We start from the raw sequence: 139,201 nt of genomic DNA on the forward strand, positions 1-139,201 counted from the left end.
GAAGATTGCAAACTGCTTTGCCGCCTGCAATTTCCTGAGGTTTGATTATGTCCCCTCTGCATTCTGGAGGCTGCAGACACAATACAGACCCGTGTCTTTGGTGACCCTGCGCCAAACCACCCCCTGCGTGATTCCAAAAGACATCTTTAGTTGGTGTCAAACCAGGCTTGGTTCTCTGCATGAATCTCAACCCATGGAGATTGGTATTGTGCTTTTTAACTTATTCATAAACAATCTGGATTCACAGGAGAGCAGTGAGGTGGCCAAATTTGCTGTTAATGCGGAATTGTTCAGGGAGGTTGAAACTGTTCCAAGCCACCTCATTCTCCAAGGAGAGAGAGAATGCAGGGGTCCCAGGAACTTTCCCAGGTTTAGATTCTTTGAAATGAGGGTCAGCAGAGACTGTGGTATCTATGGGGCATATGGTTTATTTATACATAGATACAAGCTGAGTATAAGATGTAGGAGGTTCACAGCATCAGCACCCCAGCAGATCTTGCTTCTCCATCAGTCACAGCTTCAGATACAGCACAGAGCTACCTGTCTCTGCAGCCTCCAGCTTCCAGCCTGCTTCCAGCCCAGCTCACATTGCTCTCCTATCCAGCAGCTAGATGGGAAAAGGTGGAGGAAAGGCCCAACAAAACAAAACACTGACTGGGAAGCGAGGAGGGGGCATTTGCCACACTTCCATGTCCCTAACATGGCCTGATCCTTCTCTGGACCTTGTTCCAACTGTCCTGTGTTTACCCTCACAGGGCCTCAGCCCTCCCCTGATGCTTTGGAAGCATCTGAGCTGTTTACCTAGAAATGGGCTTGGCCCAATAAATGCCTCTTATCTTATCAATCAAAAGATGCCATGGATGATGGGCCTCATGATACGTCCATGATATCCTGCCTTGGTATCTTGGGCGTCAACCACTCACTATCTCCCTTGCTTTTGGGTGGAGCGGAAACTGTCTAGAAATATCTCCTATAGACAAGAGACCAGGAGGAGCCTCAGCGGCCGAGGAAGGAGTCTGAAAGGGCAATGAGTCCTCTTTCCATCTTATCAATCGAAAGATGCCACAGATGATGGGCCTCAGACATGTTTGCATCCTGACTCTGTATCTTGGACATCAGCCTCTTGCTATCTCTATCGCTTTCAGGGGTGGGGGAACTTTTCTGAAGCTATCTGTCCTGTGACATCCTCTCCAGATGTTGTAATCGCAATTGTTTTGTGGCTAGAATCACCTATAAGAAGAGACCAGGGGAGCTTCATGGTACTGAGCGTCAAGGCATCCAAGGAAGGAAAGACCCCAGATCGTCTCTCCATCTCCACCTGCCATGAAGCTGTCTCTGGTTGCCCTCCCCTTTCTCCTTTTGGCTCTGGCTTCTGCTAGTCCACGTGAGTCTGCCCTTCTCATATGTGGGTTTATTTATTTAGGAGATTTATACCCACTTTTGTCTGATTTTCACAACAACGATGTAATGACTATTATTATTATTATTATTATTATTATTATTATTATTATTATTATTACAGGTGGCACTGTGGCCTAAACCTCTGAGCCTCTTGGGCTTGCCGATCAGAAGGTCGGCGGTTCGAATCCCCACGACAGGGTGAGCTCCCGTTGCTGGGTCTCAGCTCCTGCCAACCTAGCGGTTCGAAAGCACTCCAGTGCAAGTACAGTGGTACCTTGTGTTACAAACTTAATTCATTCCGGAGGTCCGTTCTTAACCCGAAACTGTTCTTAACCTGAGGCACACTTTCACTCATGGGGCCTCCCGCTGCCAGCATGCCGCCAGCACGTGATTTCCATTCTCATCCTGGGGCAAAGTTCTCAACCTGAGGTACTACTTCCGGGTTAGCAGAGTTTGTAACCAAAGTGTTTGTAACCCAAGGTACCACTATAGATAAATAGGTACTGCTGCAGCGGGAAGGTAAACAGCGTTTCCGTGTGCTCTGGCACTCGTCACGGTGTCCTGTTACACCAAAAGTGGTTTAGTCATGCCAACCACATGATTCGAAAAGCTGTCTGTGGACAAATGCAGGCTCCCTCAGCCTGAAAGCGGAATGAGCGCCGCAACCCCATAGTCGCCTTTGACTGGACTTAACCATCCAGGGGTCCTTTGCCATTGTTGTTGTTGTTGTTTTCTTACATTTCTTAGTTGCTTTATACAAAAAGTCTTACAGCAACTTAACAATATAAAATGAAGCCCGATAAGATCAGATGAAACCAGTTTAAAATTAGGGTGGGGGACCATAGATAAGTATAGTATTTGGAAAGGACATAGTCATTTATTTAAAACACAGCATGGAGAACCTTCAGTCTTCTGGTGGATGGAGACAGAGGGGGCTTCCTTTTGGCTCTGCAGACAAGCCAATACTCTCCATTCCTTTCTCCCTTTCAGGTGAATATGATGAGGAGTTTGGGATCCATGATAAGTCTATTCCCAGTGCTGGTCTTGGTAAGTCCTCCTTTCGGGGTGTCCACAATAGTCAAGCAAGCCAAGTGGTACCAGGGTCACGTGCCAGGGTCATGTGCTTTTGTGCCTAATCCAAAAGGCAGCAGAGGTTATCCCATGAGGACTACAGTGGCACAGCCCTCTCAAGCAGATTGTCAGGCAACTTGCAAATCCACGCCTACAAAAGAAATCTGAAATCCACACCATCTTGCCTCTTTCCCCCAAACCTGGAAGATATTCTCCCTAATCTCAGATGCAAGAGTCTGATTGTGATTGCTCCCTGGTGTGTGAGGTACTCTGCACATGATCAGAGGTTGTTACTTCACACTTGCAGGATTGAGCCATCCATTGAAAATATGTTCTGATGTGCCCTGGCTCAAATGAAACAATCATTTTTTTATCTATCCATTGGAATCATGGGTTTAAATTTAGAGGGGAAAGGTGTTGCAGATAACGAAAAGCTGGTTTTTGTTTGGGGGGGACTGCATGCAGCTGGAAGCAAATATTCCATGGTGGGGGGGGTTTTTTCCTTGTATTTTTGAAGCGTTGTGTGTTTATTTAATTGTTCTCTCTGTTTTATACACAAAATGGAAAAAACATTCTCCTGGTAAGTCTTCCTTGTCTCCCTCTCCTCAACCATTTTTTTTCTATCAGTTGGAAATATTGGTTTTCATTTAGAGGGGAAAGGTGTTGCAGATAATGAAAAGCTGGTTTTCCTTGGTGGGGGGACATGGTGGGGGGTTTCCTTGTATTTTTTAAGCATTGTGTGTTTGTTTCATTTTGGGGCAAGGGGTGTGGAGGCACAATCAGGACTTGACTACATCCTAGTCATCCAAAATTCAGTGGTTTCTAAACACACTTGCATGTACATACACATACACACACACAGGTTCTCTCTACCCAGCAATGAAGGTGCAAGTTCCAGACAGGTTCTGCCACTTCAGCAGCAAGGAGGGGGCACAGACTGGTCTTGGTGAAGGGGGGGGGATCTTGTCTGCCCTGGAGGGAGTCTTGAGTGCTAGATCAAAAGCCCTGGGGACCACATTCAGAGTTCCTCCATGCTTGCTTCTAATGCAAGGGCCTCCACACAGAGACAAGGATGTGTAAGTTTGGATGTTTGATGTGAAAAAATTTAAAACAACCAGTGCTAATAAATTGAGTCAATTAACAACAGTACTTACTTATACCACTTCTTACAGTTGGGCTGGATCCCTCGTCTCCCTGCTGTGAAAATTATTCCAAGATAAAATTCCCAAGGAGCATCGTGAAGGATTATTTCTACACCAGCAGCAACTGTCGTCTGTCTTCTGTAGTGTAAGTTTCCGCATCAGGGCAAAAACCAAGAGGCCAGCTGGATAACATGTTTCAAAGGGTAGAAGGTGAAGTGAGGCTTAAGCACTTGGGGGACAGATTGAGAAAATCATGAGAGTAGATCCCAGAAAAATGGAGAAATTGTCACTCGGGAGAAGAGATAGGCTGTGACTATTTTCCAGTCTTAAATTCAGTTCAGCATTTCAGCAGAGGCTTGCAAATAATAATAATTAACATTGCATAAAAATCTGTTAGACATTATTGTGCATTTTGCTCCTAATTTATGCATTTTTACAATCAACCCCCCCCCCCACCGCCCTCGCCCCCGCCAACAGGTTGCAGTTTTGGACTCCAAAATGCAGAGAAGGGTAGGCACCAAGTTACTTCCGAAGAGTGGGGGAGCCTGTTGCGCACTTGGGACATCATGTGCTCGACGTGTGACATTGCATCATCTGGAGAAGGCTGAACATAGAGCCCAGCATGGCGCAGTTTCAATGGCTGGCAGTTCCTCCTCTCTTGTGCTCAGAAGGAGCCAGTCACTGTAGCTGTGCCATGCTCAGTTCCGTGCTCAGCCTCCTCCTCAGCCCCCTGCCAACAGATATTGAACAGGGCAAAGACAACTTGGCCCCACAGAGCCAGCACCCCAGTGGGCCTATTCATTTGGGAAGCATGGATTTGATGGGATCACATTAACACTGCAGTCAGAAGCAATTTCTTTTCCATCTCTATACCCTGCTGAGGACACAGGGTCCATGGCAAGGTTGATCCTGGTGCCTTTTGACATGGGAAGCGGGCTGCCTGCCTTTTTCTCCAGACCCAAGAGAAGTGGGGTCCTCAGGCTAGTGGAGAATGAAAAGGGCACATTCAGTGACACATGGTGAATGTCTGTTTCTTTCTCTAACAGGTTTGTATTCAAGAGAGGAGGAACAGGCTGTGCTGACCCAAATGCCCAGTGGGCCAAGGATCTTATGGAATACATTGACAGCATTAAGCATTCCCCCAGCTCAAGACCCACAACTGTGCCTATCCCCAGCGCATAGCCCACATTAGGAAACGGCACTTGGAGCCACGGCAGTCTCCTTGCCTCTTCGCTGAACCTCTTCCCTCTCTCTCTCTCTCTTTCCCCCCCCTCCCTCTATCTCTCTCTCTGCCCGCTCTTATTCTGTCCCCTTCATGGCTGAAGAGAGTCTTCATTCAAGGGACTCTGTGGTTATCAAGGCAGCAATCTAGGAGCAGCCAGCCTGCTTGTGAGAAAGGGTCTACCAGAAAGTAGTTCCTGAAGTCAGCAGGTGCCCCTTTCATAGCTAAGTCAATCAACACTGTTTAGCAAGTTCTGTTCAAGCAACCAAGCATCTGTTTCCAAGCAGCTTTTCAAAATGTTGATTTCCAGTGTGTGGGTGCAGGACGAATCCATTTTGCCAGGGCTTTTAAGGAAATTCCCAAAGCATGATTTAAATCTCACCTTGGGTATCTGTCTTGAGAATCCACACAGCAAAAGTTTCTGAATTCTTTGCTCTCTGCTTGAGAGGCAACTTTAAGCACACTGATTTCTGCTTGTGTTGTTGTTAAGTGTTGCTTATCAGACTATGTCTTCAAATGGGCCAGTCTGCAGTTCTGCTGTTGACTTCTGAAAATAAAGATGCAGTTTGAGTTCCCCTCTGTCTTTTGTGAGTCCTTCTTCTCTCCAGGGGGGAGGGAGTGAAGCAGGTCCAGGCAGTCTGAGATCAGCTTCAGAAGGGGAGGGAGCAGACAGGCATTTGTGCAACCTCAGCCTGCAGGGAACAAGGTGATCATGATTCCCAAGGCTGCCCCTGCTGCCGCCCTTGGCTAAGCTGGTTGGGTGGCAATATCCGGGATTTAGCCTTGATTCAAGCAGATGGCAAGGGAAGAGGATCCGCTCCAGTTCCCCTTTTTGTTGAGTCATCATCAAGAATGATGGGGGCATCTATGCTGACCCCAATGAACAATGGGTCCAGGATCGCATCCGCCTTCTCCCCACACCCAGTGGCAAATCTTGAGATCTCAAATTTCAGCAGTCCCTTTTGCAGCACCAAAAATTCAGCACCCCACAACTCCTCTCACCTTGCATTCTACATCATAGTTGCGGTGCCCCCTGTTCTGCACACAGTGTGACCAAACCGGTTGCACTCCCCTAAATCCGCCTCTGCTCCACCATCTCTTTGGATTCCCACCAAGAGCCAGCCAGGCCTCTGCCTCTCTCTCAGCCTCAGTTCCAGACAAGCCCACTCTAAACGATCCTTTGGAGCTGCTTGACAGTAACAAGGAGGATGTGGGCAGGGATGTCCACTAGACAGTATCTATTAAGACATTCATAAAGCCTTTCATAGCCCCTCCACAAAGGCTTCCGAGTAAGCCCAGAGAGTCATGGGATAAGAAGACAGGTCCTCTTGTGGATCGGTAACAGGTGAAGAATCAGGAAGCAGAAAGTGGGAATGAATGAAGAGTCCTCCCAGTGGAGGGATGGAGAAAGTGGGCTACCCTGAGGACCAGGATTGGGCCCTGTGCTTAACTCAAATGAACATGGATCCCTGTTGATAATGAAAACATCCTGGGGTGTGGATTTACTCTGCTGCCCAGCTCACTGATGTGCCACTGCCTGCGGGTCTCTTCGGTCAGCAAAAGAAGGAGTCCTCAGCCAAGTTAAAGAAGCAAATCAGCAGTCAGTGGACCTGATCTTTATTTGTTGCAACAAGGTCAAAGCACATAAAGAGTAGGAACCCCAAGCATGGGGTTGCATAAACTTTTAAGACCTCTCCCCATTTCCCATAATACATTTTTCAACAGCTTCATTGATACATCACAGATATAACACAAAATAGGAGAGTTTCGGATGTAGAGCATCACTCACCCTGGACAAAAACCAGGTTTTTAATATTAATTATCCACTTCTCCAAAGAACAATAAAAGTTTTTGCACATCCCCCTAGCTACAAGGCTTTCCTGAGCTTCTCCTTTGAAAGTATCAGGATTCAGCCACCATCCCAATGGATTTCTGCCTGGGTTATGTGCTGCCTTTGATCGCCCCCTGCCTCCTATTGTGAGACTAAGTTCACACCTTATGGAGGGGCAAGGAGTACGTGGCCTTATGCTCAAGGGATTATGGAGGCAGGGGGAGCTCTAGATTCCCATTGTCCAGAGGAGTCACTACCGTTGGAACCAAGGAAATCAGTCAAACTGTTAAAGTTTAGTGTGAAGTTTCTACAGTTTTCTATATGGGATAGTCAGAGGAGACAGTGCCATACATGGTCTCGGCATATTGCTACAAGTTTTTAGGCGGCCTTTCTCAGCCTCTTTGCTGTTGTGTATGTATGGTGCTTGTGTAAATGGTCCTGGTCCTGGCCTTAGTTTGAGGCTGTGGTGGGGACTTGGGATTTGCAGGGGGGTCATTTAACTACCCCCCCATCCCTGGTTTTAACACTGCACAGCTTCTATACACTAAGCTAGTCAACCAGCAAAATTCCTTAACCGACTTCTTAACACAATTTGCCCAGGGTGGGCAAAATGGAGATCCAGGTGGGCCTTGGGTGGATCCGGAAGACAAGAGCTTGCCTGGAGTCCCTCTGCCAGCACTGGGGGTGGGTAGGTAGGTGGGAGTCTCCCCATGGGACACAGAGGGCTCTTGGGTGCTATCAGAACCCATCCAAGAAAAGGAGTTCTTAAGTCATGGCACCCTCCATTGCACCCACAGCCCAGTTGCTACCCATCCTTCACCCTAAAATGGCCTGATCCTTCCCGGGACCTTGTTCCAGCTGCTTTACATTTGTGCTCACAACGCCTCGAAGAAGAAGAAGAAGAAGAGTTTGGATTTGATATCCCGCCTTTCACTCCCCTTCAGGAGTCTCAAAGCGGCTAACATTCTCCTTTCCCTTCCTCCCCCACAACAAACACTCTGTGAGGTGAGTGGGGCTGAGAGACTTCACAGAAGTGTGACTGGCCCAAGGTCACCCAGCAGCTGCATGTGGAGGAGCGGAGACGCGAACCCGGTTTCCCAGATTACGTGACCACCGCTCTTAACCACTACACCACACTGGCTCTCGAGCCTTCCCTAAGCCCATGGAAGCACACAGGCTGTTTACACAGAAATGGACGTGTCGCACGAAAGGGCTCTTATCAACCCCCTTATCAATCAAATATGCCACAGGTGATGGGCCTCTTGATACGTCCACATCCTGCCTCCGTATCTTGGGCATCAACCCCTCACTATCTCCCTTGATTGGGGTGGAGTGGAAACTTTTCAGAAGTCAATCCAAAAACATTGTCTATAAAGAAGAGACTAGGGCATACTGAGTGTCAAAGCACGCAAGGAAAGAGACTGGAAGGGCCCCAATCCTCTCTTCATCTCTGCCTGTCATGAATCTCTCTCCAGCTGCCCTTGTCTTCCTCCTCTTCATGGCCACCTTTGCCCTGGCCACTGCTTGCCCACGTGAGTTTATTATACTTCTTTTCTCCAATGTATTTTTTTATTTGGGATATATAACTGCTTTCAATTGATTTTTAAGACAGCAATAGGGCCAGCTGACCCATGAAGCAGGGTGAGGCAACTACCTTGGGTGGCAGGGTCAACTGGGGCAGCAGATCAAGCCTCCAAGGAATGCGTTGTCCTCTGCCTCTGCTGCTGCCACCACCGCAGTGGCAGCAAAAGCTGCGGCTTGCTCTTTAGAGCAGATTTGCCACGTCTTTGGCAACCTCTCTGCCCTGTGCCACTGCTGCTGCAGCCTCTTGGAGGGGACCAGAGGCAAGATCACAGAGATTCCCAGGTGTAGAGAAGCAGCTGCAGTCGTGGCCCATGAAGAGGCACTTAGCTTACCCATGAAACGGTGCCACGGATGAGCCTCACGTGGAAACCAGACCTTTGTCTTGCTCAGTGAAAAATCCACCCCAAAGTATGCCCTCCCAAAACCATAGGCTAGCAACAAAGGTTTCGTGGGTCAAGATTCCCATATCCATGGCTGTGGGAGGTGGACGGTTCACAGGGATGCAAACCTATAATGGCCCTCCATTCCTTTCTCCCTTTCAGGTGTGGAATCCAAGAAGACACAAGGTGAGAAAACGTATTCTCCTAAGTCTTCCTTGTCTCTCTCTCTGACCTTACTCAAAGAGGTCAATAATCTGATAAGGCTGATATTCTTTACTTGGGCTTGTTTATTTTATCCCACTTGCAACTGTACTCATTCTATGTGCCTTTTTATAATTTTGCTTTTCAGCCGTTATTTTTCACCTGTTACTATAATTGTTGTCTCTGTTTTATACACAAAATGGAAAAAACATTCTCCTGGTAAGTCTTCCTTGTCTCCCTTTCCTCAATCATTTTTTATATATCAGTTGGAAATATTGGTTTTCATTTAGAGGGGAAAGGTGTTGCAGATAATGAAAAGCTGGTTTTCCTTGGTGGGGGGGCATGGTGGGGGGGTTTCCTTGTATTTTTAAAGCATTGTGTGCTTGTTTAATTTTGGGGCACGGGGTGTGGAGGCACAATCAGGACTTGACTACATCCTAGTCATGCAAAAATCAGAGGTTTCAAAACACACTTGCATGTACATACACATACACACACACAGGTTCTCTCTACCCAGAAATGAAGGTGCACATTCCAGGCAGCTTAAGCCACTTCAGCAGCGGGGAAGGGGTACAGTGTGGTCTTGGTTGAGGGAGGATCTTGGCTGCCCTGGGGGGAATCTTGAGGGCTAGATCAAAAGCCCTGGGGACCACATTCAGAGTTCCTCCATGCTTGCTTTTAAATGCAAAGGCTTCCACACAGAGACAGGGATGTGTATGTTTGGATGTTTGATGCGAAAAATTTAAAACAACCATTGCTAATAAATTGAGTAAATTAACAACAGTACTTACTTATACCACTTCTTACAGTTGGGCTAGATCCCTCATCTCCCTGCTGTAAAGGTTATTCCAAGAAGAAATTCCCAAGGAGCATCGTGAAGGATTATTTCTACACCAGCAGCAACTGTCGTCTGTCTTCTGTAGTGTAAGTTTCCGCATCAGGGCAAAAACCAAGAGGCCAGCTGGATAACATGTTTCAAAGGGTAGAAGGTGAAGTGAGGCTTAAGCACTTGGGGGACAGATTGAGAAAATCATGAGAGTAGATCCCAGAAAAATGGAGAAATTGTCACCCGGGAGCAGAGATTGGCTGTGACTATTTTCCAGTCTTAAATTCAGTTCAGCATTTCAGCAGAAGCTTGCAAAAAAAAAAATAATACACTGCATAAAAATCTGTTAGACATTATTGTGCATTTTGCTCCTAATCTATGCATTTTTGCAAGCAAACACCACCACCACCACCACCCTCACCCCCGCCAACAGGTTGCAGTTTTGGACTCCAAAATGCAGAGAAGGGTGGGTTTTGAAGGCGAGCTGTGTTTCGGTGGGCATCAGAGGCACCAAGTTACTTCTGAAGAGTGAGGGAGCCTGTTGTACACTTGGGACATCATGTGCTTGACATGTGACATTGCATCGTCGGGAGAAGGCTGAACACAGAGCCCAGCATGGCGCAGTTTCAATGGCTGGCAGTTCCTCCTCTCTTGCGCTCAGAAGGAGCCAGTCACTGTAGCTGTGCCACGCTCAGTCCCATGCTCAGCCTCCTCCTCTGCCAACAGATATTGAACAGGGCAAAGACAGCTCGGCCCCACAGAGCCAGCACCCCAGTGGGCCTATTCGTTTGGGAAGCATGGATTTGATGGGATCACATTAAGACTGCGGTCAGAAGCCATTTCTTTTCCATCTCTATACCCTGCTGAGGACACAGGGTCCATGGCAAGGTTGATCCTGGTACCTTTTGACATGGGAAGCGGGCTGCCTGCCTTTTTCTCCAGACCCAAGAGAAGTGGGGTCCTCAGGCTAGTGGAGAATCAAAAGGGCACATTCAGTGACACATGGTGAATGTCTGTTTCTTTCTCTAACAGGTTTGTATTCAAGAATGGAATAACAGGCTGTGCTGACCCAAATGCCCAGTGGGCCAAAGATCTTATGGAATACATTGACAGCATCAAGCATTCCCCCAGCTCAAGACCCACAACTGTGCCTATCCCCAGCGCATAGCCCACATTAGGAAAAGGCACTTGGAGCCATGGCAACCTCCTTGCCTCTTCGCTGAACCTCTTCCCTCTCTCTCTCTCTCTCTCTCTCTCTCTCTCTCCCTCCCTCCCTCCCTCCCTCCCTCCCTCACTTTCTCCCCGCTCATATTCTGTCCCCTTCATGGCTGAAGAGAGTCTTCATTCAAGGGACTCTGTGGTTATCAAGGCAGCAATCTAGGAGCAGCCAGCCTGCCTTGTGGGAAAGGGTCTCCCAGAAAGTAGTTCCTGAAGTTGCCATGTGCCCCTTTCATAGCTAAGTCAAACAACACTGGTTGGCATGTTCTGTTCAAGCAACCAAACATCTGTTTCCAAGCAGCTTTGCAAAATGTTGATTTCCAGTGTGTGGCTGTGGGACGAATCCATTTTGCCCGGGCTTTTAAGGAAATTCCCAAAGCATGATTTAAATCTCACCTTGGGTATCTGCCTTGAGAATCCCCACAGCAAATGTTTCATTTTGAGTTGACTTGTCAGAACCAAAACATTGGCTCCAAAATTTGCCAAGATAAGCACTTCATGGATCACCAAAGAGCTCTCAGGACAAAGATTTGTAACACAATCCTTTTACCATTGAGGCGTGAGTTTAAGGGGTTTTTCTCTTCAACCCAGGCTCAGACTTCTCCCTCAGAAATGCAGTTCGGTCAGCAGAGGCCAGGGGTGGGGGGAATCCCTAGCACCCTACCAAACAACAATTCCCAGATTCCAGTGTCCTTCTGAAATCTCATGCAGCTGATTTTTAGGCTCTGTGTGTTCTTCTTAAAGATGTATCTAAATTCAATTCTTTGCCCTTTTCCACTTGTTAATCCACACATTTAATTAGCATCATTTCTGAATACTTTGCTCTCTGCTTGAGAGGCAACTTTAAGCACACTGATTTCTGCTTGTGTTGTTGTTAAGTGTTGCTTATCAGACTATGTCTTCAAATGGGCCAGTCTGCAGTTCTGCTGTTGGCTTCTGAAAATAAAGATGCAGTTTGAGTTCCCCTCTGTCTTTTGTGAGTCCTTCTTCTCTCCAGGGGGGTGAAGCAGATCCAGGCAGTCTGAGATCAGCTTCGGAAGGGGAGGGAGCAGACCGCCATTTTTGCAACCTCAGCCCTCAGGGAACAAGATGGTCCCAATTCCCAAGGCTGCCCCTGCTGCCTCCCTTGGCTCAGCTGGTTGGGTAGCAATATCCGGGATTTAGCCTTGATTCAAGTGGATGGCAAGGGAGGAAGATCCGCTCCAGTTCCCCTTTTTGTCAACTCCTCATCAAGAATGATGGGGACATCTATGCTGACCCCAATGAACAATGGGTCCAGGATCGCATCCGCCTTCTCCCCACACCCAGTGGCGAATCTTGAGGTCTCAAATTTCAGCAATCCCTTGTGCAACACCAAAAATTCAGCACCCCACCCCACCCCTCACCTTCCATTCTCCATCATAGTAGTGGCGCCCCCTGCTCTGCACCCAGTGTGACCAAACTGGTTGCACTCCCCTAAATCCGCCTCTGCTCCACCATCTCTTTGGATTCCCACCAAGAGCCAGCCAGGCCTCTGCCTCTCTCTCAGCCTCAGTTCCAGACAAGCCCACTCTAAACGATCCTTTGGAGCTGCTTGACAGTAACAAGGAGGATGTGGGCAGGGATGTCCACTAGACAGTATCTATTAAGACATTCATAAAGCCTTTCATAGCCCCTCCACAAAGGCTTCCGAGTAAGCCCAGAGAGTCATGGGATAAGAAGACAGGTCCTCTTGCGGATCGGTAACAGGTGAAGAATCAGGAAGCAGAAAGTGGGAAGGAATGAAGAGTCCTCCCAGTGGAGGGATGGAGAAAGTGGGCTACCCTGAGGACCAGGATTGGGCCCTGTGCTTAACTCAAATGAACATGGATCCCTGTTGATAATGAAAACATCCTGGGGTGTGGATTTACTCTGCTGCCCAGCTCACTGATGTGCCACTGCCTGCGGGTCTCTTCGGTCAGCAAAAGAAGGAGTCCTCAGCCAAGTTAAAGAAGCAAATCAGCAGTCAGTGGACCTGATCTTTATTTGTTGCAACAAGGTCAAAGCACATAAAGAATAGGAACTCCGAGCATGGGGTCGCGTGAGCTTTTAAGACCTCTCCCCATTTCCCATAATACATTTCTCAACTGCTTCATAGATACATCACAGATATAACACAAAATAGGAGAGTTTCGGATGTAGAGCATCACTCAGCCTGGACAAAAACCAGGTTTTTAATATTAATTATCCACTTCTCCAAAGAACAATAAAAGTATTTGCACATCCCCCTAGCTACAAGGCTTTCCTGAGCTTCTCCTTTGAAAGTATCAGGATTCAGCCACCATCCCAATGGATTTATGTCTGGGTTATGTGCTGCCTTTGATCGCCTCCTGTCTCCTATTGTGAGGCTATGTTCACACCTTATGGAGGGGCAAGGAGTACATGGCCTTATGCTCAAGGGATTATGGAGGCAGGTGGAGCTCTAGATTCCCATCTTCCACAGGAGTCATTACCGTCGGAACCAAGGAAATCGGTCAAACCGTTGAAGTTTGGTGATTGTTTGTGAAGTGTCTACAGTTTTCTATCTGGGATAGTCAGAGGAGACAGTGCCATACATGGTCTCGGCTTATTGCTACAAGTTTATAGATGGCTTTTCTGAGCCTCTTTGCTGTTGAGTAAGTATGGTACTTGTGTAAATGGTCCTGGCCTTAGTTTGAGGCTGTTGTGGGGACTTCGGAGACCGTGGAAGCACCCAGGCTGTTTACACAGAAATGGACGTGTCACACGAAAGGGCTCTTATCAACCCCCTTATCTATCAAAATATGCCAGAGGTGATGGCCCCTCTTGATACGTCCACATCCTGCCTCCGTATCTTGGGCATCAACCCCTCACTATCTTCCTTGATTGGGGTGGAGTGGAAACTTTTCTAAAGTCATTCTGGAAACATCACCTCTTAAGAAGAGACCAGGAGGAGCTTCAGAATTTGGCGCCCCCAAATGGATCTTCTCAAGTATGGATCTACTCAATTTTGCACCCTTCAGCTTGGCGCCCTGTGCGGGAGAACCGCCTGCCGTGATTTGAACCCTGATCTCCTGGGTCCTAGAGGGTGACTGTCGATATAAGCCTTCAGCACCACCCCAGCCCCAAACTAGGCCAACCCCAAGGCAGAGAATGACCTTTTCCTAGGCATATGATAGAGTTGGACCTAAGCAGATATCATCTCTTCTTTTGCAGATTCATCACAAAGAAGAACAGAATGGTCTGTGCTAATCCCAGTTCTATATGGGTCATGGATCTCATCCATCGTCTCTCCCCACCATAGAAGCAATGCCCCTCCCTCTTCTTCTCCACAGAAAGAGAAGAGAGTCCAGGGCTCAAGCTGCTTTGAATGCCAGGAAATCAGACCTGCAAAAAGTGAAGCAATATGAATAAAGGGAGTGATGGTGAGCACGTGCAGAGTACCTCTCATTCATAACCACACAAGAGTGTAGGCTCCTGGCCCATTTATCCTGGGCAAAGGCAGAGGTGGAGAGCAGGGCTGGTGGGGGTGGCCCTTAGCATTTGTGGCTCAGGCAGCCTCAAGGAGAGAAGCTCCACCAGCTGGAAGCCCATCCTCAGCACACTCCATTTCAAAGGCACCAGATATTTCAGGTTTTTACATGAAATTAAATCTGAGCTGGAAGGAGCAAAAACTCTTTTTGTAGCTGCTACTTCCAGAAAGGTGTGTCACTTTGCCCCCTTTATCTCTACAACAAGCAGCACTGCTCCCCCAAACTGTCAACCGCAGCCATGATGTTACTCATTGGATGAAAACACTGAAAGACGGAAGCAGGCTTTTTTCTCACAAAGTGATTGGATAGCACCTAGGCCAGCGGTTCTCAACCTGTGGGTCCCCAGATGTTCTTGGACTACAACTCCCATCATCCCTGAGCTCTGGCCTTGCTACCTAGCGGTGATGGGAGTTGTAGTTCAACAACATCTGGGGACCCACAGGTTGAGAAAGGCTGACCTAGGCATTTTGAAGAGGGGTAGTCAACAGAATGCACTCTGGATGCTGTTGGACTACAACTCCCGTCATCCCCTCTGAGTGTTGACCATGCTTGCTGGGGCTGATGAGAATTGTAGTCCAACACTGGAGACTGTGGTGTCTTTATGATCTATGGTTTATTTACACATATTTACACACCTGGCAGACCATTCAAGTGTCCCTATTTTCCAGGGACAGTCCCAGATTTATAGAAGCCATCCTGGTTTCTGATTTGAACCCAGAATGTCCCACTTTTCCTTAGGGTGTCCCTATTTTAATCAGAGAAATGTTGGAGGGTGTGGAGCTATGCAACACGCCCACCCCCCAAGCCAAGGAGATACGTAACTATACAACCTTTAGAAGACATTTGAAGGCAGCCCTGTATAGGGAAGTGTTTTTAATGTTTGTTATGTTTTTATACATGTTGGAAGCAGCCCAGAGTGGGCAACCCAGTAAGATGGCTGGGGTATAAATAATAAAATTATTATTATTATGGAATAGGACATCCCTATTTTCATAAGAGAAATGTTGGAGGGTATGACCTGAGCCTAAGATGGAGGGGCTCACAGCATCATCACCCAAAATGGTTTTGCTTCTCCCATAGTCATAGCCTTGGATTCCAGCAGAAAGCAAGCATGGCTCTGTCTCTCTAGCTTCTGCCTGCTGCCTGCTCTTATCTCTCACATGCTCTGGCTTTTGCCCCTCTCACTACCAGCCAGGTGAGGCAGAGAGGGCAGCCATTTGCCCAGAGAGCACCATCACTACTTTTGGCAGCCCTGAAGGCAGCCCTGTTCTGAAGGCAGCCCTGTTTAGGGAAGTTTTTAATGACTGATGTTTTAATAAAATAAAATTTTAAAAAATTCCTTCCAGTAGCACCTTAGAGACCAACTAAGTTTGTTATTGGTATGAGCTTTCGTGTTATTGGTATGAGCTTTTGTGTGCATGCACACATTCTTCAGATGTTTTAATGTATTTTTAATCTTTCGTTGGAAGCTGCCCAGAGGGAAACCCAGCCAGATGGGTGGGGTAGAAAGAATAAATTAGTAGTAGTAGTAGTAGTAGTAGTAGTAGTAGTAGTAGTAGTATGGTACACTAATGGCAGTGCTCAGTTGGCAACTATGGCCATTCTCTCACAAAGAAACTTGCCAGACTAGTTCAACAATGGGATCCTCCATTAGATGTTAACCCCTGCTGGACCAAGGATCCCTGGAATTAGAAGGGACTCAGGCATGATACAGACTAACGCCCTCCCCCCAACTCACAACAGTTCTTTTGTCTAGTTAAACTATCCCACAGGAGGAGGCAACAGCCACCAACCTTGTTGACTTTAAAAGGCAATTGGACAGATTCATGGAGGAGAGGGCTATTGATGTTTACTGGCCATGATGGCTCTGCTCTGCCTCCATGGTTGGAGCCAGCAATGCTTCTGAATACCAGTTGCTGGAAACCACAGGCGGGAAGAGGGCTCTTGTGCTGGAATCCTGTCTGTGGGTTTCCCACAATGGGCATCGTGGTCAGGCACAGTGAGGTCAGGATGCTGATCTATTGGCCTGATCCAGTGGCACAGCTCTTCTTATGTTTGTATTTGATGTCCCTATGGAAGCAGCTCTGGCTGATCCCCTTTGCCACAGAGGAAAGAGCTGTCTTGGTGTTAACTCCTGCCCTTGTCTCCACCTCTGGGTTGCCACAACACTTCCTCAGTCAGTCCCATGCTGCCCTCCTCAACTTTCCCCCATTACCCCCAGAGCCACCTCAGCTTCGCAAGAGGTGAGGGCAACATGAATCATTTGGAGAAGGAACGGGTGATTTGCGTCTCTTGAAAGAGATGCTACTTCCTTCCTAGGTAATGGCGTATGCATTCTTTCTGCTTTTTTCCCCCAAGAGAACATTTGTGGTCTGACACAGCATTACAGGGACAGCGTCCAGGCTTCAGGAACAGGTTAAGGGAAGAAGGGGAGATTTTTTTCAGTAGGTCAGTTTCAATGAGTAGTAAACCAGGGGGAGGTTTTTTTTTAGCACAGTGGTTCCCAAAGTGGATGGTACCTTCTCCTGGGGAGGGCAATGCTAAGAGGCAAGGGGTGGCAGAGGCTGGATGTGGAAATGAATATCAGACTTTCTAAGGCTGGTATCAGTGGATCAAGTTCATCCAGTTTAAATAAATGTGCAATTAATTGTTACCGACTTGAATTTTATGGTATTATTCTCTTCCTTATTGGGTCATGCAAACCTCGGTTCTGAATAATGCTTTTTATAGAGAAGAAACACTATGGTGCATCTGCAGCAGCAAAACTGGATGCCTTCATCTGCCCCAGCTGCAACAAAACATGTCACTCAAGTGCTTCTTTTATTATTAATAGAGAAAACCGTGTTGGTACTCACCATGAAGTTGTTACAGTAAGTGCCACACTTTTAACATTTGGGGGGAAAGGTGCAGGTACTGTGTACCATTGAGTACCCCCAGGAAAAATCCACAGTGTCTCTCCCATATCAGCTTCTACAGCCACAGCAGATGCTGCAATCTTCCAACAGCTTGACCTCACGCCCAAAAGCACACTCCTCCATTCTCTCCCAAGACAGACAGATGCCAATCACCATAGGGTAGGGTGGGGGGCACCAGGGATGACTTCATGGAATCAAGGGGGCAGTGGCCCAAAGAAGTTTGGGAACCATTGGGAATTCAGTTCATCTTTTCGGCATGTTCCAGTTCGCCAGGGTCAGGGGTCCAGCTTGGTGTCTTCAAGTCCTTGGTTCAAGTCCTGCTGGGTGTGTTTCTCCATCTCACCCTGTGCAGCTGGCCAGGACCAGAGCTTGAAATATGAGTTTTGAAGAAGAGTTTCCCCCAACAGCTGATTAATACAGTGACGAGGATGTGTCTTACTTTGGAGCCAGAATCTCTGATTCTGAATGTCCAGAGGGAAAGGCCCAACTAGAGATTGGGGAATAATAAGTGATTATTGGGGTTTCATGCCCTGCCACTTGTAAGGGGGACTCACAGAATCATAGAGTTGGAAGAGAACCCAAGGGATTATGGAATTTGTGGTTTTATATTTTGATTTTATTCTGTAAGCCGCCCTGAGACCTGCAGGTATAGGGCAGTATATAAATTCAATACATCATCATCATCATCATCATCATCATCATCTAGTCCAACCCCCTACAATGCAGGAATCTCAAAACACATCCAATTTGAAACCATACCGGACCCTGCTTAGCTTTGCAAAAGGTGCTAGCAGTTTTGTTGCTGCTTCAAAGCTGATAAGAGGACCTGTTCAGGAAGGATAAGGTTATCAATGGCTAGTCATCATTAATATGTTCTCCTTTCTTTTATTGGGAGCTGTATGGTTGTAAATGGCAGTTTATATCCTGAAAATATATGAAGCGCAAAAATAAGGGCGTTTCTTAAGTACAGTTGTACCTCGGGTTACATACGCTTCAGGTTACATATACTTCAGGTTACAGACTCCGCTAACCCAGAAATAGTGCTTCAGGTTAAGAACTTTGCTTCAGGATGAGAACAGAAATTGTGCTCCGGCGGCGCGGCAGCAGCAGGAGGCCCCATTAGCTAAAGTGGTGATTCAGGTTAAGAACAGTTTCAGGTTAAGAACAGAGCTCCGGAACGAATTAACCTGAGGTACCACTGTACTTAAAAGCACAGGCTGTTGACAAAGATTGGCTTCTGGGCAAATAAAGATAGCTGGTGGCTTTGCAGGGACCCAGTATTTGAAAGAAGGTGCAGTGGCGTAGCGTGGGGGGTGCAGGGGGAGCCGGCCGCACCGGGCGCAACATCTGGGGGTTAGGGTTAGGGGGCGCAAATTACTTGCCTTGCCCCGGGTGCTGACAACCCACGCTACGCCACTGAGAAGGTGCTGTGTGGGTCTAACCATCACCCCCTTCCTGATCCCAACCACACACTCCAGGGTCTGACAGAAGATGAGCAACCTTAGGCTGTTCATTCATGAGGCTGCTGCTCCCCCTGGAGGAAGAAACACACCCACAGCTCCCTCCCTTGTTATACAAGGCCCCATCCACACTACACATTTAAAGCACTTTAAACAGCCATGACTTCTCCCAAAGACTCATGAGAAGTTTAATTTAATTAGTATGTAGAGAGTTCTTAGGAGACCCCCTACTCCTCTCCCAGAGCTACAATTCTCAGAGTGGTTTGGCAATCAATCCCCTTTCCCAGGGAACTCTGGGAACTGTAGTTATAGGAAGGGAATGGGGGGGGATCTCCTGACAACTCTCAGCACTCTTAACAAACTATAGTTCCCAGGATGTTTTGGAGGAAATGATGAGCATTTTAAGTGGGATGATGCTGATTTAAATCTATAGGGCAGCTGGAGCATCTTTCTCGGAACAAAAGGTTAAGCAGAGCCCCGTCTGCCCTTCCTTCTGCAATCTCACCCACCCAAAATCCCCTCCAGCCTCTCATTCCTCAGGGTTGCATGTGAGAATTGGAGTCATTGGGGGGGGAGCAGTTTCCAACATGGCAACAAAAATCAAAAGGAAGTAGAAAAGCAAAACCAGAACATGGTATATTTCATATGAAAAAGATAAACTATATACACACACTAAAGATTGCTGTTTGGCCTCGCCTTCATCGTTATCACATGAGCGCAATGAAGAGAGATGTTTCCATTTCCCATCCACTTCATAAACTCGAAGGTTATTTCAAAGCCATCCAAGTGCATAGCCATTGCTGCCTCCAGTGGCAGGGAGTTCCGTAAGAACAAAAGAAAAGGCCAGCTGCTGAATCATCCTGTTCTCACAGGGGCCAACCCGGTGCCCCCTTTGGGAAGCTCATAAGTAGGTCTCAGGCCCAGGAGTGCTCTCCTCTCCTGTAGTTTCCAACAGCTGGTATTCAGAAGCATTGCTGCCTCCAGCTGACTAGTGGCTAGTAGCCATCAATAGCCCTCTCCCCCATGGCTTTGTCTAATCCCATTTTGAAGCTACCTTAGCTGGTGGCCATCATGGCAGAGGGAGGTGGGAAGGGGCAGCCTGATGGGAAAGGGGGCCCAAGTGGGTTGATGCCAGGGAGACCTGCCCATTGCATTTTGCCAGGGGTCCATTGAGCCTGGCGCCAGGTCTGGACTTGACAAGGCAAGGGCGGGGAGGTGTCACTCATATGAAATTTTAAAAATGAGGTCTTTAAAATTTGCGTCCTGCCAGGGGAGGTAATGAGTGGCTGCTCCCAAGCCCACCCTTGGGTGTGACTAGGTAGCTAAGTAAGACACAGACTTGTGCTTCCATCCTCAGTTGGCAATCTCAGAGTCTTCCTGTGTTTGGCACACAGGGTCCTCCTTCACAACCTGGACACCAGATGGCAGCAGAAACAAGGTTGTGCCCACAGACCTCCTCCCTTCATTTCATTCTCTCCTCCACCACCTTCCAGAATTAATACATGTTCTGTGATTTCAGAGAACTGGAAAACTCTGAGTTGCAGGGGCAAACTGTAGCCTGCAGGCACTGCTTGTGTCTCATTCCTGCCCCCCCTTCCCTGAGTTTGCCTGTGAAATTAAATCTATTCCATTTAATTTATTTACTTACAACGGTTATAATCTCATTTTTTCCTGCAAAAGGTTCAAGTTCATCAGTTTTGTTTACTTAATTAAACGACATAGTTTTATTTGGATTTTGAATAAATGTGCAGTTAATTGTTAACTTTTTTTGCATTTTATTGTATTATTATCTGCTGCAAACTGCAATTCTGAATAATGTTTTTTATACCGTAGGGGCACTGGAGATGAGTTCATGAAATCAAGAGGCCAGAAGAAGGTTGGGAATCATCATAGCTTATTGTGGGCTTCAGCAACATATAATTTGTCCTTTATAAAAAGTTTTCTGATTGAGCTGTGTTTCAAACCTCTGCACAAGTTAGGAAGGTGGTTGGAGGATGGATGGCGGCTAACGGATTGAGGTTGAATCCTGACAAGACAGAAGTACTGTTCTTGGAGGACAGGGGGCGGGCGGGTGTGGTGGACTCCCCAGTCCTGAATGGGGCAACTGTGCCTCTGAAGGACCAGGTGTGCAGTCTGGGAGTCATTTTGGACTCACAGCTGTCCATGGAGGCGCAGGTCAATTCTGTGTCCAGGGCAGCTTTCTACCAGCTCCACCTGGCACGCAGGCTGAGACGCTATCTGCCTGCAGACTGTCTTGCAAGAGTGGTGCATGCTCTAGTTACCTCCCACTTGGGCTACTGCAATGTGCTCTATATGGGGCTACCTTTGAAGGTGACCCAGAAACTACAACTAATCCAGAAAGTGGCAGCTAGACTGGTGACTGGGAGCGGCCGCCAAGACCACATAACACCGGTCTTGAAAAACCTACATCGTCTCCCAGTATGTTTCCAAGCACAATTCAAAGTGTTGGTGCTGACCTTTAAAGCCCTAAATGGCCTCGGTCCAGTATACCTGAAGGAGCATCTCCACCTCCATTGTTCAACCCGGACACTGAGGTCCAGTGCCGAGGGCCTTCTGGCATTTCCCTCACTGCGAGAAGCCAAGTTACAGGGAACCAGTCAGAGGGCCTTCTCAGTAGTGGCACCCACCCTGTGGAACGTCCTCCCATCAGCTGTCAAGGAAATAAACAACTATCTGACATTTAGAAGTCATCCTTGTTTAGGGAAGATTTTAATGACTGGTGTTTTAATGTATTTTTAATCTTTTGTTGGAAGCTGCCCAGCGTGGAAACCCAGCCAGATGGGCGGAGTATAAATAATAAATTATTATTATTATTGTCATCGTCGTCGTCGACAGCCACTTCATCATCGTTGCATGGGGTTGGACTAAATGACTCATGTGATCCCTCCCAGCCCTACAGTTCTATGAGGTTGGAAGAATTGTGAGGTTAGGGTGGCCCTACAAAGGTGTCCCATCTAGAACAGTTACAGGTAGGTAGCCGTGTTGGTCTGCCATAGTCAAAATAAAAAAATTCCTTCCAGTAGCACCTTAAAGACCAACTAAGTTAGTTCTTGGTATGAGCTTTCGTGTGCATGGTATCTGAAGAAGTGTGCATGCACACGAAAGCTCATACCAAGAACTAACTTAGTTGGTCTTTAAGGTGCTACTGGAAGGAATTTTTTTATTCCATCTAGAACTGGTAGAGTTGTCCTATGCCAGGACTTATGGAGTCAGGTAGCAATTTGGCCTACCATTCTGAGTGTGCCCACCTCCCCCATTCCTCTGGGGGCTTGCAACAGTTCAATTATTCATCCTTTGCTTTGTGGAGAGCCAGCTACGGCTGCATCAAGTCCATTAGCCCCATCTGGAACAGACCCCGAATGAAGGGGGGGGGCAGCTTTCCAGAAAGTGAATTAGAGAAGGACAAGGTGACAAGGCAGCAAAGTGGCGGCAGGGAAGGGGGGAAGGCACCACCCTTGGAGGGTTCTCATCAGATGCTTCTGTGCTAACTGGAGACAGATAGAGCTTGCAGCAATTAGGGAGGGGGAGGGAGCGGAAGGCAGCATCACTTCCAGCTTCACCTCATGCCAGGCAGGGCATGTTGAGGGTTAAGCTCTGGTGGGCCTGCACACCAGGAATGGTGTTGCAGCAATGACAGAAAGGCATCAGCTGTTCTGGGACAAGCCAGCTCCATCGGACCTCAACTGCCGGCTGGGGGCAGCTATGCCATCAGAGGGAGAGATGGGAAGCAGGAGGCTTGGTTCCATCACCTTTGCCAAAAGCCCAGCTCCATCAGGCATCTCCTGCCCCTGCCAGCTACTCAGTATAAGAACAGCTGTTTTAAGAATGGGTGCCTGAGTTTCATTCCTCCCCCTGCTTCCTTCCTTGTCCTTGTGCTTTTTTAGATTGTGAGCCGGAGGGCAGAGCCAGCCTTGCTTTAATTGATTGCATGTAACCTATTCTGGGAGCCTTCTGGCTGAAGAGTGGGATGCAAATGCAGTACTCTAAATAAATAAATGATAAATTTGTTTTATTTATTTATTATTTCCTAAAATCTGTACACTGCTTGATTGCAAAAAACCTTGGGAGCTATTTTTATTTTATTTTTTGTAAAGCAGCCAGCTGTACTATAATTGTGTGTGTGTGTGTGTGTGTGTGTGTGTGCGCGCACGCACACGCACACACACACACACACACATACAAATAATAATAATAATGATGATGATGCTAGTGTGTGTTGTGGGAGCCTTCTAAGCTCTCTCTGCTTTCTTTCTTTTTTTGGGGGGGTGAGATATGGGACAAAATCTGCCCCCCCCCCAAATATTTCTTATTTCTACAATCATTTATTTTGGTGCAGTTGCTTTTAAATGCATCTTCCCAGTAAGTATAAATATAGTTTTATTCCTATTGTTATTACTTTGTGTCCCCTCGCCTCTGTTCTGGGGGGGGGGGGGGATTGCCCACACTGCCCTAAATCTGGTGCTGCTGCTGATGTGTTTTTAGTTTATTGTTGTTTTAATTTTCTGACTGTTGATTGATTTTACTAATCAATCTAATTTTTTGTAAACCCCCTTTTTGCAGTTAAATTTCATAAAAGAAATACAACATATTTTCATATTATAGCATTAATATTTATTTGCATTTCCCTGCCCTGAGTCATTTTGGAAGCCAGTCACATCTTAAAAAGAGGGTTGCGAATTAACACAGTATTATTAATAATGATTATGGGATTAATAACGATTATGGGATTATAATAATTAACACAGCCGAGACGGGCCACCTGTCTAGCTCCACAGATGTTTCTGGACTCCACAGCTTCCCTCATCACCATCCCTAACCACTGGACCATGATGCCTGGGGCGGAGGGGAGTTGGAGCCCAGCAACAACCTCTGGAGGTCCGCACGCTCCCCACCCCTGCATGGAGGCAACCAGCCGCCTTCCAGATGTTTTGGACTACAACTCCCATCAGCCCCAGCGAGTGCGGTGGGGGGGAACTGCAGCTGTGGCCGATGGGAGTCGCAGTCCTGGCCGTTCGGAACGCAGCAAACTTTGTGGAAGGGCGCACGTGGAGGAAACGTGAAGAGCCTAGAGCAGCATCCAATCGCAGAGGCGTTTTCTTGAATTCTCCCTCCTTTAGGCGGGGCTGCAGCGGAGACGCCCGGGGGATGCTCCCTTTCCGTCTGCGAGAGAAGGAAACGGGCGGGAAAGAAAGCCCCTCCCCTTTCGTCGCGGACGCCCAATCGCGGCGCCTCGGGCGGTGAGTGGCAGCCGCCGCGGACCAACGGGCGGGGCGAGTGGCGTTCCTGTCAGAAGGGCGGCCGGGGCCTCCTTCGCTTCTTTCCAGGCCGCCGCGGGGCGCTCGGGGGGCTCCTTCAGGCGCGTCGCCCGCCCGCTTCCCGAGGCCCCCCGGAGTTATCGGCGGGATGGTGGACGCCGCCGTGGCCGCCGAGCGGGACGCCTTCGAGAGGGGGCAGGTACCCTCCCGTGGGGCAGGGCGGGCGGGTCGGTGGTCGGAGAGGGGCAGCGGAGCCAGGGGGGCTGTGGTCGCCGCCGCCGACCCAAAGAGCTCCCCTGGCGAATACCCTTCTCAGGCTCAGTCCTTTATGTTGCTGGTGTTTGTATTGGCCGCCGCCCCTTTTTATTATTTTATTTTATTTCTGCTTGCCGAGGTGACTCGAAGCTTAAAACTTTTAACGCTGGAACTGGTGGGCATCCAGTGAAGCTGAAATGTGGGGAGGATTCGGGGCAGAGAAAAGTCATTTCCACAGTGCCGCGTTAATCTCTGGAACTCTCTCCCACAGGAGGCAGTGACTGGCCAGCTTTAAAAAGAAGTTCGGGCAAGTTCATGGAAGGTCTTGCCAAAGGCTACTAGCCACAATGCCTAGGCTCTGCCTCGACAGCCAGAAGTACTAGTTGTTATTATAGTTATCAGTTACGTGTATTAGCTGCTTTTTGTTTTACCAAAGTAACACAAAGTGACCTTCAGTTTTTTATTGTTGTTATTACCTGCACTCCTCCACACCCAAAGGTCCCAGTGTGGGTTACAGCAATTGAAATGCATTCCTAAAAACTGTTGAAAAGAAGTTAAAATTACAGCAGTTGGGTAGGTCCTTAAAATATACACCTTAAGTGTCAGAAGCCAGGGCAAAGAGGTGCAAATTCGGCATCCTCTAGAATTTATGTAATGAACATATAAACAAACAAACATATGCATTAGAACCAGCATAAAATAAAATAAAAACAACCCATATATATATAAATATAAACATGACTTCATACACACTTACTTCCCCCTCCCCTTAAGTGCTGTTGGAAAGCAAATAAATAATCAGGCATGTAGATCTTTTTAATAGTCATAGTAGGAAAAAGAAATGGAACAGTAACCCTAATCCACCCATTAAGAACACACGTACAAAAAATCCAAACTAAAACCGATAGCAGAAGAAAAAGGGGAGAGGAGGAAGTAAGCTCTAACAATACCTTAAGCAGGAACAGATTCAAAAGCTTGTTTATATATATATATTAAAAAGGAAGTTTTTGAGTGCTGTTGGAATGCAAAGAAAAAGGAAGGTGGCCTAACCACAGAATAAAAGTTGTCACGTTCAGTGGTTACAATATCACAATCCTGCACTTGAACTCCCTTGTAATTGACCAAAGTAAAAACATAAGAAAATCCAGATCATCCATCAGCCTTGACTTCCGACAGTAATTTTTTTTTGCATATGTGATCATCATTGGGGGGAGAGGGCTCAGCCCCCTGTCTAAGAGCCCTGCAACTGGATCAGACCAAAGGGTCTAGTCCAGCATCCTGTTCTCACAGAGGCGAACCAGGTGTTCCAATGCGAAGCCCACAAGCAGGAACTGAGTGTAACAACACTTTCCTCACTTCTGAATCACAGCAACTAGCATTCAGAAGCATATTGGTAGTTTCCTTTAGCAGAGATAGAAAATAGCCATTGTTGCCAGTAGCTGTTGATAGGCTTCCTCTCCATGAACATATCTAATCCTCTTTTTAAAAGTCATCCAAGTGGGTGGCTATGGGAGTCTTGTGGGAGCAAGTGTCTTGTGGGAGCAAATTCCATAAAGATGTTTTCACTCCTCTGCAAACAACCACAGAGATCCCATGATGGACCATACCACGTGCCGCACTCATCATCCCTGTCTTCTGGCTATGCTGCCTGGGCTAATGGTGGTTAGGAGTTGGCTGGAATATCCAACATTTTGCATTTAAAACTAAGTTAAAACTATAGGCGTGTTCATAATGAAGAAGATGGTCCTTCAGGTAATTTGGTCCCAAACCATTGGGACCTGAATTGTGAAACCAGTACTTTATATGGAGCCCTGAAATCACTATAGACCAGTATGGGCATTTAAAATCCAATGCTTATACAGTGGTACCTTGGGTTAAGTACTTAATTCATTCCGGAGGTCCATTCTTAACCTGAAATTGTTCTTAACCTGAAGCACCACTTTAGCTAATGGGGCCTCCTGCTGCTGCCGCGCCACTGGAGCACGATTTCTGTTCTCATCCTGAAGCAAAGTTCTTAACCTGAAGCACTATTTCTGGGTTAGCGGAGTCTGTAACCTGAAGCGTATGTAACCTGAAGCATATGTAACCCGAGGTACCACTGTACAGTATAATTAGGCTAACAGCTTTTTGACAGAGATTTGGCTGTGCTGTATAACAAACCAATAGGAGTTCAGAAAGGAGCAGTTATTTGCTGTGTCAATTGGGCTCTCATGACATGGCAAAGTGAACCAGAGGCTAATCAGTTTCCTTGTAGCTGCATCTTGCAGCTGCTGTTGCACTAAGAATTATCTGTTTTACTACATGTTTGCCCTGAGCAGCCTAATCGGAACAAGATAAGATAAGAATCGAATGTAAATAAATAAATAAACACCAAACCAAAAGGAGAAAAGAAAGGGATAGAAGGGTAATTCATTTATATGGAGACATGTCCTTTCAGCAAAACCGTAAGGCACCCTGTGATACTTGAACTCAACATTATCTGTCTGAATAATTATAAAGGTAAAGGGACCCCTGACCATTAGGTCCAGTCGTGACTGACTCTGGGGTTGCAGCGCTCATCTCGCTTTATTGGCCGAGGGAGCCGGCGTTTGTCCGCAGACAGCTTCCGGGTCATGTGGCCAGCATGACTAAGCCGCTTCTGGCAAACCAGAACAGCGCACGGAAACGCCGTTTACCTTCCCGCCGGAGCGGTACCTATTTATCTACTTGCACTTTGACGTGCTTTCGAACTGCTAGGTTGGCCGAAGCAGGGACCGAACAACAGGAGCTCATCCTGTCGCAGGGATTCGAACCGCCGACCTTCTGATCAGCAAGTTCTAGGCTCTGTGGTTTAACCCACAGCGCCACCTGTGTCCCTGGATAATTATACAAGCATCTAAATTGCAATGTGTGCCCCATTTCACTTGAAATTATCCAGTATGTGAGGTTAGCACCCTTAAAATTCAAACAGGCTGCCCCCCCCAAAGGAGGCAATACTAGCAGGAATCAGATTTTCTTCTGAGCAATAAGCTGTTCTGATATTGATTTGTTTTGTTAGATTATTTGGGTTTGCTTTGCAAAATAACACCATAAATGTTAAATGGAGTGCAAACAAAGAGTCTTATGAGGACCTGGAAGAAGTGTTCTGGATGTGAGATGGCAGGGTTGGATAGGGGTTTTTAAATTCCTAGATAACATGATCAAACTTCTACAAGGCATATCAAGTTGTCTGCTCTTTTAAGCTGCGTCAGTCTCAGCTCTGTAGATGAAGGTGTGAAATGGAAGTGAAAGGTTTGAGAGAACAAATAGCTTGACTACTGTGAAAACAGGATGCTGCGCTAGCTGGGCCACTGGCCTAAATCAGCTGCAGGGCTATTCTTAGGTTCAGGAAGGGAAGCCTGGGTGCTGAAATACGGTACTGTACTTACCGTTGTGCTGTTTGGATATCTCAGGGAGAGAGCCCTCCCAACACAAGGAAGGGATGGAGATGGGTACTGTATCTTATTAAATTAATGTTCTCATTGTAAAACACAGCAGCCCAGGGAAATAGAAACTGCAGCTCTGTCTGTGTGAAGTTCTGCATATCACTTTGTAGTTAACCTCAAAGAGTATCCAAAGTTACGGTTAGAACACATATTGGACTAGATGAGCATTTAGTCTGACCCAGCAAGGATCTTACTTTCTTGCGGGAGCAGGGGACAAATCTGGGAGACTTTTTGTTTGTGATATGGCTCGTTTTCCTGAGCATTTTGGTGTATGATATGCTTTTGTTGCAATATGTTTGAGGTTAAACACATTTCTGAGCCATCTTGACTAGTCTAAAAAAAGAAAGAAAGAAAAGGGGAAGACTTTTTAGGGCTTCCTAGCAAAAGAAAGAAAACACCTTTAAAACCCTTGCTTTCTGGCCTCCTGCAAGGATGAAAAGAAAGGAAATTCACAGTAAGTCCAACTTCCCATTTATACAGTCTGGGGATTTGACATTTTCCACAAGGGAAGTGCATATATTTGTTGCATTGCTTATTGCACTTTGCTTTATCTCTTTATATAGTGTTCTGTGTCAGCAGCAGGCAAATGCTTACAGAGCAAATAAATAATGGTTGTGGGGAGGTAGATAAAGGAAGACCAGCTTCAGTCCACAGATGGCCTCCAGCTAAAGGTGACAAACTAACAGAGACTAGAGAGAAGACAGCAGCTAGGCAGAAAATTGAAAGTGACCTTGCTGCTTCTCAGTGGAAAGTGAAAGGTTATTAGGGTGTGGTGTGAAGGTGAGGGAAAGGGCTTTGTGTAGTTGCTATTCTTTTCCTTCCTTTAGGTAAGAGAGTATTTGGAGTTATCTCCTGAAAAGACTATAATAGTTATGAAATCCATATTGCCCTTTTTCACACAGATCTCTTCTCCTCCCGCCCCCTCCAATTCTGGGTGATATGCCAAGTCCTAATGGGCTTTCTGTTAAATGAAAGAGGCTCAGCCAAAAGAGAGATGCAACTGTGTGGCTTGCTTTTCTTCCTTTGCACAGCTTCAGATTCCATCTTCAGCTATCACGTGGAGGAAATCAGCTACGGAAAACTGCAGAAACTGTCTGCCTTCCTAGAAATTAGTACAAACACTGCACCTGCAAATAAGAGGCTGACCAAAGTTATTGTAAGGTGTATCAGTAGGTTCTTGGTCGTTTGCTGTTTCTTCATTTTCTGTTTTCTGACACTTGGTTCCTATAGCTAGACAGCAGTATATTTATAATACTGAGTGCAGTGATGACTGGGAAAGAGAGTTAGCTGGAAGTCCCACATATTCAAGGCACGTGCCCTGCAGCACGTGATTAATCCTGACACCTGCAAAACATTCTCCTTTTTTACCAGGGTGCCTGCCAATTGTTAGATGTAGATAGACCATGCAGCCCTTGGAAAGTTAAATAACAGGCAGGGCAAAGTGCCCAGCTTGGCTTCTGTGTCCTGGTTTTGTCCAGCTCACCTACCACATCTGCCCACAGGAAGCAATGAGTAGTGCAATGCCTGTGAACCAGTGAATGATCCATGCCATGGGACAACTGAATTTCTACCTAGCATGGCAGGAACTGTATATGAAACGCTGAGGATGAGAAACAAGGTGACAGGAAGATGGAACAGGATTGCAAAGGACATGTGGGGATGGGGGTAGATGCAAAGCACAAGCAGTGAAGAGACTCCCTAAATGCTAGGAAATCTGTTCACCAGTGAGAATGGATAAATGCACCCGGGAGACCAGTGCTTAGACATACAAAGGCAGATGTGGCTTTTATCCAGAAAATGTCACATTAGCTTATCTGAAACTCCCTGTTTCAGGTGTAAAAGCATTGCATGCCCCTTCCTATCCGGCTAACAAAAGGACTTGATGAAATATTAAATACTGTTCTCTTGCAGGAAACACATGGCATATAGAAGGAAAGAGCCAATTGTGCACACATGTGAACTAAAAGACCCATGAGTAACCTGCTTCTTCATTGTCTGGATACACTGCTTTGAAACTTTGGTGATTAAGCTGTTTAAAAATAGCTGAAAGAAATAAACAAGACTTTTATATTATTAAGAAATTTGTATACCACCCTTTGCCAAAAGGTCACAGGGTAGTTTTCAACCTAATAACACAAGAACTTCAAACAATTATTTAAATAAAACTCATAAAAAAACAGCAGTGGCATGTTTTTGACCGCCACTGCTCCCCTCACCCAAAAGCCTGCTAGGAAAGTAGGCCATGGTAATGGTGGTGGTGGCACACCTAACAGGCATTTGCATCACCATCACTCTGACTAAAAAGTGTATTAGTGAAGACAAGACATGGGTTATGGCAAGTTTGGCTCTTCTGGAAATGGGCAGAAAATGGACTGGTCTTGAGCAGTGGCTGTTGATTCCAAGTAACTCAGGTGAAGGGAACTTAAAGGAGATTTGCTCAGTGTGCCCTACAGTTGACATGCTGTTGTGTGGCTTCTGTCACTCAGACTTTACCAAGGCAAGGCAGCTCTCTTAGGAATAGTCTGGCAATTGGAATGTTGTTGCTGGGGATGCTTGTGCTGCTTTTGTGTATAAAAAATATACACAAAATGTAGCGTCCTTGCTGAAGGTAGTGTATAATAAGCCACTGAGCGGGCAGGCATGTAGAGTCCCCATCCACAAACTGACACTTGTCATATGAGGGATAATTGGTAGGGGAAAGGCTTGAGGACAAGGTGGCTTGCTTGTGGATGCTTGAGGCACATAATTTCATGCTGACCCCTGGGAAACCTGGAAAGGTGATGGAAAAATGGTTCTCTTTAGAAGGTGCTATAAAGTATATTTTTAAAAGAAGAAGAGGAAGTTGTTTGCCAGTATTTGAAGAGATGTACTAGGAGAAGGAAAGGATTTCAGATACAAATGTAAATTAAAAGCACAGCAAGTTCTTGGGCCTCGTATCTGTTTTAAGTCATTCTGCAAAGACCATAGCACTTGTGTGATCTCGGCATGGGGTGGGACAAACACTATATGGAAGAAGGAAAAGCCCACACATACCGACAAGGCAAACTGAACGAAGGAATCTCTCCTGCCCTGTTGTATCACAATAGAAATCAAAACGCTTACCGTATTTTTCGCCCCATAGGACGCACCGCCCCATAGGACGCACCTAGATTTGGGGGGGGGGAATAAAGGGGGAAAAATTATTTTCCCCCCAGGCGCGGGGGAAGCCCGGGTTTCCCCCGACCCCAGCCCCCAGAACAGGCTGCTGCCTGCAAGCCTCGCGAGCCAGGCGGGACCTCCTGCCGGGCGCGCGAGGCTTGCGGACATCTGCCCGAAGCAAGGGGCGTGCTCCGCAGCCCCGTACTTGGGGCTGCAGGCTGCCGCCCGGTGGGACCTCCCGCCGGGCGCGCGAGGCTTGCGGATAGCTTCCTGAAGCCTGGAGAGCAAGAGGGGTCAGTGCGCACCGACCCCTCTCGCTCTCCAGGCTTCAGCAAAAGCCTGCATTCGCCCCATAAGACGCACACACATTTCCCCTTCATTTTGGAGGGGGGAAAGTGCGTCCTATGGGGCGAAAAATACGGTAAGTACCGTAAGTTTGCTTTCCACAGGTAACATGAGCAAAGCTGAATGGTAGTGGGAAATGTTCATTTTCCTTCAGACACAGTGCATTGTATCAAACGAAATTCTACTCTGAGTAGGTCTAATTTAGTGGACCAAATTTAGTCATGTCTATTCATTTCAGTGGGCCTTAGAACTTAGTTGGTTACACCCAATATATGCTTCTAATAATGTCCTGGAGAGCTGGTTGTTCGTTGCTTCTTATTTGCTCTTATGCACATTATTCCTGGCTCGTGCCTTGTATGAGCCCCATGCTAATTCACCACTGCAAAGGCCATGCATGGATTAAACAGGATTTGTTAGTTTTATCTAAATACTGACTTACTAATAAAAGCATTAAAACCCCAAACCACCTGCTCTTTACTCCTTTTTGAAATTTGAGCCATCCACCAGTTTTGCTAAGAAGTTAAATTTGTACACAGGAAACTGGGTTCTCTGAAATTGCCGCAGTGTTGCTATATATAAAAATATATCTCTGTTCTGAACAGCTATTTAAAGAATTGACATCAGTACAGACAGACCAAAAAAAGCAAGTGCTTTTGTCATTGGCAGGTGATAACGGGAAGAAGCCAGAAGCATGCCCATTTTTTCAGTTTGGCTACTGCGGGATTAGTTTATCAGTCTTTATCATCTTAAACTGGTGTTTAAGAGAGAGCCTTTTTTAACCTGTGGGCCACTTTCCCTTCTGGCCACATGCCAGTGGGGGGTGGGGCCAGAGGCAAATGAATGTAAAAGTTCCCTTTATACAGTAAACTACCTTCTACACACATACACACATCCCTCTGTATTCTCCATCTAGGCAAGCAAGAGGCACTATCAGAATTCAGTGACACATTCCACCCAGACAAAATCACTTGGTGTGAAGTGTGACCATTGACAAGTTCTGAGGGCCAGATAGAGGGGGTCTGAAGGACTGCATGTGGCTCCTAGTCTTGAGGTTCTCCACCCTTGCTCCAAAGATCTGTGTGGATCTGGCATAAGGTACTAAATACCTATGCTTAATTTCATGGGAAGAATTTCCCCCACTGACTATTCATGCAAGTGCTGGGCCAGGCCAAGCAATTTGATCTATGAGATTATGGACCATAAAAATTACCCTGCAGGCTCAGATCAGATGTCCATCCAGCTGTGCATTGTGTATTTTATTTGTAACCAGTTAGATGCTTGGTGGAAGCTCACAAAGAGGGTGACATGGTGAGAGCATTCTCTCTTGATGTGGAGGTTGCACTTTAGCTGTCATATCTTGACACCATTAGAAGCCTTCCTTCTACATGCATATTTTTGTAAAAGCACTTCATTGTAACATCCTTCAGGATATGTTCAGTAAATTGAGGCTGTTTCCTAAGCCTGTGAAGCCCTATTCCTTAATCTCAGGATATGCATGCTTTCCTGCTTTCCATTGCACAAATTGGTGTTGAAGAAATATGGTGAATGAAGCAGGATGCATTTAATGGATCAAATATATCACCTTTAAGTATCCTAGGGAATTGGGAGCCACAGATATGCAGGTGAATTTCATTGTTCACTTGGTATTAAAGTGTGGAATTAATCTCTTTAGTTACTGGAGTACTCCCTGTTCTACTTCCAGTACTGGGTACTGTCTTCAGAGATTGGAGGATGGTAGGAACTGGTCATGTTTGGGTACTTGATTATCATCTTCCAAAGCAATTACTCTATTCTTAACTTAAAAATGAAAAGCGTAATGCTGGTGGTCAACAAAAGAGGTAAGGCAAATCTTTAAAAATGTAGTATAAACACTGACAATTGGGAAACACTGGGAAACACTTGCTAGTGTTCCAGTTGGAGAACAACCTTTACCAAAGGTGTCATGGACTTTGAAGATGCTCAAACTGAGGACAAAAGGGGGAGGCACGCTTGGCAAACCCTCACCATGATCAACTCCCGCCCAGAAACATGTGTCCCCACTGTGGAAGGATGTGTAGATCCAGAATTGGCCTCCACAGTCACTTACGGACTCACTGTTAAGGGAGTCATGGAAGACAATCTTACTCAGCCACGAGTGATCACCAAAGAAGACGACGACATTGGCTGACAGAGGTGCAAGCACACATCCTCTGAAACAAGATGGATTGTGAGGGGCACTCTACATAATAGTCAATTTCTTATCCTGACTTTTGCTGGACTGTGTATTTTTAGTGCTCTTCTCACAGCAGTTTGCGAATAGTTTAGCTTTGAGTTCAGCATTCCTTTCCACACATTTCAAGCCCCGAGTACCCAACAAAGGAACCGTTACAGTACTTTGAAATGTTCTTAATTTGGTGGCTGAAGGACAGAGCCACAGATGAATGACAAGAGTAAGATGTTTGAGGGTAAGGCTTCAGAACAAGGATGGGGGAGGGAGTTGAGCTTGAAGTTCTGATTCCTCCAAAGGTGAAAGTGGAAAGACATTAATGTGGTCTTCATTAGTGGGCTAGTCAGAAGCCTAGTTTGACTGCAGGAGGGAGCCTTCCTGTAGGTTGTAGTTTTGAGCAACTGCAGTTTGGAGAATGAAACCGGCTGAGGTCATTACTGGAAAATGAAGGTGGCTTAGATTCTGCTGGGGCTGGCTTTCATCTATGTTGGAGATACACAGGTGAACTATGTCTCTCACTGCCTATAAAGATCCCTTTCCGCATAAGGAGAGCTAGTTAATATGTGTGCGCTCTTTCTGGTCTAGTTACGTTTGCTGTAGCTGGGAGTGATGGCTTCTGTGAACTCAGGTGGAAATGTCCACTGGGCTTGGGTGGCATCGGCTACTATCCCGTTGAACATGGGCTGGGAAGTACATTCCTAGAGGTGCTGTATGTGTGATATTGCTTGCATTGGCCACCGACCCCAGTGAACAACAGGAGTTCTGAGGTGATTCAGTAGAGCAAGTCTTTTCATCTTGCCTCTTCCACAAATGTGCCCTGTCAGAAGGTGGGCCACCCAAGGCCAACACTTGCTTCTGCTTAGGTATACAAAATATGAATTTGTTAGGCTGTCTACAAAGGGAAAGAGAGGATTTTGGTGCAGAAAACAGTTTGGGGTAAGGAAACAAGAGCTAGCTCGGTTGTTTGGATAGGTTCTGGGTGATGCTGTCTGATTGTGCAGGAGCGTTAAGACTTCAGTGGAAAGGCAGCTGAGATGAACCTTAAGCATGGAGGGTCAGCAGTACCAACCCCACAGTGGCATTCTCATTTCCTGTCCCTCAGGGTCCCTTCCCAGCATGCAGATTTCACAGCCTGGTGCTTGCTTTTGCAGGATGACCTAATTCCTTTGTAGCGAAGAGGCTGCATCCCCTGAAAGACCAAGCTGTAAGCTGCTCTGCGAATAGCTCCATTATTCTGGCAGCTGGTGTAGGCAGCTATCAATTCCTGCACGGCAGAAGATGGCATATTAAATATTTACCATACAGAAATGACGCAACTGGCAACAAACAAAGGATCTATTAGGGGGTTGGGAATTTGCTCTGGGGTTTGGGAGAGCAACTTCGTCTCATTTAAAAAGTGTTTGCACTGAAGTTGTGAGCAGCTCTGTGCTCTCAAAAGAAAGTGCAACATTTATCTGGTTTTTACCTATTCAGAGTGGCTTGAAAACAGTGAAACTTAAAAGGCAGCCTGGAAGACCTTGGCCACTAGCAGCTCACACTCTTTGCCTTGAGAGGGTTCATTGCTTAATGGCCATGATGGCCTCAGGGCATGAGTAGCTGTGGGTTACTGGCACATTGTCTAGATCAGTGTTTCCCAACCGGTGTTCCGCGGCACACGAGTGTGCCGTGAGACATCGGCTGGTGTGCCGCGAGATGCCTGGAGGGAGGCGGGCGAGTCGGGCGGCGAGAGGCGGGGCGGCGGCGGCGAGGAGAGGCCGCGCCGCCTGCTGCTGCCTGGCGCTCCTCCTCGCAGCCGGCAGCGCTGCCTGGGCGCCTCCGTGCGACTCTGCCTCGCTGGGTTTGGTCTCCCAGCAGAGACGGGTCACACGCGCACCTCCCTCCCTCCCTCAGCCTGCGCGGAGGGAGAGCCAGAGAGAGGCATCGCTCCTGCGCGGCGGGAGAGGGAGCAGCCGGAGCGATGCCCCAAACGAAGGCATGGGACCGGAGGGGAAATCCTCTCCGAGGAGGATTGAGCGCAGCTGAGAGAAGCCTTTCGAGGAGCTGCCGTGTCCCCCGGAAACCCCCTTCCCAGCTCTGCCTGCCTGCCTGCCCAAAGCTTGGAGGTTCCCCGGCAAGGGGGAGGGGAAAAACTTTCACTTTTGTGCGTCCCTCCCGGCGTGACGCTGCGCGCTGACGTCACGGGGCGGGGCTTTAATGGTGGTGTGCCGCGAGATTTTTTTTCAGTAAACAGGTGTGCCGTTGCCCAAAAACGTTTGGGAAACACTGGTCTAGATGGCTGCAAATTAGAAGTTTACTGTACTCAGGATACATGCAAAGGCTTAAGCTGTGGCTCAGGGTAGTTGTGTCTGTTGGGAGTAGTGATTGGACTTGCTTTCCTTACCGCTTCATTTAATGTTGAAAGGATTTTATTTTTTTTCCCCTCTTGTGACTCTGTATATTGGTGTTTTGTGGTTAATGTGACTGCTTGGAACAGGTGTTGCCGCAGCCAACTTGATAATTGCACACAGACAATTTATAGGCTGTGTGTGAGGGGTGCATAAGACAAATCTTTCTCTTTCTTTCCTTGTGGCATCTGAATGTTTCCTCTATGTTTTAGAGGTTGGCTGGTGAGGATCATAGTATGAGTTCTTAAGCTAACAGTTCTAAATTTTGGCTCCTTGGTTTTTTCCAGTCTGCCCACAGCCCAAATCCATGATGTTGCCTGCCACATGGAGCCCAAACTGGCACTGCTTCTGCCAAAAGTGGCACTGCTTCTGCCCAAATCCATGATGCTGCCTGCCACATGGAGCCAAAACTGGCAATACCTCTGCCAAAAATTGTGGTGGGCTGCTGGGAATTTGAAAAACATATGGCTCTGAATCATATGGGAAATGTCTTTGTCCAAGATAGTGGAACTGTTAAACCTTGGCCCTTGTCAGAGGATCTCCCTCCTTAAGAAGCTGTTCATACCCTTGGAGGTGAGAGTGGGTGGTGGGAGCTATCCAGTGGAGTCTTTCTGTGACATTGGCCTACCAGAAGTCACTTGTACCACAGCAAGTCTTATAGGAGGCTTCACTGATGGCATCCTTTGCTCTTTCATAATTAGACTTTGTTAAGGACCTTTTCCCTCCCTTGAACATGCTACAGAACATGGTACTTCTTTTCTGAATGGCTGATAATGGGTCGTGATGATTTGAGTAAGCCCCTGTGCAGGTGTTGCAATCATCTTCTCTTCCATCCACAAACTTCCTCTTATTTATTTGTGCCATTCTGCTTTTCACCAGTAGAAGGCAATAAGTGATTGCTGCTGATGATCCCAGGTTGAGGAGGGCCAGATCATCCTGAACTCTGGGGTTTTCTGGAATGGCAACAGAACATACGGAATTTAGGCTCAAAAGTAGTAAGTTGGGAGCAACTGGTAATCCTGAAACTCATGAAGACACATAGGATGCCATTGGGGGGGGGGCAGGAAAGCTCCTGGTGGGCTTGGTGTGAAACCTCTTCCTTACACTGTCCAACTTCCCCAGCCTGTTATTCACTGTGTTCATATTAGTTTAGATTTCCTTTTTTTGCTGTACTGTCCAGAAGGGCTCCTAGCGCTTGTATGGTAGCTGTGCTTCTTGAAAGCAGAAATGAGCGCTAGGGAAGGGGAATCATGCAAATCGAACATGTAAATACTATTAAATGATAACTAGTTTGTTATTAAATAAAGTGGATATGAGTACATATTAGCCCATCCTTGTATTTAATTACTTGCATGGCAGCCACTGGCAACAAGAAATTGCATTCAGGCTGGCTGAGGAAGGAGGGACCCAGCATAGAAACCCAAAATATTCACGTTGCGCACTGAAGAGAAATACTGTAGTTGTTTTTCAGGGATTCACTGGTGACTTATGATTTACATCTTCAGGGTGAAGCCTCTGTCTAGAGTCTTTGGGGGGTTCCAGAGGCAAGCCTAGCAGAGTCCCTTCTGGATTTCCACTGCTGTTTGAGAGTAAATATTGATCAGGCTCACTCTGAAAACAGCTTTGTCAAACACCTGTGCTCTGCAGAGTGCTGTTGGGTTAGCTGCCCTGAGAGAGGTGGTTGTTGTGGCATCACCCTAGATAAGTGCTTCACAAACATTTTGATGTGGAACCTACCTGCAAACTTACTGAACCTTTCAGGACCCACTTGTAAACCATCAACGCCTTTCATCAATGCCTTTCAAGCCTTCTACAAGCCTTTCTTTTAAAAGGGTCTCAACAGTAATGGTGTGCTAGTGGTCAAAGCCCCTGGAACAAAAGGCCCTCATTATGCAACCCACCCAGGAAGATGTTGGGACTTTCACATTAAGAAGCACTGCCCTGGACTCCCAGCGCAACTGATGGGAAGATAGTATGTTAACCTACTTCTTTTTTTTTTAATAATAATTTTTATTAATTTTCCAGACATATAATAAAACACAAACAAAACAAAAGCATACAAAACATACAAACGAATAAACATGTATAATTACTTAAACTTATTTTCCTAAACCTTCTTTCCCGGACTTCCCCATACCTCCCTTTTTCTGCATCCTTATGTTAACCCTTTCTCAGCAACCCTTCATTCAGTTAATTCAGTCATTTTCATTATGCATCCTTTAAAGTTATGATTTACCGCTGCAAAGCTCTATTTCTTATAACCATGACATCTCAGCCATCATCAATTTTACAACAGTCTTTAAGGTATTTTTTGAATTTCTTCCAGTCTTCTTCCACCGTCTCTCTCCCCTGGTCACGGATTCTGCTGGTCATCTCTGCCATTCCCATATACTCAATCACCTTCGCTTGCCATTCTTCCAGAGTGGGTAGCTGCTGCGTCTTCCAATACTTTGCCAGAAGGATTCTTGCCGCTGTGGTAGCATACATGAAAAATGTTTTGTCCTTCCCTGACACCAATTGGCCCACCATGCCCAGGAGAAATGCCTCTGGCTTTTTCAAAAATGTCCATTTAAGGACCTTTTTAATTTCATTATAGATCATTTCCCAGTAGGCCTTTACCCTCGGGCAGGTCCACCAAAGGTGGTAGAAGGTACCTTCAGTCTCATTACATTTCCAACATTTGTTACTGGGCAGATGATAAATTTTTGCAAGTTTGACTGGGGTCATGTACCACCTATAAACCATTTTCATTATATTCTCTCTTAATGCACTACAAGCTGTAAACTTGATACCTGTATTCCACAACTGTTCCCAGTCATCAAGCATTATATCATGACCTATGTCTTGTGTCCATTTAATCATGGCTGATTTTACTATTTCATCTTGTGTATTCCACCTCAGCAGCAAGTTATACATTCTCGACAAATTCTTAGTATTGGGTTCTAGCAATTCTGTTTCCAATTTCGACCTCTCCATCTGGAAACCTATTTTCCTGTCTTGTTTAAATACCTCGTTTATCTGATGATAATGCAACCAATCTCGTACCTTAGACTTTAATTTATCAAAACTCTGCAATTTAATTCTTTCACCATCTTGTTCTAAAATTTCACAATACTTTGGCCAATTGGGTTCCATATTTAGTTTTTTTATCTCTTTAGCCTCCATTGGTGATAACCACCTAGGGGTTTTACTCTCCAGCAAATCCTTGTATCTTATCCAAACATTATACAGTGCTTTCCTCACAATATGGTTTTTAAAGCCTTTATGCAATTTTACCTTGTCATACCATATATATGCATGCCAACCAAATCTGTTGTCATGCCCTTCCAGATCCAAAATATCTGTATTCTCAAGAAGTAGCCATTGTTTCAGCCAGCAGAAAGCTGCCGATTCATAGTAGAGTCTCAAGTCCGGCAGGGCAAAACCCCCTCTATCTTTTACATCAGTTAAAATCTTAAACTTTATTCTGGGCTTTTTGCCCTGCCAGACAAATTTTGATATGTCTTTTTGCCACCTCTTGAAGCAATCCATCTTATCCAAGATCTGGAGTGTCTGGAATAGAAACAACATTCTAGGCAATACATTCATCTTGATAACAGCAATTCGGCCTAACAAGGAAAGTCTCAACCTTGACCATATTTCTAGATCTTTTTTCACCTCTGTCCAACATTTTTCATAATTGTCTTTAAATAAATTTATATTTTTAGAAGTCAAGTTCACACCCAGGTATTTCACCTTTTTTGTTATTGTTAAACCTGTTTCACTCTGAAACTTCTCTTTCTCTGCCGTTGTTAGATTTTTCTCCAACACTTTGGTTTTTTGCATATTCAATTTAAATCCTGCTACTTGACCAAATTTCTCAATTAGTTCTAAAACTCTTTTAGTACTAGTCTCTGGCTGTTGCAAAGTCAGTACCAGATCATCTGCAAATGCCCTTAATTTGTACTCTTTTGTTCCAAGTTCAACGCCTTTAACCAATTGGTCCCCTCTAATCATGTTCAACAAAACCTCCAGGACTGTTATAAAAAGTAAGGGTGATATTGGGCATCCCTGTCGTGTACCTTTTTCTATAGGAATCTCTTCCGTTACCACATTGTTAACAATCAACTTTGCTTTTTGCTTAGAATATATAGCACCTATACCGTTTTCAAATCCTTGGCCTACCCCCATCCCTTGGAGATTCTTTTTCATAAAGGTCCAACAGATATTATCAAAGGCTTTCTCCGCGTCCACAAAAATTATAACTGCTTTTCTATTAATCTTTACTTCCAGCAACTCTAAAATGTCTATAATGTTCCTTACATTATCTGACATATGTCTCCCTGGGAGAAAGCCTGTTTGGTCCTTGTGAATCTCCTGCACCAAAACTCTCTTCAGTCTTTTTGCTAAAATGTCTGCAAAAATTTTGTAATCCACATTGAGTAATGATATAGGGCGGTAGTTCTTAACCTGATTCTTTTCAGTCTCTGTTTTCGGTATAAGTGAAATAAAAGCTTCTTTCCACGATTCGGGTGCCTTTTTCCCTTCCAAAATTTCATTACAAACTTCCTTTAATGGTTGTACTATCCATTCCTTCAATGCCTTATAATATCTGGCAGTCAATCCATCCGGGCCTGGAGATTTTCCCAATTTCGTGTTCTGAATGGCGTCCTCTATTTCTTGTCCTGTTATTTTCTCATTCAAAATCCTTTTACTTTGATCTGAAATCTTTGGTAGTCCATACTTTTTAATAAATTCTTCTGTTTCCTGCTCGTTAACCGGCCCTTGTGCATATAATTTCCTGAAAAAACTTTGAAAACAGTTGTTTATCTCATTTGGTTTGTGGATAATTTTTCCTTCCATTTCCAAACTTGTCACAGTATTCAATTTCTGTCTCTTTTTCAATTGCCATGACAGAAGTTTCCCACATTTGTCTGCTGATTCAAATGTTCTTTGTCTCATTTGCTTTATCTTCCATTCTATCTCTTGATTCATCAGTTCCATATATTGTGTCTGATAATATTTTATTTCTCTCAAAATCTCATGAGACTTTGGTTTGGACCTCAATTTCTTTTCAGCTTCTTTTATCTTTTCCAAAAGTTTTTCTTTTCTCTCATTCTGTTTTTTCCTCTTTATGGAGTTTTGTTGTATTAGGAAACCTCGCATCACGGCCTTGCTAGCGTCCCAAATTATTCTTTTTTCCACATCAGTTCTCAAGTTTATCTCAAAATAGTCCTTCACTGCTTTTTGGGCCTTCTTATAAATCTCTTCATCTCTAAATAGGGCGTCATTCATCCTCCATCTGAAGGTTCCAGTTGTTGTTAGTTTCATCTCCATCTTCACTGCATTGTGGTCAGAGCAAGTCTTTGGGCAAATTTCTGCTTTTTTTATCTTCGGTGCCATACAACTAGTTACCCAAATTTGATCAATCCTTGTCCAGGTCATTTTAGCTTCAGAGAAAAAGGTTCCCTCCCTCTCCAGGGGATTCTTTGTTCTCCAGATATCAATCAAATCCAGTGTTTCAGTCAATTCGAAAAAAGTCTTTGGAAGTCTTCCATCATTAGAGATTATCTGTCTTTGTGCCTTATCCATGTTAGTGGAGACAACACCATTCATATCTCCCATCATTATAATTTTACAGTCCAGATAGTCCATTAAAGTCTCATGCAACTTCCTAAAGAATTCCGCCTTCCCCTCATTTGGTGCATATATTCCCAATATCATAATTTTTTCTCCTTGAACTTGTATTTCTATTGCCAGGTATCTTCCTTGTTCATCTTTGAAGATCATTTTGGGAGCCAATCTTTCCTTTGCATATATCACCACACCTCTTTTTTTAACTTTGTCTGATGAAATAAATTCTTGTCCAAGCCTCTTGTTTATAAGTAGTTTCCTATGTGTCCTGGTCACATGCGTTTCTTGCAAACAAATTATATCCAATTGCTCTCTTTTCAAAATATGGAAGACTTGGCGTCTCTTCCTGGGGAGGTTCAGTCCGTTACAATTCCAGCTAAGAAGTTGCAGAGACATTTTGGTATTATGTACCTACTCCTCCGACTGCTCCAAGTTTTTGTTCCTCCTCCGATGGTGGTAAAAGTCCAAATGAGAGATTTGCAATATCTGTCGGTTCTTTCTCCACTGTTGTGTATACTGTTCCTTTCTGTAAGTCCTCCTGGTTTCTTTCCAAAAAAAGTTCTTTGTCTTGAATTGTTTTTATTTTAATCTTCCTTCCTGTGTAGTTAAAGGACAATCCTTGTGGGAACTCCCACCTGAAAGGTATGTTGTTCTTCTTCAGAAGATAAACCAAATCTTTATAAAAGGCCCTCACCTCCAAGATGTATTTAGGGATGTCTTTGAAGATCTGTACTTGACAGTTTTGGATTACGAGAGCCTTTTGATAATGTAGGTCCAAAATTTTATCTCTTTCTTCTTTAGATCTCAATGTAATCAAGCAATCTCTGGGTTTCTTGCCTTGCCTTCTGCCCAACCGGAAAGCCGTTGTTATTTCAAATTCTTCCTCCTGAAACTCGTCCTGCCAAAATTCCAAAATATTTTCTGTAAGGAATTCTGCAAGGCTTCCTTTCTCTTCCTCTGGGATTGATCTTAATTTGAGATTTTTCTCCTTTCTCTGGAGTTCCCACAAAGCCAGAGTTGCATCATGTTCGTTCACCTTTTTTGTGATTGGGGCGAGCTCCCTCTTAGTTTCTTCTGCTGTATCTTTTGCACTTTGAGCAATCTTTCTTGTTTCCGAATTTTCTTGAATAAGTTTATTTATAGAATCTGTGTTAGAAGCTACGCTTGCCGTGTTCAAGTCCAATCTTGTTGTCAGGTCATTCAATTTTTTTGTATTCTCCGCTGACTGCTTTGTCAATGCTTCCAAAGACTGATTTATTTTAAGCAATGCCTGTGTCATTGACTCCATAGATGCAGTTGGTGCTTTTTCCTGTCCAGCTGGTGTTGTGCCTTGCATAGAACCCCTTTTCTTTTGAGTTTGCTGAGTTTGTTTTGTTTTAGATCTAGTTGTTATCTCTTCTGGTAAGCTGCTCATGTCCTCAAGGTCAATTCTCACAGACAGGCTTAGAAGTGGAAAGTTCCACTCTTTCCCTCTCGCAGTAACAAATTTTCTTTAGTTCCTCTAGAGGGAGCATTTAATTATATCCAGTTTAGAAAGTCAGAAACACATAATGTGAGGAACAAAGAATCCAAAGAAACCAGAGTCCAAAGTCCACAGTCAAAACATTTACAGTTTCAGTCTAAAGTGTTCACAAAGTAACTCCATTCAAGTCTTATAACATGTTTCAGTCAAAACCCCAACTTTGTATCCAGTTTAAATTGACAGTTCAATTGCCTGGTGCTTGCTCCAGCAGCCCGACTCAGGGTTTTGACAGTGAAAGATCTCTTTCCTCCTCTCCTTTAAGCAGGTATATAAATTTCAATCTTAATCCCCCCCTTCCCCTGCTTGCTGGGGGGGAAATTTAAGTCCGATGTCAGGTTTTAAACAGTTTAGAAATTATCCTTCAATTAAATGCAGCTTTGTTCTTTCGTTGCTTTATTTACATGCAGTCCGGGGAGGCAGACTTCCTTATTTTATGCCTTTCCCGTTTTCAGCCAAATTTTTAAAAGTCCCACTTTAAATGTCCCGTTCCATCTGTCAATCTTACTCACGGGTTTTACAGTCCGAATTCAGTTTCAGGAAGGAATCGGCGCTCTCTGCTCAATGGCGACGCAGCTTCACTCCGCAGGCTGGGTGACGACTCTCAGCACCGCGCTCACTCCCGATGCCGCTCCGTAGCCTTTAAAAAGGCTCTTTCACAGTACCGGGGGGCGCAAAAGGTGCCCGCCGAGTCTCCTTGCTTACAGGCTTCAGCGCCTGCAATTTTAAGGGTCCCCCGCTCGCTGTAGCGGGTCAGACCCGAACTTGCGGAGCAGTCCTCCCTCGGAGCTCGAGGCAAGGACCGCCATTAAGCACTGGCGCCGACCGGAAGTCCTCAGTATGTTAACCTACTTCTACACAGATGCATCCTAATTCACAGTAATCCGTTCCTCATACCAGTTGTGTTGGCTTGTTATCCTGCCAGAGAGGTTGTGTTCAGAGACTCCTATCAGCAGTTGTGCGATTAAACTGCTGTCCAGCTGAATACAAACCACTGTCCATGTACAGAAGCCTGCCAGGGATTACTAACCTGCCTGAGATGAACAATGCGGGGGGGGGGGGGTTAGCACCAGTTGTTGCCGCTGATAACAAAATGTCCCTTCACTGGCCTTTCACAGCAGTTTTGGGGGTTTTCAACCTCTGGATTCATGTGCTTATGGCATGCTCAGACTGGTGTGGTTTTAAGCAGATGTTCTTTCAGAATGGTGTTAGTCTTCTGCAACAGTAGCCCTGTAGTGCGGAGCACTTCTGTTCAGAGTTCCAGAGAATCCATACTCCTCCCCCAAACTTGGTTTCCCCTTTTTTTTTCACCTCCTAATGGTCAGCCAGCCATCCGTCTCCACTGAGCATGTCTAGCCCTCATTGAGCACCTTTTGTTTTTCCTCACCCTACCTTGGTCTCCGTTTTGGGTGGGGGTGAATAACACTCTTGGGCCCAGTCCTGTCTACATTGAAATCTTTCATTTCTCTATTGTTTTCTGTGTGCAACTCACTTCCTTGGGTACATGTTATAGTAGGGTTTTGGGTGTTTTTTTTTTTTTTTTTTTTTTGTATGATTCAGAAAAGGACCTGTTCAGACAATGTGATGGTTGTTTCTGCGATTTTTAGATGTCTGTGCCTCTTCCTCTCTTTCCAGCAACGCCCTTCCATTCCCCCTCCCACCTGGCTGTCAGTTTTCTTTCCCACTCAGCCAGTCAACATTCCATGCTCTTTAATTCTTATTGGACTATATCTGAGGTTTTCCTTCTTAGAGTTTTTATCCCTACAAGGGTTTTTGAGTAACTGCCAATCTTCAGTTTGCCAATCCTTCCCTCTTGTGTGTTCTGGGGTGCCATTTTCGTCTACAGCACAACATAGACTTGAATCAGAAATTGAAGATCCATTTTTGATGGTGCTAACGCTGATCAAGTTTGCAAACAATTCTCTGTCTCCGGTCGCCACTCATTTAGTGATCTCTCAAGAATGGAAGAATGCATCTTGTTACTCTTTGGACCTGTGGTTTTTAAAAGTCATGTTTATTGCTATCTCTGAAAAACTGGCTCATAAGTTACGTTCTGCCAGGGCAATGTAGACCCCTCTAACTTTGCTTCTGTTTGGGAGCTGTTTGTGATTTATATGATCAAACAATCTCATGGCTGGCACAATCCTGCTAAATATGATTTTATTGGGCAACGTGTATGAATTCTTGACATATTTTGCATTAATATGATCCTTGTTTCCAATCATGGAATATATTTTGTGCTATTCAGGCTTTTTAAGTTTTATTTTTTATTATCTTGTATTTTTACTCTTGCCTTTATGATGGTTTCTGTTATGTATTTTAGATTGGTGTCTTGTTTGTCATACTGTATTTGAAAATCTCATTAAAAATTTATGTAAAAGAAACAAAATAGAGCTAATGATGTACTTGGAGAGGATCCATATTGGGTAAATTTGCCAGTACTGAGAAGCAAAGGGCGTGACTGCATGTTTCTTCCATAAGCTGCTGTCCGATGACTTCCTGTTTTTGTTATTCATAAGCAGAACTGTGCCCCTTCTGTACATTTTGGACTAGGTAGTTTTAAATCTAAGAAAAAGGTTGGATGACAGGAAGGGGGTGCTGCAGCCACTGGTAAGAGGAGGGAGGTTGCTCTTGGCAATTCAGTGCTTGGATGCTGTCAAATGGGCAGCCGCAGAGGTTGCAAGAACAAAGTTTCCTTTATAAGCTGATCTCTGCCTCTTGCTTCCTCAGATGACCTAGTGCTCCTTCAGAACATCTCCTCCTCGCCAGCTGAGAGGAGGTCTGCTTTTTCCTTACTCAAGGTGTGTCTTGAGAAAAAAATGCAACACAGAGGCGTCTGTAGAGAAAAGTTGGGCAGCCTCCAGCTTTGCTTCCTTCATTTTTGCAAAGATTTATGACAGATAAAACATCTCAAGTGTAGTCTTTCTGAAAAATGGTAAAGGAAAAGCTTCAGCTGTGAAGTTTGGAGTATGTAAAACTTATGCTCTGCACACTCAAACAGAGAGGGGTGAGGAAGTTTTCTGTTGTGCTGTGCACACATGCAATATCCTATTTGAAGCTTCCTTGAGCTTTGGCTGTGTGAATCTGCTTGGCAAAAGCCCACCCTTCTTTATTGTCCATCTCTTCATTGGTCTTTCCCAAGGGGAGCAGTCAGGAGTGAAATGAGCTGGCCTTCTGAAAGAGGCTCACTAATGATGGGGAAGGTCTCCCATGTGGCAGCTTCCCAAGAAACCTGCACAGGATCATGGAAGGGCAGGGGGTCTACAGCATGCTTGGGTGTGCATCCAAGCAGTGACTACTTTTTTTGCTACTGTAGCAGAATTTTTATGGTCTGTATAAATATCTCAAAGCTTTTAAACTTGCCAAATACAGTTAACTTCAATGTCAGTTTAACTGAAGTGTTTGATTGGAAATTGGAAATGTCACATTTAGTTCTAGATCCAGTGTGGTGCAGTGGTCAAAGACCAGAGTTGAAGTCACCGCTGGGCCATGAAGCTGACTGGGTGACCTTGGGCCAGTCACTGTCTTCTTTTGGCCTAACCTACCTCACAGAGTTGTTGTGGACTTTAATTGAGGAGAGGGAGGACCAGCTTGAGCTCCTTGGACAAAAGGGCAAGACATAAACACAATAAATAATGATTCATAACAATAAATTGAATATAGCACACTTACAGTGCAATGTAATGCATGTTTACTCAGAAATGCATTTCCTTAGTACAGTGGTACCTTGGGTTACATACACTTCAGGTTACATATGCTTCCGGTTACAGACTCCGCTAACCCAGAAATAGTACCTAGGGTTAAGAACTTTGCTTCAGGATGAAAACAGAAATCGTGCTCTGGGAGCGCGGCGGCAGCGGGAGGCCCCATTAGCTAAAGTGGTGCTTCAGGTTCAGAACAGTTTCAGGTTAAGAACAGACCCCCGGAACGAATTAAGTACTTAACCCGAGGTACCAATGTAAATGTCTTTAGCATTGGTGTCATTCCATGTCAAGTGATTCAGGGACATAAATCTTACCATTTTATATTGATTTCCGTTTCAGTTTCCAAAAATAGTTTAATAGAAGGTCTCACATCTTAGTTTTAAATTTCTTATCTCCCATTTTTGAGTAATGAGGGTTTTAAAATTCAAAAAAAAAAAAAATATGTCAATTTTGGTCTTGCCAGACTACACAAAGACCTAAACACAGCCCAGAATTGAGATATTCCAAAACTGAAAATACCAATCTCTTCAGAACTTCATGAGCTTAAATATGATATGGCACATGATGGACTTTTAGATTTAAACTTTTAGATTAGATTTGTTCTGATCATTTAACAAGTGTACAAAATTTTAAGAAAATTGGACGACATGTAGTAAAAAAAATCATCAAAAATTGTACCACTTGATATGGAACGACCCATTGCAGCCTTAAATTGTTATATGCAAAAATATTCAAAGCTTTACTTAAAAATTATTTTTATTGCAATTCTTGTGCTGTATATGATTCTACCATTCATTGTCAGCCTTCTTCAAACTGGTGCCCTCCAGATGTTTCAGATTACAACTCCCATCAACCTCAGCCAGCTCTGCTTTGGGTGGGAATGGGTTTAGGAAATTACTAGTTCAAATTGCATTCATTCCATCCTTGCTTCAGTTTCCTGTGAATTTGTTTTCGTTGTTTCTCAGACACGTTATATGTTGTTAACCCTGGGTAATGGTCAGTGAGACCCTGCCTCAAGAGCTACGCATGCACAGTGGTGTTAGGAGGTTTTTATGCTGCATATGTTGTGACATATTTTAATGAAATGTTGTATCCCACTGTGAGAACCTTCAGGTTGAAGGTGGGTTATAAATAGCACTATGACTATATAGCCCAGTAAGCTGTGACATGCACCTTCTTCAGGAGAGTCGAGAAATATTCCTGATTCCAGAACTGGAACTCCTTGGCCTCCCTCCCTGTGAAGAATTGATTCTGCCTAGCTGCATTGCCCAGTTGAAATCTGCATGAATCAGCTAACAGAGGAAACACTATCCTGAGGCCATTAGTATGTTGCTTATTTCTTAGAAATGCAGTGCCTGTTTGTTCTCGATAAGCACATCGTCCTCCAAAGAGCTCTCAGTATATTGCCATGGCTTCCTAGTGATGTGTGTACTCTCCTTGGCCTGGGTGCCCCAGTCCAGCCTGTTGCCTCTAGCGGTATCCTGTGCTTCCGGAGACAGCTAAGCTCCCCTTAAGTTTCAGGGATTTCATGAATATTAATAAAGATATTTGCTCTAATCCTGTTAGGGAAGGAAGAGGAATGGCAACAAATTGATCTCAGAGGGACAGACTGGTGAATTCGTGCTAAGCTCTTATCCCAGTTGGGGAGGGATGCCAAATTAATATGCCATCTTGTAATGATGCATTGTGAAATGTAAAGGCTCATCATGACAGCTCCCATAGGCACACCCCCAAAGACAGTAAAAAATGCAGGCAGCTATGTTGATCTGTTACTTATTTTATCTTACACACCAACAGCATTACACAGCATAATACACAATGTGCTTGGATCAACTGACAGTGATCAAATAGTAAACTGGCAAAGTAGTAGTTAGCATGTTGGGTGTTGGCTGGGAAGCACCAGATTCGCAGCCCTGATCAGCTAGCTTTGGACCAGGCTCTGAGTCCACACATGTTCCAGGCCAAACCCTGGCAAGGTCCCTAAACAGCCTCCCTTCCACCAATACAGCAGCCTCTTGTGCATTCACGCAAGTCCTCTAACCACCCTGCGGTAGCTGGAAGGGCACATACTTCCACCCACCCACTTCCCTTTTCTGATAGCGGGCCTCAAATCTGTTTCAGATGCCTCTAGCCCACATCTCCCATATTGTGTATCAGCTAGGAATGTGCTTGCAGGTTGGCTGGAAAAACATATCCAAACATCTCAGGCCTTCTTTCCTCATAGCTAAGTAACCACATTTGTACCCTGGAGCCATTTTTGTGGGCAGCTTGAGTTCTAGAATCTCGTTTTGGTGCAGAAAGCATTGGACCAGTGCCTGGCGCCAAAGAAAGTGTGTTGCAAGGAGCACTAAATAGACCAGCCATCTCCTGCTAGTGGAATGGAAGGTTTCAGAATAAATCTTCCTGGCTGCCCTACTTAACACAAATCACTGGCTCACACCATGACCCCACCCCCACCTCCCCATGTCTCTTGCTTGACTCTCTGTATCAGCCAATCTAGAGCGGGAAACTGGTGCTCTGCTTATACATCTGAAGCAGTGAAATGATGTGGAGGAAGAGGAGTACCAGCATTTGCCTACGATTTCTTTGCTTTCTGTCGCCTCTTCACTTAATATTTTCCAAAGAAATTGTCCAAGTGAGCATCTGGATTAGGCATTGCCTTCTTTGCAATGATCCTGTGTAAAGCTTGCCTCATGGCTGCTTGACAAGAACAGGCTGGGCAAACAGAGACTAAAAATAGTCAGATCAATAATTACAGCATGAGACCTCTGCCTCCATTTCTCCCTCCTTGGGGAAAAAAAGAGGCAATATGTATATTTGACAGAGCAAGTGAGGCAGATTCCTGTAATGCTCTCCTAACCTAAGGCTGGGCTCATTGCCCACACTCCCTGGCACAGAGAGAAGGGCACCCAGTGCTCTTCATCCTGGGTTGCACAAATTGATTCTAGGCCCCAGTGATTTACCCCTTTCAAGTATTTTTAGCAGTACATATGGCAACCTGCCTCCAAACCCAAGATTCCACTGTTGTGCACATCTGTAAAGCAAGTGAAACTCTCTGCTAGGCCCCATTATTGCCACAGAGTTTTTTGGGGGGAGGCTTGTGGGCTTTGTAGTCCAACCCGCTGCATGATGCAGAAAGCTGCCTAGCCTCTACTTCCATGTGAACTCTCTTAAAGTATTTGAAGAGTGCTATCATATTCTGCCCCCACCCCCGTCTTCTCCAGGATAAACATTACCAGTCCCTTAATTGCAGATAGCATCATCCTTTGACTTATTGTTTATTTGGACAGCACCCTCAGTGTCTAAAAGTGGTTATTGTGAAAATGGGATGTTGGGGAAAGAGCTATACCTGCTCTAGTCACATCCAGACTACTACAATGTGCTTAGAATCAGACTGCCAGCTTGTCTGCATCTGTATTGGAATTGTTTTCATAGAAATTGTTTTATCACTTGTGGGTTTGCCATGCTGAGCTCTTTTGGAATGAAGGGCAGGATATAAATATTAGTGGTAGTAGTAATAAATAACATCATCAACAGCAAGTGGTACAGAATGCAGCAGACTAGTTGCTTGTGGGAGCCAGGCAATTGGAGCATATAACATGAACTGTGTATTGGCAGTACGGGTTGCCCATTTACTTCAAAGCTCACCCACTAGTTATTTGTGTGCTTGGCATGAGTTCCTCCTAGGAAGCCTTGACCGTGATGTGTAGGGTGCTGTCCTTTTTCTTCACCAAAGAGTTGGTATCCCATCTGTCCTGAGAATGATGCAGTGAACTTCAATTGCTGGAGAGAACAGATGTGCTGAAGGAGGAGCAGCTGCTTGGGGAAGGGAGGACTGGCAGCTCTTCACTGAGTTGTTGTTATGCAGCTGCTGCTTCTCTTTGTCATCTGAGCCAGGATAGAATTGCTTGAGGGCAGAGGGCACTTCCTTGCCTCCACAGTTGATCCAAACCTTGCTCACCCACCTACACTCCCAAGGCTGTATGGTGGCAGGAGAAAGCTGTGAGGCAGCTGCAGAAAGTGAGTTAGTGTGGTCATGGGGCTTAAAGTAGTTGCCCCTTCTCTGTTCAAGCATGAAAGTGTGAGCCTGCAGGGACCTCTTCTCTCTGTTCCTCTTGTGACCCTTTCACCACTGCTCTGACTGACTACTTCCTCTCCCTACGTTCATCTTTTTCATGACTTTTCCCATTTCCCTAGCTCAGAAAAACCTGGATCTTGGTGTTTGGTCCTCCCCCTCTTGGTCCTCAGATCTCTGCATGTGGTTCTGCATCTGTGGCCTCTCAGAGCTGCCAGAGGGTGTCCAGCCAGAACATTTTCCCTTTTGAAATATGGTAGAGCCCTCCTTTGTTGCCACCTAAAAACAGAGGCATTGGGAGAAAAAAGCAATTGACACAGAAGAGGCTTTCCATAGTATTTTGGGAAAGTGCCTGTGTCTTCACTAATAAGTGTTCTGCTCAATATTATTTGTTTGTTCCTTCTTAGTGAGACCGAGTCCAGCAGACATGGATGCTGTCCCAGGTAATAGTACAAGGTGTTAATGCAGCATACTATCAACAGACTAGTAAACTAATCAGCCCCTGTTCCAACCCCCCAACACTCCATACAAAGACTGCTGGATACTCCGTTGCCTGTAGTAGCCACTCCAGCCCAAATCTATCAGCAGGTGTTGGATAACACTTTAATGGTTGCTTATATCTCCAATGGGAATGCTAAAGAGTAGCCTTTATCCACCACTACAGCTTTGATGCTCATCTCAGGGTGGATTTTTCCTTTGAAGGGGCTGTGCTAAGCTCCATGTGTGTGACCTCAAAGGAAAAGAACTGGTTTCTTTCCTGTAACTGTAATTATTTGAATGGTCATCTGTGTAATCTCACAATCCACCCTCCATCCCTGCTGTGCTTGCTACCTTAGCCTGCTCTTGGTCAAAGCTTCGTATTTACACGCCTACCAGGTAATCATAGGTGACAAGTAATTCCATGTAGGCAAGTGAATGAGCTGGCAGAAGGCAGCAGAGCATTTAGTCCTTCCTCTGTCCCCCAGTACAGAAACCTAAGTGGCTTTGCCGGAAAAAGTGAAGACCCTTCCTTTGCACCCAGAATAGGAATTCAGTAGGATGCTAGGAGAGGAATGGAGTCCCCTATCCCTCCTCTGCCAGTGCTCCAGCAAGCTAGTAGGCATTTTTGCAGGCTAGTAACTTTTGTGGGCTTCTTGACAAGGGTACTTTTTACATAGCTGCTGCATGTGGTTTCAGAGGCAGCAGCCATGCCCCCTTGAGAATAAACATGGAGGGTGGGGAAGAGTGGCCCACCAAAATGCCCACCTCCAGAAGGTTCCAAAACAATACCCATGCAGCAGATGCAGGAGCTAGATGTATGGCTGCAAAGACAACCACAATTCATGCACCTCAATGACAGGTGAGCCACCTGTTTTTCCTCAGAGAAGCTGGCATGTGATCTCCAGGCAGCTGCTAGAAGCAACCCTGCCTAGCCAGCAGTCAAATGGTATCCTGTGTCTTTAAACAATTCTCCTGAGGCAGATACCTTGAAATCTAGAAACGTTACACAGCTATCTACAAGGCTGGCCCCTGGGAATGAGAAATGTTTTCCCCACCTCCCAAGCCTAGTGGCAAGGTGCAGGGGTGCTTCACCACTGTGGCTGTTAATGAGGATTTTTTCCATCACTGTTGGATATGGGAGCCAGTTTGTGCTGCTCCATAGGCTGCTTCAGCAAAATTGGGGAGGGGCCTCTGTCTTCTAAAACAAGCCTCCTACATAACGTCTTGCCCAAGGCTGCCCTGAAACGGGATTTATTTATTTTTTGCACCGCCTGCTTAGGGAGAAGCTGGCTGTTGGCCCACTTGGGATTTCACAGCAAAGGAAACTGCATTTCCACCCAAACCCTCATTTAGCCCAGCTTGGCGTGGGAGCTTTTGCTCTTGTTCTGTGCTACTTGGACAATTTGTTCCTGTTAGCTGGAAGCCACAATAAGCAGTAGCAGCACTGCTTTTTCTTAAGATGCTTGAGGCAGCAGGTGTTGCTGAGCATCCCCCAATACTTCAGTTGCAATAATGAAGCAGAAGCTGTCTGACACTTCTTTTTATATGGAAAAAAAACCACCCCACACAATTCAGCTGGTTGATTCTAAAGCTGCTGGAGCTGCCTTTTGCTCTGCTCTCAGCTTGAAGAATTGTAGTTTACATCCCTCCTGAGGCAAACTTCCACTTTTCTTGCCTAACCTATGATGCATATTTCTGAATGTGAACTGCAAGTAGATTAGGGGGCCCAGGTACACATCTGGAAATGTAAGAAGTTACACAGTTCCTATTTGACAGAAGGAAAAACTAGCAATGCTCAGAAACCACCCCCCAAAAAAGAAATGTAAAACATGAGAATGGGCCTTTTAAATAGTGCCCCATCTGTGGAATGCTCTTCCCAGGGAAATATGCCTGGTGCCACCCTCAGGTTTGAGAAAGCAGGCTAGGACACTTTTTTTAAACTCAGGCCTTTGGTAGCTAAGCTGGGCCTCTGCAGGGGTGCTAACCCCAACCATCCCCCTTATTGGCTTTCATTAATTGGATATAGCCAGGTATTGGTGGCTGTCACCTTGCTAGGCTTCCTGGTTCCGCTTCTGTTCTTAGAAGGCAGTGTCCCATCAGTTTTTATAGCTGACTGAAGTGTGTGCTGTGTTGCCTCCAAGAACCTAAAAGGCAAATCATGATCTTAAATTCCTTTTTAAAACTTCAATCTGTCATCTTTAAGTGGCTTTGTTCTTGACTGCACGTATGAAATTCCAAAGGTTTGCAGCCTGTTGGGTGGGGGTGGGGAACTCCTGTAGATTTCATTACCACAGTACATTGTGATAGCTTTCAAAGAACAGTAAGAAACATTAATAGACATTATGACTATATTCTTGGCCATAATAGCTCAGAGCAAAGCCTCTTTATTTAGAATCGGGATAGCTTCAATTATGGGGTATTGGAAACCAAAGGGGTTCTTGCCCATCTTGCCCTGCCTCTGAGCTTTCCTGTAGCTCCTGGTGGGCCACAGTTGCATGCAGAGGGCTGGAGTCGACCAATTCTTTGACTGACACTGTGTGGCAAATTATCATGTTTTTAACAATCACACACCACTCAAAAACGAGTTAGGCAAAAATGTCAATTAAAGTCCAAGTATTTAAGTGTATGGACTGCACTGATTCTGCTATCTTGCTATGCAAAAAGGAGCTATTATCCTTCTTAGGCTTTGTGTCCTTTCCTGTCACTTCCAGGTCTCTCAGAGGGGAAATGACTTAGCACTTGGGGTGCGAAACACAAAGAGAACCGGAAATCAGCAATGTGCAGTTTTGCAGGACTGCATTTTGCAATCAGATGGGCAGTGTGTGTGCTAATGGCTGGGAGAGTGTGGTGGGCAAGTGACTGCAGTGTTGAGCTTGTCATTACAGTGCTCATGTAGGCTTCTGTGGGATAGAAAGAGCAGACCTTGTGGTACCAAGTCCCTGGGAGTCTCCTTACAGTGCAGACTGTGTAGGGCCACCAACCTAGATGGCTGTGAATGAGGATTAGACAAATTCATGGAGGAAATGGCTATTGATGACTAACTAGCTACAGTAGCTATGTTCTGCCATTGTGGAAGCAATAATGCTTTTAAACACCCATTGCTGGAAACCATAGGAGGGTTCTTGTTGTGCTCAGGTCCTGCTTGTGGGTTTCCCCAACTGGGCATCTGGTTGACCACTGTGAGAAGAGGATGCTGGGCCACAAGGGCCACTGGCCTGGTTCAGCAGCACTCTTCCTACTTTCATGCACAGTCACTGTGCCAAGGCTTGCTTCTTCCACTCAGGTGACTTCTGCCCTCAATTCTACTTTTGACCCCACTCCAGCTTGTCTGCACTTCAGATCTCATCCTGCAACTTGGTGTGTGTTTTAAGACCAGTTTCCAAGTTTCCAGTTTCCAAGTTGGCTTACAATTAAATCCACATAAAGGTGTAATATGATAAAGGTGTAATATGATAAAGGCTGGTGCTGGTGGGCTGTTGTGGGACAAGCCCCACCAGTTCCTTTGGTTCTATTCAGTGGTGATATGGTCCAGGCTTTTCAGAGGAAGGGGCCAGAAGGCTCTTGTTGTCCCCTTCCACAAAATTTTAAAGGAGAGGCAGGGAGGAAAAGGCCAAAGGTCAAGTTTATGGAAGCTATTGCTTTTGAATGCTGGTTGTGAGGGAAAGGAGCATGTGAAGAGTGCCAGAGTTCACGGAAAGAAAACCAGCACTGCTTTCTTTATCAAAAAAAATTTATCCCACCTTTCCACATCATTCTTTCAGAGGCTACTGTGACAAGGTGGTCTTATTGTTATAGGGAGTGTTGTGCTGGGCCACCTTTTGTTCTTTGTGGTGGCTTCAGTGCAGATATGGTTTAAGTTGAGCTGCTGGCACTGCAAAGGGCCTCAGAGGCAGGATGAACACCTTTGTCTACTTTTCCATCCAACACTTGTGAGGAGCAATAGGAGGTGCTGCTAGGGGAACATTAATCTGAGAGGGGATAATGAGAGAAGGGTGCCTGCTTTGTCCACAGAAGGCCCCAGGCTCAATCCTCAGCAAAGGTCCCTGCTGAAAACCCTGGTTAGAGCTGTTGCCAGCCAGTAGTGAGCTATATGGACCCAGGGGCCTGGCAGCCCGCACCTGGAATACCATGTCCAATTCTGGATGCCACAGTTTAAGAAGGATGTTGACAATCTGGAGCATGTACAGTGGAGAGCAACCAAGATGATCAAGGGTCTGGAAACTAAGCTTTAGGAGGAATGGCTGAAGGAGCTGGGTATGTTTAGCCTGGAGAAGAAGAGACTGAGAGGAGATATGATAGCCATATCTCAAGGGCTGTCACATGGACAGTGGAACAGCCTCCCATGAGAGGTGATGGCCTCTCCTTCACTGGAGGTTTTTAAGCAGAGGTTGGATGGCCATCTGCCATGGATGCTTTAGCCGACATTCCTGTATTGCAAGGGGTTGGACTAGATGACCCTCAGGGTCCCTTCCAACTCTACAATTGTATGATTCTATTTCCCCAGATGAAATTATTATTATTATTATTATTATTATTATTATTATTATTATTATTATCCCACCCATCTGGCTGGTCCCCAGCCACTCTGGGCAGCTCCCAGCCGAACACTAAAAACAGAATAAAACTTCAAACATTAAAAACTTCCCTAAACAGGGCTGCCTATAAGAACCGAGTAAGCAATTGATGGGCAGCCTAAAGATTCTCTAAGCCAACCATGACATGCGGAGAGTGGAGTTGATGGAGTTGGGGGATGAGAGACGGTGGTGGATAGAGAGAGGACTGGTGCGAATGTGGGGTGGGGGCTGGTCCTCCCACCATCCCAATCCTCCTAACCTCAGGCTATCCTTTCCAGGCAGTCCTGGGGGGGGGGGGCTGCTGCTTGGGAGTTTCGCTCCTCTCCTCGCCATCTCTCTGCAAAGTGGCGATCCTCTGGGGGGCGGTGAAGCTGCCTGGCCGGCGCTCTGGTGACCCCTCCAGGCAGCAGGAGGGTCTCTACCCGCGTGGGCGCTGCCGCGCAAACTCCTCCTTCCCGCCGCCTTGGCTGGGTCTGTGCCGGGCCTGGCCCGGCGGGCGGCCGCTGCTTCTCCACGGTGTCTTCCTTTGTGCCGCCTGAGCCGGGGGTGGGGGGTGAGAAGCCCTGCCTGCCTGCTTCCCTCCCGCTGCCCTTCCGGGGAGGGGAGGGGAGAGCTGGGCGGGCGCGAGCGAGCGGCGGCGGCGGCCTTTTGTCATTCTGAGCACACACGCAGACGCGTCCGCGCTCGCTCGCTTGCTCGCTCACTCCGGCGCTGCGCCTGGGCGCGGCGGGCGGCGCAATCCCACCGCCGGAGAGGGGCGGCCGTGGGGTCGCCACCATCGCCGCCGCCCCCTCGTCTGGTCCTCTCTCTTGGAAGGAGCGCCGCCCTGGGCATGGGCATCTCACCGTAGCTGGAGCAGGGAGGAGAGGAGGGCGGGAGAGACCCGCCCCGTCGCCGCCACCGGCGGCGGCCCCAGCAGCAGTAGCAGCAGCCTCCGACCATGGAGGTGGGCAAGATGGTAAGGGCAGGGCACCGCCGACCCAGGCGGACGGGAGGGCAGATGGCGCCCGGCTTTGTGAGAGGGGCGGCGCCCGGGATGCTCCCCGGCAGGAGGCAGGCGGGATGGGGGCGCGGATACTCTCTCTCTCCGGGGTTGCCGGGCTTGTCACCATCTCCGGGTGGGGTTTCAAGAAGGGAGAGGAGCGGCTGGCCGGGCGGTAATCCAGCGCATTGTGTGCCCAGCCGCCGCTTGCCGGAGAACCCTCGGGGCGCTCGGCTCCAGAGACTTGGCACTGGAGGAGGTCCAGCGCCGGAGGACGGGGTGGTCCTCCCCCACCCCAAGCCTTGGGCACCGGCTTGCTCGAGGTGGGGCTCGCCTTCTCTCCCTCCTCCCATTTCCTCGAGAGGAGAGTTGGAGGGAGGCGCTTGTTGCTGCCTCCGTTGTCCCCGGTTGCCTCCATCTATCTAGCCTTGCAGGGCTCGGGAGCCTCCACCCGCTTTCCCCATCTCGGGAGTCTCCTTGCGGCGCCTTCCCAGCCTGGGTTAGGACATGCCTAGCGGGGGAGCGCGCAGAGCCAGGCTCTGCTTTGTTGCGGTAGGGAGAGAGCCGCCGCCACCTGTCTCCGGCTGAGCGAAACACTCGCAGCCGGCATTGTGGGCGCGTCCAGGACCACCATCCCTCCCTTCCTCCTTTTGCGGGTGGATCTGGGCCGAAGGGGGCAGGGCGCGACCTCGAAAAGGGTCAAGTTGGTTCTGTGCAACAGAGAGTTCCCCAGGGCTGCCTTTCGGAAGCAGCAGGAAAGGCTTTGAAGGACTCCCGCCGGAGACTCCGTTGCCTTGGGGGGGGGCGTGTTGGTGTTTGCCTCCTGCAGTCACAGCAGTTGAACCCTACAGAGCCGGGAAAAGGAGCTGTTTTCAAGCAGCAAAAAGGGGCAGGCTTTGGTGGGGGGAGTTAGCCCACCTCGTGGGGGGGGGGTTGCGAGCTACTGATTGGCTACCAGTGACATCATGCTACCTAGACAATTCCCCCTCCATCCCTAATTCGTGCTTTAAGAGTAGCGGGTTTCTGGAGCATGGTGATAATGCCTTGAGGGGAGCCAAACTAAGGGGTACTTGCTGAACCAGCAACCACAGGTAGGCTCCGTCAGGAAAGTGGCAGGTGGTTGGAGAGGAGGCAAGAGCTAAGAACGAGCCCAACACTTAAATGATCTGATATACGGAATGTAGCTCAAAGTAATAGTCATGATTCCACCAGTGTGCTTAACCCCAGCTGCTTAAACAAAAAGATTGCAAGGTTTAAGACGGTTGTGCAAGGGGGGAAGGGAGTAATACATTCAAGAGGAGGCATTGCATTTTTCATTCCTTCCTGTCTGAATTTGACACACTGAAGGGCATGGGGGCTGCTGTAGTTCAGTGGCAGAACAACTGTGTTGCATGCTGAAGGTGCCACCCCGGTGGCATCTCCAGGTAGGGCTGGGAGAGACCCTGGAGAACTGCTCCCAGTCAGTGCAGACAGTCCTGAACTAGACCACTACAGTGGTACCTCGGGTTAAGTACTCAATTTGTTTCAGAGGTCCGTTCTTAACCTGAAACTGTTCTTAACCTGGAGCACCACTTTAGCTAATGGGGCCTCCTGCTGCCGCCACGCCGCTAGAGCACAATTTCTGTTCTTATCCTGAAGCAAAGTTCTTAACCCGAGGTACTATTTCTGGGTTAGTGAAGTCTGTAATCTGAAGTGTATGTAACCTGAAGCGTATGTAACCCAAGGTACCACTGTATACCTCTTGGTATAAAGCTCTTTCCTACATTCCTAGAGGCAAGAAGGTGTGAGCTGTTGACTTGAGAATGACATGAGAGAGAAAACACACACACACACACACACACACACACACACACAAGCATTCATGGCTTCCTAGCTCCAGTCCAGGACTTCCACTCTGAGAGAGAGGCAACTCATCACAGTCTGAAGGGCTGCTGGGAGCAGCACCTTCTGAGCTGTCAGAGAGGGCAGATGCACCTGGAGTGCAGGGCTAAAGACTTTCATGGCTCAAGCTAGGAACAGCAAGCTTCGAAGGGTAGAATAATGAGGTTCATGCTGACTTATTGGCAGGGAAGCCACCCTTGAGATCTGCTGCAGAAGCAGCCTCTGGATGAAGCTGAGGGTGAGCTACCAGTTTAAAATGATGGGTTAGCCCCTCAGATAAGAGAAATTGATCACTCCAAATGTTAACTGATGGTGGAAGGGTAAGTGTATTCAGGTTATTAAAGGATGTTTCAGTTACACACACACACATCCTCTTGTAAATGACCTACCCCTTCCTTGTTTGGGGCAAGTGAAATTTGCCTCTTGAGGAACCTGGGTGGGAACAGTCAATATCCTTTCTGCTTCTTTTCTGCCATCAAAGAACCCTATTGCTCTTCATTTCAGTGCCTGAATTGCCTTCATGGTAAGGGGGAGTGTCCCTGTCTCAAAGTCACTGTGTGCTTAGAGCTTGCTTGAATTCTGTTTGAGGGACTAGAAAGGTGTGGCATTCCCACTCCACATGGGAATGGGGGAGGTAGTGCTGCTGTTTTGTGCAGAGGGGTGGGGGTGGTCTTTGGGTTATCCAAATGAGCCCGTAGAAGTGCATTAGGTTTACTAGCACTGATTTGAATGCCTTTGAGAATATTGTCTCCCAGTTAGTTTGGTGTGACGGTTCCTGAGATGGAACAGTGGGTTTGGGCTTACATTTGGATACTGTTGGATTCCATTTTGAATCAGGAGAAGCACAGCTTAGTTCTTCAGGATAGACTCTTGATGCAGCTGTTGGGTTGCGCCAGCAGAGGTCCCCCCCCCAACCTGGTGCAAAATTTGTAACGCAAAACATAATTGTGGGAGATAGCAAGGCTGATATGCCTGATTGAAAATTAGAATCCTGTGTGTGCATATGCCAGCCTTTGATAAACACATTTGCTACTTCTCTGTGCTTCCTCTTGTGGAAAGAGCCCTGCCACTCTGGTGCTTAGCGGGCTGTTGCCGCCACTGTCATCCCTCTTTGCACTGGGCCTTGTTACATTTTCCTCACAGGACTCTTTTTCATCTGGCAGATGCTGTCTCTGCTTTGGGGAGAGCCCCTTAGCATAAGAGAGTCACTGTGGTGTAGTGGTTAGAATGTCAGAGTCGGACCTGGGTTCAAATCCACACTCAGCCGTGAAAGCTCACTTGAGCAGGAAACCAAGAAGGAGAACCTGACCATAGGAGCCTAATTTTACAGATGTTTAACATGTCTCCTCTTACTTGCTTGTTCTCTAAACAAAAATCTTTCTTCATAGACGAGTCTCTCTTGCCACCATGTAAATTCTGGGGCACCTCACCCTGTTTCCTGGGGCAACACAGCCCTCCTGCCCTGGAGCTGAGGAACCTTGGTTTCCCTTCTTTTTCCAAGCCACTGTGAGGCTGTCTGGAATGGGGAAGTAATGCAAGCAGTTCTTTGGAAAGGAAGCTTGTGGTGGCTCCTGTAAGCCACCCTACCCCAGTGGCTGCTTGAGCTCCTTGATCACTCTCCCTCCAGAACATTTCCTAGACTCTTCTGCAACATGTTTTACACATGACAGCATAAACCAGCAAGCTCCTTGAAGTTCTAACTGCAAAAATAAAGTTAATGGTTGATTTCAAAATGATTCCAGGTTAAGGGGTAGGAGGTTGTCCATGCTAGTCTTCCTCAGAGGAGACCCATTGAAGCTGATGAACATGACTAACAGGTTTATTATTTTCAGCAGGCCTACTCTGAATGAGACTTGGTTGAATACAACTCTGGCAGGTTTTGTTTTGGGGTTTTTTTTTAAAAAATGGTATTGTATTCTGAATAAAATAGTATGTCACAAAAGCTATTAGATCCCACTATGTTAACTTAAATCCTCCACTTGGCTTTTGGGAAGCTCTGGAGAAGAAAACAGAAGATGCAGAGGTGAAATACCAGGCTCTGAGCAAATATTTATTTATCAAATTTATATCCCATCCTACCCCAAGATGCCCTGGGTGCCAAATGAGTGTATCATTTAAAACAAAAACAAAGCAAACATTTTAAAACAATAAAACATTTTTTAAAAATAACTGTTAAAAACAACTGAAAAAAGTTACATTAAAAAAATTCTAAAAGTTATAAACATTTTTCAATCCCTTGATCTTCTGGTTGTCTAGAACAGTATTCTTCAGCCACCAAACATCTGGATAAATAGGAATGTTTTCAAATACCTCCTGCAAGTTAATAATGATGGAGACAGGTGCACCTCATTAGGGAGTGCATTGCACTACTGGGGAGCTACCACTGAAAAGGCCCTGTCATGAGTCAGCGCCAACCGGGTGACACCTGGTAGTAACATCACCACCAAATCCCCACCTTCTGATTGTAGTGGAGGCAGATTCAATGTACCCCAACAGCTTAATAGGGTTCGAAAGAAAGAGAATGTACATGTCTGAAATCTGTTTTTCAAGGTTGCGCTATGAGTGTAAATTCCAGTGTGTAGGTGAAGCCAATAGAGCGCAGAATTTAGGATGAAATTTAATCCTGTGGACCCATGAACCACTGTGGTGCTTCGTAATGAGGTCTTAATTGGGGAGGAGAAGAGAAACACAAGAATTTATTGGTGGGGGTGGAGAATGATAAAAACAGGAGGGGGCGTCACTACATGTCCTTGGAGTTGTATAACCACAAACAATGGAATTCATGATACAGGCAAAATGCTAAATTGTTTTCATATCCTGTTTTGAGAAGTTTGGGTAGAAAGTAGTTTAGGTGTTGAGCCGTTTCACTGGGTAAATCAGACATCTGATTGCTTTCCGAACTAAATGTACTGTATATATATTTTAAGAGGCAAATGGAAGGAGGTGAAACCTCACAGGACTGTTTACTCTGTAGTTATTGGAGCGTGAAGTGGTTTAGGCTCACTCTAAAGAAATAACAAAATTCCCAGATATTTCAAGCACCTGTTACTGGGGACCCCAGTGACCCCATTGGCCCTGGAGTGTGCAGAAGGTGCCAGTGCTCAGACCTTGCGTGTGACTGTGTTGGGGGGTGGGCACTGTGTAAACAGAGAGCACATTATTTGTAAAGCTTCCTTCCGGTGGCTATTCTGCATATTCTTCAAGTCCTGCTTTGTCGCCATTTAAATGGTATGCATTCATTTGAATGCAGCATTAGGGTTTTTCTATAGATCTCTTGAAAAAGAGGATCTCCCCTGGAAATCTTATTCTGGGATAGATGTGCAGTGGATGTGCTGGACCCAGTAATGGGCTGGATGAGAGCCAATAAACTGAAACTCAATTCAGATAAGACTGAGGCACTGTTAGTGGGTGGTTCCCTAGACTGGGTGGATTGGAGGTTGCCTGCTCTTGATGGGGTTCCACTCCCTCTGAAGGAGCAGGTACGTATCTTGGTGGTACTTCGGGATCCTTTGCTGTCACTTGAGACTCAGGTGGCCTTGGTGGCTTGGAGTGCCTTCCATCAGCTTTGGCTAGTGGCCCAGCTGCACCCCACTCTGGACAGGGCTAGCCTAACTACTGTAGCCTGTACTCTGGTATCCTCTACATTAGATTATTGCAATGTGTTATACTTGGTGCTGCCTCTGAAGATGGTTCAGAAACTTCAGCTGGTTCAGAATTCATGGAGCAGGTTGCTCACTGGGGCAAGATGGTGTAGTATATAGTGCCAATCCTGGCCCAAGTGTATTGGCCACCAATTAGTTTCCGTGCCAAATCCAAAGTGCTGGTTTTGACATATAAATCCTCAAATGGTTCAAGAGACCTCAAGGGCTGCCTCTCCCCATATTAACTGACCTGGACTCTGTGATCATTATCTGAGGTCCTTCTTTGTGTGCCCCTTCCACAAGAGGTCCAGAGAGTGGCAACACGAGAACCGGCCTTTTCTGCAGTGCTCTCCATTTGTGGAATTCTCTCCCCAGGGAGTTTCACCTGGCACCATTGTTATATATTTAGGCACCAGGCAAAAACTTTCCTCTACAACCAGGTTGGTCATAAATCACTTTGGGTTGCCCTGGGCAAGATAAAGCAATGAACAAATTCAATAAATAAGAAAAATGATGATGATGACATGTTTCAAATCAGTTTGCTTATTCTGTCTTCCACAGTAACATAGGAAGCTGCCTTATACCACGTCAGACCACTGGTCCATCTATCTCAGTACGTGGTACCTCAGGTTACATACGCTTCAGGTTACATACGCTTCAGGTTACAAACTCCGCTAACCCAGAAATATTACCTCGGGTTAAGAACTTTGCTTCAGGATGAGAACAGAAATCGTGCTCCAGCGGCGTGACGGCAGCGGGAGGCCCCATTAGCTAAAGTGGTGCTTCAGGTTAAGCACAGTTTCAGGTTAAGAACAGACCTCCAGAACAAATTAAGTACTTAACCTGAGGTACCACTGTATTGTCTACACTGACTGGCAGCAGCTCTCCAAGATTTCATGCAGGAGTCCCTCTTACTCCGACCTGGAGATGTCAGGGATTGAACCTGAGACCTTCTGCTTGCAAGGCAGAGCAGACACTCTGCCACTGAGCTGTGGCCTCTCCCCAAAACTCTAGGAAGGCCTGCCTGCAAGGGGGGCGGGGAGCATCTTCAAAGGCTCTTTACTGCTAAAAGCCCTTGGCGGAGCACACTGGCAAACTGATGCTTGGCCAGCTTCCTGTGCCATGTCATAACTCTGGGAGTGATGGAAAGGCACAGGGCAGTCCTCCCTCTTGCAGGGCTTGGAAACTGCCACTTGCTTCTTGGATTCAGGGCAGTTTGTAGTTCCAGTTTCCTATAAGGGCAGTTGCAGGGCAGGCAGGAAAGACCTGGATTTTGTTGAGAAAAGGTAGGGCTAAGGTAGGTCTGCCTCCATTTTCAGTGGGCTTTGTGCCAGAGGCTCACTGCAAGAGCCAGAGCTGTGCTTGGTGCATGTGACTTGTGGCCTTAACATTTGAGCTGCAGGTCTCCCCCCGCCCTCCTGATCTCAGAGCCCCAAAGCACCCTCGGCAGATGCTGCTGGCTTGCCCAGAATGGCCTCCTTCCAGCTTTCAGCTTTGCCCAGAATAATCACTGGTGGGTTTGCTGCAGTACTGAAGGCTCCTACAGGGCCAGCAGTGGACATTCCGCCTCCCCTCCTGGCAGGTCCTAGCTCAATTTGTCACTGGACACCAACTTTGAGGTCATCAGTGAAGCACTCAGAGACAAGAGGGAAGCCCTGGATTCAGGGGAGACGGGGTGGTCCGGGTGTTCAAAATTCCCCAGGAGCATTTTGCTACTGGCGTGGGTCCAGTTACCCCTGTGTGTGTTTCTTCTTCTTGCATACGGGAACAAATGAATTCTTGTAAGATCAAGTTACAGTCAAGTAAGGTAGTTGAGATCATGCAATTGTGGAATTGGAAGGTACCCCAAGGGTCATCTAGTCCAACCCCCTGGCAAATAGACTTTCCGTTGTGGTGACCAAAACCTAGATCCAAAGTGCTCCTAGCTTATATCTGAGTTTCTAACACTGGGATTGGTGTTCTCTTGATGGCAGGGTTTAGTGGCGCATCTTAAGCACCATATCTGCAAATCAATCACCAAAGCACCAAACGTGAACCCAATTTGAGGGAAGGGGACTGCTTTGAGGAAGCCATTATCCTTGTTTAGACCTTACCAGACAAAAACAGCTTAATATCCACAAATTGCTATGATAAGGAAGAGTTGGGTTTCTGGGATTTCCATGGATAATTTTGGACCAGGAGCTCATTAGTGCTGTGGCTTCTTTCTTGATCTCATGCCAGTTGTGATATCAGCTGGGGAGTAGCAGTGAGCCCATCTGGTGCCTCTCCTGCCTTGGCTGTAGCTTCCTGTTGCTATGCATGGGGCGGGCGGGTGTGGAATGAAGCTGGCATTTTCCTGCACGTTGCCTTTACAGAACTTGCTGCATACAGAGCTGCTGGAGCAGGAAGTGCTAGACAATGCCACCCTTTCAGCTGAGCCTTGACCATTTCCCTCTGTGGGTCCAGGAAACCCTCAGCCCCGAGGGTTTTGATTCCAGTGTATAAACCTTACAGGAAAGGGATGGTGAGCTGATGCAGGGGGGAGGAGACAGGGCCCCAGAATGTTGCCTTGCACCTTCCTAACCGTTTTCCCCACCCCCCCACCCCAAACTCAGCCAGAGAAGCCTCATTCATGATTCTGCAGCTGGGCCTGGAATCCCTCCTGGGTGAAGCCTTTTCAGAGTGACACTGCAGCTGTCAGCTCAGCGGGAGTGCAAGGCTTCCTTTTCTCCCCACCCCCAGATGATGAAATTATTTTGTGGGAGGAGAGGGGGTGCATAAACACCTCACAGAAAGTCATGGGATCCCTGTGGTTTTGAAGAGAGAACAGTGACTCTCCACAGAATGTTCAGTACACATTTGAATCTAGCGCTCCAGATTGCATGCTTGGGGGAATCCTTGGAGGCAGAATCCAGTTCTCAGGGGCAAGGCACTGCACAGCCCCAAAGGAATGACAGATTTCAAGAGAAAAGCATCAGTGTTTTGATGCCTGCCTGGAAGTTTTCTGACCTCCCCCAGAAGGTTTATACACAGTCTTAGAAGGACCTTCCTAAAATGTTGGGTCTTTCCCTGCGTCCTGTGACGTGTCCTCATGGTTACAGGTAACTCAGAGTTGGGTGGACTTCTACAGAAGTTTGCTTTGGGGAGATCTGACTAAGAGGTTTGACTGGACTGAACTGATCTGAGCTGTAACAAGATGAGCCCCATCCCAAGTTAAGCTGTTGGGGACCATGGTATGTTATGTTGATGTTGTATGTTCCGTTTGCTTGACTGGCTACTGATTTTAACATCTGCCTTGCACCAAGAGGCACCAGGGGCATGGCATGCCTTGATCTGCTTTTGGTACTCGAGTGTTGATTCCCTTCAGAGCATCCAAAGGTAGAAAGGCCCACTTTCAGTACCTGGACTTGAAGGCCTTGATCCAGCCCTATGTAGCTTGAATTGATATTGGGTTGGGTGGTATGTTTGCTCTAGTTTAGCAGAGGCAAATACTGAGGCTAGTGAGCTTCTGTGCAGCCCTAAATTAGGTTGTATGACGAAGCAAAGTCACAGCTTTTTGGAGAGATCTTTAAGACAGGACTAGTGAGGGCAAGAGCAAATCTCGATTTACCTTTAAGATATCCAAATATGGAGCTTGGTGATGGGCAGTGCTGAGTCACTCTGTAAGATTTCCTCAGTTTACTCAGTCAGGATGAGAAGCGCAGGCAGTGAAATGTGAGGCTGCTTCCGTGCTGAGCTTCTGACACTTGTTTATCTCATCTAGAGCAGACCGCAGATGGGAAAGTTGTGCCACTCTGTCCTTGTACTCCTCTGGGTGACCACTTTATTAATCTTTCATCCTGATCTGCTTGTACAAAGCTTATGTGGGGGCCAGACCATGTCCAGTCATTGCTGAGCATTTGTTCTTATTTCATAGAATCATAGAGTTGGAAGAGACCACAAGGGCCATCGAGTCCAACCCCCTGCCAAATTTGTTTGTGGGTTACATGCCTTCCAGTTAATTATTTGTTTATCACACACCTTTCAGTACATTTCCTCATCACTTTCCTAACCGCAAAAGTCCATCGTCTTCTTTAGGTGGATTTGTCACTATAGAGCACTCTCATTCACTTTAATTGTGCAAACCTCCGGTGTGTACTTTAAAACCTCTCTAGGGGCTGTGCTAGGAAATGTTCTCTATATATCAGAATGTTCCTGAGTAGTGCGCTGTGCCGTACGTGGAATAGCTATGATTGTGACACCCTTTGCAGCACTAAAAGCTATTTCATGTTTCATGTAAGTTATCTTTTGTTATGGTTATAAGACCCATTGAAAAAATACAGATTGCGGATAACAGTATACTAAATATTTCATTTCTATAGAACAGAGCTTTCCAAACTTTTCATGTTGGTGACACAGTTTTTAGACATGCATCATTTTGTGACAGAGTAATTCAACTTTACTAGCACACCAGAGGTTAAAATAACTCCTTTCCAGCCCTGGGAGGAGCGCAGGGAGCGTTCACACGACACACTTACACACTGCAGCCGACACACTACTAACAGGTCATGACACATAGTTTGGAAACATTAGAGATCCACTTCACATCACTTCACTGTAAAGTGAGATAGTGTTGGTAGGAGAAGCAGACCTAGCCAGGGTCTTCTGCAGGTGGCTTTTTAATGAGGGTAACTCCTAGACCAACAGTTCTGAAAGTGGGTGGTACTGCCCCCCCCGGGGGGGGGGTTATTGGGGGAGTAAATGACTATCAGACTTTGAAAAGCTGGTATCACTGGGTCAGGGCCATCACCTTTGTTGAATTGAACTAAATAGTTTTAATTGAATTTTGAATAAATGTGCAATTAATTGTTACCGTTCTGAAAAATGTGTTATTATATTTCTTAGTGGCTCATGCAAACCGCTGTTGTGAATAATACATTTTATAGGGTAGGATAGCGAGCACTGGGGTTGAGTTTATGGAACCAAAGGGGCAGTGGCCTGAAAACTACTATGCTAGAGGATAACTGGGGATATGTCAGGATAAGGGATTTTTTTTTCAAGGGCAGCCCAGATCTTAGCCTCACCACAAAGCCCCCTCCCTCAGCCACCACTGGAATCAAGACAGACACATCCTCCATCACATCCAGACATACACTGACTTCTTGCTGAAGTGCATCATTGCTCATAGAGAAACTGTAGGTAGGATCTCCCTGTAGACTTTGGTAGACAGCCAGGCTGATGCAGCCTCCCATATAACTGTGCCATTCCTAGTTGCCAGAACTGGTGCCTGGAATAAAAAAATTCCTTCCAGTAGCACCTTAAAGACCAACTAAGTTAGTTCTTGGTATGAGCTTTCGTGTGCATGCACACTTCTTCAGATACGTGCATGCACACGAAAGCTCATACCAAGAACTAACTTAGTTGGTCTTTAAGGTGCTACTGGAAGGAATTTTTTTATTTTGACTATGGCAGACCAACACGGCTACCTATCTACTACTGGTGCCTGGAAGTCATGGATGCTTGAGCTGAGGTTCCTGCATTGCAGGGGGTTGAGCCCCCTTCCAACGCTACAGTTCTACGATTCTAAGTCTTTCACTGTCAGGCCATGATGCCCAACTGCAGGCCTGCTTCCAAGAACCATGTACCAGTGGGGGGGTGGGGGACCATCTTGGGAGTCAGGTGCTGCTGTGCTTTGTCCCACTAAGGGCTTCTTCAGAGGCACAGGAGTTTTTTATTCAAGCTAATGGACCTGTGGAATGAGTAGAGAGTGGAAAATTGGAGGGGGTCTGAGAAATTTGCCCTGAAGGAAGATGTTCAGAGGCTGCCAGGTTCCTTCAGGGTTTGTACATTCCAGCCTCCACTGGGCGAAGACTCTGCCTCTGAATTATTGCAGCCAATCCGCAGCCAGCCTATGTTCAGGACAGTTGGGCTGATTTCAACATCCCTTGGCCCATCTCATTGGCCTCACCACTGTGCCAAGGGGGACAATTCTTGGCAACTGCTGAGTGTGAGAGATCCATCAGAATCTTCTCAGAGATGGGTGTGGGGATTGACCGATTGGGAGGGGACACTACACAGTTGGTGCTAACAGCGTTGTGGGAAGGGGGATTACCTTTCGCTGCAATTGCAACCTACTAATGCTCCCCCCCCCCTTTCTTTTTTAGACTGTCAGCATCAACAAGGCCATTAATGCTCAGGAAGTTGCCGTCAAAGAGAAACACGCCAGAAATATCCTTTTGGAATTTGACAGCTTTGGGGGAAGGTGGAGGCAGAGGCTGCGTCTGCCTTGCTGGGGCAAAATGCCCATCGTGGCCTGGCCAAGCTGAGCTGGAACAAAGCACCTGTGTTAGGATTGTGTGTGTGGTTGTGTGTGTTCCGTGCGTGTAGATGCTGGGCTTTGAGCCTGCTTGTTGCCCAAAAGCACTGCCCTATAGTCTCCACGCTCCCTTCCTTGGAATTCTTTCCTTAGCCTGCATCTCTCACCATGCATCCTGGGGACGCACCACGAGAAAGGAGCCCACACCTTCTGGGCCGTCGTGAGCCGGCTGCCCCTCTCCAGCAATGCCGTCCTCTGCTGGAAATTTTGCCACGTCTTCCACAAGCTCCTCCGTGATGGACATCCAAATGTAAGGGCAGCAGCCTCTTCTCCCAAAGCCCCGCTCTGCTCTGGAGGTCCTGAACTGCACCAGCTTCCTGTTTCTGCTTGTGGAACTCGGGTGTTGGGGTGCAGGGCGGGTGATGCCAGTTCCTTTCCCCCTCCTACCTGCTTTGAAATCCATGTTGAGATGGAGCCAACGAAAGGCCTTCATTTAGAGGCTGGGGGCAGAGCGTGGGGGCAGGGGAGACAGGATTCCACCTCTTTCCTTTCGGGGGCCGACTAGAACCAATGCCCTCTTTTGATTCATTACTTTTATCCTACTTCTCTGTCCGCGGACACACTAAGCAGCTTACAAGGTTTAGAAATGATCAAGGAATTGCTTGTCATTATAAAAACAAATCGTTTAAGGCAGCAGCAGATCAGATTCAATCCAGATCCAGGTTTCAGGAAGCAGAGCAGCTTTAAAAGCCAGCAGCGAAAGGTAACAGCTGAAGACCTAAAGCCTTGTTGAAACCAGTTTTCAGTAGACATTAATAAAGAAACAGCCTGACAGGCCTCCAGGGCAGGAGTTCCACAATACTGAGATAGTGTAATGTTACTTTTTAAAAATCAAAATAAATCCTTTTTGGTCACCACCAATTTAGTAACATAGCTAATGGTAATAACCTGTAAGGAAATTTGAGATAAATATATGCTTAATTATAGCATTATGATAGTGCTCCAGCCCTATATCTTTTTTTTTTAAGTTGCAAAAGTCTTTGAGATTTATTTAAAGATGGATTTACCCCCCCCCAAAGTAGGATCATAAAGTGGTACCCACTGCAAGGGGCCACCCCAGGGTTTCCCAGACATCTGAGTTCATTGACCCCTTCAAGGGGGTCCTCAGCACTGGTTCCAGGGGGCCTTGCCTGCTCCTAGACCTGTGGGGTGTCTAGCCCATACCCTGAGGAGTCCAAATCTGGTCCCAGGTCAGTGCTAGGCATGACAGCTCCCTACCTGCTCCATGTGGTCCTGATGCTACCCATTGCTGAGGTAGGGTCCCGCTTCCCAGTCTACTACCTTCATCATATTGCTTCCTTGAGCCACCCTTCCTTTTAAACAGCCTCCTGGGCGCTCCCTTTCTGATGGCATCAATTCTCTGCCATCTGCACCATTTTTCTCAAACTTCGTTGTCCACCTCCCCTTCCTTCAGCCTCCAGTTTTAGGGTTCAGTGCCTACCCTGCACCTTTCCTTCAGCTTCCTCGCCCCAGGGCTGCTTTCCCCCCTAAACTTCCCATGTCCCAGGACTCCTTCCTGAGATACTGCTGCCCCTGTGTGAGGTTTTATTCCCAGCCAGACTTCCAGCTGTTCTTTCCCTCACAGAAGTTGGACTGCAAACTGCCAGTAGTTCTCCATGCAGCTGAGTATTCAGTCCCACCTCACCAGCACAGAAAAGCAACATGGGAGGCTTTGCCACCACAAGCCCGATACAGGTTATACAGATGCGTCGCTGGCATCCCGTACCTGAAGATTTTATCAAAATCCTTGTCTCCTTTTCTCCGGCAGGTCTTGAAGGACTCTGTGAGGTACAAGAGCGAGCTCAGCGACACCAGCCGTATGTGGGTAAGTGCTGGCTGGGCCTGGAGAGAGTCCCATCATCTGCTGACAAGGTCCTGAGTCAGGGAGCCAGTTAGATGCCTCCCCTTTGGATCAGGAGGGCAGAGAAGTGTGGAAGTCCGCTTGGTAATGGCACATGTTTTTTCAGAAACTCTGAGGCACACGACTCCCCATTCAATAAAACAAATTTGGATCATACCACCCCCGCCTCCCAAGCTCCTTGCCAAATTCCCTATTCCTTGAGCCAGCTGGCCAAGCATGTTCAATTCTGAACACTCGGCTGGTGTTTCTGTTGTTGTTGTTGCTGCTGCTACTCTTATCAGCCCCTTCTCCTTCCCCACCTGTCTGTTGCCCTTCTGAGTTGACTTCAGGGCTCTTGGGAAGGCAAAGGGTTGTGGGTGGATGGATGTTCCACACACCCACTGGGCATATGCTGCTAATAGTTCTTCACACCCACCAGTCTGCCTTTCCAGACATGCTCCAGTTCAGACTCTTGCTAATTGCCAGTCTCTGGAGGGCAGGCACCAGTGGAGAAGGAGATCCAGCCTTTTGAAAGCTGGTCTCCCTGCCCAAGAGTCTCTGAATGAGAATGTGGGCGAGGGAAGGCATTGCACATCCTGGAAGCTGTGAGTTGGCTTGATGCTGGTTGTAAGACACTGTGTAAGGCACTGTGTGAGCCCATCTACTACTGAGCCTGTTCCAAGGTCCTTGTATGAATTTACAAAGACCTGAACGCCTTAGGTCCAGGTACCTGCGGTACCGCTTGAAGCCTGATATCCCAGGTCAGTCACTGAGGTCTTCAGGAGCTTCATTGGTTGTTCCCTGAGTTGGCAAGGCTTGTTTGACAAAAACAAGGAACCAAGCCTTTAGTGTTGTCGGCCCAGCCCTGTGGAACACTATGCCACTATATTTGGCAGACACCTTCTGTGCCAACTTTTAAATGCCAGCTGAAAACTTTTCTATTCCACCAGGCCTATGCAGGCAATTCAGAATTCATCTTTCCACAATAGTTAATGGATGTATGTTTTCAAACATTTTTCAGGTTGTTATTTTATGGCTTTCTGGTTTCATTGCTGCAAACCACTTTGAATTTTTTTTATGATACAGCAAGATACAAATATTTTTATAAATAAATACATAAATAAATATATCCTGAATAAATAAAATAAAATAGCGCCCAGGAACACACAGGCTTCTCCTTCCCTCCCTCCCTCCTTCTCACTGATACTGGCCAGCTCATGCAGATCTGTGTGCCAGAGCAGCATTAGTCTTCTCTTGAGCTTTGGAGATTCTCCATGTGTGTCTTCAGGGCTGTAGCTTAGCAGGTGCCCCTTATTCTCATAGAAACATAGGAAGCTGCCTTATGCTGAGTCGGACCCTTTGTCCATCTAGCTGCATATTTTCTGCACAGACTGGCAGAGACTCTCTGTGGCTCCAGGCAGGAGACACTTCCCAGCTCCAACTAGAGATACTGGACTTGGGGCATGCTTCCTGCATGCCAAGCAGATGCTCTGTCAGTGTCCTTGTAAAAGCTCCCAGTGGAAAATGCTTATTTATTCCCAGGAGGGAGAGAGCTCCTCCTGCCAGCCCTGGCCCTCACTCTCTCCTGCCCCCTTCTCCCCCTTAGGGCCACCTGAGCGAGGGCTACGGGCAGCTGTGCAGCATCTACCTCAAACTGCTGAGAACCAAGATGGAGTTCCACACAAAAGTAAGTGGGGCTGTTTGCCTCTTCCAGTCGTCTGCAAAGCACTCTGGGTACCCAAGGGATCTCTTGCTGGGCAGAGGAACAAAAAGGCCAGAGGCGGCAGCAGCAGCCTCCCTCGGGGATGCAGGATTTAGCCCCACCTGGGAACTGGATGCCATCACCGACAGGGCATTATGGGTCTGAATTCTCATGCAGGTGGGACAACCTGAATTGTCTTGTGGATCTGTGGATCACTCCTTTCAAAATTGACTTGGCAGCTCAGTTGAGTGGAGCATGGTGCTGATAATCAAGGTTACGGGTTCGATCCCTGTATGGGACAGCTGCATATTCCTGCATTGCAGGGGGTAGGACAAGATGATCCTCAGGGTCCCTTCCTATGAATGATAGCGCTGGAACAGAGCAGGCTGCTTATACATAGGCCAGCTATCGGTCCATCTAGCTCAGTATTGCCCCAGCTGACGGGCAGTGGCTCTGCTGGGCTTCAGGCATCAGACCCTCTCAGCCCTTCGTGGAGATGTTGCTGGGGAGAGACCCTGGGACCTTCTGCATGAAAGGGAGATGCTCTACCAATGAGCTACAGCCCTCTCCTGATTTATGGGACCCTGGATTGGACATGCCAGAGGAAAGGGCCATCTGGAGCTCCCTCTCCACCCACCACAGTACTTCGGGGTGTGCCTGCTTTGCACTGTGGATGCCTCCACCTGACTCTGGCCTTTCCCTCCCTTGGGCTTTAACACGGCCAAAGAATCTGGGAAGGGAAAAGATGGAAGACAGTTTTTGTGCCCTGCTTTTATTCATCGGCAGCCACTCCTTACTGTTTCCTGCCCTTTCCTGACTGGGAAGCGGGAACTTTGGGAACCACCCAGAGAACTACAGGGCAGTATAGCTATGCAGAAGAGAGCCAGAGTGGTGTAGTGGTTAGAATGCTGCCCTAGGACCAGGGACAGACCAGGGTTCAAATCCCTCACTCGGCCAGTCACTGTCTCTCAGCCTAACCTACCTCACAGGGTTGATGTGAGGATGAAATGGAGGAGGGGGAGAATCATGTGCACCACCTTGAGCTCCTTGGAAAAAAAGGTGGGATATAAATGAAATAAATAAATAAATAAGAGGTCTGCAAATTCCTCTTGGCATGTGATGGGTCAGGCTAGGTGGCCTCAAGCAGGCAGGCAGGATGGCAGCATGTACCTGGGTGTACTCTCTCTCTCTCTCTCTCTCTCTCTCTCTCTCTCTCTCTCTCTCTCTCTCTCACACACACACACACACACACACACACACACACGCACACGTGTATGCAAATTGCTCCCTGGGGACAAACAGCCCGAGCTTGCTTCCTCCCTGCCTGCCTGCCTGCCTGCGCCCTTCCTTGGCTCCCAGAACGTTCCTTTGCAAGCCTCCCTTCCCGCGTTGTGATTGGCTCAAGACAGGCCCATTTGTCTCGCCTGCATCCCGTTTGGGGAGTGGAGCTGGCAGCAGGTATTTATAGAATGGAATCCGGCTGACTGGACCAGGAAGCTTGGCTCAGAACCAGAGTCCTGAGGCAAGCAGGCAGGCGGGGAGGCCTTTGCTTCTGCAGGCCAAGCATGGTCCCCTCTGGTGGCCAGAGGGTGCTTGTGAAAAGGAACAGTGACGAACGAGGTGGGGCAGGGGATTGCCACTGCTTCTGAAGTGTGGCCAGGCTTCGCCACTGTGGCCAGGATTAGCCCAGCTCATTCTTCAGAGATCCTGTGGCCACATTCCAGGGCTGGTTTCACATCCTCTGTTCACTTTCTCCTTTCTCAGCTGGGGTTTATGATGCAGCTCGCTGTGGTTAAAGGGATGGATGTATTTCCCCTGGGCCCACCCTTCCCTGTTCTTCAAAAGGGGTCTCAGAAGAGGCCATGTTTTATTCTGTGGGAGCAGAGGGAGAGAAGTTCAAAATCACCTGCCCAGATGATGGAAGGGAAGCTGCTGAGGGCCATCGCTGGCTGCAGTCCCACTTCTCTTCCCACTGGGCACTGCCACTCCAGGGAGCTGGAGAGGCAAAAGCGCTGGAAGGGGGTCTGGCAGGAGGAGCCCACTTCATTGGACCTGCCTTGAGCCACAGCTTTGGCCTGACTTTCTGTCTCCCCTCATACAGAACCCCAGGTTCCCAGGAAACCTCCAGATGTCAGACAGGCAGCTTGACGAGACGGGCGAGAATGACGTGAATAACTTGTAAGTGCTGCTTGGCAGGGGGTCGGGGTGGGCATTGGTGGCGGCAGCTTTTCCTTTCTGGGATCAGGGCAATGATGGTAGGCAAGAGGGTGGGCTGCCTGTTTGGTGGTGGCCCCAGGTAAGTGGGTGGGTGAGTGGTGGGGGCAGTTTTCTTTCAGGCTCACAGGTTGAGGCTCTGTCAAGTCTCTTGGCTCCCCTGCTGCAGATCTCCCTCTGCTATATGAAGCCATGAGCTGCTTCTGGGACTTCACAAAGTTTCTGAGATGGTCCTGTGGCAGGTAAAAGACCACAGCCTCCACATTCTCAGTGTTGCAGCATCCTCCATTCAGTCTCTCTCTTTCTCACTCAGTTTCCAACTCACTGTGGAGATGTTCGATTACCTGGAGTGTGAACTGAACCTATTTCAGACAGGTAAGGTTTCACAGTTCAAAGCATGCTAGGTACCTCTGCAAGGCACAATTCAGGGAGGTGTGGTTAATTCGTTGGCCATTTGCCCCACTCTTTATGGATGGCAAGCATGTTTTCCCTTCCCTTCGGAAGAAATCGTTGTTCCTTGGGGCAGAGGGTGTTCCTGGACCCCCAGAAGGCATCTCCCCTTGCAAACAAAACAAAAACACCACACACACAAAAGGGAGTTTCAGTTTCAGACTAGAGAGAAGGTTGCAGAATGGAGGAGAGCTCATCTTCCCCTTGAGGGGCACATGCGTTCCAGCGTGTGCTTATCTCTTTTTGTTTCCCTTCTGCTGAGTCCTGCACTGACCTGGTGCAGATTTCCCTCTCTTTCCTATGTATGCACCATTCTTCCGCTTCCTTCTGGAATTGTCTACTCCCTGCAAATTCAGCATTATTTGCAGGAAAAGGGCAATTAAGGTCCACATATCTAAGAAAGTGTGCCAGGAAACAGGGGCGGGGGATTTGAAGTGAGACTGTGAAATAACCCAGGTTCAGCTTCTCTTCATTTTAAAACACACAAACAGAGTGGATGAAATTAGCCAGATGCCTGCAGAGCACTAGGTGCCCAGATGCACGTTCGCCCACAAAAAATGAAAAAGACAGCAGCTTTTGCGATGAAGAAGCCTTGGGTGAAATGAGGATCGGAAAGAGGGACAGCTCAGGATTTCTGGCTAGGCTAGCCATGGGACAGATGGGTTGTATCTCTTAGAAGAGACATGAGGGTCCTCCTGAACAAAGTGGAGGAGAAGGCTGTGCAGACAGTGCTTCATTTTTAACCAATCTCATTTTTGGGAAGTCTCCTCTTGGATGCTGTTGGGCTTCCTTAACCATTCTCCACTTTCACTGGCATATGCTGCATTTGATACCCACTGTGGTGCCACTTTTGAGTCTGGGGTTGCCTCCCTTGTTAGTTGGCCAGCTCTTCTAGGGCACAATCTTTAGAAATGGCCCCTATTTGTTGTGACTGGAACATGTACAGTACTTATCCAACCCTTTCTGCTTTCCTGTGCTCCTTCCCTTCCAGTCTTCAGCTCCTTGGACATGTCTCGCTCTGTGTCGGTCACAGCTTCCGGGCAGTGCCGCTTGGCCCCACTAATCCAGGTCATCCTTGATTGCAGCCACCTCTACGACTACACAGTCAAACTCCTCTTCAAGCTCCACTCCTGTGAGTACAAATCTGACTGCCCCCTTGGGGGCTTGGATTCCCTTCCCCCACCTCTCTTCATTCATTGTGCTCCAGTTATCACAACAATGATAGTTGGGGTGGCTGAGACATCCCACACCTCACTCCCTGCTGGAAGGATTGTAGGCATGTAGGAAGCTGTCTTATATGGAGTCAGACCAATGGTCCAGCTAGCTCAGTATTGTCTACACTGACCGGCAGCAGTTCTCCAGGGCTTCAGGCAGGAAGCCTTTTTCCCAGCCCTCCCTTGAGATGCCATTGAGGATTGAACCTGGCGCCTTCTGCAGACAATGCAGGTGCTCACCCACTGAGCTGCAGCCCTTCTCAGTCTTTGATGTCAGAACAGCTGCAAACAGAGTCCTGCTTAATGTTGTAGCAGTTTATAGTGTTTAATTTTTCCTAAATGCCAAGAGTGCTTTACAGATACCTTGGCAGTTCTTTACTATTTCACGGTCAGTTCGGCCGATATAACTATTTCCATATTGGAGCAGGGAGAAAGAGGCTTGCATAAGGGCACTTAGTTAAGATCTTGGCCATTGTGATATGCCAGTACCCTGGAATGTGCAAGGTAGAGTAGACAATGAAACTTCTGAGCATGTGCAGAGTACCCTTCCCTCATCACCGAATATTAAACCAGCTTCCACACCTCGGGTTAGGAGCTCAGGGAGGCTTACAAGGTTGTGACCAAGCACTTCTGTCCCTTAACGGTTTCTGGAGGTGCATCATTGCTTTGCCCAATCTGACAGAATCATAGAATTGCAGAGTTGGAAAGGACCCTTCCAATGCAGGAATGTGCAGTTGTTCTATACAGGGAGCATAGCGCCTGAGGGAGCAGGTGTCGCACGTGTGCGTTAGCAGGGCTGACTGCTTGGCTGGTTATTTTGCTGGTGTGGGCACATCTGTCTGTCTCTCCACCCCCACAAACATCACCATCCCCGAAGGCATCAGTTGCATAATCCAGGTTTTCCCTGATCTCACTCGCTTTCTGTGCATCTCTTCTCCAGGTCTCCCAGCTGACACACTCCAAGGCCACAGGGACCGTTTCCTGGAGCAGTTCAAAAAGTAAGTGTGTGAATGGCTCAGTTCCTGGCTGAGAGCTGGTAACAACTCAGAATTTCACATTTATTTGTTGAGAAGATTTTAAAACCGTTAGATCAAAGAGCTCTCCAAGCGGTGTACGAATGCAAAAATCCACAAACCAATTTTAAAAAATCAATATACAAATGCAATCATAGTTAAAAACACAGATAGGGCCAATAAAGCTTTGCTTCACACTTGAGGCTGGCAGACTTCCCACCTGGACTGTCCAGAGGCCCACTCAGGATGTGTTCATGGACTTGATTGCCTTTGCTCTTGTACTCTGCAGGCTGAAGGATCTGTTCTATCGCTCCAGCAACCTTCAGTACTTCAAGCGGCTTATTCAGATCCCACAGCTGCCTGAGGTAAGACCCTTGTGGGCCTTCAACAAATCCCACCCACAGGTTCCCTTGTACTAGCATTTAAGTGGAGGGGCTGCTACTGCTGTGCCTTTTGAACTCCCAAGGTGGAAGATGTGCAGGGCAGGATTGCTCCATCCTGCGTCGTGTTTCTCTACTCAGTGTTGCAGTTCTCAGGTTTCCCAGCTTCATCCTTCTTTCCATCACCAGAATCCACCCAACTTCCTGCGGGCCTCGGCGCTCTCCGAGCACATCAGCCCTGTGGTTGTCATCCCAGTGGAAGCCTCATCCCCCGACAGTGAGCCCATCATGGACCTTGTGGAGATGGAAACGTCTTCTCAGAAGGTGAGTGGAGGGGCAGAGCTCCTCAAGTGATAATCTGGTCCTGGCCCACAAGAGGAGGGGAGGGCAGCAGTGTTCTGCTTCAGGGAATATCTCTCTATGCACCACTCCACAGGCTACTGTTCTGCAGAACATTATTTCAACTAATTTCAACTAAACAAACTCTTCACCAGTTTCCAGCCTTGTTGTGTTCTCCTGGACGAGCCTGCTCATACAGTCAGCAGAGCCCAATGCAAAAGGACTTATTCATGCAGCGAGACCGTAGTGCGAACAAAGATGAATAAATAGAGAACCCCTTTTAGAATTTTGTGTGGGAAGGAAAATGAATGCATTTGAGACATTCGGGTCTGAAGATTGGGGAAATATTGCTTAGCACAAGGAAGAACAGCTGGCTGAAAGATGGAAAATCGGAAGTCCTTTATCTTCTCCTTTTCTTCTCCTATTCCTATTTTCCTCCTTTTCTCTCTCAGTAGGAGGCCTCATTAGCTAAAGTGGTGCTTCAGGTTAAGAACAGTTTCAGGTTAAGAATGGACCTCCGGAACGAATTAAGTACTTAACCTGAGGTACCACTGTACAGTTGGAATAAAAACAGCATCCTAGGCAATAAATTCATTTTAATGGCTGAAATTTACCTAACAGGGAGTTTCATCCCCCCCATATCTCCAACTCTTTCTTAACCTCTTTCCACAATTTAATATTATTTTCAAATAGGTTGAGATTTCTTACTGTCAGCCAAATTCCCAAATATCTAACTTTTTTACCTATTTACAAACCAGACATCCTTTCTAAAAAAAAATTAAAAATTGACTGCTCATCCATGTTTTTGACCAACATTTTGGTTTTATCTGAATTTACTTTAAAAGCCACCAGTTCTCCAAACCTTTTAATTTCTTCTAATGCTTTGGGAATGCTCTCCAAAGTGTCAACACCACATCATCAACAAATGCCCTTGATTTTTTAAGCTCTACGTCCCACCTCAATACTTTTAATTTCCCTATTTCTCCTTATATTCTGAAGCAATATTTCTAATGCCATAAACAACAGTGGAGACGGGGACAGCCTTGTCTTGTTCCTTTTTCTATTGGGCATTTTTCTGGAATAATATTATTCATTAATATATTTATGGGTTGATCAGTATAGATTGCTTTAATTCTTGCTAGGAAAGAGTTACCGTATTTTTCGCCCTATAGGACGCACTTTTTCCCCTCCAAAAATGAAGGGGAAATGTGTGTGCGTCCTATGGGGCGAATGCAGGCTTTCGCTGAAGCCTGGAGAGCAAGAGGGGTCGGGGCGCACCGACCCCTCTCGCTCTCCAGGCTTCAGGAAGCTATCCGCAAGCCTTGGGAGCCCGCGGGAGTTCCCGCCGGGCTCCCAAGGCTTGCGGATAGCGGCCTGTTCTGGGGTCGGGGGAAGCTCAGGCTTCCCCCACCCCAGCCCCGCGCCTGGGGGGGGGATAATTTTTTTTCTTTATCCCCCCCCCAAACTAGGTGCACTCTATGGGTTGGTGCGCCCTATAGGGCGAAAAATACGGTACCTATTTCCATTTTCTCTAAAACCTTGATCACGATTGAACATGAAATGTTATTGAAGGCTTTCTCCACCTCTAGAAAGATTAGCGCAGCCTGTTTTTCATTTCTTACTTCCAAATACTCTGTTAAATTAATTACATTTCTTATATTGTCCTTCGTTTGTCAACCTGGTTAAAACCCAGCTTGGTCTCTGTGGGCTGACTCAGTTAGTGTCCTTTTCAGTCTATTAGCTAAAATTGTAGGAAATAGCTTATAATCATAGTTCAGAAATGAAAAGGGTCTGTAATTTTTAGTCTTTGTTAAGTCATTATCTTGTTTGGGGTTCAAGGTAATGAATGCATCCTTCCATGACGCTGGGATTAATTCAGTCACTAAAATTCTATTCATGGTGTCCTTAAGTGGTTCTATAAGTGCATCCTGGAACTTTTTATAATAAATTGCAGTAAATCCATCTGGCCCCGATGCTTTACCCATCTTCATTCTGTTTATAACCATTTGCAATTCCGATATCGATTTGGGTGCATTCAGACTTTGCCAGTTTTCCTTAGATACTCAGGATATGCTACAGTCCATTTTCTCAAAGTCCTCTTTCTCACAACAGTATATTGAAGTATAAAATTTGTCAAATGCTTTCCTTATATCTTTTGAGATAGTCAGAAGCTTATCCTCGTCTACAATATTATTTACTGTCTTATTCTTTTCTTCTTTAAGTTGTCATGCTAGCAGTTTACCAGGTTTATTAGCAAATTCATTTTTTTCTGTTTCATTTATTTAATTTTCAGCTCAATCTCTTTATTAACTAACATCAAAAATTGTGCTTGCTGGAGTTTAATTGCTTGAGATATATCTTTATCCTTTGGTTTTGCGATTAACTCCTTCTCCTTCTTCAATAAGGCGCCTGATATCTCCTGCTTCTTTTTTCTCCTTTCCCTTTTATGAAAAGCACCTTGCTGAATTAAAAAACCTCTCATCGCTGCCTTGCTGGCATCCCACACTACATTTAAACCTCTTTCTTCACTTAGGTTTAGGTCAAAAAATTCTTGTAGGGAGCAAAGGGCTAACAGGGATTTCACGGCTGCTGGCTGATCCACTAGCTGAGAACCTTTTAGCTCTCATGCCACTGGCTGGTGGTTCCCAGCTAAATTCCTGAGCAGTGGGAGGAGCAAGCACAAGCTCAGGACACAAGCTGAAGTCTCCCAGGTGTTTCCCTTCCCTTTCGCTCCAGTCTTTTCCTTCAGCAAGCAGCCTCTGCTCTGACAATATAGGAGAGAGGAAGGTCAGAACATTGTTAAAGCTGCATCCTTTCAATATTGCAATTATTGCCGCCTTCTAAGGACCATAGCAAAGACCCTCCCTGCTCTTGCATGGAGCTAACAGCCTCCATCTCTTCTTCCTCTTTCAGAGTCTCTTTGACAATAAGTTTGATGACCTCTTTGGCAGTTCATTCAGCAATGATCCATTCAACTTTAACAGCCAGAATGGGATGACCAAGGATGACAAGTGAGTGAGGGTCCTTCTCTGAATGCACTTCCTTCCTTTGTTAGAGGCTTTCATCATCATTGCACTGCTTTAATTGCATCCAAGGTACACTGTGTTTGTGTGTTAATGGCTTAGATGATCAGTCTGGGGGTTTGGTGGGTCATGGAATGCCCCCATCTTTTCTCGATTTGAGCCTGCTCCCATGGTCCTGAGTGAGGGGCTTCTTTAAATTAATGCTATCTGTCCTCCTGACAGATTGGAAACACAACACCAACCTATCTCTCCCTTTTCCCAGAGACCGGCTAATTGAGCAGCTGCACAGGGAGATCAGCACCCTCAAGGATGAGCTGAAGAACTTCAAGGCCGAGGTGAATGAAATGTCCCCATCGCTGTTGGCAACGCATGAAAGGTGCCTTTCAGACTGGCACCTATCTCTGGGGCAGAGCTCAGCTCTCAGGAAGGGAGGTTTGCGGGGCAAAACAGGAGAATCCCAGAAGGTGGGGTAGGACAATGGCGCGCACACAGCCTGCGCCGCTTTTAATATCAAGGCAGAAGTTGTAAAGGGTTTCACAAGTCCAAAATGCTGCATCAGCTAGACCTGGGGAAATGACGTCTCTTTTTGCAGACACAAGAGCAACCCGGAGCCAAGCTCCGTGTGGCCACCACTACCTCTTTCAGTTCCTGCCTCTCTTCTCTGTCTCTTGTTTGGGTTACCTCAACTAATGGGCAGACAAATCTGCTAAATGTAACTGGGAACAGAGGCAAAACAGCATGCTGGCCTTCCCCAACCTGGTGCCCTCCAGATGTTTTGGACTACAACTCACATCAGCTCCCGGAGGGCAGCAGGTTGCAGGGAGTGTCCATCCATCAGCAAGTGTTTGGGGGGGAGCGATCAACAGTCCAGGCTACTGGACTGTGAAGACAGCACTTGCAGCTCACTGCCCAAGATCAAGTAACAGATGTGTTGGTGGGGGTTGTAGCCATTTAACATTGTAAACACACACATGTGTGTACACACGCACCTCAGCTCATCACAATTATAGGGAGGCATTTTCTGAATGTGGAGGTGTCCCAAACTCAGGGGTGCCCCTTCCGTCTGACGTGCAGTCCTTGTTTAATTTGTTTTGGGGGTGCTCTGTAACCTGCTTCACTTGGCCTCCCCAGCCAAGACTGTGTACCCTATCCTGACCCCCCTAATCCCCTCCCCTCTCCATTGTGGGCCCTGCAGAGCCACCGCCTGGTGCAGCAACTGAAGGGGCGCATCAACGAGCTGGAGGCGGAGCTGGCAGAGCAGCAGCACCTGAAGCAACAGGCCCTAGACGAGAGCGACTTCCTGCGCACAGAGCTGGACGAGTTGAAAAAGCGGCACGAGGACACGGAGAAAGCCCAGCGCAGCCTCACAGAGATAGAGAGTGAGCAGGCAGAGGGCTGAATGGCAGCCCCAGCACCAAGTCTCCCATCTGGGGCAGTGGGGGTTGGTACACCGGGGCATAGCCCTCCCGCTGAAAATGTCAAGCAGTTTCTTTATTTGAAAAAGTTCTGAAAATCTCAAAACCACACACACTTTCCTTTCCCACACACATGCTGAACTTAAAGAGACGTTTATGGCAGTCTCCTGTTCTCTGGTCAGTCAGCAATCAGCCAATCCTCACCCAAAAGTTTAACTATGGCAACAAAAAGTCCCTCCCATGTGTCACTTGAGTCAGAGGTTTTCAACGTTTTTGAGTCCACGGCTCCCTTGACCAACAACATTCTTTCTGCGACATCCCTGTTGGGCTCAGGAGCCCAGTTATATCACCCCTTGCCTGCAAAACTGGCAGCCTCTCACCCTTTTTCGAACACCTTCCCTTGGAGAGTGTTCCCTCAGCTGCCTCTCCCCTCTCATTGGAAGTCTTCTGGGCAGCCACTGCTGCCCCTGGTCTCTGAGCTGCCCCCCCTCCGCCTCCAAAGAGAGGTGCCTCCTCACACTGCCCCACAGGGGCCTGTGACTTGTCTGTCCACTCCCAACAGCAAGAGCTGGTGGACTGGCTGGGCTCCCTCACCCGCTTGCTTGCTCACTCTGAGGCCGCCTCATCTCCTGGCAACCAGCACCTCCTGACCAGCCCCAGAGGCACCATTCTGGATGGCCAGAAAGTCAACCCTAGTAGGAAAGCGCTCACTCCATTTGTTGCTATGAGGCCTGTCCAGCACAGTCACTATAGCAGATATGGAAGGACTGCTTCAAAAACAGCCCTGCTAGCCTAGAGGAACCATACATTCTTTCTGAGCATGTTCAGAGTTATTTTCCTGAAGGCCAAAGGACCAACAGGGAGTGTTTCCTGCTTTCAGGAGCTTTTTTTTCTTTCCCTTTTTGGATTTGTATTGTTTCCTTATTTCCTAAATAAGTTCTGTACAAGTCCCATTGTCATGAAAACAGCAAGAATTGCAGCCCTACCAAGTCAAAATGTTACCAGCTGCCACTGGGCAGATGGGTGGCAACTTGATTGCCCGTTTGCTTTGCTTCGGATCCTGAAGGCTCAGGGTGGATAGCAACTTGCAAGCGCAAACACATGGGTGATTAAAATGAGCAAGAATTAACACACCACAAGTCAATTAAAACTATATCTTCATAACAGCCGTGAAAGAATATGTCGGTACACTTAGCCTAGCTAACCTGGGTTCCAGTTTCTGTCTGTAACAGTTCGAAACTTGTATGAAACTCAAGTGGGCTAATAACATAAGAAATTGATTCCTTCCTGCAAAAATACATGGCTAATTCACCCTAGCCACCAAGTCACCGCCCTTGTCTGTTTCTGCTACAGGGAAAGCACAAGCTACAGAGCAGCGATACACAAAGCTGAAGGAAAAGTACAGCGAGCTGGTGCAGAACCACGCAGACCTCCTGCGCAAGGTGACCCTGCATTGTTCTTCCTTCACTTCTTGGTACTAGAGAGTTGGGGGGTGTCACTTCCTCTGACTTCATGCAACAAGATGGGATTGCATCTGCTGAAGCACCCTAACGATGGCCCTGTTAAGCCAGTTAAGATTCAGTAGCTGTGAACCACTGCCTTCCTTTTGTTAGGATTTCCACACCCTTTCTGGGCCAACTATCTATGCATTTGCTTAGATTTCCACTTACAGCTTTTATCATTTCTCTTTAGCACTACCTAGGAAACCAGTAACTAGGGGGAGAGAGAGAGAGAGAGAGCACACTTTGGTATGTTTCTGCGTTGCACTGAGCAAAATTCAGAGTTTTACCTGGAATTAGAAAAGAATTTGATGAATCAAAAGTCAGTCAGTGGCTGAGGAGCCAAGTCAGTAGTGGAGCCCTCTCAGCAAAGATGGAGACTGTGCCCGGGGGGGATTTGCTGCAGTGTGCTTCTGCTGCATGACTTGGAGGAAGGGGGCAAGGAAAATTCACTGGTGCCACTGAAGATGGGAGGAGGGACAGTTTGTCAGTGTTTGTAAAAAGCAAAAAAAGAAGGAAAGGGTTCTGACCTCCCTTTGTCTCCTCAGTCTCCTTGTCGGCACAAAAAGAGTCCACGAGAATATCCTTGCAGAGTTTTATTCTTAAAAGTCTTTGTGCAAAACACGACTGAATAACTATACACACCAGCACTAACCAACCAACCCAAACACCAGCCTCAGCAACAAACTAACATTTCTCACTTATATATACAACTTGGTGCAGACCGCTGAGTCATGCTGACCCAGCTTTATTCACATTAAAAAAACAGCGGCCATTTTAGCCGTGACACAGTTATGCCCATGAACCCAAGTGGCTGAATCCACTTCCTTCTCTTCCTTTGCCTCCTTCTTCCTGTTCCTTAGAATGCTGAGGTGACCAAGCAGGTGACGTTGGCCAGGCAGGTCCAAGGTGACGTGGAGAGGGATAAGAAAGAGCTGGAGGACGCCTTCCAGCGGTTGAGTGAGCAGGCCCAGCGGAAGGTGAGCAGGGGGCAGGGGGGAGCTTCAGCTGAGGGAGAAGAGAAAGGGGGTTCAGAATGTCTGTTGGAGAAACCTGACGGGAAAGGGCACAAACATTCTTCTTCTCTTTCCGCAGACTCAGGAGCAGGTGGAAGTCTTGGAAGCATTGAGGAGGGAGCTCATTGTCAGCAAACAGGAACTCCAGACCCTCCGAAGCACCATTGAGTCCAGTGCACAGGTGAGACTCTCCAGCCTGGCCTCTTCCTCAGAGGCCTGGCGGAAGTTGTGTGTGTCCACACACACACACACACACAAGTCTTCTGTATGACTTCTCCTCGCTTTGCCATAATGGCACAAGGAACACCAGCTGTTGGAGCTGCAGCCACCACAAGCTGGGGACGGAGAAGGTTCCTGCAGGACTGGTGCAGTTCAGGTGAAGTTGAGAAGCCCTCACCTCTCCTTTTTTTTTTTTTTTGGTCTTCCTGCTGGCTAGGCCGAAACAGCGCACAGCACTCAGCTGGCCAGCCTGCAGCTGGAGACAGCCACCCTCAATGAGACTGTGGCCCAGCGTGACCAGCAGCTGACTGATTTGCAGGCCGAAGTGCAGCAGCTGAAGGCCACCCTGCAGAGAGAGAAGGAGGACAGTAGCAAAGCAGTAGAGGAGCTACGGAGCTCACTGGAGGAAAGGGTAAGAGGTGGATTGGAGGTGAGATGGTGGTGATTAGCCAGGAACAGCCCAAGAGGCTCTTTGTGTGGTGAGGGTTCATGGAGGACCACCCCAAGCTCTTCTTCCGCTGCTCCACGAGTAGGCCAAGAGCAGAGGTCTAGCCTCTCTTCCTTTGCCCTCAGGAGAGCAACACACAGGCCCTCCAGCAGCAGCTCCTGGACAAGCAGTTTGCCCTCCTGCAGTGCGCCACGAGGGAGGCTGAGCAGATGGTGCAGGATGCTCTGAACCGAATCGAGGACCCCACACATGTCAGCTGCACGAGCTCCGCAGGTCAGCCAAGCAGGCCTGGGGCCCCTCACCCCCCCCTCCTTCAGCAGAGATTTCTGTGGCCAGAGCCCACTTGCAACCAAAGCATGCTTCTGACCCTCATGCTTCCAGGGGACACCTTAGACTTGCTCAGCAACTTGCAACCGTGGGCAGTTCCTGCTGAAGTTGGATAAACCATGGCTTCAGTTACCAGTGGGAGAATAATTTCTAGTCACTCTGCACCTCCCTTCAATCAGTCAGACATTAAACTATAGAACTTCCTCCTATGGGAGGCAGTGATGGCCACCAGTTTAGATTACTTTAAAAGATGATTAGACAAATTCAAGGAGGAGGAGGAGAGGGCCATTGATGGCTATTAGGCATGATGACTATGATCTGCCAGCCCAGTTGGAGGCAGTGATTCCTCTGAATACCAGGTGCTGGAAACCACAAGAGTGGTTGCTTTTGTTCTCAAATCCTCCTTGTGAGTTTTCCAACAGAAGCATCTTGTTGGCCACTGTGAGAATAGGATGCTGGACTAGATGGGCCCACTTTGGTCTTACCCAGCAGACTCTTCTTAAGTTCTTAATCCATTTCTTTTTTGGGGGGGGGGGGAGGGAATAATAATTTAAAGGCAGGCTATAAACTAAAACGAATTCTTAAAAGGCTGAAAAGGAGAAGCCCAGGCTAAGGAGGAAGTCAAGACAACCCTCATTGCTGGGTTGTACATAATCAGCTTTTAAAGCCTTCTTCCAGTTCCACTTCCTAGTAGGGTTGTACTCAATGCTTCCTTTATTTTGTGTGCTGTGTAGATTACCTTCTATCCAGGACCTCTGCAGCATCCGAGTGTGTAGAGCGGCTGCAGGAGGCATGCACCCAGTACCTCTCCAACCAGTCAGGTAAGAAATTTGGAGCTGTTTCCAGCTGCCCAGGCAACAGGCCCCATATAGAACTAGCAGCATGGAAGTGGGACACCCTGAGAGCCACCCCCTTCATGTCAGCAGCTGCACCCATTTGTCAGTGGCATTTTCTTTTCTACTCTGCATTGGAAAAGTAAAAGGTGGGCATTGTGGCAGAAGCACTTGGCAGTATTTCTCTTAGAAGATTTAAATGAGCCTGGAAGGATCACCTGTGCTTGGTCTCATGTGTTCTCTTCTCCCTTCCTAGATGTGAGCAGCTTGTTGTCTCACGTGGCTCTCTTTGGCCACCTGGTTGGCGACACCATCGTCCAGGCAAGCGCCACTTCACACATGGCCCCCATGGAGGCTGCAGACAGTGAGTACCTGCCTCTGGCCAGGAAAAGGGTAGGACAGAAACAGGTGCCTTCCTAGGTCATGCAGGGCCTGAGTGGAGCCTTTTCCCTTTGCATGTTTCCAGTGCTGTTGGAAGCCTGCAGGCAGTGTGGCAGTGAGGCCTTGTGCTACTTGGGCACCCTGAAGGACAGAGCCTCTTTGGAGAGTGCCAACTGCGCAGCCGTCAGGAACTGTCTTGGGCGGATCACTGCCATTGGAAAGGTGAGTCGCTGTATGGTTTGGGGAGGGCAAAAGGTTTATTTTATTATTGATTGATTGATTGATTGATTGATTGATTGATTGCATTTGTAATCCCACCTTTTTGTGGTTCTCTCCCTTATCCTCACAACAACCTGTGAGTTAGGTTAGGCTGGGAGACTGACTTGCCCCCAACATCACCCATTGAGCTTTGTGGCCAAGCAGGGATTTGAACCCTGCTCTCCCAAGTCCTAGCCCCAACACTCTTAAGCACTACAGCACATTGGCTGCCATTGGTTGGGGTTGCAAGCCCAGAGTGGATCTTCTCCAAGGATCCTATTCCTGCATTGCATGGGGTTGAACTAGCTGACCCTTGGGGTCCCTTCCAACTCTGCTCAGTGAGCCCATGTTGTTGGCTTCTCCCAAAGTATAGAACCAGGGTAGTGGTGGGGAACTTCTACCCCACAGGCCTCAGTAGGCCTGTCAGACCTCCTCATTTGTCCAGGCCAAGCCACACCCACCTGCCCACATTGTGCAGGGCAGGGAAAGATGTTGCTGGCCTCAAAAGGGGGTTGCAGGAATCAACTGACCATCCACGCAGGCAAAAGCAGCTCATGTGATGCCGCTGGTACCAGGCGACAGAATGCGGTTGACAGAGACAAATGGAAGGATCCTGTTCCCTACACCTAGTGAGCTCCTCTGAAGATGAAGTTGATATGAGGCAGTGGGGGATACAAGAGAAGGCAGCAACTTTGTAGGTCACCCTCTGCTCTGTTGCAGGACCTGCGCCCCAAGGGCCTGGACATCAAGCAGGAGGAACTCGGGGATTTGGTGGACAAGGAGATGGCAGCCACAGCAGCAGCAATTGAGATGGCAGCTTCCAGAATTGAGGTGAGATGAGAGAGAGGAAGATCGGCTTCCTGTTTGCCCAGTGGGATTCCTTCAAAAAGAAGGAGGAATAATGTTTTCTTTTTCAGGGCAGGGGATTAGATTTCAGTTCCAGCTCCATGCCATTCTAGGGGTGGCTGGTTCTCAGCTTTGCTGTATAAGTGACAGTGGGCTAACGCTGTTCATCCTGTAGCTCTGACACCCACCCCACTCTCTCCCCACCACCCTTGTCAACACAGGAGATGCTGAGCAAGTCACGGGCGGGAGACACTGGAGCCAAGCTTGAGGTCAACGAGAGGTTGGTATGGAAGCCTGGCACCAGCTGCCTTTCCCTCCTCCCTGTCTGGATTTTTTTCTGGGCACCATTGGCACACCTCTTCCTCCCCACCCCACTCCGACACACCGTTTTCAGGACAGCATGCTTTAGAGCAGCCGTGGCCAAGCTGGCACCTTCCAGCTGTTTTGGACTACAACTCCCATCAGTCCCAGCCACTACAGCTGCCTGGTGGCACCAGGTTGGCGAAGGCTGTCTGTCCTCAAAAGAAAGGGTTAGTCTGCTATCATCTCGGAGCCAGAGAAGGGTGCCCACTCATTCCTTGACTGCTGTGCTTCCTCTACCTGGCAAGTGGTTTTTGCTCAACAATGTGGGGAGGGGGGCCTCTGGGACTTTTACCGTGGAGCCCATATGCTTTGGGTGTAAGCAGACACTGCACAGCCAACCCTTTGTGATTTGCAGGATTCTGGGCTCCTGCACAGGCTTAATGCAGGCCATCCAGGTTCTGGTCAAGGCTTCCAAGGACCTCCAGCGGGAGATTGTGGAGAGTGGAAGGGTGAGTCAGCAGTGCCAGCATTGCAAGCTGGGAATGTGGGCTTCTCACTCAGCATGCCTTCTTGCCACTGCTGTGCCCCAGATGCTGTCAGTCTGTGGTGTTGTTTACATAAAACATACTCCTCTCCTTGATTAAAGGTGGGGCAGGAAAGTGCCATTGTTCCAGTGTGCTCCTGAGTTGTTGAAGGGGTGTGTTGTGTTCATGCTAATAGCACTCCAATCCCTTGGGCAGCTGGATGGACGATGATAAAATGAGATGGCTTTCTGGGACCTAGCTGCAGCCTCTCGCTGTCTTACGTGCCTCTCTTCCAAGTGTTATAGGGGCCTAGGAGACAGATGGATTTTTAGCTCTTAAATAGGATGCTGGAATGGTGGGTGATAGGGGACCCCCACAGGGGTTCTGTTTTCTCATTGCTATCAATGTATGTGGAGTTAACAAAGGAGTATAAGAATTGGCCCACATGAACACAATTCATACTACTGGGTGAGTTAAACTAATTTGCTTTATTTAGAGAACTGTGTTGTAATTATTAGATCAAGCCTCTCAAAGCAGTATACATAAAATTTTGAAAACACCAGTCTTTCAAAGGTGCAATGCTGGATAAATAGGGTTGCATAGCAAAAAAACAGAACTAAAACTCAGATGAAATGGGACAGGTGTGGCAAGTGGAGCATAGCTGCGCATCCCATGGTCACTCTTACAGAGGGTACATGCAGCTCCCACCTTGCCAATGAAACAGTTTTTTGACATCAGTCAGGGTGCAGGTCCAGATGCTACATCACTTGGTAACTCGTTAGAAGGAGAGTTCATAACTCACATATATTCTTGCCTGTTCATTCTGAGGGAATGTTTGTGTCCAGAGTTCCCTTTGGGATCAAGATACCCTTTTCAGAGCCTTTTACATAACCTCAGAACATAGGCAAGAGAGAGAGGAGGGAGGAAAAAGAGTAAAACAGAAAGTGGGTTGTTTGTTCTCCAGTGAACACCACCAGGTTCTGGAAAATCTAAAGGTGGTCTGTAAGGTGGCTCTTACCTCTCTGCGCACCCCAGGAAAGGCTGTGGCTTAGTGGTGGAGCACCTGATTTGCATGCACAAGATCCTGAGTTCACATGCAGAGTGGAAAACACTCCCTGCCTGGAAGCCCTGGCTAGCCGAAGGCTGGTAAGGGCAGGCAATACTGAGCAAGGTGCACCAAGGGTTAACCTGGTATAAGGCAGCTGCCACTCCACTTTCAGGCTGAAGCTCACAGCCTTGGAAGCTAGAAGGCTGTGAATGGAGTGCTTTGCGCTGACCTCTGTGGCCCTGTGGTGGGTGCAGAGCTTCTGGTGGCAATTGAGAGAGACAGAATGAACTCCTCCTTCAGCTATTCCTGGCAATGCTTAGATCTCACTCCTCTTCTCATCTAGGGAGCAGCATCCCCCAAGGAGTTTTACGCCAGAAATTCCCGGTGGACGGAGGGGCTGATTTCTGCCTCCAAGGCTGTCGGCTGGGGAGCAACTGTGCTGGTGTAAGTGTTTGGGGGAGAAAAGGCAGCAGACATCCCTGGGGTTACTTCATAGCCTGCTGTTGGCCTGCGAGCTAGGCAGTGCTGCGATGAGGGGCTGCAGCTTGTAGCCCTGGAGTGTGAGGGGTGGCACTCTAACATCCCTTTCGCATCATTCCCTAGAGATGCTGCTGACCTCGTGGTTCAAGGCAAGGGGAAGTTTGAGGAGCTCATGGTCTGCTCGCATGAAATTGCAGCAAGCACAGCCCAACTAGTTGCTGCTTCAAAGGTAGGGACTGCCTTGTGATACCTCCTTAGAACCATAGAATTGGAAGAGGTCCAAAGGGTCATCTAGTCCAACCCCCTGCTGCAGGAATGTTGAGCTGAGTGCCTGAGCAAGTGGCCAACAGCCAGTCATACAAGGAATGAATAAGCTTAATAGGCTTTCCTGGGCAGTCAGGATGCCAACAGCTGTTTGACTGGCAGTGTCCTGCTCCATTTGCCACCAGCACTTTCTCATCTGCTGTCAGTGGCAAAGCAACTGAGCCAGTAGGATCCATTTGTGACCTGGTGATGTTTCCTCATCAAAATGATCCATGGCTTCCTTCCAGCTTAAGTACAGCTGCAGCTGGAACCCCATCACAAATCAGTTGTTAAAGCTTCCCACTTTGGGTGCTCCTCCTGCATAGACAATCATCCAAAGGCTTTTCTGGAAAACCCAGTTTAATGTCTCAGGATCCCACTTCCAAAAGAGTTTCTAAAAGTTTGATCTGTGAAGTAGGGAGAAGAAACTAATAAGGGGCTTTGGGTGGGCAAGAGTGCATTTCATGAGTGTTTTGCTCCTGGGGATATAGTCTAGGACCACCCGTGGTGCCTGGTGTTTGAGCTTTTCTTCTAGGATGGCATTAGAGTGGCACTGGGGGCCTTTGCTTGCTCTCTTCCCAACCAGCAGGGGATCTTCCCTTTCCTTTTTGTAACATCTGGAGCAGCACGTTGCAGATCACTTGCTTTGTCCACCACATGTGGCACGTAGAATCCTTTTCTCCCACCTGCAAAGAAGCCACTGATTCTCCTCTTTGATCCACCAGGTGAAAGCAGATAAAGACAGCACAAACCTCAGCAAGCTCCAGACTGCCTCCCGGGGAGTCAACCAGGCGACAGCCAGGGTGGTGGCTACCACCAAGTCAGGAATGTCACAAATTCAGGAGACAGGTCAGTTTCTGAATCTGAAGTTGGAGGTCCCTTTTCCCTCCTGTTGTTGTTGTTTAGTTGTGTCCAATTCTTCGTGACCCCATGGACCAGAGCACACCAGGCACTCCTGTCTTCCACTGCCTCCCACAGTTTGGTCAAACTCATGCTGGCAGCTTCGAGAACACTGTCCAACCATCTCATCCTCTGTCGTCCCCTTCTCCTTGTGCCCTCAATCTTCCCAACATCAGGGTCTTTTCCAGGGAGTCTTCTCTTCTCATGAGGTGGCCAAAGTATTGGAGCCTCAGCTTCAGGATCTGTCCTTCCAGTGAGCACTCAGGGTTGATTTCCCTAAGAATGGAGAGGTTTGATCTTCTTGCAGTCCATGGGACTCTCTAGAGTCTCCTCCAGCACCACAATTCAAAAGCATCAATTCTTCGGCGATCAGCCTTCTTTATGGTCCAGCTCTCACTTCTATACATAACTGGGAAAACCATAGCTTTAACTATACGGACCTTTGTCGGCAAGGTGATGTCTCTGCTTTTTAAGATGCTGTCTAGGTAGACACCTCCTGTAGGCACCTGTTTCTCTAAGGCAGAGGGGTAGCGGTCTCTGTTTTTCATTCAGTTCAGTTACAGCCTCTCTCTTACTTTTTTGACTTATTCATCTGGCTGCTTGAGTCCCACAGGAAGCACAGCTGGGCTCACCAGCTGCCAGGCAGTTCTCAGCACAATGTGGGAAGGGATGAGTCCTGCACTTCCATGCTTCCATTAATGAGAGTAAACTTATGTGTTCTCCCCCTGCAGACAGCATGGACTTCTCCGCCATAACGCTAACACAGATGAAGCGTCAAGAAATGGATTCCCAGGTATTTGGGAGAGGGAGGGAGAAAAGAGAGTAAAAAATGCCAGGCAGAGCAGAAGGAAGAGGCATTGCAGCCTGACTCCAGAAGTCTTTCTCCTCCCTCCTAGGTGCGAGTCCTGGAGCTGGAGAACCAGTTGCAGAAGGAACGCCAGCGCCTGGGAGAGCTGCGGAAGAAGCACTACGAACTGGCAGGGGTGGCTGAAGGCTGGGATGAGAATGGTGAGTCTGATAGCCTGTTGGCTTCTATGTTGGCCTCTGGGCCACAGCAGGTTCTGGGCATGCTGGCCTAGCCACAATTCTCCCAACTTGGGCCTGTAGCCTCCTTCCTGCTAAGACACGGAGGACCAGCAAAGGGAAAGGAACCACAGTTGAAGGCCCTTTCATCTCAATTCCCAACACCTTGAGTTAGTGCTGCAACCACCGAAAGGGCAAAATTACATTTGTGGAGCACCCATGCCAAAAATAATAATAATCTTGGGTCAAGGAAAGCCTTACCTTATAGCAGTGGTAAGGAAATAGCCCACCCTCCTCTGATAGGCCACATTTGGAAGGTAAGCGGAGCTGCCTACCTGTCAATCACTTGCCACCAGCTGTCAAACATCAAAGGAAGAAACGGAAGCATGCTCTTGAGTGAGCTCCCAATTATTTTGTTGTTCCTTCCTTTGCAACCCCAGCTGGAGCCATAGCTGAGGTTTGAATCCAAACTGTGCTTGAAAGATTTATTCCAAAAGCAGGTTAGTTATGGGTTGTATTCACACATATACACCAATACCTTGACTTCCCTAGTTGCCTATACCTGACAAAGAGCTTTCTCTCTCTCTCTCTCTCTCTCTCTCTCTCTCTCTCTCTCTCTCTCTGCCCAGGTGCTAATCTAGCCCCCTGAGGAGACAGCTGGAGAAGAGGCACCATCCATTGGTGCAGCTCCTTCCAAACACGAATTATAAACTCCTTTGGAACATACCGCAAAGCCTGTGCTCACCACGAAGACATTCCTCTCTCTCTTGGGCCAGCCAGGGCGCCCTGCTGGTCAAGAAGATAGTAGCAGCCATGGCAGAGGGGCACAGGGAGAGGAGGTGAGGAGCCTCCCCAGCACCATAGCAGCAACAGTAGCAGCATCCATATGCACTGCCTGCCATAGCCCACAAAGCCCACACTGGCCTCATGGGCATTGTTCTAGCTTTGCAGCCTCTCTGCAAAAGTCGTACTCCATCTCTCTCTCCTCCACCACCTTCAGTTCACTTCCTTATTTGCACAACCTCCGAGCTGCCAGTCTTGGCCTTCGACCCACACCAGGGCCCGTGGTGACATCTCTCTGCTCATGCTGCTTCTCTTTGTCTGCCACCTCTTGTCCTCAGAACCAAGAGGGTGGCAGGACCTGCTGAAACTGTAGTGTGTGTGTGTGTGTGTGTGTGTGTGTGTGTGTGTGTGTGTGTACACTTGACCACCCTGCGATGACAGGGCTGGAGGGCCTTCAGTACAAACAGACCATGGTGCCCATAGAAGGGATGGATTAGGTCCATCCCGGAGGTGGGTGGCAGCCATCTTCTCACAGGCCATCCCATAACAGGCAGGAAACGCTTCTTGGCCTCACAGCCCCTCTCTTCTCTGGCTCCGCTGCCCGCTCCAACAAAGCAGGCCTTTCTGCTGCTTGAGAGCAGCCCACTGTGTGTTGAGCCAGCAATAAACAGCTGAGAATCTCGGAGCGGGAAGAGCTGGCGAGGGTCTGATGGGGCCAGAGCAGCTGCTTTCATGTTGGGCTCTGTGAGAGACTCCACCTGCTCATACATAGACCTGGCCAGTTGCCCTTTTCTCACACGGAGTCCATTAGCACAACCCATCAGCCCTCCCTGGACCGAACGGAGTCTGAAATAGCCAGCAACGCAAGGCAATGTGGATCCTGTTGTAGACTTGGCTTCTGCCCCACCCAACTGATGCTGCCTTCCATGACTGGCTGCCTCAGGCACCTTGTGATCACTGTGAGTCATTAGCCATACAGCAGTGGAAACATCTGGGCAGCAACACTTCACTGTCCTCGTTCATGATAGAGGAGTAGGTTTGCGCTCTCTCTCTCTCTCTCTCTCTCACACACACACACATACATACACACAAGCATGGATACACCTGTACACCCTAGATTAAAACCTGCCACTGGGGGGCAATCCAATCTGTGCCTGCTCCTCGCTCCAGCTGGGGCATTCACTCGGAAGCAGAGAACCTCCCTGCTGCATCGGGTGGGACTGCCCTGTGCCTGGTATTTGCCAGCAGGCCAACCTGTTTCAACTTGAGGGCGGGAGGGTTCAAGCTACAATCCAAACAAAGGTGACCATCATGTAACATTCTTCCTGGGTCATCTGAAAAGGCCCCAAGGGCTGCCAAAGAGTCTGGGAACTTTGGAAGCTCTAACAATGGAGTGGGTAGTTGGACTGGGCCCAGGATCAGCCTTTGACAAGGCAAAACAGGGAAATTTGTGAGTCTGACTTGTGGCGCTGTGTCCCACAGTGTGCCTGGGCCCGTTCCAGACTCTCCTCCTTGCCCTCAAGTCACTCAAGATCAGTCTGTCTTTCGCACACTGCCATTGGGGTGCAGGGGCTGGAGGGACCCACAGATGAGCCAGGGTTTCTTGCTCTCCACGTTGGGAATTACTCCGACTTGCCTACCCCTCTCCAGTTCTTCTGAAGAAGTCGTTGCTTAGACCAACAGCCTCTCCAAGTGGTGCCTGTTAATGCCCCCAGCCTTCCTGCCATCTGGGTGGCAGCAGCCCAAGAACCAAATAGCCCTCTCTTCCCACCGCCAGCTTGAATGAGGCCACTCAGCTGCCTGTCTCTGTCTCCAAAGCAGCAGGAACAGCCTTGCTGCCACAGCACATGATAGGAGAAGGGGCTCCATATGGCACTGAACTACCCTTACGCAACCCCTTCTGCCCTCCGCCCCCTCCCCCCCAACTACCTCAGGTTTTCAGGCTGATGGGCCACCCATGTTGGGGACAAAACAGAAGAAGACTGCCTGCCAGGGTGATGTCTTGAGCCTGGCAGAAAGGCCATTTTGTCTCACTAGTAAAGTGACTTCCTCAGTGCTCGCTCTTTCTCCTCTATTTTTTAAACGTTTCCTAAATTGGGGTGAGGGGTGTCAAACAAAAACTTCCATTAGAGCAGTTTCCCTTAAGTGACTAAAATCACTCACCACAGGTCTGGGGCCAGGTTACCAGTTGACCCAGGTGCCAGCTCTCTTTTTAATTATTGTATTAAATACAAGATTCCCCCCCCCCCTTTGTATGATATGTTGAATGTGTGTTTTCAATTTTTAAATAAATATTTCAACCCGGTTCTGTTGGCTTTGTAATTTGTAAGAGGGAGATCCAGGATTCACAGTGTTCCCTTTGGCAGACTTACTTTTCCAGCTTACTGGATGTGATCAGGTGAACCCAACAATCTAGCCAGACCAACACCCAAAGTAGAGTTGGTTGACCTATAGCAGCCTTCCTCAACCCAGTGGCCTCCAGCTTGGGGCTGATGAGAGTTGCAGTTCAAAATAATATGTGGGGTGCTGGGTTGGGCTAAAGGCAGAGAGAGAGTAGCATGCTGACCGTCCTCCTGCCTTTGGGGTCAGAATAACACAAAAATATGCATGTCTGACATTGTGGAAGGCTAGAATTTAACAATGGCCCCCTTAGGCCATGACACAGAGAGAAGGGTAGTGGTTAGGGAGAACAGGGCCAGAGCTTTTGGAATGACTCAATATGAAGTATATAGAACTTATAGAAGCTGCATTGAGCTCAAGGATTAAGCATCCTTGATCCCAGCTTTCAACACCCTGATAACCCCTTGAGGCACTTCGTATCACCACATTCATTCCTGCACCTTTGTCCACACCATTGTTCATTGTATCTGAAGAAGTGTGCATGCACACGAAAGCTCATACCAAGAACTAACTTAGTTGGTCTTTAAGGTGCTACTGGAAGGAATTTTTTTATTTTGACTATGGCAGACCAACACGGCTACCTATCTGCAACTGGAACCATTATTCATTGTTTGTTTTAAACATTTATACCCTGCTTTCTTCCTCCACAAGCGAGTTGCTCAAAGCAGCTTGCAGAGTGCCGGCTGGGTTGGGTCTCAGTGAAATTCACTCATTGGATCTTTTCTTCTAGCCCAGCCTTCTGGTACTTAATTTCTTATGAAAGTCCCAGCTGTCAAATGTAGAAGAGCTTCTGACACCCTTCAGGAGTTCTGTTCAGTAAACCCTGTGCTATAATGGCCCTTGGCCTTTTGTACAACAGTCCTCATTGGGGTGTCTCACCTGAGCAAATGAAAAATGCTGTTTTATTTCTGTAAGGCACTGCTTAAGGAGCAAGGACCTGATTTCCCTACCCTGGGCAATTGTACTTAAAACCTTTGTTTTTACTCTGCACTTCAGTGGAAAAGGCAACCAAAGTCCTTTGGGAAAGGACTGAACCTCAATAGCAGACCATCCACTTTGCATGCAGAAGCTCCCAGTTTCAATTCCCAGCATTTTCCAAACTGCTGCCACTCAGTGAATACTAAGGTTGATGGATCTATGCCCTGACTTGATAGGAGATAGCTTCCTAAAGTGACGTACAAAGATAAATAATAATACAAGCCTCATGCTACAATTCATAATCTAAAAGACCTTAAAGGAAAAAGGAGAAAAAAACAGCAAACTGGCACTAGTTCTTATTGGTTACAGAGTTCTCATTACAGTGGTACCTTGGGTTAAGTACTTCGTTCCGGAGGTCCGTTCTTAACCTGAAACTGTTCTTAACCTGAAGCACACTTTAGCTAATGGAGCCTCCAGCTGCCGCCGTGCCGCCAGAGCACGATTTCTGTTCTCATCCTGAAGCAAAGTTCTTAACCCGAGGTACTATTTCTGGGTTAGCAGTCTGTAGCCTGAAGCGTATGTAATCTGAGGTACCACTGTAGAACCAAGTGTGATGGAAACTGTTATGGTAAAATCTGGGTGCGAGGCTGCTCTGCCACCCAGTTCGTCGGACTAAGTCCGCGGGTCCCTGCAGAGGAAAATGAGCTCAGCCGGAGACAGGAGCAAACTGCAGAAGATCCAAGTTTATTGCGCAACAGGTTCAAGGTGAGATTGAACAGCGAGAAAGGGGTGACATGAACTTTTGAAACTTCCCTCCATGTCCCAGAATACAGTGCAGAATACATCCCAGTTACATAATGAATACATTAAGAAGAGGTTGGGTTAACACAGATTACATCATGAATACATTAAGAAGAGGTTGGGTTACACAGGATTAACATATGGAGGAGGGAGGGGGGAATATGCAGAGCTGGAGATATTGCGCAGATAAGCACATCCTGAGTACCGGTGATGAGAAGACAATGGTCCATGTATGCATAGCCTGCCACCTGGCCTTGCCCGGAGGAAAGGCTTGGCAGAGTGATTTGACAGGATTAGGGTCTTGACACCTTGCTTGAGGGATTATGGAGGACAGGGGAGGTGTCATGGAGTCCTAGGGAAATTGAGCAAATTGGCACGTTGATTTTCTATGAATTTTATAGATTTTAGTCCCTTTTGACATTGACAATTGGAAATAAATGGATATATTGTAGCAAAGAAGAAGGTGAAGAAGACATGCCCCCCCTTCCGTATCCAGTGGCGTAGCATGGGGGGTGCAGGGGGGGCCGGCCGCACTGGGCGCAACATCTGGGGGTTAGGGTTAGGGGGCACAAATCCACGGGTTAGGGGGCGCAAATTACTTGCCTTGCCCCAGGTGCTGACAACCCACGCTACGCCACTGTCCGTATCAAAACCATTGTGGAAGAAAAGGAGCTGAGATTTGTTGGTCTGCTTGAACCGGTGCAGCATCTCTGCTTCCCATCTAGCCTCATTGGATGGTTGCACCCAAGTGATGGTTGATAATGGGTGCCATGCCAGAGGGTAGTAATGATTTATATATAGCCAAAGAAGTACCCCATATTTAACCCTCTTATTTTAAAAGGGTAAAAAATAGATCTATTTTCAAGCTGTGTTTTGCTGCGTCTGGAGAGCTCCCCTTCACAGAACTAGTTTTTCCTGAAGAGGAAGGATAATCCTTAAACTGGTTTAAGGCTGCAATCCAATATACATGGTTACTGGGCCACATCAGAGTGGGCTGCTCTAACAAGAGGTGGAGGACGTATGTGGGGAGCTCAGGTGTTGCTGGACTCCTGCTCCCATCAACCTTTGCCATTGGCAATGTTGGCTAGGGCTGATGGCGGCTGGGAGTCTTGTAGCAACATCCTAAAAGCGCCATGTTGACTACTCATGGCTGAGGTGCAGGACAGGTGCTGAGTCTACCAGCACTGCCTTTCCCCTCCTTGGATCTTAACCCAGGGCAGCTGATCGGAGGATTTTAATTTACTTAGTCCTACTCCGAGTGGACCCACTGAAATGAATATCATAATCATTGGTGAATTCATTCCAACGGGCAGCCCACTGGGAGGACTTGCTTGGCTGCAGCCTCAGAACCTCCAAGCGCCACCGCAGTCTACCTCCGTGAGGGGATTGTTGCCCCCGTGTGCGTTGTTTTTCTTACTGATACGTGTTAGTAATTTATTTCTATTACTGTTTCTACTTTATTCTTATTTATTCGCGTAATTCGTGCTTTTTGTTTCCCCCTTTTTGTGACTGTAACCAGTCACAAACATCTCTTCAGCTCCTTCTGTGGCCAGACATTTTCTATGACCTGTTAGCCGGGCTCCTCTTCTCCTCATGGCCAATTCGGGGACACTTGCGAGGGAGACCATTTTGAATCCCCGCCTGCCCAGGGGTCAACCCAGGCTGGGAAGAGCGAGAGAGAGAGCGACTCAGATTCACCTCAGCGCTTCAGGCGCCCCGCCCCACTTTCCTTCCTTCCCGCCTTTCTTCCCTCCCCTCCGCCTCGCAGAAAGAGGCCTCTCGTTCTCTCCAGGCCACGCCCATTCCCTCCCTCCTCCTCCCCCGTGCCGACGAGATCCACGGACCACGCCCCCTTGTTCCTCGGGCGCGCGCGGGCGCGCGGTGCATGCCGGGCACGGGAAAGGGAAGAGCGCGAGTGGCTGAGGCGGCCGTGGCGGCTGCGGCGCGTCGGGGCCTCGATGTCTCGGGGCGGCGGCGCGTCGGGGCCCGGCTGGGGCTGGTGGCCTCCGTCGCGGCGGCGGAATCCTCGCGAGCGAGAGCAGCAGCAGCGGGGCCGGCGGAGAGGCGGAGGGTCGTCTGAGGGCGGCCGGGCTTGGGCCTTCCCCGCGGCCGCGGCGGCAGCGGCCGCGGCGTCGCTGTCGCTGCTGGTACTGCTGCTGGGCCTGTCCGGGGCGGCGCTCTCGCTGGCCGTGGCGGCGGCGGCCGGGGGAGCCTGGGCGGCCGCCTCGTCCTCTGCGGGAGGAGGAGGCTTCGGGAAGGAGATGAAGGGGCCGTCGTCGCTGCCCCACCGCGCCTTCTCCCCTGCCGTGGCCAACGGGGGCCCTGCCATGGGGGGCGGATGCTGCTACGCCTCACCGGCCCCGGTCCTGCCCGAAAGGAAGCGGCGGCAGTTGCAGCAGCAGCATCAAAGAGGGAGCTGCGGGTAAGAAGAGGGCGACGGGTAGTCCTCTCTCCACGCCCCCCACCCAAGAGCGCTCGGAAGAAAGGAGGAGCGCCCTTCTGCACTCTGCACATGTTTCGGGGGCAGAAGCTTGTCACACTCCTCTCTCCACAACCTCCACCCATGCTCGGAGGAAGAGAGGAGCGCTCTTTTGCACTCTGTACATGCGGGGTGGTGGGTTGTGGCGAGGAAAGACGCCTGCTGCTTGTGCCATAAGCAGGGCCTCCGGCAGAGCACATGCCCATTTATTGGAGATGGGAAAGCAAACCGAAGAGAAGCTGACCCTGTCCATTATTCTTCCTGCTCCACTGGTTGTCTTCAGGTTGTCTAGGGAGCTCCTTCTTCATCTTTGGGCACGTGGATGTGCAAAATAAAGCTCCCTCAACCATCCACATGTTCACTTCCCACACCTTGAACCCAGCCTTCCTTCCTTCTCCAACACACACCCCTCTCACTTGCATGTGGGCAGGACACTCCTCCTGCCTGCTGTTGAGCTCCTGCCTAAAAGTGCAGTTTCTGTTCCCCAGGGTTTAGCCTTTTGTATTGAGGCAGCTTCTGTAGCTATGATGGTTCCAGGATAACTTTGGAAGAAGAGAGTGATTTTGCTAGAGGGGTCTCTAGGGGGCCCTTGGTAAAGATCTTATGGGGGACCAAGGGAGCTTAGGGCAGATTAGGACACTTGGTTTCAGGCAAGACCTTTCCCCCAGCATGGCCTGGAGGAGCATGTGGGCTGCAACCTCTCCTGCCCACCTCACTGCATTCCTCCCACTTCCTGTTGCTCTTTCTGCTCTGCATCATTTTCCACTCTTGGCCCTGGTTGCAATTAGTCACAATAACTTGCCTGGCCAGGCTTTTCATTTGACAGTGCACTGGAGTGTCATTCAGCTTTTGTCTTTTTACTCCCTTCTCATTAAATTATTTTAGTATCAGATCCTGGACTTCTTTATCCTTCCAAGTTCCCCATCTATTGCTGCTCTTCTTCTAGAGCTCCTGTCTTACTCCTCTTGGGGCTTCCAACACAGAAAAGCTCAGGTTTCCTTTCCCCTCCCTCCTGTTTCACTTTCATTCAAAGCCTTGGAACATTTAATCACCCTGCTGTGTGGTGCTAATCCAGGTGCTTTAGTTGAAAGCAGTGGGTGCTGAATGTCCTGAGGGAGCCCCGTCACTGCCTAGAGACCAGCCAGGCTTTTTTCTCAAGGCTGAATGTGCCAGTTTGGGATCAACAGTTGTGCTTGCTGCCAGACTGTGTTGAGAGAGATTCTGTTGTTTGTTCTTTATCAGCTTTACCATTGTATTTTAAAAAGGGCAGGTTAGACACTTCGAGTGATGTTGGTTTCAGCCAGAATAGTTAGGTGTGTAAATGGTCTAAACAATAAAGAAAAAGACCCAACTCAGGCGTGTGTCCTTTTGCTGGCAGTAGCTTTCCTGTGAGGGGTAGGGCTGTGTCCCAGTGGTAGGACAGAGTCCTAGAAAGAATCTCCAGGAAGGGCTGAGAGTGTCCCCTGCTGAAGACCCTGGAGAGCCTCTGCCAATCAATACAGACAGTACTAAGCTAGCTGGACCAGTTTGGTCCAAGCTCTATGTAGGACAGCTTCTTGTGTTCTAAAAGGCTAATGTATTGGAGGCTTTTTTGTTTAGCAGCAAATAACACTACTAAGGTAGGGACTAGATAGATGCTTAAGAAATTACACATGGCGTATAGGAAATGGTGAGATTATATGGAGACTTCCTTCCACCATAAGACTGGAACCTCAGGTGGCTGATTACTTTGATTGCCAGTAGACAAGAAAATGCTTCTTCCTATAGGCAGGATTAATCCATGGGGCTTGCTTACTGCAAGCTGTAGTGTTGGCCTCTGGCTTAGATGGCATGTTCAGAGGAGGAGGAGGGTTGTTGATGGCTGAATGGAACCTTCAGACATCTTCAGGGGCAGCTTCCCTCTGAATCAGATGCTGGGAAGGGTTGCTGCCCCTTCCCCCCTGTTTGGGGGCTTCCCAGAGGCACCAGGATGGCTAATGTGAGAAGCATCAGGATGCAGGGTGTGGTGGTTCTTGTAGCTGCAGTGTGATCTGCTTGTTTCCTCACAGAGGATTGGATTCTCAGCATCATTCCAGTCCCTTGTGTGGAAGTGGCTTGTCCAAAACTTTCTGCATTGTGATGAGTTCAGAGATGGCAAGTCCAGGAAATGTGTGCTGTGAAGAGAGAAATACCTTTTTGTCTTCTGCAGGAAATTGTCTTACATAAAGGCATCCCTGAAGTCATAGAAGGCCTGAATGTTGATGTGCTTGCCTTGCATTAAGGAATTAAGGAAAGCATTCCATCATATCCCTCTCCTGTCTTGAGAGGCTGCTGGGGCAGGACTTTTCCTTACAAAGTAGGTGGGGAGCCCATTTCGGCACCTCATTTCTTTGAACATGAATCAGCCAACTTTAAACTGTTAGAGGAGACCCTCTCTCCTTCCACAAGCTCATGTGGGTGTTCAATAGAATGCCATACATTTGATGTGATGTATCTGAGCTTCACAACCTCCATATGTGTGTGTTTGTTAGGTTAGGTGATTGTAACAGCTCAGCAGTGATTTTAATTAGATGGAGATTGTTTGATGTATATCTTTCAGATGAATAACAGAAGCCTTCCACACTTGAATCCAGCCACTGCTGCACTAGTGTTCAGGTTGGTGTAGTGAGGAGTGTGTCTGCCAAGTATTTTGCCAGGGCAGTAAAGCAACCGGCGGTATAAACTGATGGATCATGTGTCTTCCTATTTGTGGCTGAGGTTATTGACACTCAGAGCGCCATCAGTCCTCAGCTTTTGAGCGTGTGTAGTTTCCCCCAGGTTCTTCTTACAAAGTGGATCATGGCTGTGAAAAGAAACCCCTTGTAGTGGCCAAGAAGAGAACTTGCCTGTTCAGTTTGAGGGTTTCCTTTTCTAGCTTGTACTTTTTGAGGAAAGGCCAGCTACTCTTTGGGCATCTTCTTTCCCCTTGTCTTGACTGACCCGTGTTCTTTTCTCTCTTCAGGGACCACCTCTCTGCATCACCTCATTTTATGCTTTCCCCTCGACGGCGCTACCCCATCCAGCAGGCACAGTACGCCTCTCTGGGGACCCTGCCCTCAATCTGCTGGGATGGATATCGGCGTAAAAACAGGCTGTCTGTCCACAACTCCAGCCTGGCCCGGAGCCCTGTGACGGTGAAGATTGCTCGACCAGACAGCAGCCTCTGCCGTTCCCCACTGTAAGTCTCTGGCTAGGATCTGTCCCAAGCCAAGCAATTCCTTCGTGGGTTTATTTTTTATTTTTTAATAATCAAAAGATTAACAAAAGCAACAAACAGTAAGCATAACAAAATGCAACAAGACAAAACAAAAAACCCAAGCACTTTAAAAAAAACAGACTAAAACACAATTCCAATAAATGTTTAAAATGACTGGGTAGAGCTAGGAGAAATTGGGAAGATCCCTTCTGGTGGATTTTGATTTTGTAAAATTGGGGTGTATACACAGCCTAAATCTCACTTGGCCCTGTTGCCTCATTAGGCCAGTCCTGATTGGTTGGTGTGAGCGGCCAAGCCTCTCTTCCTCCTCTTCAGCTGATGGCCCTAGAATGACTTCTTAATCAGCATCAGCTTGCTGCCCTAGAAGAGCTTTGTGAGGTCATGAGCAAGCCCTCAGGCTGATGTGGAGAGAGACTCCTTGCAGCCATAACTCTTGCCAACAAGATCTCACTGGATTCAGGCGGGTGGGGACACCTCGCCTCCTGAGGGAGAGCATATTGTTGGGGTGCGGGAGAGCTCCGATTCCTTATGACTACTGTTTCTTCCTATTAACAGGTTGGAGCAGCTGGCTTCCCCCGTGGCTTTCTCTGCAACGCCCAACAGTACCCTGGACCCATGCGCCAAAGAGACGGTCTTGAGCGCTCTCAGGGAGAGCCGAAAGAGGGCCGTGGAGGAGGAGGAGGAGGGAGAGGAGGACCGGAATGTCCCAGGTGGCCAGGAGAGCAAGAGGAGGTAAAAGCCAGCAGTGGCCTGTCTGGTTGCCAGCAGCATCCGTTAGGGCACAAAGGGGCTGAGATCCTGGGACTGAAGATGTCTGCCCACTGATGCTTAATCACTGAGAAAAGGCAGAAACAACCCAAGTCGTACCTTGCCCCTATCAAGGCTGGAGTGGGTTCTTGGTGACATAGTGAGCCTCAGGTTCCTACATGTTGTTGGAGCTCTCTGTATCCCCCAAGTCTCTTAAGTGAGGGAACTACACGGTTGTTTAAGGGACCTGTGCACAAGTGCTTGAGTATTCAGGTGCTTGCAGGTGCTTTTCCTCCTCCCTGGGCCTCCAACTGGGCTTGTGGTTGCATGGGGGAGACAAATCCCAAGCCCGTATTGCTACGGGTCATACGGGTTGCACAGCCAGGAAGAGGAGTGTGGCAATCATGATTCTCACTCTACACCCACACATTCTCAGCCTCATGCTCAATTACGGTTTGGCTTTGCTTTGCTTCCAAACTGGACCATGGCACTGTTGCAATGTGGCTTTGTGGGGGTGAGAGGCTGCTGAGATGGACTTCAGTTTCAATTAGCTGAAAAATCTAAAAGACCAAGACCCCTCTCTCAAAACCATTTGACTAATTTCTGAATAGCCCCCTTCAAAAATGAATGAAATGGTAAACCACCAGCCCCTTGCATCACCTGCTAAGTTGCACCAAGATTTAAACTGGGGTCTTCCAAGGTTGTTGGCATCCGCCACCGTGCCATCCCTTGCCTTGCCAGGCTGAGAGCTGAGTTGGCCTTGCTCAGTATCGTAATGAGCTGGATCCATGCTTGTGACAGCTACCCTCTTACGTTTTCTGAAGACCTTTTTTCCCTTTTCTCTCCCCCCTTCCAGGCGCCATGATAGCAGCGGGAGTGGACAGTCTGCCTTTGAGCCCTTGGTGGCCAACGGCGCCCCAGCATCTTTGGTCCCCAAGTAAGTACTGAGAGCTTTGCCTGGAAAAAGGCTTCCTCCTAATAATGGTATTAACAAATAATGGTGGAGTGTAGGGGAGCAGTGCTCATTACACCAATCAAGTTCAGAGGCCTGACCTCCATCCTCTCCCCTCCCCTCACCTGCATTGAAGTATTTTTAAAAAGAGAGAAACCACAGTTGGATCTGCTTCATCATGTGTCCTTTGGCCCTGTCGAAGGTGGCTCACTGTGCTACTGCCATCTCTGCCTCTTGCCCCTAGGCCTGGCTCCCTGAAGCGCTGCCTCCTCTTGTCCCACTGCCTGGAAGAAGGCTCCTCCAAGAGGTCGCGTACCTCCTCCCTCAGCTCCATCAACAGCCTGCCTGTAGGGGGCATCCCTAGCTCCATCCGCAATGCCATCGCCAGCTCCTACAGTTCCACCCGGGGCCTCTCACAGGTACGTGCCAGTCCCTTGGCTTCTTTTCCCCATGGTCAGGGAGGCTGGAGATATTTAGCATCACAAGTCATGATATATCAACTGAGCGGCAATCCCTTTGTGTAAATTAATAAGAAAATCAGTAGTTCTAAATCCAGTGTTACAATAGTTGTTTTTCAATGGTCTTCATCATAAATGTTTAAACTGTTTTTCTCATATTTAAAAAAAACCAAAAGTTTATACCTGAGAAGTCAAGCTTAGGTCCCCCCCCCCTTACTGTTAGAGATTATACATTTTCAACTGGTATAATTCATAGCATGTTGACTGGAACTGATGAGTCATAGTCCAAAACATCTGGAGCCCAGTTTGCAGAAGGCTGCCCTAGTTCTAGATAAAATTGAACATGGGGATGGCAAAGCCACACTGGACAATTGAGATGCCCCTGAGAGTTCCTACTTGTAGAAGGGCCAGCTGACAGCATATAGCTTTAGTTAATCTTTGAAAGTTATCCCTGAAATGAAATGCCTTTAGGACACGGAACATGAAAGGCCTCTCAGAGTTCCAAAAATATTTTCATCTCCTAGGAACATTGTTGCTCCGTGTCTTGACTTCTTGCATCATCGTACTTCATCTTATTTTATATTCTAATTCTCTGGGTTGGCCTGTTGGCCCTTCACCCAGCTACCTGGCGGACATGAAGCCAGTCTGGGTTTGGTCAGTGCTTGAATTGGAAGCCCCCATGAAAGCACTTTCATCTTGAATTATATGCGAGAACAGCAGGGTGTGAACATGCTTACAAAGTGTGTTACTTCATCTGTTGGTAAATATAGAAGGCAAGATTTAGTAATTGCATTACTCTGATCTTGCTGTGACTTTTGCCGTGTTCCAGGATTTCGTTCATTTTATATCTGTTAAGACAGGGGGCATCTGTGGTGCCCTCCAGATGCTGTTAGACTCTAGCAGCCCATCCAGGCAGGACGACGAATGGTCAGGGTGATGGGGGTTCCAGTCAGCAATGCCTCGAATGCTGCCATAGGTTCTCCATTCTTGGATTAAATCATCTGGCTGGAGCTGATGGGCACTGTAGCCCAGCAACATCCAAAGGGCCTCAGGTTGGCTGAGGCTGTGCTAAGTGGTTTCACTAGAGCTCCAGCTAAGAGGTGTGTGATGCTGCCATCTTACTCTGCCTCTGCTGTCCTCTTTCCTTCCCTCCTCCAGGTATGGAAGAGGAGCGGCCCAAGCACCTCTCCTCTCTCCAGCCCAGCATCCTCCCGTTCTCAGACACCTGAGAGGCCGAACAAAAAAGCAAGATACCCCAATGCCAGCCTCACGTGAGTGCACCTTCTCCCTTCCTGCTTCTGGCAGTGTGGGGCCAAGGCCGGGAAGGGCCAGGAGGCCGGCTGGAGGGGGGTTCAAGGACTCCCCCCTTCCCCATGGTTCCCATCCAGAGCAACACCTCCCTTTCCTTTCACATTGCCACAGCTTTCCTATGTTGATGCGCCCTCTGGAAAAGAGTGCTGTTTCTGAGTGAAAGCATTAGAGGTCTTGTACAAGACCAACTTTGCCTTTGAATAGGTGGAAGGCTTCTGTGAAATGGGAAAGCTGACTCCTTAATGTGGGTGTTTTCGGACAGCACAAGGTACATTTTATAGCAAGGGTCCTCCAAGGCATCCGTTTCCTTAGCTACACCCCTTCACCTGCCAGAGTATTGAGAGCAATGAGTCCTCAAGAGTCAGGTCTCACTGGCTTTCTCCTTTTGCTCCAGGGATGATGAGTCTCACCAGTCTATCAACTCCACACCTGTGAGGACAGACAAGGAGGTGCCAGCAGAGAAGAATGAGTGTGAGTAGGCAGGTGGAGGGGGCCAGGGATGCTTTGCTAATAAAAAGGTGGACATACCTGGAGCAGGAACCAGAATTGATGTGGCATTGGTTCTGTTGTGATGATCTTAAAGGAAAAAACGAACAAATGCAAAACTCTTGGTGGGTGGAGCGGGCGGGTGGGCAGAATGTTTATCTCAATACAGGCTAGTTGGGAAGACTTTAGAATGGCCGGAGGCAGGGGATGTATCTTAACGTGTAGCAATCCAGATCTCCCTGGAGCTTCCACTATCCCTGGCCGTCAGCCACACTGGCTGTCAGGAGTGAGGGGAGTTGTCAGCAGCATTTGGAGGGCTGGATGCTACACGTCTCAGCAACCCCATTTTAGAAGGTTTTTCCTCTCACTTCCCATGTTCACATTATGTCCACCTGGGATTTATTAGAAGCTTAAAGTGACAGTATTTAGAAACAGGCCACCAGTGCTGCAGAATCCCAAGCCTCCTTTGGCTGGGCAGGGCCTCATGCATAAAACCGCGGGCTTACCAACTCTGGCCTCTTCTTCTTGCAGCAGCAGAGATGCCCCTGCGGAGCAGGCACAGCTCACCAGTGTCGCCACCTTCATCAGGCAGCACTGGCAAGCGCAAGCGGAAGATCCAGTTGCTCTCCACTCGGCGGGAAGATAATTTCACCATGGTACGCTCCTTCTGTTCCTTTTTCTGGACTTAGTTGGCCTTGAGGACAAGGTTGGAGTGAGAGAGAATGAGTGCCAACCTCTTGACTCACTGCCTTTTGCCTTGACTGAGTCAAAGGTTGCTGACCACTTTGACTGCCCCTGGTGTAAACAAGGCTGAGCCAGGTAGACTGTCTTGGTGTCAGGCTGCTGCCTCTGCTGCCCCTTGGAGGGCTTTCCCTCCTTCCTCTGGGGGCCCACTGGACTGCCATGCTCACCTGAAGCAAGCAATGTCCCTCCTCTTCTCTCCACAGCCTCTTCCGCCTCAGCTGGGCTATTCTGTCACTTCTGCTGACCTGGATGCAGAAAAGAAGGCTGCTCTGCAGTGGTTCAACAGAGTCCTGGAGGACAAGACTGGTAGGAGCACCCTCTCCCCTCTGTGTATGAACTGCCTCAAGTTTAGGGAGGGGAGGGCATTGGAATAAGGGGCTTGCAGAGTAAAATAAAACAGAAAACAGGGATTTTTGGATCTCCTCAAGAAGGTCCCTTTAGTGGCTCTCAGGAATAGCAGGTCTATCAATTGGCTTTGTACATTTGGTTGCCTCCTTGGTTGTTGTGTTTGGGTGCCCCTGGGTTTATTCTGCATTTATATCCTGCTTAATACATTTTTTTAAAGCCCTAAGCACTCTGCTCCTTACATGCTGGTCCTCCCCAACAGATTCCACTCCCAGACTCTCAGCGCCGATGACCTCACCACCCAGCACCCTGTCTTTCGGGACAATACCTAACAAGTCCACTGCTGTGTCGCTGGCTGTCACAGCTGCCAGCACCAACCCCCTCCTGGAGAGCCTGAAGAAGATGCAAGATGGGCAGAGCTCCTCAGGGCTAGCTGGTGAGTGGTTTGGGGAGGCCTTGGGGGATGACAGTAGCTTGGCTATGATGTGATTGAGGGTGCAGCTCTTCCCAATGGCGTTCTGCCTTCCTGCTGCAGAAACCTAGCCATGCTGGTTTGGAAAGGGGTGTGGGAGGGAGATTCCAGAGGGGTTTTTATCTGGTGGAGGGCACCTGATGACCCTGGGGGCTAAAGGACCTGAGTTACTTAGTTTCTTTAAGGCATCATAACATTAAAAGCTGATCAATTGCAGTTTTTCAAGGGGGCACAAAAAATAGCTTGGGTGACACTTCCTTTCAAAGAGTCGGAATTTCCTACCTTACCTTGGGAGCTTCTCTAATTTGGAGTGCCTACTTGCAGGAGAACCTCTTCCAGGGTTGCCAGCCTGATGTTGATTTCTACCACCTCCCCCAGCCAACCACAGCCAGTCACTAGGCATGATGGGAGCTGTAGTCCAACTACATGTGGGGAGAGGGCGCTGCCTTGGCTGCCCCTACTCTACCTCTGTGTGCTCTGTAAGGCATGTTTCCCTTTCTGGGACTGCAGCTCCTATCAGCCGCAGCCAGCAGTGCTGTATGATGTTGGGACTGGAGGGAGCTGAGCAGTATTAGCCCACAGCTGGTGGGAGTTTCCGTTTCAGGTAGCTGTTCTTAAGGTGGTCTGTGGAATCCCCGCTCCTGTGTGCAGTAGACTTGCTTGTAGCTTCATGAAGAGTCTTCCTTGAGGAATGTCCAGTCTTGTTAAGATCAGGGAGACCTTAAGTCTCAGGTCAAAACCAGCTGGTTACTCTAAGCCACTTTCCAGGGATTAATGGACAAAGTTAACTACATCAGAGGAGGTGGGGAGAGAGAGGTTGGCACAGTATTCTGGAATTCCTGACAAGTTTCTTGAGGGCACAGACTCCCCTCCCCCACAATTTGCTTCTTTGCCGTGTGCAGATGTTAGTTTCTGTCAAGACAGATGAGTTAAGTCTCAGCCCTCTTCAACCTCCCTGTATGTAATCACAGCTGGGGTGGCTGAAGGAGAATATACAAGTTGCAGGATTTCTCATTTGACATTGCATCTTAAAGGCAAGCTGAGGACTGATATCTGATGAAGGAGGAGGCCGGGGGGCATTGAGAGAAAATAGTGGTTGTCTGATGCAAAACAGAGAACTGTTGTTGATGAGCTTTCCCTGTTGAGCAGCATTTCCTCTCTGATATAGTGACAATGCTCTTCCTCCCCTGCTATTCCAGGTCCTGGGTCTGCTGCAGAGATCCCTCCGCTGTCAGCCGCTTCTCCTTCCCTGGATTTGGGATCTTCCATGCCCATGAGCTCCCCTGAGGTGACCAAGGCCCCACTGCTGTCACTCGGTGTCCCAGCGCCCCTGGCTACTACAGCACTGTCTTCTTCCTCCAGTGCTGCCCAGCCTGCCAGCAGCACCTGCAGCCCAATGGCTGCCTCCACTTCTGAGCTGGGCCAGACTCCAGCACGGCCTGCCTCTGCCCCGAAGCCCAGCACCCTCTTTGGGATTCTTACTAGCCCTCCTGCAGCCCCTGTGTCAACAACAACAACAACTGCCTCTCCTGCACCTGAGGCAGCACCCATGTTCAAGCCTGTCTTTGGCAGCCTGGTGAAGAGCGAGGGGCTGGGTTTCTCCATGAGTAGCACCACCACGACTGGGCCTGCCCCGGCTACTGGGACTCTGCCCTCCTCCTTGGCTGCTCCTCCTGTCACCTCCAGCAGCACTTTCAAGCCCGTATTTGGGGCTCCGCCCCCACCAGCCACCTCAGCTCTTCCTGCAACAGTGGCAGCTGCCTCGCCGTTCACCTTCCAGCCGGCGCCCGTGCCCACCCTGCCCGCCAGCAGCTCCACCACCACAGCTACGCCTGGGTTCCCCATTCCCCTGGAAGCCACTGTGACCACCACTGCAGCATCTCTGCTCTCCACCACAGCCAACTCCATAGCTGTCTCCTCAAGCAAGGCAGTCTTTGGCTTTGGGCCCACCATGCCGGCCTCCACAGCTGCACCTAGCAGCACCTCTGCCACCGCACCAGCATCATCCCAGCATCCCTCGCTCTTTGGGGCCCCATCCACTAGCGGCACTGCTCCCCTTTTCCAATTTGGCAAGCAGGTTGCCCCTACAGGTCCCACTCTCAGCCCCTTGGTGAGCTCTGCCTTCAGCCAGGCACCCTCCTGCAACACAGAGGCGGCTCCCAGCACCACCACCACCACGGCAGGCTTCAGCCTCTTCGGCAACAGCGGTGCCACAACGGCCCCTTCGGCCACAACACAGCCTCCCTTGATGTTTGGGTCCGGCACCTCTGCATTCACAGGGGGCTTTGGCACGGCTTCCAAGCCACCGCCTCCATACCCAACGGACACCAGCCAGCTGGCTTTGGACACAACAGTTGCCGAGAGTCAACAGGCAACCACCAAGCCATCTGCAGGGCCTGTGAGCTTTGAATCTCATTTCAACTTCTCCCAGCCAGCGGCCCAACCAGCTTTTGGCAGCCCCTCACAGACACCCTTCAGTGGGACTGGGGCCCTACCATCCTTTGGTGCAAAAAGCACCACCCAGCCAGCATTTGGAGCTACCACCTCTGTCTTCTCCTTTGGGACGGCCACGACCTCCACCACGTCAGGCTTTGGGTCCAACACTCAGACCACGAGCAGCAACAGCAGTGCAGGAGGCCCGGTGTTTGGGAGCTCAGCTCCCACTCCCTTCAGCTTTGGGGCAGCCAACCAGGCCCCTGGAGCAGTCAATGCCTTTGGCATGGGTGCAGCTGCTGCTGCTGGCACTGCAAATCCCGGAGCGGCTCCCGTGAGCTTTAGCTTTGGCAGTGGACAGATTGGGGCAGCAGGGGCAGCAGCAGCGGCAACACCCTTTGGATCTTCTTTGGCACAAAACCCTCTGGGAGCCCAGAGCCAGAGCTCTGGTTTCGCTTTCAACATCCCTGGCACGCAAGAGAGCAAGCCAGCCTTTGGAGGTGAGTCGTTCCTCAACCTGAGATGGACACATACCTGGGTCCTGGGCAAGGGAGGTGGAGGGCAGGGTGGGTCTGCTGCAGCCATGCCCCTAGCTCCTTTCTCTCCAGGGTTGGCCGCCTTTAAAAAACAGGTTGTAAATACAACTGCGTTTGCCCACTGTCACCATTCTTCATCCTCTTCTCTTTGCAAAGCCTGAGAATTTGAGAGACATTGTCAGGTACAATCTGTTAAACGTAGGGGAAGGGAGGAGAGAAACGCTTTCCCTGCCACATGGAGGTTCTGTGTACACTCACTCCCCTGGATCCAGGTCTTACATCCATGCTCCTCCCTCCTCCTTATTTCCTTCCCTTTTCCTCCACTCCTAGTCTAAAGTTTTAGATCTTCCCAAAGCCTGGATTTTGACAGCAGAATAAATCATGCAAAGTCTATGGGTGTGCACAGATGCCAAGGTTTTTATGCTTTGCTGGACTCGCTCTGCCTTCCTGCTAGGGAGCTTTAGAGCATGAAGCTTCAGTCCTTCATGTCAGTGACAGACTGAGGCATGTTGAGAGAGGAGGGGGACATTTCTCCCTTGGCTGGGAGACAGGCGGGTCCAGACTGACCTGCCTCATTCTGTCCCATTGGGCTTGCATTGTCTTGCAAAGGCAGAGAAGGACTGGCTCTTTTACTCCCAGTCCCATGCAGTAAAGCGCAGAGACTAGCATCTTGGCTTTGTTTCCCCTTGGGTGCATGTCCCTACTCTGGTGGGCCGCTCATTTCACCACCTTTTGGTCTTCTAGGAGCTCCACCACCCACATTTGGGCAGAGCTCGCCAGCACCAGGAGCGGGCACAGTGGGGGGCAGCACCCTTTCCTTTGGAACATCCATCACCCCCACCTTTGGAAGTGCCGGACCTCCTTTTGGTAAGAGTCTGGGAAGATGAGCAGAGTTTTATGGGACAGGATTTCTGTCTGCTTCCTTGCTCCCATGAACTTGAGGGGGTTGGGTGTATGGTGGGGGGGGGCTGTGGGATACCCCAGCATACATTTCCCCCTTATCCATCCGGCCCTGCGTGGCAGAAGGGGCTGTTGCTGTGAGCCCTCTGACCTCGGTCTATGTAGCCAAGACTGATATGGGGGCTTCTTGTTGCTTCTGTCTTTCCCTGCAGGACCCCCAGCCCCCACCTTCTCCATCGGGGCAGGATCCAAGACTGGCTCCCGCCAGCGGCTACAAGCCCGGAGGCAGCACACCCGCAAGAAGTAGCCAAGAGAGACTTCCTGGCTGGGCTCCAGCTCCCGGCCAACCTGCTGTCGGGCCCAGACTGGCCTGGGCACAGCACCTGCCCGACGGAGGCTGCTGCTTCTACAGCTCACCCTCAGCAGGACTGACTGGCCTAGGGGCCACGTTGTCTGTGACGTCCGCAGGAAGTTACCCAGAGCATTTTTTACCCCCTCAAACGGGACAGGAGAAACCAAGCCCTTTTTACTTGAACAGTCCATGACTGAGTCTGGATTAAATTTTGTACATATCGGCTACTTTCCCTTTCCCCATGTGAGCAGCCCCCTGTGGATCCCTCTTCCCTCCCATCCACCTTCTTGCCTTACCTCAACCTTTTCTGGCTGCCAAGGGAGGGCAGTGTGCCGGGAGGAGGCCAGCAGCGGTGTGCCAGTTTCCACCTGGAGCCCCCTCCCCTCTTCCTGGAGACAAGTGGCAGAAGGTTCTCCTGATCCAGGGCAGAGGCCCCCCACACCAAGGGCTTGGGGTCCTTTTCCGATGATGCTGTGGCCCACACCTCGCGCTCGCACCACCTTCAGAGCCCCTTTGCAGCTGGCAAAACCACCTTGCCGAGGCTCCATGGTTGCAGTCACTGTGCTGGGGGCCCTTCGCCGAAACACTAATCACTGTTCCTCCGTGGCTGGGACTCCCTCCGCAGTCAGGGAGATGCTGGGGTGGAAGAGGTAGCTCCCCACCTCACCCCCTTGCTGCTGCTGCTTCACTTGAGCCCCTGCCCTCTTCCATCTCCCCCCCCCAAATCATCCGTCTGTCTGTTCTGCTCACAGAATGTGTTCTTTCTTTCCCTTTCCTTTTTTTTTCTCAATTGCTCTGTGAATCGAGTTTGGAGGAAGAATTTAATTGTATGTGTGGCGGCATGTTGGTAATGCCGGACTTGCTGTAAACATTTCTTTTGGGGGGTGGCTGTCTTGTCTCCAAGGGAGACGAACCCCGCCGAATTGGGTGTGGACGTGGCTACGTGTGCCGAGTGGAGCCAAGCACTCGGGAGTTTTCAGACTGGGAGGCTGGCAGTGCTAAGCAGGGGGCGGCTCTGTGTGCATCATCTGGGAGGAGGAGAGAGGGGTGAAGCAAGGCCGCCCTCCCTAGCAGGGCTGCACAGCTCCAGTGCCTTTGACTCCCTGCACTGGATTTTGGTGGGAGAGAAGAGGCTCCAAGAGGGTTGCCATGGCACAACGTTGGCTGCCCTACTACACAGCACTGCTTGCAAGAGGCTCCAGCAAGCAAAAGAGCACCCCCTCCTCTTCTAAGGAGCTCCCTTCATTTTGGGACAGAACACCCCAGCTCCTCTCCCCCCCCCCCCGCCGCCTCCCTCTTGAAGTGCGAAAGCCCAGTGTCTGCCAGCTTTTTTCATACAGTGGAGACAACGGTGTGAGAGTGTGTGCGTGAGCCTGCCTAATTCTAAATTTAAGAAAAAATATTTAAACATTTTTTAACAAAATGAAACTTTATTTTTGTATTTAAGCTAAATTGCCTTTGAATTCCTTCAAGCTTGGTTCATAGAAGTGTGTGAAAGTGCAAAGCTGTTCATTAGGAAATTAGCTGGGGTGGGGAGCTCTGAGGAGCGGGAGGTGGCCGGCCTGCAACAGTCTCAGGCTGGGAGCCCCTCGCCTGCCTCTCCCCCCCCCATCCCATTCCATGTTCTTTTATAATGTGGATGTGGCTTTGTCTGTCCTGTAATGCTTGAGAGCTCTTGCACATTTAGAGGGTGCCTGGCATGGGGAGTGAGTGTTTTGTCTGGGCCATTGGAGGGGCAGTAGCCAAAAGCTTCCATCCAACCCCTGGATGTGGGGTGGGGGAAGTTTCTAAAAGAACGAGGCTTCCACAGATCGCTGCCTTGTGCATAAATGACATTGGCATGCTGGTTAGTAAGCGGAGCAGTGCCTTGCTATGGGAATGGTGCTGTCTTTAAGAACCCCCTTTGTATCCCTCCCCCCCCCAAAAGAAACCCAATTCTGTGAAAGTGGAGACAACAGGTGCTTCCTGAGCTCGGGCTGCCTCTCTCCCTTTACCTCAGTCACGTCTCTGCCCAGCCAGGTAGCCACCACATCCTGAGCTTGCTAAGGGAAACAGCTTGGGACCCTCCCCGCCACCCCAGGCTGCATCCTTTCCATTGATTGCGTGCAGAGTGCCAGCGTCAACTGTGTGAGTGGGATGACGTCTGTGAGGATGGGGAGAATGATTGACTTTTTTAAAAAAAGAAAACGTCGCAATGAAGACTTGGATCATTCCTGTTGAGGGTTTTAGCGTGAATGTGCAATTTCTTTTCCTTGCTTATGTTGATTTAAAATAAAAACAAAACTGCTTGAGATGGAGAGTGTCTTTCTGTTTTAGCGGGAGGTATTTCCCAAAGGCGGCAACAGCCAACTCACCCCCGGGTTTTCCTGAATGATGGAGGGAGGCCTGCCCACTTCAGATGGATCTGCATAGCACAAAATTATTTCCTTATTTATACTCCAGCAAAGGCAACACGCATGTCATTCCCAAGCAGGTAATAGGCCACTGACCTTGCTTAGCTTCAGTGAGGTTGGGTCTGTACCTGCAGACTGCATGTTCTGGGCAGACAGAAGTAGCAAAGACCAGTAGTTTCAAGACAGCTCCTTCCCAGAGTAGAATTAAACAGTGCAGGGTGGGTGCCTTTTAAGTTACAGCACCCACCACCCCAATAATGACCAGTCCATCTACCAACATCCTGTCATGATTCACAACACTCTGGAATAAATTGGAGAAGGGGGGAGAATAGCACTTCTGTGCAAGCTTTTATTCCAGAGCCTGCAAAGTTCTCTGGTGCCGACTTCCTATAGCAGAGTCTGTGTTGTCTTGTGATGGTCTTTACAAGTCAGTCCTGCAAGGCTTCTTAAGTCTCTGGTTTCTTCTTCCTCCTCTTTTTCTTAAGAGGAAGGCATGGGCCTGCACCTACTTCACTGACAGTCTGGGAGAACTCTTGTGAGGAGCTAGGGGCACAAAAATGGCAGGTGTTAGCAAAGGTACAAGCAGCCCTCTATCCCCAGCTCCTCTAAGCCTTCCCTCTTCCTGAAGCTCCATGGCTCTGGCTTGCAAGTCCCACCACCTCTAGCCGGGTAAGCAAAAGGCATCACCAAGTTCCAGCCAAGCAGAAGGACTGAGTGGAGTGTGACCTTCGGAGGATCAAAAAGGCCTGGTGGGCTGTGTATGCCCTGCTTCACACAATTGGAAGAATCAGCATGGCTGATCAAAGCAACCTGCAAAGGCCTGCTTGGCCGCCACCTCCTAGGCTACATGGACCTATTTTACATGCTGCTTAAATAGGAGCATGTAATTTAGTATAAAAGCAGGAGAACAGGGAGGGCTGTGTCTGTACGCTAGAATCCTCAAAACTTTGGATTAGTGTTATGTTTCCCCCCAAAAAAATTATGTTGCTGTTTTCACTCTATACAGTAAATAATGTGTGCGCCCCAGCACCAAATGCATATTCCCCACTGCAGCCCCTCTTGAGTGTTGTGCCTGGATCATGCCCCTCCTGTCCTTTCTCCAGCATAGTAGAAAGGGTAGCAAGTGCCCCACTCACCTGGGCCCGGAGGCTCCCGCCGGCTGCCTCTCCAAGACCGCCACGAAGAAGCCGTTTGTTAGTGTTTCCTTTGGGGAAGCTCTCAGGAAGCACTTTGCCTTGGCGCAAGTGGCCAAGCCCCGCTGGGACCAGGAAGGCAGGACTTCCGCCAGCCTGCAAGAAGGGGAAAGGCAAGACTGCTGTGAGTGGCAAGCTCTCTTGTGGCCTCCCTCTGGCAGTGGAATGGAAGCAGCAGATAACACCCCACCCACTTTCAGTCTTGGGGAGGCACCTGTCCTTAACTTCTTAACAAATACAGGAGGTTGTACCAGGCTTGGCTGTGTCCGGAGAGGACAGTGATGCAGCAGGAGTCACCAAATCATTCAGGATGGAAGAAGTACAGGTTCCTGAGGCAGGAGGCTAAACTCTATCCTGGGTTTTGACGCTCGAGGTGTGTGTTTTTAGGACACACCTTATTTTTATGGTAAGTTTTGTTTTTAATATAGGCAGCAACCATTTTAGGCGCATCCAATATGTGCACGACCAGAAGTGACCCAAAAAAATCACAAAAAGGGGTGATTGCAGGCTTTCTCAATGGTGTTTCAAATACACACAATTTCGCTTAAACATGCAGTGCCTTGGAATGAACCCCCACGTAAATTGGGAGTTGCCTGTATAGTATTTTAATGCTATAACCTGTGAAGGGGGTATGATTGATTAACTAACTAACTAACTAACTGGTGGTCCTTCCGGCCTCCTCTCCTTTATTGACCTTGCATCCTCATTCCTATGTCTGAAGGTATTAGGTAAAGCTCTCCAGGACGGTGGCATAAGGCTGAACCGCCTTGGCCCCCAAGCCAGCTCTGTCAAACCTGCCTGTGTTTTGAGCCCTGCAGCCACCATTACCCTCTGACCGACCCCCTCCTCTCCGGTACCTGAACTCCTTTCCGCATTGCTTCAGCACATCCAGCACCACATCCTCATTCTCCTCCTGGTGCACTGAGCAGGTGGAGTAGACCAGGCGCTGGAGAGCAGGGAACTTCAGCGCATGAGCCAGCATCTTCCGCTGGAACCTGGACAGCGCTTGCAGGCGCTCGGGGAGGTTGGCATTCTCTTCCTCAACTGGCACCCGGCTGACCATTCCTGGGAACAAAGGTACATGAGACGGACCCAGCCTTCCCTAACCTGGTGCTATAGGCTACAACTGCTCCAAGCTGCAGGGTTGGGCTCCGCAGGTTAGGTTGGTGGTAGATGGAGCTCAGCTTTCAGGCTGGGATCTGCCTGACAGCAACTGGCCCCAGGCCTGAGCATACCTAATGGGCAGGCCCTGCCCTAAAATAGGCAGCCTTTGCTATAGAGTTGGGCTGGAGCTCACAGTGCAGAAAACGTAAGAGTCCAGAGATTATTCGGCCCACCAGAGTCTCCATGATGGAAGTTTCCATAGGAAGCCTTTGGTATAAATTCATAAAGTGAACCCTGGTCAAATCCAACAGGTTTCACAAACTCTGGAGAGACCATCACTCACCCCATCAGGAAGAGGAAGGGCCAAAAGGTATCCTTAGTGAGACTAAAAAATAAATAAATAAAAGCAAATGCACCTGGCTTCCTGGCTTAAGAGGGCAGCAGATGATTGCCTGGGGCTCAGAGGCCACCTCTGTGGTACCAAGACCTAAGTAGCCAAGCACTTAGGACCACCACAGAGCAGTTACTGCCTCACTGATCTCTCAGCACGCAAAACCCTGACACCCCATGGTACATTTGCTTGCAGTTGTGCAAGACCAAAGCTGGAGTTCCACAGGATGGGAATATCTGCTCCCCAAGACCTTTCCCCTGCTCACCTGAGCCGCTGCACGAGGGATCCAGGAGGATGTATCTCACAGAGCTGTACTTGGGATCAGCAGGGTCTGTGGCTAAGAAGTCTTGGTGTGCCAGCTGGTAGCAGGTGGCCCCCGCCCTCACCAGCATGGTGCTCATTGTGGCCAGGCGCTTGGCATCCAGGTCAAAGGCAAAGATCTGCCTGTGCATTGAGAGTATGAAAAGCGCCGTGAGTGTTCACAGCCAGAAAGTCAGGAAGAGAGAGAAACCCAGAAGAAACACAGCAAGCATGTCAGGGAGGGCAGAGTCCTCTTCCAAAGAATTTGACACTCCTCACCCCCACCCTGCAAACCCCAGCCCAGTCTTCCTCTCCCATTGACTGAGCTTAGCCAATCATAACTCTCACTATGGCCAGCAGGACCCACACCTGTCAAACTGAATGAAGCCTAGTCTCTCTCCTGCTCCAGGCCCTCTAAGTGGCACAATTGGCCATAAAGGGTAAGGCAGGCCCTGGGAGAAAGAAGGTTGGTGGGGAGAGGAGAGACAGGCACACAGGACTTATTGCCTCTCTCGAAACTCACTAAGGTCTAAGCCTAGAGTGAGATGGGGCAGTGTAGCCTTAGGGCTACAGGGTGCATCTCTCCCCACAAGTGCCAATTGCCCCAGCTGTGTCCCCAGATACCCCTCTTGCCACTGTGGACCTACTTGGCTTCCCTGTACTTACCCCTTGTTCTTCAGGATAGCAGCAAGCTGACTGGTTTTGTTGCCGGGGGCAGCACAAGCATCGATGATGTGGGACCCCGGCAGGGGATTCAAGAGGAAAGCAGGCAGGCAGCTGGCCTATAAGAGGAGCCAAGTCAAAGTGGAACTTGAGACCTGCCTCTTCCAAACACTCCCTGGCCTCAGCAGGGGGTTCTCAGCACCCCACAAGCACATGTTAACCCTGGCAGCCTATTCCCACCCACACCTAGGGAGACAAGCAGGCAGACCGAACAGCACCCAAAAGCTGGTGTCTCCTTTGTAGACAAAAGCCAGTAAGGGTACATTTACATTCTTGTCTTTTAAAGGGCAGATCTGTCTCAAAGACGAGCATTCGCTGCATTGCATTCACCAGATTTCAGAAGCCCCCCCAACATTTTTGTGATCTGATTCAGCAACCAACATTATTGTGATCTGATTTGGTATAAGGCAGAGTCCAATGTCCATGGAAACACAATTCCTCAAGGAACCCCGAAGCCACAGTTAGAAGAAAGCAGAAGTCTGTTTCAGGAACCCAGCACTTCCAGGGGCAACAGGTAGGAGGTTGCTGGGGCAAAAATGACCCTCCCCCACTTTCCTGTGCCACAGCTGGAGAACGCCACCCTTACCTTGTCCTGAAGAATTATGTGCCCAGCTGCATACAGCTGGTTCTCATGGAGGTCCGTCTGTGGAGCAAAGATGAGCAGCTCTGGAAGGTGGGGATCCAGCAGGAATTTCTTCCCGGACAAGGAGCTCACATCCTCTAGGCTGAAGGGAAATACAATGGGATGTGGAGTTAAGTTTCATTCCACGTTCCCAACACCCACACAGCCCAGAGCCAGCTAGCTGTGTCCTCCCAAGGCAGGCAATCCATGCCAGAGAGAATCTGCCCACTAATGGAAAAAGCTCTTCCTCCTCCTCCAATTGGAGGGCTTTCAACTATCTGGAAGAGATCTGAGTAGGAACAGCAAACAAATCTAGCCATGGTTTTGAGCCCATTGCTGGCTAGCAGGCGGACACCCTGAAAGTACCAACCTCTCCCAAGATCACGCAGGGTCTGAGAAGGAGGGAAGGAATATCAAGCTCACCTGGCTGCTTTACCCAGGTAAGAGTAGCCCTGGCGCTTGAAGTAGTCAACAACGTCACTCACACACGTCTTTAAGGTGTTCACTCGGACGTATCGCGGCACTCGAGGGGCTGGAAACAAACAAGGAACTTGGGATACTGAGTTCTCAAACTGAGATGCTGGTCTTCCTTCATCATCAACCATGAAGACTCCCACCCCCTTCCGCCCCTGTAGCTGGTCTTGAGGTGTAGAGACAAAAGTGAGTCTGCAGTCTAAAATTCTCCTATGTAAATAAAACTTGATAGACCAGGAGCCTCATCTTGCACCACCAGGATATGCACTTATCCAGGCTGTGGAGCTGCTCACTCTCAAAGCCTGCTTCCCTGTCTCTCTGCCCCACTTCAAAGCACCTTTCCCTGGGAGTCAGCCCAAGTCAGAGCCTGTGCATTTTCTCCCAAGAACAGCATTATGTTTGGGGAGATTCCGGAGACTATGCATTTTGGCAGCCATGAAATATTAAGATAGGTTCTTCCAGTGCAGTAGCCTAGATATTGGAAGGGCACCTCACGTACAGCCACCTACCTTGGCCAGCCCCTCCTGCCGCCATCGGTGGCAGCAGATCTTCATTGCGGCTCACTTTCTTCTGGACTTTCAAGCGGGCGAGTTCGGCCTGCAGACGGGCACGATGCTTCAGGACCAGGACCTTGCCATGCCCACCACCACGCAGGCCCTTGCCAAAGAGCAAGTCATACACCAACACCTGAAAAGGAAGGAGAGGGGCACCAGTGGGTGACAGCACGGGGTACTTGTTCTGGGCATGGGGGAGCCCAGGGGCTAGGGCTGCAACCGCCCCTCGTGCTCACCTTCGCCAGGTGTGGCTGCAGCTTCTTCTCAGCACGGAGCAAGCCAGCAGCCTCCAGTATAGCGTCCAGCACAGGAGAATAGCGAAGGGTCTCCGAAACGAGGGCGCAGAGCAGCCGGGGGTTCTGGAAGAGGGGCAGGGATCATTGTCGCCAATGGAGCAAAGACTATTCATTTTTACAGCTAAGTGGACACTTTACTCCGACCTCCCCCATGCTGTTGCTTCCAAGGTGCTTTGGACTACACCTCCCATCATGGCCATCCTTAGTCCTTAGTCCCTGCTGGCTAGTACTGATGGAAAACACAGTCCAAAACACTTGAAAAATGCCAACTTGGGAGTGGGGCTGCTTTACTTGCTGCTATGACCACTTTGAGCACTTGATTTAGGTAACAAGCACTAACAGGGAATTCTATTTTTAAGTTTGGAAAGACACCCCCCCCCCGCACACACCTGAAATAATAATTTGATGGACAGCTGGGCTCCGCACTTTACCCCAGGGAACCCATGGCCTTCTGTATGTTGTTGGACTATAGCTCCTATCATCCCTTGCCACTGGATGCACAGGCTGATGGGAATTGGAGTCCAGCAACATCTGGAAGGTCTCAGGTGCCCCCCCCTTAACAGCTTAGCACAGCTTCAGCTTCAGCAGATCCCTCTCTTTTCCTATCATCTCTCTTGGCTATGAGTTCAAACTATAAAATCCCTGCAGCTCAGCTTTTTCTTATTTTATTGCTTTAATTCAAGATGCCTTTTGCCTTTTTTTAAAGCTTGCTGCTCTTTATCTGTTCAACTCACCTGAGCATTTAAAAAGACTGCCAGAAAAACCCTGGAGAGTCACTGCTGCCAGTGTAGACTAGAAAATACTGTGTTAGGTGCATCAATGAACACCTGGATAGCTGAGCTAGTGGAGCATAGGATTCTTAATCTCAGGGTTGTGGGACTCTTATGGCCCCTTCTAACTCCAGGAATGGCCTGGCTTGATATAACAAAGTGGCTTTATATCCTCCTATAAAATACACCTGTTGGACCAGAGCAAAGTTGGTCCATTCCCCTGCCTCATCAGGCTGCTTCCCCACAGTGGCCAATCTGATGCAGGGCCTAAGGGTGACGCCCCCTTCTCTGACGTCATCCACTCGCTATTGACATCCCAAGATAGACAGCCCCCGCAGGTGGCGATTCCATTTGCACCATCGCAGTCGGCAGCAGCCTCCGACTCTGCCATAAATCTGCCTGACCCCGTTTTGTAGAAGACACACGTCGCCTTTCGCCAAGCTTGTCACTCCAACTTATGCAAATACATGCAAATATTTATTTCTACTCGCCTGGAATCGGCTCCCGTAGACCAGGGTCTTGAGGGCACCCTCCCGGCGCTCCAGTCCGGCCAGGACCGAGGCAGCCGCGCTGTATAAGCCGGGTCCCGCGGTGGAGCCACTCTTCCGCCCGCGTTCCCGCATGGCGCCAAGCTCTGAATACGCATGCGCAGGGAAAGGGAGCCGCGCATGCTCGCGGGTGGGTTAGCGGAGATGCTCGTAGAGCTGCGAATCTTAGACGTTCGTCGCTCGGCGAGTTTCCGGGTTCGATGTGGCATTCTTCACAGCCGCTAGCGCTTCCCAAAAAAATCCTCGGAGAGAAATCAAAGGCTTCGGCAGCACGCCGGCTTCAAGCTCCTCATCCCAATGCAGAACGATACGCAGTGTAACGCAGTGGTACGTGTCTACTTGGAATAACGGGGCTCCATTGAGTTCAGTGGCTCTTACTCCCAGGGAAGTATGTGTAGGGCTGCAGCCTGAAAAGACTTGTACTGTATACCGCTTTCAGCCTCAAAAGGCTCAATAAGTGGCTCAGTTATATAATCAGATTTCTTATCTGTGCCCCTGCCTTTACCATCAGGCCACACAGGTAAGACAGGACCATAAAGCAAGAAAAGTGCAAAAACGATTATAAACAGTTCTATAGGTAAATTGAGAACAATTCTGTGTATAAAAACTATTCCAACGGTGACCAAAAAAACGTCTCAAATAAAACCAGGCACAGGACTTGAAATTCCCTGCTGACTTCCTAGGGAAGAAGGATAATCCAGGCAAAGTTGCAGCAAACAAGATTTTGGGGTTGAGCAACTGGAAGTCCCCCAAGCCCCTGCAGGAAGGAACTTGTCCCTTGGTGGGAATTGCTGACAGGGAGCAGCTCTGACCCCACTACACACACATCTGTCAAAGGCAGAGCCGGTCCTGGCACAAGGCCTACTTTCTAAGGGTCAGCACAACCAGGACCCTCAGCAGATAGCTGAGATGAAACTCTTTTTGAAAAATGCCCAGCAGAGACAGAGACAGAGACCTAGCTAGCTCCCACCAAACAGGTATCAGCCCAACACCTCTTGCTCACCCTCCCATTACTCCCTCATTTTCTTTTTGCAATTTTGGTGGCCATCAAGGAAACTTGGGGTTCACTGAACCCCGAAAGGTCAGCAAGGCTGCTTTTGTACAACTTTATTTCTCTTCTCAGGAACATCAACATTGGAGACTTCAAGTCTACCCTGCAACAATAAGGCTGGAAAAAAGTAATGTCTGAGCCAGAAGTCTTATCTGTTGCCAGTTAGTCGGTAAGCGTAAAGAAGTCTTTGGCGCCTGATGGACAAATAAATTAGTGCCAGGCGTGGCCAAGCCAGGGTGTGTGGGGAGGAGAACAAATGTTTTGCAAGGTGAACATTCAAGGTAAATGTGCAGACGCATGAATGGGTGGATGTGCTGCTGACCTCTGATTTTTCACAGTAAGTTGTGTGGCTCGGAGTTCCCGCTTGGGGGACACATGGATTGATTTGAGGGGGTAGAAGTAGTTGACTCTTTGCGGACAGGAGCATTTCCCCAAAAGGAAGGGTCTCTGAATCCCAAGCCTTGGTGTTTTCTAAGCCCTGTGATTATGGGTGAAGGGCAAGTGAGCAAGGAAGGCGGAAAGCAAAAGGCAACTGAGCTGTGGAAGGTAAGGATGCTCTCCTTGGTCAACACAGGTTGGCAGCAATGACTTGCCAGGGCTTCAGATGGGGCTGCTCCCTGTCCTACCTGGAGATGCCAATGGGGATTGGACCAGGGACAGGTACTCTGCCACTGAGCAAAGGTCCTTCCCCAAGGTTGATGGGAGTCATCAGAGACCAACCAACTCTGGAGGGCCACCACAGATTCACCATCTCTGCACTTAAGGGGGTTACAGTTCCTCTGTCACTCTAGCTTCCTCAGCATCTTTTAACTGTCCCTCTTCCACCACTGAAGAAAACACACACTATTCCCCTCTCAACTCTGTAATGCCATTCCCAAGCAAATTTGTTGCATCTCCTTAAAAGAGCCAGAGAGCCCTGTAGGCATTGCTGCCTGAAGGCTGGTGCCCCTGGGACTGCAGAGCACTTCTGATGTCTTCGAGCAAAGGAGCCAGGTGTTGATCTCCTGGTAAGTATGGAATGACAGTTACCTGGATGCTGACCTTCCTTCCTCCCTTCCTGTTTTCATGACTCAGGAGCAAATTCATTTCCCCCAGTCCCAGCCTTGTTATTTTGCTTTGCGTGTGCTCAGGGACACTCTTACTTCTCCCTAAGATTGCATTGCTTCTTTACTTGTCATCTTATCGGTTCTCGTTTGTTGCAGGAGGTCTGTTAATCAGGAGGAACAAGAATTGCTCTCATTTCCCCTTGCCCCCCACAACTGGAGTTTCCCACGACAGGGTGCTGGGCTTCCAGGACTAGGTTAAGAAAAGAAACTGGTGGGCAAAATGGCCAGGAAGATGAGCATCGACCAGCTGGAAGACCAGCTGCTTTGCCCCATTTGCCTGGAAGTCTTCAAAGAGCCCCTGATGCTCCAGTGTGGGCATTCATACTGCAAGATCTGCGTGGTCGCGCTTTCAGTTGACCTGGAGAGCCAGTTCCTTTGCCCAGTGTGCCGGAAGGCTGTGGACTGCAGCAGTTCCCCACCCAATGTCAACCTGGCTCGTATTATTGAGGCGCTGCATGCTGCAGGCAGCTCAGATCCCAACGAGGAGTCCTGCCCTAACCACCACAACCCCCTCAGCCTCTTCTGTGAGCAAGACCAAGAGGTGATCTGTGGTCTCTGCGGCACCATCGGCACCCATCAGCACCATAAGGTCACCCCCATCTCAACCATCTACAGCCGGATGAAGGTAAGTGCTTGGATGGTGTGGGGAGCTTAGGCAGAAGGCGGATCCTGAACAGATTCCTGGTGGACCACCAAATGCCTGCTGGTTGCCAATTTAGGTGGACCTTGGTCTGATCCAGCAAGACAGCTTTCAGTGTCTTAATTTTTTATTTTTTTAAAAAAAGGAAGGGAAGGGGCTGTAGTTCAGTAGTAGTGCATCTACATTCCTTGGTGAAAGGTAGCTCCATATCTTCTCTGGTGTAATATGGGGAAGGGTCATAGTGCCCCTGCCTTGCATGCTGAAGGTTTCAGCAACATTGCTATTTGTTTGGGGGTCTAGAGCAGCCTCCCCCAGCCTGGTGCTTCGTGTTGTGCTTTGGGCGCAGGTGTGTTCTGAAAAGGGGGTGTGGGGAATCACGTGTAGATCAGGTGCCTGTGATCAAGGGCAGCTAGAGGAAGCAATGAGCCACAAGGTTTGCCTTGAGGCAAACAAAGAGCCTTGGAAATGGGAATGGAAAAGCAAAGCAAGGCTGTCCCGGCTCCTTTGAGTGTGCCTGTTACTAGGTAGGACAGAGATAAGCCAGAAGTGGTCAAATCTCTCCTACCCACAAATGGGTGTGTCTGACTCCCAGCAGAGCCAGACTCTAGTGCTAGCATATGCCTATGCTAACAATGAGCTTGTGAATTGAAAGCCCTGACCTTGACCCCTGGCCTGACTCCACCTCCCAGATATCTGAACAGGTTGTGTGTGTGTGTGTGTGTGTGTGTGTGTGTGTGTGTGTGTGTGGAAAGCCTCTTCCCTGCCTGAGGGGACCCCCAAGAGATTCTTTTGCCAAAGAAGGCGATTCTGGCCTAGATGGATCAAAGGTCTGACCCAGCAGAAGGCAACTTACATGTATCCTTTCCATATCTGAGTTTCTCTTTCCCTGGTACCTGGAGTGGGGGCTCCAGATGGTTGTAGGGGGTGTATGGCCTAGAATTCCATCTTAAAACAGAGACATAGGACGCTGCATTATTCTGAGAGTCAGAGCATTGGTCTAAGTTTAGTATTGCCCACCCTAGGGCTGGGAGGTTTTTTCAGTCTTCCAGGCAACCTACCAAGGGGGCCAGGTTGGTGGGTGGGGCCAGAGGCAAAAGTGGGCCGGGCAATGAATGTAAATGTTACCTTGGCACTGTAGCCATGTTTCTATACGCAGTCACATGCCCCTCTCTCTCCTCTGTCCATGAGCAAAAGGTGTTAGTCGAGTTCAAGGACATATTTCCAGCCAGGCAAAAACACTCAAGGTGCAAAGCAGAGCCAGGAGGTACATGGCCTAGGAAGAAGGGGTGGGGCTTGGGAAGAGTTCCAAGGCCCAGGTGAGGTTCCTCACTCCTGGCACACACTGACTAGCAGTAGCTCTCCAGGGTTTCAGCCAGGGAATATTTCCCAGTCCTACTAGGAGATGTTGCCAGGGCTTGATCCAGGGGCTTCTGCATGCAAAGCAGCTGTTTTGACCCCACTGACCTAGAACTGTTCCCCTTTACGTCAGCTGGACACTGCTGGAAACGTAACGGCAAGCTGGACTCCCCTTGGCCTGATCCACTAAAGCTGTTTCTGTTTCCTCAGGAGAAGCTCTCTGCGTGGATGTCAGAGGTGCAGAAGCAGAAGGGGAGCTTGGATGAGCATGTCAGCAGGCTGATGAACAACAAGACGCGCATTGCGGTGCGTCCAGGGAATCAGAATATATGTTGGGTCCAGGGAGCTAACTGTGTTCAGCACTGGGAACTGAGTTGTGGAAATTAACATCCAGTTTCCAAAATGTTCAGGTTTCATTTCAAAATTAGATTCTAAAAACAAAACAAAACCTTGAATCTGAACCTTAACTCATACTACTGAATGATTTAAAATATAATTTGATACCTCCTATATCCAACAGAATCTTCAATGATGAATGTTAAAATGCAAACTTCTTAATCTTGCTGCCAAGGACACAGGGTCAAGCCAACTTGAAATGCAAGCTTTGCCACCAGCTTCTCCTACCAAAGAGCGCTGTGGCAGGGAGCCTCTTGGAAACAGCCCCAGAAGGCAGTTGCCAGAATTAACCCGTGCACACCTCAACTCAGATTAAGCCACGCCGCATTCTAGTGTTAGTTGTGTTTCTGGATTTCCCCCTCAGAATGAGTCCGATGTCTTCAAATGGGTGGTTCGGAAGCAGTTCCAGGAACTGCACAGGTACATCGATGAGGAGAAGGCTAGGTTCCTGGGGCGGATTGAGAGGGACGCAGGCCAACTTATTGCCTCCATTGAAGTCCAGGTGAATCAGACGACAGACATCTTGCAGAAGCTGAAGGAGCTGGAGAATTCCCTGGAGAAACTCAACAACGAAGGCCAGTTGGATTTCATAAGGGTATGTCTGCCTGCCTGGTGCTGTCTGAGGCAGAAAATAAAATGGCCAACAACACCTTCTCTCTACCACACAGTGATTCACATAGGGGAAAGTTCAACTTGAGGGTTTGGGGGTATAGAGGAGGGCTATAGGAGCTGTGGGGTCCATAAAAGCAGGGGTGCTCTACAGCCCCAGTTCAATTTGCCCACATTTTTCACACCTTTCCCTGTGTCCTGCCTCTAAGCCTAAGGTTCTGTTATAGATGCTGTAGCAGCATAAGCTCATTAAAGCTTTCTTCATCTCTTGTTTTACAGAAATACAGATCTCTTCCCTCCAGGTATGTTGAAAGGGGAGGGGAAGAGAGAGAGAAAGAAAGTGTGTGTATGTGTGCACTGTGGAGTCAGGCCATGCTCCATGATCTCTCAGGGTATCCGTGGAATGGGCCCATGGTCAAAAAGCAACAAGGGATCAGATGCATGTCAATCATAGTCTCCCCAACCTCCCCCCACCCCAAGATGCAACACGTATTCATTATCTTCCTCCCAGAGCAATTATTTAATGCAGCTTTCACAAACCTGGTGCCCACCTGTTGCTCTGAACTACAACTCCCAGCTGTGCTGTCTGGGGCTGAAGGGAATTGTAGTCCACAACCAGAGCTATGCCCTCCTACTTTCCTGCAAATATGAGGGAGCCACTGCAGATCTTCAAGGTCAGAGTGCTTCCTCAGCAGCATCACTCCAACAATTAAATTGGGGCCAGGTAGTTGGAAAGCTGTAGCAGATGATTAAGACTCAAGTATTAAAATCATGATGAAAATCAATATGCTGCCCTGCTCCCCCAGGTCTGAGCTCCCCCGCCAGCATCTGGCTGATGGTATGTTCAGCGCAGTCTCTTTTAAGCCCGACTTCCACCAAGATGACATCAAGATGATGGTGTGGAAGAGACTACTACGCAAAGTCCTCCCAGGTACAGCCGCTGTTGGAGAGAAAGCCAACAGGCTCCTCAGAGGTCTTAAAGCAGCCTTCCTCAACCTGGTGCTCTCCAGGCTTTGTGGACAACAACTCCGCAGAGCCATTGTATTGCATTTATAAACAGGTTTTTAAACAGCTTTAAGCGGTGCACAATATTTCTGCACATATGCCATAATATACGGTAAATGTAAGTGTCATCACACTGCAGTTCACTTGTCCCCAGACAGGTGACACTGCAAACTAGAGTGTTACACCAAGCTGGGCTCTCAGAGCTGCTGGGCCATCACAGCAGCATCAGAGGGTGAGGAGGACATAAATGAAGATGGAAGTGGGCAGTTGGGCAGCTCAGAGCAGAGCAGAGCAGCAGGCAGGTGGTCCAAGTAAGCTGTGAAGGTTTGTTGAGTCTAAGGGGAGGAGGTGGGTGGCTTTGGCAAGGTAAAAAGGGAGGAGGTAGCTTTTGTGAAGAGTAAAGAGATGGGTGGGTTCCTTGTCATTGTAAAATGAATTATATTTACCTGTAAAAGGTGGATTGACCCCTGCTCAGGATCCCTCCTGATTTTCACCCCTTCTCTTAGCTCCAGAGATGCTGAAACTGGACCCGGTGAGTGCGCACCCCATCCTGGAGCTGTCCAAGGGAAACACCATGGTCCAGTGTGGGGTGTTCTTCCAGAGGCGAGGCAGCAACCCTGACCGCTTTGACTACAGCAACTGCATCCTGGGTAACAAGGGCTTCTCCTGGGGGAGGCACTACTGGGAGGTGATTGTGGGCCTCAAGAGCCACTGGCGTTTGGGCATCGTCAAAGCCACAGTCAGCCGCAAGGGCAAGCTGAACAAGAGCCCTGAGCATGGGGTGTGGCTAATCGGCCTGAAGGAGGGCAAGGTCTATGAGGCCTTCAACAACCCACGCGTGGTGCTGCCGCTCTCAGCCCGCCCCCAGCGCATCGGGGTCTACTTGCACTACGAGAAGGGTGAGCTGACCTTCTACAATGCCGACAGCCCTGACGAACTGGTACCAATTTACACCTTTCAAGCAGAGTTCCAGGGCAAGCTGTACCCCATCCTGGACATGTGTTGGCATGAACGGGGCACCAACACGTTGCCCATTGTCCTGCCTACGCCCACCATGCTGCAGGTCCAAGAAGATGATGGGCTCAATGCCCAGGAGCCCACCAAGTTGTAAGTGGGCAGTTCCTGCCTGCTGAGCTGCAGAGTGAGTGTCATTTTACTGCAGCTGCAGGGGAGAAAGGCACCAGCCACAGACTGCTCTGCTCCAAAGCATGGCAATCTGGACCAGAGAAATCCTGATCAAGGTGTAACTGGATTTGTATTCTCACAAGGGATCAGTCCTCACATATACAAGGTGGGCTCCAGAGGTCTGTTTGAGAACCTTTTGCCTTCAGCTCAGCTGATGGAGTCAGAACATAGCTGGTTAATCAAGGAGCCAAGTTAAGCATCTCAAGTGAGAGAGACAGCTCAATACCTTTTGGTGCCTGCTTTGAAGAAACCCAGTGATCCCCCAAGGAGGAGAACTTCCTTTTTTCTAGATGGCATGGTCCATGGATCAGCTCAGTCATTCTCCCTGCTAACTGTCCTTGATGGCACTCTCAATCTGTTCAACCAACTCACCTTGCCTCTGGGCTGCCTCTAGGAAACATGCCAGTTAATTGATGCTTAAACTTCAAAGGCCCATTGCTTCCCTCTCTGCCTTTTAGTCTTCTTCACCAGGAAGTTTAAAGGCTAGATTTCATACAGCTTCCTGACACATTGCTACAATCGTCCTGCATTTGCCAATGCCATGGGGCCACATTAAAAAGGGGGGAAGTTTAAAGGCTGAAACTGTCCTACCGATGTCTTTGAAAATGCTTTCCCATGACATCCCTTTGGTCTGCCGCAAATGCACTTTAGAGGTTGCACCAGAGCATTATGTTTAATCCGTTTTAATGCACACTTTGCCAACATTGTGCCTTCAAGATTACTTGGGCTAAAATGCCACAGCCAACTCAGCTCTATTATGCCTGTTTTGATGGGAGTACAGACATACTGGTCAGGACTGATGGCACTAGTTTGGGGAAGGCTGGTTATGGGTTGCTCTTAAGCAGGGGTGGAGAAGCTGTAGCCTTCCAGGTGTTTCCAAACCATAGCTCCCATCTTCTCCAGCCATTGGCCAAGCTTGCTGAGGCTGGTGGAAGCTGTAGTTCAGTAGCAACGGCAGCCCCATGGACTCCCCATGCCTGTTCTTAAGTGTTCTATCCTCCTTAGTCTGAAGCTTCCCTCTCTACCACTTCCTTTAGCACCTAAAAAGTGAGCTTTAGAAAGATTAAGAATTGACAGTCCCTACCTGCAGGCTGAAGGGACGCGGGTGGCACTGTGGGTTAAACCACAGAGCCTAGGACTTGCTGATCTGAAGGTTGGCAGTTTGAATCCCTGCGACGGGGTGAGCTGCCGTTGCTCGGTCCCTGCTCCTGCCAACCTAGCAGTTCGAAAGCATGTCAAAGTGCAAGTAGATAAATAGGTACCGCTCCGGCGGGAAGGTAAACGGCGTTTCCATGCGCTGCTCTGGTTTGCCAGAAGCAGCTTAGTCATGCTGGCCACATGACCCGGAAGCTGGATGCTGGCTCCCTCGGCCAATAAAGCGATATGAGCACCGCAACCCCAGAGTTGGTCACGACTGGACCTAATGGTCAGGGGTCCCTTTACCTTTACCTTTACCTGCAGGCTGAAAGGAACACAAGGAAAGGAGCCTAGAAATGGAAGAGGACCATTGAAGCAGTGGTTCCATCCATCCATCCAAGGAGCTTCAAGCAGCAAACATGAAGTTATCCAGATTTATTTTCCTCCTTTGTTTAGTAGACACCCAAAAAGTTTACCCAAGGTGGCTGAATTGTCCAGTTGTTTTTATACTAGCTTTGCTTCCCATGCTTTTGTAACATGTTCGATCAAGGGCTTTAAAAATTTTTGTATGTACCTAATTCTGCAGCCTCTAGGCAGTGTAGAAGGAGTAAACAAATATTCCTGTTGCAATTAAAGACTATTGTGATGCAGCCACGGTGCAACCTGACACAGTAGCAGAATGGGAAATCCATTTTTATTCATCCTTCAGAAATACCGAGTTATTGCCAGCCTCCCGAACTACCAAAGAGTATCCACCACATGGTCCTTCCAGATGGTGAGGGATCTCACAGGGAGCAAATCCCACTGCTGGAAATGTCTGCTTTCTACTTGCAGTTTTTGTGCTTGTGCTCGAGGTGGGAAGAAGTCACTGAACGCACCACCATCCATTCATGCTATACTTGGGTTGCTGATCCAAAGGTCAGCAGTTTGAATCCCCGTCACAGGGTGAACTCCCATTGCTCTGTCCCAGTTCCTGCCAACCTAGTAGTTCGAAAGCAGACCATAGATAAATAGGTACCGCTGTGGTGGGAAGATGAGATAAGTGCCACACACTATAGTCTCCTTTGACTGGACTTAACCATCCAGGGGTCCTTTACTTTTCACCTTTACCCTTTTACCTTACATGTTGTTGGATTTTGTTGTTATTGTTTTGGCGGCTAATTTTTTATGATGACAAATGTTGTATTATGTAAACCAGTGTGCTTGTAAGCTATTTCAAGCTCCCCTGCCCCTCTTGCTGGACCAAAACGCATGAAATAAACTTAGTTGGTCTTTAAGGTGCTACTGGAAGGAATTTTTTTATTTTGACTATGGCAGACCAACACGGCTACATATCTGTAACTGGAACCATGAAATAAACGAAGTTTAAGAATTGTCATGGTTTTGTGTCATGGAGAAAACTTTCTAAAAGATAGAACAGGGCAAAGTTTAAAATTTAAGTCAATGGGTAGCATCCAGTCTTAGTCACATTAGAGCAGGATTCAAAAGACATGGCTAACTTTGGCGCATTAAATTTCTTTGGGCTTACTCTTGCAAGTTAATTGGGAGTAAAAAAACAAAAACAAAGCGACACCCACAGGGTATCTAGCATTAATGCCATGCCGTTATTATTAACTCGAGCTTCCTCGCGTTTAAAGCCGCTTCGGGAGCCCATTTTAGATGAAAAACGGGCGTGTCGGTAAATAAAAAAAACTCTGGGGGTGAGGACCCACTGCCCCATCATGCACCACGCTCGCTCCCCCCCCCCCCGCTCCACGGACGCTGCCGAGGGCACAGAATTGGCTCTGCCGCGGGGGCTGGGCGTGGCCTGGTTTGCGGCACGAGGCCTTGGCGGGGGCGTAGTCGGGAGGGGCGTACCGTGATTGGCCCGCGCGGTTTGGGCGGGAAGGCTGGGCCTCGCTGTGAGGATAAAAAAGGGCGACGGCGAGAGCAGCCGTTGCAGGATGAAGCCGAGAGGCGGTGGCCAGGAGGAGAGCTGGCAGGCGGGGGACGGGAGCGGCGCGGGGGGCTTCATGGTGAGCGTTGGTGTCTCTGGGCATGAGTAGAGTTCCTCCTGGCGCTCCCTCTACCCGAGAGGAGAACAACAAAGGGATGGAACCTCTTTCCTTCAGCTTCTGCCTTCCCCCTTCGAAGATAGAGCCCAACTGATTGCTGAGTCTGAGCATGCGAGGAGTACATTTTCCCCTCAAAAAGAAAAGAGAAAGGGAAATTCCTCTTTTACTGCCTCAACCAACCTTAGCAGCTCAGGGCAACCTGAGGGGAGGCACCTGCTGAAATGAAACGACAACAATAGGTGATACCTGCATTGCAGGGGGTTGGACTCAATGACCTTTGGTAGTCTCTTTCAACTGTAGGATTCAATGAAAAGCACAGCTTTGCTGTGAAAGAGAGGACTAGTAAAAAGCAAAACAAACCAATGCAGCAAAATATCAGTACCATAAGGACTGCCAAAGCCAGTGCAAATCAAGGTGTTCCCTTAAAAAAAAAAGCACTTATGCTACTGTTCATGTAGAATTAGCATGAACAATAAATATATCTTTAGGCAAGTCTCTTAATATATAATGTGTTGTATATATAGGTTTGCCTTTGGCAGTTTGGGCTAAATTTGAATTTATATAAGAGTCCAAAAAAGCCAAAGCTAGTTTACATAATACAGTATTTGCAAGTCTGTGCATCCATCATAAATTTAAGGAAATGATCTACAGCCTTCTGTCTCCAATGTATGCCCTCTGCTTTCTTGGACTGGAGGTTTAATAACATTCTGTGACACGAGTGAGGCCAAGGATGTCTCCCAATGGCTGTCACTTATATGAGCACTGTGAGCACTTACTCACATTCTCCAGTTTCTGCAAGACTCATATTTGCAGGCATATATGTAATGGCCTCTGGCAACTGAGGAAAACAGTGGGCAAGTTCCAAAACCATTGGGAGATTTATGGGTGCTTCTGTTTTATTTTTAACATTTTTATAGCTAATTGTAGAGGGGTAGTGCATGATTTACACTTTGAGGGTGTATTATTTTTCTGTTTTATATATATCAGTCCATCAAATATATCAGAATGCTCCATTGTTTATTCTATGCTGTGGCTTTAAGCAATAGTTTCATTCATTAGGAAGTTGCCTTGTACTGAGTCAGAGTACTGCCAAGTGTTATCTAGGCTGGCTGATACTAGCTCTCCAGAGTTTCAGACTCGGAGGTCACTCCTCAACCCTGTCTGGAAGATCCTGTTGGGGATTGAACTTGGGAACTTCTACAAGCAAAGCAGGTCCTCTGCCACTGAGCTTTGACCCGATTTAAAAAGACATTTGAGGAAATCCATATTAATAATACAACATTAATGCTAATAATACAACAGAAGCCTGTCTTGGCATTAAGCAGTCCATAAATAACATTATGCTTTGCCATACCCTTTTTTCCAAAGTCTCCTTACCACCGGCTCGGTCAACGGATGCAGGATGTTACTGGAGACCATGGAGTGTTGAAAGAGATTATCCGTGCCGGCTCTGGTGAAACGGTGCCTCCTGATGCATCCATATTAGGTAAAAGAACCTTGTGCTGACAAGTCTATGGTTGTGGTGTTAAGCAGGCTTACCAAGGCAATGGGTAAGGCCCTCTAAATGCATAGTATTGCATTGAATAGCCACTGTCCCCTTTCCTGCTGTGGCCTGGATGTTAGTCCCTCCTCTTGCCAAAAGCTGCCTTGTGGTACCAATAGGAGCTGGGGTGTGAGAATGTGGGTCAGGACCATGTTGATGAAGGGGAAAGGATGAGCACTCTGCACCACTGTTCTGTTTAAATGAGAAAAAAACTAGACATGTTCATGCCTAGTTTGGTCTTGGCGCAAATTAAAGTGGATTTTGTTCTTTTAACAAGCTAACTTGCCTTTTCAGTTGACATCTGCACCATCCAGTTTGACATTTGAATGGTGGTTTATACCACAAGTTATTGATTTCCATTAATTCCCTTTATAACCCCCCAAGAAGCACTTTAATGTGTGATTTAATATGGACTATGTGGAAGGATTCCCTGTGCACTTTCCCTCACAAGCTAATTCTAGCAATGTTGAGGGTGGCTTTCTGAATCTGAATGTTAACATTTAAATAAGAGTGGTATTAGTACTTTAGCCAAGCATGGATTAAGTATTTAGCCAATGACCTAAAATCTCATGGGTGTACACTGTAGATTTTGTTTGTGGTTTCCATTTAATTGTTGTCGTTTAGTCGTGTCCGACTCTTCGTGACCCCATGAACCAGAGCACGCCAGGCACTTCTATCTTCCACTGCCTCTCACAGTTTGGTCAAACTCATAAGCTGGTAGCTTCGAGAACACTGTCCAACCATCTCGTCCTCTGTCGTCCCCTTCTACTTGTGCCCTCCATCTTTCCCAACATCAGGGTCTTTTCCAGGGAGTCTTCTCTTCTCATGAGGTGGCCAAAGTATTGGAGCCTCAGCTTCAGGATCTGTCCTTGCAGTGAGCACTAAGGGCTGATTTCCTTAAGAATGGATAGGTTTCCATTTAATAAGCAACCCCAAACTCCCAGTTTGAAGCTGTTTTGTGCTTTTTAGCACCCAAAGAGTATGGTGGAAGTGAGCAGGTACTCTTTTGTCATACAGGTCCTTTAGACTTTAATGTAATATTCCCCAACTTGCTGCCCTTCGGGTGTTATGGACCACCATTCCTATCAGTCCCATGGGACCCAGGCAGCAGGTTGGGAAAGACTGTTTTGCTGTGAGTAGCTTCTAAGGCTACTGGGGAGCCCTTAGGTTTTTGCCTTCAGGTTTTTAAATGAATGCAGGAAAATGTAGTTTGATGAATATTACAGAACCTGAAAAAGCATGAGCAAATGCTACACCATAATTCTAATTTTGCATTTTTTCCGTAATGGATGAAATTTATGTGCTCTCAGCAAGCTCCTGGGACAATACAGCATGGTTTATTGGAAACAAGGATTGCTAGTAGTTGTCTAGATTCAGGTAGGTGGCCATGTTGGTCTGATGCAGTCAATATATATATATATATAAACTAAAAAAAAGGCTCCAGTAGCACCTTAGAGACCAAATAAGTTTGTTCTTGGTATAAGCTTTCGTGTGCATTCACACTTCTTCAGATACACACATACAGTGGTACCTTGGGTTAGATACGCTTCAGGTTACATACGCTTCAGGTTACAGACTCCGCTAACCCAGAAATAGTACCTCAGGTTAAGAACTTTGCTTCAGGATGAGAACAGAAATCGTGCGGTGCTGGCACGGCAGCAGCGGGAGGCCCCATTAGCTAAAGTGGTGCTTCAGGTTAAGAACAGTTTCAGGTTAAGAACGGACCTCCGGAACGAATTAAGTACGTAACCAGAGGTACCACTGTAGTAGTTGTCTGTTATGGATAAAAATAGAAACTATGTTCAACCTTCCTAACTGAAACTGATTTACTCTCCTCTAACTTTTAACTTTTTCAGTGAAATTTTCAGGTTACCTGGAACACATGGACAGACCCTTTGACACAAACTGCTACAGAAGGAATCATAGACTCATGAAACTTGGTGAAGGTAAGCTCAGAATGACCATGTGTTCCTAAGAGATAATAAAATAGTGTGTGTGCACTAGCACTTAAATATAAAAACTGGACTTGTTAGGTGCATTCATGCCTAGTTTCTATGATAGTAAGCAAACTATTTGGGATCCTTTAAGAGGGAGGCCAGGATAGCTCTCCAAATTTCATGTATCCAAAGATTTGATTTTTCTGGGGGCCTGAGTTGGGGCCAAATTGTCCTGGGTCAGGCCCAATCTGAATTGCACCTTGGATCAATGAGGATGTCTTCCACTATAATTAATACTGCAGTGCATACATTTGAGAAATAAACCTTGCTCTTTTTTGCTTTCCCAGACATCACTCTTGGAGGAATGGAGATTGGTCTGCTGACAATGAAGAAAGGAGAGCTGGCAAGATTTTTGTTCAAGCCAAGATACGCTTTTGGAGCTGCGGGCTGCCCTCCTTTGATCCCTCCCAATGCCACAGTCTTGTTTGAGATTGAGCTTCTGGACTTTCTGGACTCAGCAGAATCTGATGAGTTCTTTAATCTGACTCCTGTAAGTTTGCTAGTTTTTCTTTAGTTTTATTAAGAGACTTCTGTATCACTCTTCACCAAAGATGGTTACCGAGCAGTTTTTAAAAGATACTATAAAGCACCATACAACTCACTGGTGATTAGAAAGACAAAGGCCAGAATGGGGAGTGAGCTAGAAGCTTGGCTCCAAGCTAGGAGATCTATGCCTGCTTTCTATTTGAATCGAAGGCTGTGACTGAGAGAAGCAAAACTTCAAGGGTGTTATTGCTGTGAACCCCTCCATTGTAGGCTCAGATTGTATATATGTATAAATAAACCATATATCATACAGACACCACATTCTCAGCTGTCCATTCTGAAGAAATCTGGAATCCCTGGAATATTGCAGCACTCAGAGATTCGGACGGTGTGCAACATTGGGGTGGCATGCAGCAATACTAACCTCCATGACCAGATTGTGGCTTCTCTTCACAGGAGCAACAGGCCCAGTTTCCACTGCAGAAAGTGCTGAAGGTGGCTGAAACCGAGCGGGAATTTGGCAATTACCTCTTCCGACAGAAGCACTTCATGGATGCCAGAGAAAGATACAAACGGGTAAGTAAAGCAAATGAGAAGGGTGGGGGCAAGTGAGTCACAAGTAATGCAAAAGGGAAATTTAATTTGGGCCTTTTGCAATTACAGTGGTACCTCAGGTTAAGTACTTAATTCGTTCCGGAGGCCATACTTAACCTGAAACTGTTCTTAACCTGAAGCACCATTTTAGCTAATGGGGCCTCCTGCTGCTGCCGCGCCGCCGGAGCACGATTTCTGTTCTCATCCTGAAGCAAAGCTCTTAACCTGAAGCACTATTTCTGGGTTAGCGGAGTCTGTAACCTGAAGTGTATGTAACCTGAAGCGTATGTAACCCGAGGTACCACTGTATTTTCCATTCCCCATCATGCTAGTATTTGTACCTTGGTAGTCCTTTCTGGTCAAGCAAAGGGCAGGGCTGGTCTCCAGAAGTCAGAGAACTTCTTTAGGTCAGCCTTCACCAGTCTGGTACCCTCCAGAGCTTTTGGGCTACAGCTCCCATCAGCCCTGCCCAGCACACTTAACTTTGCATATTATACTTATTTACTCGCTCCTTCACCCTGCTTCCTTTGTTAGCTGCCCAAGACAGAGTGTGCTGACTGGGCTGATGGGAGTTGTAGCTCAAAACATGTGGAGGACTGCCAGATTCATGAAGTCTGCTGTAATGTGTTGCCCCCAAAGTGTGAGATGGGAATTGATCACCTCCTGGAATTATTTTGAAATATAAAATGAGAAAGGAGTGGGTGATCTGATGGAAGAGAATGTTTAGTTGAACAGTTTAAAAGCACTATATTGTCACTTAACCACCTTAATTGTTCATTGTAATCTTATTTCATGCTTTCCCATCAGAGTTGCTTTAGATTCCTAAAGTGAAAAAATACAGTTTTGCCCATATTTTTTTCAAAATCTACAATGTAAATATGTAACTGGCTCTCAAATGAGAGAATATTTTTGCTTGATAGTGTTTTTCTTATGTGGAAATGTTTGTCTCCTAAGTCAATATCCACACAGCCCAGTGTGTATAACAATCAATATAAGTTTTATGTAAGACTATAAAATGACAGCACTTGTTTGCGATCCCTGATTAGGCCTCTTCACTGCTGCACCGTGTGAATGCTGAAGAAGCTGAGCAAGTCAAAGTTGATGCTGCCAAGATTCTGGTCTTCCTGAACTTGTCTTTTACTTACCTGAAACTGGAGCAGCCAGCTCGGGCCCTTGCCTACGGAGAGAAGGCCTTGAAGCTGGATGAGAAGAATGCCAAAGCCCTCTTCAGGTGTGCTCAGGTGAGGAGGAGGAGGAGCAGCTGTGGACTTAGTCTTCCAAGTTTCAAATGCCTGATGGGGAGGTGTGGGCAATAAAAATAATGGACCTGAACCTGGAAGAAACCCCAGAGGCCACTTAGTCTAATGCAGGAGATGCAGTGTTCCCACTGCAGGTGTCCATCTAGCCTCTGCAAGCACTTTCTGCGGCAAAATCTTTTCTACTTTCAAACACTTCTGCAACTCCTTCCCATGAACATTTTGTTTATCATTGCCAGGCTGAGCACAGTATCCCTTGCAGGATAAGACTGAGGCACACCTCCCACTCAAAACTCTACTTGAGCTCCCTTCTGCATGCATCATTCTATCTATGGGATGGCAGCCAGGATTTATTTAGGGCGGTCAGTTCAACAAGTTTAAAGTTTCCAGGTGCACATCTGACCATGCGCAGCTTTTCCTTTCCTGGGCTTTCTGTA

At 48.2% G+C, this 139,201-nt stretch overlaps 6 protein-coding genes and 1 long non-coding RNA gene across 16 annotated transcripts in view; 6 read left to right on the top strand and 1 right to left on the bottom strand.

The window, feature by feature from the left end:
- Positions 1–1,227: 1,227 nt before the first annotated feature.
- LOC308574456 (C-C motif chemokine 5-like) lies at positions 1,228–5,411 on the top strand. Its single transcript, XM_081172293.1, has 4 exons — positions 1,228–1,384; positions 2,392–2,448; positions 3,645–3,759; positions 4,661–5,411. Exons 1-4 carry the CDS (start codon positions 1,324–1,326, stop codon positions 4,794–4,796), a joined length of 369 nt encoding a protein of 122 aa, XP_081028419.1. The 5' UTR covers positions 1,228–1,323; the 3' UTR covers positions 4,797–5,411.
- Positions 5,412–9,638: 4,227 nt separating this feature from the next.
- Positions 9,639–10,789, top strand: LOC308574458. Its single transcript, XR_014002504.1, has 2 exons — positions 9,639–9,756; positions 10,691–10,789. It is a non-coding gene; the product is annotated as an uncharacterized lncRNA (long non-coding RNA).
- Positions 10,790–24,065: 13,276 nt separating this feature from the next.
- On the top strand, positions 24,066–95,717 carry HIP1 (huntingtin interacting protein 1). 4 transcript variants are annotated; one of them, XM_081172276.1, is made up of 31 exons: positions 24,066–24,231; positions 68,420–68,483; positions 68,739–68,881; positions 70,400–70,456; positions 72,078–72,158; positions 74,275–74,351; positions 74,701–74,762; positions 75,829–75,969; positions 76,992–77,049; positions 77,354–77,429; positions 77,634–77,768; positions 80,697–80,794; positions 81,069–81,141; positions 82,002–82,185; positions 83,575–83,663; positions 84,584–84,700; positions 84,816–84,917; positions 85,173–85,367; positions 85,529–85,676; positions 86,465–86,551; positions 86,820–86,927; positions 87,030–87,166; positions 87,923–88,033; positions 88,270–88,328; positions 88,767–88,860; positions 90,267–90,367; positions 90,527–90,632; positions 91,432–91,555; positions 92,338–92,399; positions 92,503–92,614; positions 93,259–95,717. In XM_081172276.1, exons 4-31 carry the CDS (start codon positions 70,451–70,453, stop codon positions 93,276–93,278), a joined length of 2,763 nt encoding a protein of 920 aa, XP_081028402.1. In that variant the 5' UTR covers positions 24,066–24,231; positions 68,420–68,483; positions 68,739–68,881; positions 70,400–70,450; the 3' UTR covers positions 93,279–95,717. The 4 variants fall into 4 exon arrangements, with proteins under 4 accessions (XP_081028402.1, XP_081028399.1, XP_081028400.1 ...); XM_081172273.1 differs by having other exon boundaries at positions 24,067–24,235; XM_081172274.1 differs by lacking the exon at positions 24,066–24,231 and adding an exon at positions 56,494–56,751.
- A 3,757-nt stretch (positions 95,718–99,474) lies between these two features.
- LOC308574448 (nuclear envelope pore membrane protein POM 121-like) lies at positions 99,475–113,208 on the top strand. The gene is made up of 13 exons (XM_081172272.1): positions 99,475–99,953; positions 102,991–103,206; positions 103,801–103,977; positions 104,849–104,929; positions 105,189–105,363; positions 106,561–106,673; positions 107,108–107,184; positions 107,731–107,855; positions 108,147–108,249; positions 108,551–108,724; positions 109,960–111,693; positions 112,474–112,596; positions 112,842–113,208. The coding sequence occupies exons 1-13, from the start codon at positions 99,490–99,492 to the stop codon at positions 112,934–112,936; spliced, it is 3,657 nt and encodes a 1,218-aa protein (XP_081028398.1). The 5' UTR covers positions 99,475–99,489; the 3' UTR covers positions 112,937–113,208.
- A 2,495-nt stretch (positions 113,209–115,703) lies between these two features.
- Positions 115,704–122,453, bottom strand: NSUN5 (NOP2/Sun RNA methyltransferase 5). Its single transcript, XM_081172288.1, has 10 exons — positions 122,293–122,453; positions 120,972–121,094; positions 120,691–120,868; positions 120,131–120,239; positions 119,672–119,810; positions 119,029–119,144; positions 118,328–118,506; positions 117,425–117,632; positions 116,511–116,663; positions 115,704–115,917 (listed from the first exon to the last, which is right to left on the bottom strand). The coding sequence occupies exons 1-10, from the start codon at positions 122,422–122,424 to the stop codon at positions 115,821–115,823; spliced, it is 1,434 nt and encodes a 477-aa protein (XP_081028414.1). The 5' UTR covers positions 122,425–122,453; the 3' UTR covers positions 115,704–115,820.
- Positions 122,454–122,549: 96 nt separating this feature from the next.
- Positions 122,550–130,284, top strand: TRIM50 (tripartite motif containing 50). 6 transcript variants are annotated; one of them, XM_081172287.1, is made up of 8 exons: positions 122,550–122,737; positions 123,473–123,569; positions 124,603–125,131; positions 126,713–126,808; positions 127,263–127,493; positions 127,787–127,809; positions 128,314–128,438; positions 129,019–130,284. In XM_081172287.1, exons 3-8 carry the CDS (start codon positions 124,727–124,729, stop codon positions 129,621–129,623), a joined length of 1,485 nt encoding a protein of 494 aa, XP_081028413.1. In that variant the 5' UTR covers positions 122,550–122,737; positions 123,473–123,569; positions 124,603–124,726; the 3' UTR covers positions 129,624–130,284. The 6 variants fall into 6 exon arrangements, with proteins under 6 accessions (XP_081028413.1, XP_081028409.1, XP_081028410.1 ...); XM_081172283.1 differs by having other exon boundaries at positions 122,550–122,676; positions 123,473–125,131; XM_081172284.1 differs by lacking the exon at positions 122,550–122,737 and having other exon boundaries at positions 123,073–124,407.
- A 2,405-nt stretch (positions 130,285–132,689) lies between these two features.
- Positions 132,690–139,201, top strand: part of FKBP6 (FKBP prolyl isomerase family member 6 (inactive)) — a 13,120-nt gene continuing 6,608 nt past the window's right edge. For both annotated transcript variants that reach the window (XM_081172289.1, XM_081172290.1), the window contains exons 1-6: positions 132,690–132,849; positions 134,257–134,374; positions 136,288–136,377; positions 136,716–136,918; positions 137,371–137,490; positions 138,555–138,749. In XM_081172289.1, the coding sequence (XP_081028415.1) occupies positions 132,778–132,849; positions 134,257–134,374; positions 136,288–136,377; positions 136,716–136,918; positions 137,371–137,490; positions 138,555–138,749 (798 nt within the window). In that variant the 5' untranslated portion in view covers positions 132,690–132,777. The remainder of the gene's footprint in view (positions 132,850–134,256; positions 134,375–136,287; positions 136,378–136,715; positions 136,919–137,370; positions 137,491–138,554; positions 138,750–139,201) is intronic.

Source organism: Podarcis bocagei (assembly GCF_964188305.1).
Source record: "Podarcis bocagei genome assembly, chromosome: 15".
NCBI lineage: Eukaryota > Metazoa > Chordata > Lepidosauria > Squamata > Lacertidae > Podarcis > Podarcis bocagei.

Bases quoted from the DNA above. Each gene is read 5' to 3' on its own strand.
- LOC308574456 (XM_081172293.1), top strand. From the start codon at position 1,324: ATGAAGCTGTCTCTGGTTGCCCTCCCCTTTCTCCTTTTGGCTCTGGCT. The intron at 1,385-2,391 runs GTGAGTCTGCCC...TCTCCCTTTCAG, and splicing joins TCTGGCTTCTGCTAGTCCAC to GTGAATATGATGAGGAGTTT. The intron at 3,760-4,660 runs GTAAGTTTCCGC...TTTCTCTAACAG, and splicing joins TGTCGTCTGTCTTCTGTAGT to GTTTGTATTCAAGAGAGGAG.
- TRIM50 (XM_081172287.1), top strand. From the start codon at position 124,727: ATGGCCAGGAAGATGAGCATCGACCAGCTGGAAGACCAGCTGCTTTGC. The intron at 125,132-126,712 runs GTAAGTGCTTGG...CTGTTTCCTCAG, and splicing joins CCATCTACAGCCGGATGAAG to GAGAAGCTCTCTGCGTGGAT. The intron at 127,810-128,313 runs GTATGTTGAAAG...CTGCTCCCCCAG, and splicing joins TACAGATCTCTTCCCTCCAG to GTCTGAGCTCCCCCGCCAGC.
- LOC308574448 (XM_081172272.1), top strand. From the start codon at position 99,490: ATGTCTCGGGGCGGCGGCGCGTCGGGGCCCGGCTGGGGCTGGTGGCCT. The intron at 99,954-102,990 runs GTAAGAAGAGGG...TTCTCTCTTCAG, and splicing joins CATCAAAGAGGGAGCTGCGG to GGACCACCTCTCTGCATCAC. The intron at 111,694-112,473 runs GTGAGTCGTTCC...TTGGTCTTCTAG, and splicing joins GAGCAAGCCAGCCTTTGGAG to GAGCTCCACCACCCACATTT.
- NSUN5 (XM_081172288.1), bottom strand. From the start codon at position 122,424: ATGCGGGAACGCGGGCGGAAGAGTGGCTCCACCGCGGGACCCGGCTTA. The intron at 119,811-120,130 runs GTGAGCTTGATA...ATTTCCCTTCAG, and splicing joins TACCTGGGTAAAGCAGCCAG to CCTAGAGGATGTGAGCTCCT. The intron at 118,507-119,028 runs GTAAGTACAGGG...CTCAATGCACAG, and splicing joins GCTATCCTGAAGAACAAGGG to GCAGATCTTTGCCTTTGACC.
- HIP1 (XM_081172273.1), top strand. From the start codon at position 24,185: ATGGTGGACGCCGCCGTGGCCGCCGAGCGGGACGCCTTCGAGAGGGGG. The intron at 84,701-84,815 runs GTGAGCAGGGGG...CTCTTTCCGCAG, and splicing joins GTGAGCAGGCCCAGCGGAAG to ACTCAGGAGCAGGTGGAAGT. The intron at 84,918-85,172 runs GTGAGACTCTCC...CCTGCTGGCTAG, and splicing joins CCATTGAGTCCAGTGCACAG to GCCGAAACAGCGCACAGCAC.